Genomic DNA, 144,179 nt, shown 5'->3' with positions numbered 1-144,179 from the left:
TTTAAACTCTAGGGAGAAAACTAAATATTTGGTCGTTCAATAATGTCAGTAAAGTTTCATTAAATTACTGCTGTTTAGTCCATGAACATCACTTGTTCACTTTCCCAATTCATGAATAAAGGAGATTTTTACATCACTTTTGGTATCAGAAAGCTTGGAAATGTTGCACGTTTACTCCTTCATATGGGAATGTGATTACATCACATTCTTTCATCTCAAACACAATGCATTACTTTGTCGAAGAATACCAGTAACATTGTAAGTAAGTGGAATGATAACTGGAAAGATATATTTAGGTAATGGAAGAATGAGAGAAAATGGGTCCTTTTTTGGAACAGAAAAGACTATTATGTGAACTTACTAAGTTGATCAAATTTTTGGAAATCTATGCAGGGCAGATAAAGTATATTGTTATGAACGTGTCCAGGTATATGTTACTTTTAAGGGAGACTGGAAGCTGGCACAAAGTGCTCTGAAAGAAGTTAAACTGTAACATTTGACCGTGAAATCAATAGTGAGGCTGAGTTGCCACGGAACAAAAACCAATTGAAATTCGGCAAGCCCGCTTAACTTATGCCCCAACATACTGAAATCAAATTGAGTTTGAAATATAATGTATTTGATGACATCAAAATCAATGAAATGATCTGATGTTTTGAGGTATAAAACCAGACATTTGAATATTTAGGTGGACAACTGCCAAGGACATCCACAAAACTAGACTGCGAGCTGAAGAGTTTCCTGAAGGTACCTGTCTGTAAGAAGTTTGCACAGCAGAACTTCGAAGCTGACCGAGAGTAACATCTACAGATCAAAATCCACAAAGGAGAATCGACAAAGCTGACTGGTTTTGAAACATGATTATATATTTTTTGTAAACCTTAATCGGGGTTTTTTGTTTCACCAGACCAGTATTGTCGAGTGGGAGGTAAAAGGTACGTTTAACCTAAGGGATTTCTAAATAGTTGTTTGTTTTAATATTCTCTGTCGTCCTTAAATAACAAAGTTGTTAATTTTACTTTAAATAGTTACTTTGTAAATGGATTTTTGCCTCAAAACTCATGAGATTACAGCATGAGGCGAACTTATTCTGTGTGACTGGTTTAAATTTGGAGAAATATTAACCCTGTGTTGTAACATGTTTGGGGACTTTCGTCAGCGATTTGACAGGTTTAGACAAATCCAAACTGAGATCTGGGTAGATTTGAATTGATTTGAGGTTTGAAAAAAAAACACAGTATATTTAAATATTTGCATGTTAGTGTCTGAGATCTTTATAAAAAATGTCATGGAGAAAGATTGTTTAATTTCGATAACTTGTGGTTGGTTAAACTAAAAGTGAGAGAAATGGCTCTTAAAATTTTAAGAGGTTTGAAGATGATCCTCAAATTTGTCAAGAAAGTTTAGAAAGTAAGATAAGCGCCAAACTTTTAGAATTAGCGAAGAGCATAGTTTTGTGTTTAACCAAGGACAAAAGTAAAGCTGAAGTTGTCAGGGAATTACTCAAACAGGAAGGTATGTCAAAGTAACCGACAAGTGAAGTACAGTGAAAAAAACTTAAATTATAATTGAGGAAAATTGAGTTTAAAGATAAACAAAGGGAGAGAGAAAGAGAGAGAGAAGAAACAGGAAGCAAGACAAAAGAGAGAGAGAGAAAAAAGGGAAAGAGAAGGTGCGCAGCTGAGCAAAAAGAGAGAGAATAGATCTTGATGTTGTGATTTAGTCAGCAAAGTCAAGGTAACAGGATGGAGATAAAAAGGGAAGATAGTGATACATACAACTATGTTAAAACTCTGGCACATTTTGATGAGAAATATGTTGCAGCAGTTGAGATGAAGGGCAGCACGGTGGCCAGAGACCTGGATTCAATTCCCACCTCAGGCGACTGTCTGTGTGGAATTTACACATTCTTCCCCGTGTCTGCGTGGGTTTTCTCCGGGTGCCCTGGTTTCCTCCCACAGTCCAAGAATGTGCCATTTAGATGAATTGGCCATGCTAAATTGCCCATGGTGTTAGGTAATGGGGTAAATGTCGGGGAATGCGTCTAGGTGGGTTTCGCTTTGGTGGTCAGTGTGGACTTGTTGGGCCAAAGGGCCCGTGTCCGCACTGTAAGTAATCTAACCTAATCTAATCTTATTTCATTGAAAACTTGGCTAGGCAGATAGAATGGTCCAAGGAATTATGGGGAATGCGAGCTCGGAATAAACTGGTAGGTAGGGTGAGTGAAGTATATTCACAGCTGTCAGATGAGGAGTTAAGAGATTCTGAAGACGTCAAACAAGCTATTTGAAGTGCTCACAAATTGGTACCAGAAACATATAGATAGCAGTACAGAAACATAAAGGAGGAACCAGGTCAGTCTTACATTGTGTTTGAAAGAACTAAACATAGGCATTTTGATAGATGGATGCTTGCTTTAAAGATAGATACCACATATGAGGCTCTAATGGAGATTATTCTGCTGAAGGAGTTGAAGAACTCACTTCCAGAGATGATAAGAATTCATGTGGAGGAACAGCAAGTTCAGGAATTGAGAAGGGCCGGAGAATTAGCAGATGAATACAGGTTGCTGCATAAGACAAGTTTCCAGCCAGAATTTCATCCTGAGAGGGATAGAAAATGCGAGAAGGGGAGATGCTACAGTTTAAAAGAAAGAGTAAAGAATAAGAGTTTACCACAGGTTAAAGAAGATGCCCAAGATAGTGGAAAGGAGCTGAAAGGCCTCAGGTATTTTTACTGTCATAGTTTGGGACACAGAAAATTTCAGTGCAGGTGGTTTCAAAAGGGCATTGGTAAAAGGTATTTTCACTGCCATGAGATGGGATATGTAAAGTCACAGTGCTGGTCATTAAGAAAGGGACTGTGGGAGAAGATGTGGTAAAATAAGTTAAGCCAGTGACATTAGTGAAAGTATTAAAGGAAACTCCAACAAGAACCGAAGAGCTGCAGGAAAGTGCACAGCCTAAGCAGGGGCTGGGTATGGAGTCAGTATCTGATCTCTATAAAGAATTCCCCTCTGTGAGTAAAGTTTACTCAGGAACAACAGGGGGAGAAGGAGAAGAAGTTATCACTTTAAGAGATACAGGAACTAACCAGTTTCTAATAGTAAGAGATGAGCAAATTTGCAGTCTTTCTGATTTGTTACCCGAGAGTGTCGTAATTTGTAGGATAGTTGGACAGAAATTTTGCTTTCCTCTCCATAAGATGAGGTTGGAGTGTCTACTCAAGTCTGGGGAAGTAACTGTGGGAGTGACTGACAGAGTGTCAGTTCCAGGAATCCAGTTTGTTCTTGAGAATGGTTTAGCAGGGTTCAAGTTGGGAGCGATACCCCTAGTTGTGGAGAAGCCCAAGGAAGACCAAGAAACTGAGGAGTTAAAACAGAAATACACTGGTATTTTCCCAGACTAAACAGTAACCAGATCCCACAATCATAAGTCACAGTCGGAAGCACAAACTAAAGACAACAATGAAGGAGTTAAGATTAAGGTGTTAAACTGACATCCTGTTTGACATAATAGTGCTGGGAAATCATGCACAAAGAGAGGGTCAGACAGAGGTGTTTAGTCCTGAAAGGATAAGGGATCTGCAACAGACAGGCAAGATGATAAAAGATATATATGTGGACGTGTAATCTGAGAGTGAGGCAGAGATGTTCCTGAGGGTTATTACCAGAACTACAGCATCCTAAGACGGGAGTGGAGACCACGGCAGTTTAGTGCAGAGGAGTAATGTACTGAAGTTTTTTCCAAACGTCAGCAGTGTAGTGGCCCTGTTAACCGACTTGCTGAAGAAGAACACAAGGTTTTGGTTGACAGAACAATGCCAGGAGGCATTCGATCATTAAAAAGAAGTATTGACCACCAAATTAGTTTTAGCTACACCAAACGCTTCAACACTTTTCAAAGTTGCCAGAGAGGATAGGTTTAAGGTGAGAGGGAAGACATTTAAAAGAGATCTAGGGGACTGTTGTTTCTCACAGAGGGTGCTGTGTACATGTAGCGAGCTGTCAGAGGAAGTGGCATTGGGGAGTATAATTGCAACATATGAAAGACAACTGGATGTGTACATGAATCGGAAAGGTTTGGAGGCGTCTGTGTCAAAAGAAGAAAAATAGTAATCATTCAGTTTAGGAAACCAGGAGAGCATGGATGAGTCGGGCCAAAAGTTTTGTTTGTATATTGTCTAATTCTAAGTGTCTATGACTCTTTCACTCCTCCTTCATCACTGGTCCTTCATTGTACTCAATTCATTTCCAAATCAAAACTCATCTGCAAATACTTTAAATGATCTAACTCTCCAAACTTGATTAAATAATGAATTCCTGGCATTGATGTGGTTCTGCAGACCACAGCAGCAGCAGAAGCAGAATTAAATTCAATCACAATCTGCAACGTTTTTCCTGCGCTACTCCCTCAATCTACCATTCCAACCAAATTGCTGTTGTGGACATGTGACTGGATTACTAATCCAGACCAGGCTAATGCTCTGGCAGTGATGTATAGGTGAACGTGCCAGTGTCCCAATCGTGTGTACCTAAACCTGATGACAACCTTTTAAAGCTACCATAATTGACTGCTTGTATTCCACTCATCAGAATTAACATCTGATAGAGAGGGTGTAATGATCACAACACCAACAAACCAACAGTACTGTCACATCCAGCCATAAATGGTGATGGACGGTTAAACAATTTCATGGAGGAGAGAGCTCCACTATTATCCCCATCCTAAATAATTGAACAGTCCTGTACATCAGTGTAAAAGATAAGGATGTAGTTTTGGCAAGATACTCCTCCAGACGTGTTGAGTGGATGATTCACCTCACCTTTGCCATGACGCCCACAGAATCACAGATGCCCGTCTTCAATCAATTTGATTTGCTGCATGTGACATGAAGAAACAGTTGCATACAGTCGATACGACAAAGGCAATGTGCCTTGACACCATTCCTGTAATAGGACTGAAAGCTTGTGCTGCATAACAAGCCGTGTCCCTGGGGAAGCTCCCAACTCTGACATCTCCGTGACAATGTGGAAAATTACTCAGCTATGTCCAGTCCCCTAAGAGGAGAATAATTACAATCCGACCATTTACCACCCCCTCTATCCCATCACGATTGTTAAACTGACAGAAGTTCTTTTGTCACAGATCTGTCAAACAGCCCAGAAATAACCAGCTCAGTGTGGTTTCCAATAGGTCCCTATGTGGAGATGGTGCTATTGTGGAAATGTCACTGGGTTACAAATCCAGACCAGGCTAATGCTCTTGCAGATGATGGAAATTAAGAACAATTAATAAAATATCGAGATCTAAAATCTGGTATCAGTAACGGTGATGCTGAAATCAATATCGATTGCAAACACCAATTTGCTTCATCAATGTACTTTCAGGAAGTGTTTTCTGGCCTGGTGAATTCCATGCATTCCTGGTCGGGCCTAAAAGATACTCTAGACACACATGCATGTGATAAACTTACTAATGGTCTCTAAACGGTAAAGGAAGACACGAAATTGTATCAAACTGCTCCGAGGTTTTGAAGGATAAAACTGACAGAGCTTCCAGCACCAGCCTCAGTATCGGAAAAGGGAACGGGAAACACCTTCCTGTTGGTCCTGCAGAGGCCTCCTTCCTAACATCGGATAGCTTATGACAGCCATACTCCAGATGCCTCTCGATCCCTTTAGTGTCGAGAAATCCTTATTTATATTCAGTGACTTGTGTTCCACAGCTTATGTGGGAGAGAAATCCCCAGAGTCACCAGTCACTGAGTGCAGACATTTATTCTCAACTCAATGCAGAGTGGACTGTCTGAACCTAATACGGTGGCCCCTTGTTTTAGATGTCCAAGCCAGGGGAATTATCATCCCTGCTTCCAATCTGTCTCACCCTGTCAGAGCTTTATATATTTCACTGAGATCTCCACTCATTTTCCTAAACACCATGGAATACAGGCCCAGTCGCCCCAAACTCTGCTCTCACAACAAGCCTGTCATCCCAGAGATCAGTCTGGTCATCCTTCACTGGACTCCCTCAATGTCAGGTTTGTCCCTTATAAGGTCAGGAGACCAAAACTACACACAATACTACACAATGTTCGAGATGGACTGTCACCAAGGCCCTGTACAGCTACAGTAAGACACCCTTACTCCTGTCAGTCAATCCCCTAGAAATAGGGTCAACACACCATTTATCTTCCTGCCAGCTTTCTGCTCTTGCAATATTGCTTTCAGTGACTGGTGTACAAGGAAATACAGATCCTTTTCAATGTTACAGCTCCCCACTTGGTGGGTTTGTGTACAGTGGTCAGTGTGCCAATGCCATTCCCAGTATTGGCTTCTGGTTTCAGAACTCACTGCCTTACATAGACTTGGAGGGCTGTGCAGCAGGAAAAAAAGAGCATAAATCCCTTTAAAGATTAACATGTTTCATCCAATCCCTTTTCAAATGATAGGTTGCTGTAATATTGTCCCCATTAAAGTGCACACCGTCACATACAACCCCATTGATCTTCATCTGCCACATATTTGCCCATTCGCTCCACTTGTCTCAATCACTTTGGAGGTTTTTTTAAAAATCCTCCTCACCCCCTAACAATCCGACATCATTTAGTGCTGTCAGCAGACTGAGAAATATTGCATTTGGTTCCCTCAATTAAATGTTTGACATGCATTGACATCCTGGGGCCAAACACTGATCCCTGCGACATGCCTTGATCCTTCCACTTCAAAACATATTGCTTTATGCCTGCTCATATTTGAGAAACTGACGGGTTGATCCATACAGAGAAGAAATGGATGCAATGCATTTAGGTTTTCAGAAAGATCTTGATAAAGACTACGGCCTAGTGTGCAAAGTCAAATATTACGGGATTGGGACTAAAATATGAACATGATTTTAGAACAGGAGAACTGAGACCCATTACATAAGAACATAAGGAGTAGGCCATCTGGCCCTTCAACCCTGCCCCACCATTCAATAAGATCATGGCTAATCATTTCATCGCCTCAGCTCCACTTACTCCCCACTCACCATAACTCTTAATTCCTTCACTGTTCAAAGATTATCTATCTGAGTTCAAACACATTCAATGTCAAAGCCTCAACTATTTCACTGGGCGAAGAATTCCACAGATTTACAACCTTTTTGGACAAGAAGTTCCTTCTCAATTCAGTCCTAAATCTTTGAGGCTTTGCCCTCTTGTCCTAGTCTCATGTACTACTGGAAACATGCTTTATATTTCTCTCTTATCTACTCCCTTCACAATTATATATGTTTCTATCAGATCCTCCCTCATTCTTTCAATTTCCAATCAATATGTAGTTCCAGTCTGCTCAGTCTCTCCTCATAACCAGCCCCTGCCCCCCCCACCTCCACCCCACCACCTCTGGAACCAGCCTAGTGAGCCTCCTCTGCATCCATTGCAGTGCCAGTATTTTGTTTCTATAGTAGGGAGACCAATGTTGTACGTACTATAGGTGTCGTCTCCCCAGCGTTCTGTAGAGCTGCAACATAACCTTGTTACCTTTACACTCAATCCCTTTCTCAATGAAAGACAAAATTCCATTTGCCTCGTTAATTACCTATTGCCGCTGCAGACCAACTTCTGTGATTCATGCACAAGAACACCCAGGTCCCTCTGCACAAGAGCATGCAGCATTGTTTTGAAAATTCAAATAAGAGTCCTCTTTACTATTTTTTCCAAAGAAAATAGATGATTTCACATTTATTATAATTGTAGTCCATCTGCCAGACCTTGGCCCACACACTTCAACTCTTTATGTCCCCTTGTAAAGTATAACTGTCCTCTGCACACTGATCTCTGCCACTCATTTTAGTCTCAACTGCAATCTTTGAGACACTACACATGGTCCCCAACTCCAAATCATCTATGTAAGCTGTGAATAACTGTGGTCCCAGCACCGATCCCTGAGGCACTCCATTAGTCACTGATCAGCAACCAGAAAAACAATCATGTATTCCCACTCGTTGCTTCATGTTAGTTAACCAATCCACTATCCACGATAATACATTACCCGTAATGACACACATTACGCAGCAGCCTTTTTGGCGTCACTGTATATTTTTTTTAGATTACTTACAGTGTGGAAACAGGCCCTTCGGCCCAACAAGTCCATACCAACCCGCGGAAGCGCAACCCACCCAAACCCATTCCCCTATATTTTACCCCTTCACCTAACACTAAGGGCAATTTAGCATGGCCAATTCACCTAACCTGCACATTTTTGGACTGTGGGAGGAAACCAGAGTACCCAGAGGAAACCCACGCAGACACGGGGAGAATGTGCGCAGTCAGTCACCTGAGGTGGGAATTGAACCTGGGACTCTGGTGCTGTGAGGCAGCAGTGATAACCACTGTGACACCACGCCGGCCACAAAATGTCTTTTGGAAATCTCAGTACACCACAGCTACCGGGACCCTGCAGTTGTAATGTCGTCTTAGAATTCCAGGAGATTACTTACACGTGGCCTGCCTTTCATGAACCACCACTGTGTCTGCTCAATGGGACAATTTCTATCAAGATGCATTGCCATTTATTCCTTGATTACAGGTTGAAATATTTTCCCTACTACAGATGATAGGCTAACCAGTCTATAATTCCCCAACTTTTGTCTATCTCCATTTTTAAACAGTGGTGTCTGATCTCCTGTTTTCCAATTTGCTGGAATTGCATCAGAGTCCAGTGAAGTTAGAAATATTTCCACAAGTGCATTTGCTATTTCTCTCATCACCTCTGTTAGTACCCTGGGATCCATTCCATCAGGGCCAGGAGACTTACCTACCTTTGGCTTCATTAGCATTCCCAATATTACCCTTGGGAATGGTTGTATCCAGGTCCTCACTTATCTTCCTCGCTTTGACAATTACTGGCATGTTATTAGTGTTCTTCACTGGGTAGACCGACTAAATATCTCTTCAATTCCTCGTCTATTTCCTCACATCCCATCACTGGATCCCCCTTCTCAACCCTCTAAAGGACCATTGCTAACCTTAGCCATTCTTTTCGATTTGTATATTTATAGCATATTTTGCTATCTGTCTTTATATTTTGAGGTAGTTTACTCTCATAAACTATCTTATGTATCTTGATATGTTTTTGTTGCTTTATTTTGCCATTTTAAGTTTTCCCAATCATCTCCTTTCCCACTGGTCTTTGCCATTATGTGTGCCATTTATTTTAATTCGATAGTCTCCCTTATTTCCTTAGACATTCCCGGCAGATTACCCTTTTCCGAAAGTTCTTCCATTTCACTGTTATATGCTGTTGCTGAGCATGTTGAAAAATTGCTTCGAAAGCTACCCACTGTTCATCGATGGTTCCACCATAAGGTCTTTGCTGCCAGCCTGCTTTAGCCAACTCCTCTCTCATTCTATTGTCATCTGCTTTGTTTAAGCACAGGGTCCTGATCTAGGATTTTACCTTCACACCTTCCATCTGTATTCTGAATTCAGCCATACTTTCAGTCCCAATTATTTCTCCCAAACCTTTTTTTTTACTAATTTCATTCTTTAGAGATAGGCTTCCCATGTCTGCTGGGAAGAATTGATTTGTTTAGTTTGTTTCCTTCTGTGAAGACAGAACTGGCAGTGTGGACGAACAGTGGGATCTTGGTGTGCAGGTACATAGCTCCCTTAAAACTGCCTCCCAGGTGGACAGGGTTGTTCAGAAAGCATATGGTGTTTTGGCTTTCATTAATGGGGGATTGAGTTTAAGAGCCATGAGATCTTGTTGCAGCTCTATAAAACTTTGGTTAGACCGCACTTGGAATACTGTGTCCAGTTCTGGTCTCCCTATTATAGGAAAGATGTGGATGCTTTGGAGAGGGTTCAGAGGAGGTTTACCAGGATGCTGCCTGGAATGGAGGACTTATCTTATGAAGAGAGGTTGACTGAGCTCAGACTTTTTTCACTGGAAAAAAGAAGGAAGAGAGGGGACCTAATTGAGGTATTCAAGATAATGAGAGGCATAGATAGAGTTGATAACCAGAGACATTTTCCTAGGGCAGAAATTGTTAACGTGAGGAGTCATAGTTTTAAGCTGTTTGGCGGAAAGTATAAAGGGGATGTCAGAGGCGGGTTTTTTACACAGAGAGTTGTGGGAGCATGGAATGCGTTGCCAGCAGCAGTTGTGGAAGTGAGGTCATTGGGGATATTTAAGAGACTGCTGGACATGCATATGGTCACAGAAATTTGAGGGTGCATACACGAGGATCAATGGTCAGCAGAACACCGTGGGCTGAAGGGCCTGTTCTGTGCTGTACTGTTTTATGTTCTATGAAGTAGTTGCTTAATAGTTCTGTCATTTCTCTGCTCTCATTCTCTATTCTCTGGATTGAGAGTGCAACGAAGCTGCACTTGATTTATCTTATCTTTTCCATTACAGTTCACCTTATAACTCTCATTAATGTTGTCTTCAGAAACCCAGCAATTCATGTCCACACCATATAATCACAGGAGCATAGACTCCATCAGAAAATACAGTACAATCTACATTAGTCCCACTCTCCTACACCAGTCCCATAGCCAGGAATGTTATGACACTTTAAGAGCTCGCCTAAGTAGGTTTTTACCAGTTATGAGGTTACCAAGATAACTCCCCTCTCAGGAAGTACATTCCATAGCCCAACACCTTCTCAGTGAAAAACAATCCGCAAATCCTCTCTACATCTCAAACCCTTCACTTTAAAAGTGTGTTTCCATCTTCTTGACCCTCTGACTAAAAGGGACAGTTGTTGTCCATCCACCTGGTCCATGCTCCTCATGATCTTATCCTTCTGCATCACATTCCGCTCAAAATCCTCTGCCCCAAAGTAAACAACCCGAGTTTATCCAGCCTCTCTCCATAGCAGATAAGCTCCATCCCAGGGAACATCCTGGTGAATCACCTCTGCACCCCCTCCATTGCAATCACATCCTTCCTGTAATGTGGCTTCCAGAGGTACACACAGAATTCCATCTTGGCGTAACCAAAGTCCTGTATAACTCTTGTAATCTATGTCTCGATGTGTAAATGTTATATTTACTTTTCCAAACGCATTGTTAACTCCACTCCTACCCTGTCCAGTCCCCCTCAGGGATGTGTGGAGAAGCAGGCTCTGAGCTTCCTAGTGTGCTGACATTCATTGAGTAATCCCCTGTCTAGTTCATTCTTCCAAATTGCACCACCTCATATTTATCAGGGTTACATTCCATCTGCCAGTGATCTGCTTATCTGACCATTTCATTTTTATCTTCCAGTAACATAAGACCTACCCCCTCACTGCCAACCACCCGGCCAATCTCTGTGATAAACACAAACTCAAATTCCACACTCTCCCACACCCTCCACTTTCATATCTACATTATTTATAAGTATCATAAATAATAAGGGTCACATCATTGACCCGTATACTACATCACTGGACACTGATATCGATTCACACAGTTTCCAGAACCACCCTCTTTCTCCTGCCATAAGGAAAATGTGAATGTCATTTACCAAGTTACCCTTGACAGAATGAGATTTTACTTTCATTATCAGCCTCCAATCTGGCGCTTTGTCAAAGGCCTTGCTGAAAAATAAAATGAACAACCTTCTCGAAAAAGTATCAATAAAATTCATTCGGCATGACTCCCCTCTGATGACTATCCCTCTCTAAATGAAGATCCATTTTCTCCCGCTCTATTTTCCCCAATAGATTTACTGACACTGATATGATAATCACTGATCAATAGTTCCCTTGTCTACTTGCACTAACCCTTCCTATAAAAGGTGTTCTGCGTTCCTCTGGCCCCTCCCCTGTGACCAGAATTTATTTAAACATTTGGGTCAGGGCCTTGCTCCGACAGCAGCTTGTTATACAACACAGCCAGACCTGTGGACTTGTCCAATTTTAAATCAGCCAAAACTATCAATCCTTGCTCGCATTTCATATTAATCTGCTCACGAGTTTCCCAGTCCATCTTCTTGAGCCATGCTTCATCCTTTTCCTGAGTAAACCAGATGTGAATCTCTCATCTCATAATCTATCAATGTTCTCCAGCTTCACACATTGATTATCTTCTTGGTTTCTAATGAGCCCTAATTATTCCCTGGTTATTCTGTTCTACTTGATGTCCTTGTGGAACATCTTAGGGTACTCACTAATCCTGCTCACACCTTTTAATGCGCCTATGTTCTTCATTCCCCTCTGTGTGAATTTTGTAAAGCTTCATTTCAATCATCTCTCAGTCTCTGAAAATCTACAGAGTACAGGCGGAGTTCCCTCATCAGACAATCTTGCCATCCGAGGGGTTAATCTAGAGAATGCACATTCAGTATATGTGATCAGTATATTTTACTTAGATCAGAAAACCAAAACGGTACACAATACTCCAGGTACAGTCTCACCAACACGATGTGTCACTGGTGCAGAACGTCTCTTCCACTCAGAGTGAATCGTTATATAAGTTGGGATCTGTACTGAAACCAATGCGAGAGATCACAGCCGTTTAGACAGCATCCGTGGAGAGAGAGCACAGAGCTCTTCATTGTCTATATTCTGATTCCTTCAAACAAAATGAAACTTAAGTTTTATCTTCGCTATTTGCATATGTTCTTACCAATGCAATTTGCTTTATTGTTTTAGGGCTAACTTACTGTATGAATTTTAAAAAAAATCCTCCTGATATCCGACTATACCAAATCCACTTGTTCTCCATTGTTTATAACGATAAGGGACATCTTCAAGCAAATTTTTTGTAAATGTTGCCTTACCTTTCAGATTTCTCGCATAATTCTCAAGACATTTGCTATAATATTCCAAGTGCCCAATATCACATTCTTTATAATAAATTCCAACAGATTCCCAACTCTGAAAAATAAGTTAACTAGTCTGTAGTTCACAATTCTCCCACTTCTTCACTTTGTAAATCCTTGGAATGCATTTATAACCTTCCCAACTGAATACGGAAAAATACAGTGATTCGCAATGCAACTATTATGTCCATTTCTGCTTTCTCTGAAATTCTGATGTGAAGTACGTTTGGTCTGTCCGAATTATCAATATAGTTATGTTTTCAAATGCTACCTCGTCACTGATATGAATTATTTTACTCTTCAGTTACACAAGTCCCATGGTCATTTGGTATTTCTGGGAGATTTTCTGGACCTTCCTCCGTGAAGACAGAAATAAAGTAACTGGTGAGTTTCCCCCTGTCATCTGTTCTGTTCTCCATAATAAATTGTCCTGTCCACACATTCACTCTTCCACATTTGACCTTGCTCTTATTTTCCTTTCAAATATTCATGGCAGTTTTTCATCAGTCTTTTTGTTTCTGTTTGGTTTGCATTCTTGTTCTCTTTCTAATTTACTTATCAGTTTATCAGTCTTCCTTCGCTGCGTCCAAAATTTCAATGAATCCACAATATCTGACTCTTTTAGAGTCATAGAGATGTACAGCATAGAAACAGATCCTTCGGTCCAACCCAAGGCACTTCCATCGATCTATTCCAAATACTAACTTATTTTGTTCACCATCGTTGAATCACCTTTCACTTTTGCGATTTATTCCTTGGAGGGATATATGTATAAAGTAGACCTTATAGTGTTTCAGTAAAAAGCAGACATTGCCTCTCTTTCATTAATTCATTTATTGTACTTTTCAAATTCACGAAAGCCAACTTTATTCTCATATCTTAATGGCTTGTATGACTCAGGTATATACCCGAAATATAAGAATTTTTTTATTTGAATTCAGACGTCATATAAAATTCAATGTATTAAGATCACTATTTCCAAAAGCTCCTTTCCAGCAAATTCTTTGATTTGATCTTCTGATCACATAAAACCAACTCCAAAGTTTTTTTTTATTCCTGATGAAGGGATTTTGCCCGAAACGTCGATTTCGTAGCTACTTGGATGCTGCCTGAACTGCTGTGTTCTTCCAGCACCACTAATCCAACTCCAAAATTGCCTGATCAACAGCTCGGTGCTCAACATACTACTAAAGCAACCCGTCTCATACACACTCAGCATTAACATTCACTTGGGTAAACACTGGTTAGATGTGCCTTCAAACTATCCATTATTACTGCAGTACCCACAAACCTGCATGTCTAATTCTCTTTTTAATGACATATTTACATTTGTATTGCATCTTTCACTTTGATGTATAACTCCCATGAACATTGCATCTCCTTGCTGTTGCTAAGATCCACCTCACCAGATTCTGTGGAATCTGAGTGACGTGGGCTCTGGGGAGGTTAATTCAGGTGAGATGCTTGGAGAGGCATATCTCATCTATTAAATTATCTCACCACATCTTACCTGCTTCTCTCAAGTGTCATTGTGAGATTTTCTCCAGATCTCCCATTTTGCTGGTGAAATAGAGAAGGACAGCTGAGCCTGCTCTGAACTTGGTGGGAACTTTACAGCAGGCTGGAAGAGTGTTGTTGCTGCTGTACCGGATCTTGGTGAGATCACATCTGGAGTACTGTGCACAGGTTTAATCTCCTCCCTGTGGAAAAGATATTGAAATTACATCAGAGATTATTCCCTTAACTGGTTTCTGCAATGAAGGTGTTAATAATAAAATCTCTACAGTGTGAGGCCAAGCCATTTGACCCATTGACTCCACACTGATCCTCCGAAGACCATCCCATCCAATTCCACCACCCACCTCACCCAATCTTGTAACCTGGCATTTTCCATAACTGATACACATGACCTCCACATCCCCGAACATTATGGGTAATTTAGCGTGGCCAATTCTCCTAACATACACATCTTGGGACTGTGGGTGGAACCTGGAGACTGAAATTGATTTTGAATCTCTAGTGCTGTGAGGCAGTAATGCTAACCACTATGCAACCTAATGTGGGCAATACAACTTGCCTGCACAGTTCAGTCCTTGAAAAGTGACATTTGTGCAGGGAGATTTAATAACTCCCAAACCTGTCATTGAGCAACAGGAGGAGGACATTGAGGTCTTGAGCGGCTTGGTCAGAAACAGGTGCAGGACATTCAAGCCATCAGGACTAATGTCAGAACAACAGGAGGGCTTTCAGCCCGGCGTGTGTGTAAAGCCGGACCATTTAGTCACTCACGCCTCTTATACAGCAACTGGAGCAGATCTTTTACAGCCTTGTGCCTGTTACACAGAAATTGTGAAAGGGAACTTAGAGGTTATAGAAAGGGAAGAACCTCGAAAAACCAGCTTCACTGGGGAATGAAAAGTAGTGAAAAAGCTATTGGGATTGAAGACAAAAAGTTAGAATAGTTATGAAGGAATTAATAACAGGAGATTTCCAAAGCCAAGCCACAATCCAGCAGAGTCAACATAGTTTTATGAAGGATAAATCATGTTTGAATGCTTTGACTAACTTTCCTTAAAGAAACGTAACAAGCAAGGTGGATAATGGGGATCCTATAGATGTATTATATCTGGGCTTCCAGAAATCATCGCAAAAGATTAATATGCAACACAAGAACACATGGGGTTAGGAACAATTTACTTGCTCAGCCAGAGGATTAGCTAACTAGTAAAAGCTGCATGCATTCATGTAGAACTCTGAGCTCAAAATCTGCATGAATTTATGTAAAACTCTGTTATCTCACTTTTTAGATTAGAATCAATCTAAACATCAGGTCATAGACAGAGAACACAGGGGGCTAACACCTTCAACATATTGTCTAGCTATCACCATTGTTAACAGCTAACTCAAGAATGCAACTTTAAAAAAAAGGTTTTGTGATTTACACATGAAAGAAGTGAAACTATCACTGTATTCTAACAGATGAAAGACTCAAGAGACAATCATTTTTTTTTCAATGTTTAATTTCAGTTACATCACACTGTAAATTTTTGCTATAAATTCTGTGTTACGATCGAGCCCTCCACTATCACCTGATGAAGGATCGTCGCTCCGAAAGCTAGTATGCTTCCAATTAAACCTGTTGGACTATAACCTGGTGTTGTGTGATTTTTAACTTTGTGCACCCCAGGCCAACGCCAGCATCTCCAAATTAGTAAACACCATGATATGGAGCCGCTGGTTTTGGATGGGTTAGACAAGGTCATTAATCAAATGACACCAGGTTAGAGTCCAGTGGGTTTATTTGTAAACACAAGGTTTCATTGCGCTGATCCTTCATCAGGTGTAAGAGAGAGGAAGACCTTAAACACCGAAGTTATAAGGGAAAGATCAAAGGGTTGGACAACTCATGCACATGATTTGTCCACACACCTAAGATGGCTCTTAAATACTTAATCATTTAGAATGGAGGTGCAAGTTTGATTGATTAATATGCAAATCGCAGAATTTATTTCAAGCCACTACCTGGAGATACCGTCAGGTATTATCGATGTAAATGAAGTAACACTTGCGGTCAGACATGTGAGGCTCTTGTTTGGACTCTGTGTCTTAACCTGGGGTCAGACTGTTTTATTTACAAAGTAGGAGTCGCACATGTCCATATGTGTGTGAGAGGGGGCGTGTCTGTGTGAAGGGGAGAGAGAGACACACATTCTATATGTGTGAGAGAGAGTGAGGTGGAGTGTGCGTGTGAGTGCAGGAGGGAGAGAGAGAGAGAGGCTGTGTACGCTTGTGTGTGGGACAGAGTGGAGTGCGTGTGTGGAATGTGAGAGAGGGGGTGTGCGAATGTGTGTGATGGGCGGATAGGGAGAGTGTGCATCATTGTACGTAACGGGGAGAGTGAGAGAGTGTACTTGTCCATGCTAAGATACAGACAGATACGGCTGATCAATTTCCCCACACACACTCACTCCGTGGTTTCAGAGCTTCCCCTCTCTGCAGCCTCTGCTCCATTTGTTGTTCATGTTACACACCCAGATGCTGTAACCACAGTTCCCCAGGCTCCATCCAGAGTTGGGTCACCAAATCCTCAGGTCTCCCTGAATGTCTGAGGTAGCTCACCGCACAACCTCCAGCAAACCATCCCCAGCCACTCCACTAAGTTTTCAATAACAGGAGTCAATCACAAGCCCCTCAGTTACAAGTTAGATGCCTGATCCTTTACAATTATTCGGAAGGGTCTTCCTCGTGTTCCTGATCGCACAATCAATTGAGAGAGACAAACAGAGGCGTTCCAAGTTTTAAAGAAATGTGTCAAAGCTCCTGGAACACCCCTGTCCATGGAGCACCACATGGGACATATCGAGAAGTGAACAACAACCTGACCCACACCGTTTCAATGTTTATGAGCTTCCCCATACCAGCACTCGATACACGAGGGAGTGAAAAGCCAAAGCCAGGGAAAGATACAGAAAAAAAACAAATAAAGAACTAATTAACTGACAACTTGGTGAAAGTGTGGACAAAGAGATGGAGGGATTGGAAGAACGGGATAAATATGAGAATGGTGAGTCCAATCACAAGAATGCACACATTGAAAGACATTGCCAGATCAGCTGGAATGGTCCATTGCCTCAAATTTTGAATCTGCTTTACAGAATCAACCCAGACACCATAAACTGGGGTAAGGTAGCGGCTTAGATGGAGAGTTATGCAGACCGTGCTAGTGGACTGCTCCATAAACTGGACTATCTGCATAACACCGGGAACATTGCAAACCTTTGCCAGGATATTGCAACCCTCTACCACCACCCTCGGTCTCCGAACTTTGAGTCATATTTTGTATCCAAATGGCTAGTTCTCCATATATTTCATATGAACCAACCTTGTTAAACAGATGACCATGTACAATGTTGTTCAACGCCTTACTGGTGTCCATAATCGACAATGTACACCTCTCTATCTCAATTAATCTTTTTAGGCGCTTCTTCAAAAATATCTCTCAGACCAGGGAGACACAATATTACTTGTTCAAAGCCATGTTGACTATTCCTAATCAGTTGTTACCTTTCAAAATGCGTGAAAATCCAATGCCTTGTAATCCTCTCCAACAACTTACCCATCACTCACGTCAGGGTCACTGGTTTTTCCTTATTACCCTTCTTCAATCCTTTACGTAATGGCACCACGTTAGCCAACCTCCAGCCTTCTGGCACTTTACCTGTCGCTATTGATGATAGCACGGAGCCCAGCATTCACTTCTCTAGCTTCCCACAAAGTATAGCGTACATCTAATAAAAGCCAACACATTTTCCTCCCTTTGCATGTTTTAAGATCTCCAGCAGCTCCTCTGAAATACAGACACTTTCCAAGATGTCACTACATATTTCCCAAGTTCTCTAGCTTCTATATCCTCCTGCACAGTAAATACTGATCCAAAATATTCGTTCAGTACCTCCCCCATTCCCTGTGGTTCTGCACATGGGCAGCCTTGCTGATCTTTACGGCTGTCCTATTCTCTCCACAGTTCCTCTTCGTCCTTGATATATTTGTAGAATTCCTTTGGATTCTCCTTAACTCTATTTGCCAAAGCTATCACATGTAAACTTTTAATGCTCCCAATTTCACTCTTAAGTATTTTCTTGTTGCCTTCAGACTCTTCTAGTGATTCACTTTAACTCAGGAATTAAGAGGCCAATGATGACCATTCCGATTGTCGGAAAAATCCATCTCGTTCACTGAGACCCTTTAAGGAAACAAACTGCTATCCTTAACTGGTCTGGCCTACATGTGACTCCCCAACCATAACAAAGTGGTTGTCTGTTAACTGCCCTCTGGGCAATTAGGGATGGGTAATAGTTGCTTGCCTAGCCAGGGACGCCCTCATCCCGTGAATGAATTAAGAAAAAAAATCTCCATTCCTGCTGTCTATATCTGACATATCCTTCCTTCTTATCCGTTACCAGAACCGCAAGTTCTCCAATCCTCCAGCATTCCTTACACGTACCATCCTTACTCTTCACCCTAACAGGGATGGAATGTCTCTGTCCTCCTGATGTGTCATTTTTGAAGGCTACTCTCTTCTCAATTGTCCCCCTTCTCTGCGATTATCGGCCCCAATCGACTTTGGAAAATTCTTGAATATCATCAAAATTGGCTTTTCAACAATTTAGAACTTTAAGTTTTAGACCTGGTTCATCCTTTTCCATCTCTATTTTGAAACTAATAGAACTATGATGGCTCACCATAAAGTGCTCCCCCACTGATACCTCATCCACCCCCTCTCCACTGCCTTATTTCCAAGGGTAATGTGATGTTTAGATCCTTCCCTGTGATGGAGAGCATTGGACAAGCAGCTGCAGCGTTATAACTGGTTATGGGGTCAGCAGAGTCTTCGATTCATTTGGTTGATTCTAACAATAATTTGTCTCAGTGCCATTTTTATAGAGTGTGACAGAGGGATTGTCTGTACGAGGCTGAGCTAGTTTCCTGGTGCTATCTTATGGAATGCATCTCATTAACTACCCACCTCACCACATGGTGTCCCTCTCATTCAATGCCAGTCCAATTCTCCCACCCATCATGGCTGGAGGTACTCACCATCGTCTAGATGTCCCTGGATATTCCGTGAACCCTGACACTGGTGCCATCTTTAAAAGGCCAATGGGCACACAGTTGAGCTTTCTCTGTTAGGAGCTGCCCTACACAGTTTACCCCGAGCATGGCAGGTAAGGAACAATTACACAACGGTTTGTCGACAGGGACACGGAGGTCCTGGTGGATGGGCTAGTTCAGACGGGGCCATTCTCTTCCCAGAAGGGGCCACACCACCAGACCCACCGAGCATGGTCTGAGCTCACTACCCAGCTCAGTGCAGTATCTGCGGGCTGAAGAAATGTCCAGCAATACAGGAGAAGCATCAATAACCTTCCCCGCTCTGTCAGGATAAGGGTCACCGTATTCTCTCTGCTCCCTCACACTCACTGTATATCTGTTATAGCACCGACCCCCGAACAAGACTCATGCTCCACCACTCTCACTGCTGCAAACAGCACCTTCCTCTCTCTCTCTTTCCCCTCCACCATACCTCTGTCATTAATAACACTTTTTGGATACAATACGATGGACTGACTCCTTCTTGACACATCACCCTCTCCACCCCCCACCACCCACACCAGCACGAACAGCAGGGACCCCCACTCCTACCTTCACTCCCTCCCTCCATTTCTCGTATTCCAAGAGAAGCAGCCTGGGATAGGACAGAAAGGGAGAAGCCGCGTTGTGGAGTGCCCAATATCCATCTCTCCACTACCACCCGGAACTGTGTGTCTGTATTTGACTCTGAGTATCTGTATGTAAGTGCAGGTCTGACCGTCTCTGTGGTGCTGAAAATGAACCAATCTCTCCCTCAGCTGGCCTCCCCACCCGACTGCAGTGACAGCGGCAGAGAGTGACAACCCTCGAGGATTCAGTCTGGGAGGGAGAGACAGTGAGAGAGCTCATAGCATGATCCAAACTGACAGCACCATGAATACATACACACACGCAAACACGAGCAGGCTCGCACACACAATGCTGGTAGATGGAATGTTGTAAATATACTTGGGCCTGTCAGAATGGAAATGCTCATCTCTGAGTGAACCACTTTGTCAGGAGATCAGATGAATTAATTTCTGACTCCGTGACTTGCAATGTTAAAAACTTACCTGAGAAAGTATTGAAAAGTCCTGAAAAAGGTCCAGTAGTGTGGCTAATGACGCAGAAACAACATTGCTCAGTATCAGACAAAACTGCTGTATGCTTCCAACGATATTATTGAAAAATCAAACGGCCGTGCAATTTGGGAGGTACACAGTAAAGGATTTGTTATCTTCTGAGAGAGGAGAAAACTCTGCCATTGATGCAGTGGTGTGGGGAGGCCAGCAGAGGGTAGTATTGTATGAATCTAATCACTAAACTCAGAGGCGAGCACTGCTGCCTCACAGCGCCAGGCACCCGGGCTCGATTCCACCCTCGGGTGATTGTCTGTGTGGAGTTTCACATTCTCTCCGTATCTGCGACGGGTTCCACCGGACTCTCCTCTTTCCACCCACAGACCAAAGTTGTGGATATTAGGCGAATAGGCCATGCTAAATTGTCCAAAGTGCCCAGGGATGTATAGGTTAGGGACATTAGTGGTGAGTAAACATAGAATAGTAATTAAACGTGTCTGGGTGGGTTACTCTTCGAAGGGTCAGTGTGGATGGTTTGGGTCGAAGGGTCTGTTTCCACACTTTAGGAATTCTATGAACTCTGCGAACAACAGGGACAGACAGAGACAGTGGAGGAGGGAGACTTTGATTCCAATTTCATTATATTTACTTCAAAAACAACTTTGCACAGAGATGCAGACAGAGGTACACACAAACTGAGATACTGACACTAACATACATAACGTATGCACACAGAGGTACGCACACAGATATGGACGTTTACACACAAACACACGAACATAACCCCACATACAGGCACACACTGTCTTTAATACAGCGATATAAACGTTTTATTAATAAGTTATCAATGGTCAGTTGGAGAAGGCAGGAGAATGGGGTTGAGAAATATTTTTGCCGCGATCAAATGTCATGGCAGACAAAAACGGGCTGAATAGCCTAATTCTGCTCCAGGGTTCCTTGCTCATATGATCATGTGGTGCCTGGAATCGTCTTTCCACAACGTCAGTGGAGGCTGCATTTGGTAAGTATGTGGTTTAGGAGAGTTAATGAGAAAATGGACAGGCTTGAGGAGCTGAGTGATCAATATCTGTTTCTAATTGTTGTCTCCTTTTATATCAAAAGCGTGGTGATTACTTTGAAGGGGACATATTTTGAGAATAAGGAGATTCCCATTTCAGACTGAGACAGGGATATTCCTTTCTGTTTAGGGTTGTGTAATCTGTGGTGTTCTCATGTCGAAGTAGCAAGGTTCAGTTCCTTAGATCTTTGATGTACAAGAGAATCCATGTTTATTGGGTACAGACAGGAAAGGGATGTTTAGTAACAATCACATCAACAATGCACATTCAGAATGGTGCAGCAGGCACAAGGGGCTGAATGGCCAGCTGCTGCCCCAACCGATATGTTGTTTTCTCAACCACTCAATAATGTTACAGAGGTAAAGAAAGATCCCATTTAGCCAGTCAGCATCGTTATAATGAGACAGACGGAGACCATTCTGCCCTCTTAGGATTCACACAGGAATAGATTGAGGTTATTGAGCCGGCTAAGTACATTACACAGTGTAGGATGAGGCCATCCTACCTTTCTAGCTTACTGTCCAGCATCAGGGGAAACCTGGTAAACTATCAGGGAATAAATATTCCCTGATTTACAATTTACAATCTATACCAATGACTTGGATGAGGTGACTGATTGGATTGGAGTTCAATTAGCTCATTTACCAAGACAGTCATTTAACAGGATATGGAGCCTCTGCAATGGGATACCGACAGGGGAAGTTAGTGAGTAAATTTGGCAGAAAACAGTATAACAAGGGCTAAGGGAAGTCAGTGCTCTGTTAAACAGATAAAATAACAGTAACCTACTTAAATGGAGAGAACATCACAGAACGCATTGGTCCGGAGGGAGGTGTGTGTCTCGGTACATGAGCCATATAAACCTAGTCAGCAGATTCAGCAAGGGATTAGGGAAGTGTATTGAATGATGCTGTTTCATGCAAAAGCTATCGGGTATAATCACCAGGATGTTTTATTGTATCTGTACATGACAATGCTGAGACTACATCGAATGTATTGTATGTAGTAATGAACCTTGAAATTGAAAGAGAAAAAATATGCAATTGTTTTGGACGCTTTTCACAGATGCTTCACTTTACTCCTTGTTAGAATGAAGGCCTGATAGAACCATAGTGTCATACAGCACGGAAACAGACCCTTCAGTCCAGATCATTTGCACCAACCAGATATTCCAATCTGATGTAAAACCATTTACCAACATTAGACCCATAACTCTCTAAACCTTCTTATTCATATACCCATCCACTGCCTCTTAAATGTTGTAATTGTACCAGCCTCCACCACTTTCACTGCCAGCTCGTCCCATTCACGCACTACCCTCTATGTGATAAAGGTACCACTCAGGTATCTTTTTAATTTTCCCCTCTCACTTTAAGTCTTTGCCCTCTGGTTTGGACTCCTCCAGCCTCGGAAAATAACCTTGGCCGATCACACATCCATGGCCCTCATGGCCTCTACAAGTTCAGAGTACTTCAGACCTGAGAATGAGAGTTGATCGTATTGAACCATATAAGATCCTAAGGAGAGTGTATTGGGGCGGAGCTGAGGGATGGGAGAATAAAACTATGGATTAAATTTTTAAAAACAACATACTCATTTTAACACAGGTACTATGAAGACATGAATTTATGTACAAAAAGTATATAGACATATATAAATATACCTTCAAATTATAAATTACAAATTATTCCTAAATGAAGTAGGTAACAGGGATGGAGTCATTCAATCAGAAGAATATTCAACCAGATCTTACCGAGTCCAGGTTGGTGTTTGGGTCACATTATTGCATGTTTCAGATCAGGGAGGGAGCAAATGCAAACTGTCGTAGAAACAACAGCCATTGCTCAGTCTCTACTTGTACTTCTCTACAGCAATCTATGAGAGCTGAAAACCAATCAGCCATCTTTAGCACTCTTTGAGGGTTCCTGTTGAGGATTCCTTGGAATCTCTCCACTGCCTGCAGCAAAGGGAATTCAGGCAAATCCAACTGTTCCATGAGGAAACCCCAGTGCTAGCAGCTTCTGTGAGGCAGAATCACTTCATAGGCAGAATAACAATTGAAAATCTCTATAATTTGCTTTTATTCTGAAATTAACTGTTATTTGGACAAAGGTCTTTCAAATTAATATTCTACAGAGTTCCATTTTTTTCTGTTTGCCTTCAGACGTGTGTGTGCTTGCATGCGTGTGCGTGTGTCTTCGTATGCATGTTTCTGTGTCTCAGATTTATAGAAAAATAAATGTTGATGTACATATTGTCGATGTTCAAACTGTATTGCATTTATGTATCCATCGTAATTCGAGTAAATTTGCTTTGGTTTTAGATTAGTTATTTTTACAAATTTAAAAAACCTATCTGACTTGTTCCTAACACTGAACCTGACCCAGTCTGAGACGGATATCATTTACCATATCACACACTTAGTTACACTGATAATTTGTCGTGACGTCTGGAGGAGTGTGACTAGAAAAAGAAGCAATGACTCTCTAACCTCGGTAGGAACAGCGATAAGGAGAAATTCTCAAAAGGCCATTTGAGTGGGAATTTCTCCTACCCACAGGTTTGTGGTCCTGTGTGTTTGCATTTATTTAAAGGTGTGTTAGTTAAATATTTGATGGGCAAGTGAATCAAGGATAATGAACTGTAGATAGGAACGTGGGGCTGAGACCACAATCTGATCAGCCACAACCTTAGTGCCTGGTAGTGCAGGGGCCCACTCCTGTTCCTCAGTCCTACTTCGCCCCATTCCATTCAGCCACTCAATCGGCCATTCACGAGCAATTGGAGACCACTTACTCCTACTACCTGGTGCACAGAAACTGAGGTGACCATGTAGCCCCTGAATACAGTCAAAATGATTTAGTGTGGATTGAAAAACGTTCTTGGGAAAAAGAGTTGGTGTTACTGTGAGACAGTCCCCTCCTGTCTCTATACGGAATTTCCTCTGTCTCCATTTAATTGTCATGTTGTTGACCCAGATTCATAGTGAATAATGACCACATACTGTACCCAGAAATTGCTCACAAAATCCTCTGGTCTCTTTGACTACAACATTCCTTCACAGGACTTCCAGGAAAATAACAACGATGAACCTTCCAATAACAGAATGCAAGAACATGAGAAGCAGGAGTGGGTCATTCAGCTCCTACGGTCTGCCTTTCCCTTCAATTGGATCATGGCTGATCTGCTCTAAGCCCCAACTCCTGGAATGTCAGCCGTTTCAACCATCCATCCATCCCTTCTTCCAACTACCTCAATGATCTATCTCCCCTTCCTCTGTGGAAGAGTGAAGTCCCGATGGTAACTCCCCTCTGTGAGAAGGGAACACACCGCAACTATACACCATGACCTATTGACATCAACAAAATATTTAAAAACCAGGTGAGTGGCCCTGACAACAAGGCAGTGTTTAACTGAGGATGGTATCAAGTAACCTGAAGAAAATTGAACATAATGGAAATGAAGGGTAACCTCCCCACAGGTTGGAGTGATTCAGCACAAAGAAGATGTTTGTGGTTCTTCGACATGTCCCACCTCAGTCTCGGGACATCTCTGCAGGAGATCCGCAGCACAACCATCCTCATTTGTGCCTCGGTGTCTTCCCCCCCCCCCCCCCCCCCCATCAGAATCTCAGAAGTGGAGATTGTGACTGAAAATCATGTAAGGTTTAGAACAATGTGCCCCCCTCACCTCCTGAAGCAGCCTGTGTCCATGTGCAGGAAGACCCGGACAACATTGAAATGTCGGTAACATTCATGTAACAGTCCTGCTGGATACTGTGCGTTACCAGAGTAAAGAGAGGTGCTCATTCAGCACCTCAAGCTCACTTCACAGGAATGTGAGGCGGTCATTCTGCCCATCAATGTTATTGGATAAGAATAGGGATAGCCCATTCATTCTTTCCTGACTATTACACAGGAAGATAAGGAGCCCAGTCAAATACATGAGCTGTTGAACAGGAAACACAGTTTGCCCAGTCAGGTTCTTGAGCATCTCCCATGCCATCAAGAGGTAGCCATTCAGCCGCTCAAGCCCATTGTACAGAAATAAGACGATGTTATTTATGACCAAACAAGACAAACCAATGAAACAGAGACTGCACGGATAGATTGCTCTATGTCGTTCCTCCTGGCTCCATTGCTAATGGTACACAATAGATACATTAATACGGTTCGTTGACGGGGAGGAGGGTGGACATCTCCGAGAAGGCAGACCGGTATTCCCAGTGGAGGTCGGAAGCTGTTGGGAACAATAAATATTTTAGGCGTTGCAGCTGCTGACAGATTGAACACTGTGACTTTCAGTGCAGGGTCACACACCAACTGCACACTGAGGCAATGAGAGTTCATTCAGAGCCTGAAGCTCTCTCCCAACCAACATAGGAGCTTCACAGAGGTACATAAACTAAAAAGAAGCATGTATCATGGGCAAAATGTAAGTTCCCATGCCATCAATGTTTTTCTCTGGACGTTTTGTGTGTTTGTCCATCATCTTCAAGGTTCAATGCAGTCAACTCTTATTCTCTCACGGTGCTGCAAATTAAACATCAATTTCCTTCACACTCTCTTCATGTTACCATCATCCCAGAGACTATTCTGATAAAACAGCTTTGCACTGCCTCTGTGACAAGGAGATCACCGATTTATAAAGGTCAGAAAATCTGTCCACAATAGCCTCAACAACTCTCCCCAACTCCTACATATGATTCATTTTGTAATGAAGGCTGGCATTTCATTTCCTGGATGCCCTGCATGAATTCTGATCATGACGCGTGATCAAGGACATTCTGGTCCTTTTTGGCAAAAGCACTTCCCAACCTCGCACCTTCTAATAAATACAACATGAAAAGGAAAGTATATGTTAACAAAAAAGAACAAAGGAAATGTACAGCCCAGGAACAGACCCTTCGGCCCTCCAAGCCTGAGCCAATCCAAATGTACTATCTAAACCTGTCAGTCAATTCCTAAGCATCTGTATCCCTCTGCTCTCCATCTACTGCATCTGTCCATATGCATCTTAAATGAATCTACCATGCCTGCCTCTACCACCTCAGCTGGCAAAGCATTCCAAACGGCCACCACCCTCTGTGTGAAGTACTTGCTGCATGTATCCCCCTTAATCTTTCCATCTCTCACCTTGAAAGCGTGACCTCTCGTTAATAAATCCTTCACACTGGGAAAAAGCTTGTCTCTATCCACCCTGTCTAAACCCTTCACGATTTTGTAAACCTCAATCAGGTCCCCCCTCAATCTCCTTTTTATTAATGAAAATAACCCTAACCTACTCAACCTTTCTCCATAGCTAGCACCTTCCATCCTCGTAAACCTTGTTTGCACCCTCCAAAAGGCGTCTATATCCTTTTGACAATGTGGCGACCAGAACTGTACAGTCTTCTAAGTGCGGCTGAACCAATGTCTTGTACCATTTTAACATGACTTGCCAGCTCGTATACTCAATACGCCATCCAATGGAGGCAAGCAAACCAAATGCCGTCTTGACTACTGTATCCACCTATCCAGCAACCTTCAGAGTACCATGGACCTGCACTCCCTGATCTCTCTGCCTAACAACTTTTCTCAAGGCTCTTCCGTTCATTGTATAATTCGCTCTAGAATTAGTCTTGCCTACTTGCATTACCTCACATTTGTCTGGATTGAAAACCAACTGCCACTTTCCGCAAAAATCTCCAGTCCCTCTATATCCTCCTGCATTCTCTGACAGTCCCTTATGCTATCTGCTACTCCAACAATCTTCGTGTCACCTGCAAACTTGCTGATCATACCAAAAGTGTCCTCTTCCAGATCATTTATTTATATTACAAACAACAGTTGCCCCAACACTGACCCCTGTGGATCACCACTGGTCACCTTTCACCATTTCAAGAAACTCCCTTCAAATACTCCTCTCTGTCTCCTGTTTCTCAACCAGTTCTTTATCCACCTAGCTAGAATACCCTGCACACCATATGACTTCAATTTCTCCATTAGTCTACCATGGGGAATCTCATCAAATGCCTTACTAAAGTCCATGTATATGACCTGTACAGCCCTTCTTTCATCTAGCAAATTGCTCACTTCCTCAAAGAACTCAATTAAGTTGGTAAGGCACGATCTCCCCTATACAAAACCATTTTGCCTATCACTGTAAACCCATTCTTTTCTAAATATAAGTAGATCCTATCCCTCAGTACCTTCTCCAGCAACTTTCCCACCACTGACGTCATGCACACTCGTCTTTGGTTACCCAGAATATCCCTACTACCCTTCTTGTATAGGGGGACAACATAAGCTACCCTCCAATCCTCCAGCACCTCACCTGTATTTAAGGATTCCACAAAGATATCTGTCAGGGCACCAGCTATTTCCCCTCTCGCCTCCCTCAGCAACGTGAGATAGATCCCATCCGGTCCTGGGGATTTGTCCACCTTAATAACCACTAGCCTACCCAACACATCTTCGCTACTTATGTCAGCGTGATCAAGACTAATCAAATTTCTATCACTAATCTCAACATTCATCATGTCCCTCTCCTCAGTGAACACTGATGCAAAGTAATCATTCAGAATCTCACCCATTCTCTCAGGTTTGACACACAGGCTTCCTTCATCATCCTTTAGTGGACCAATCCTTTCTCTAGTTACTCTCTTGCTTCTTGTATAAGAATAAAATGCTTAGTGATTCTCCTGAATTCTGCTCGCTAAAGATATTTCATAACCCATTTAAGCCCGCTTGATTTGTCGTTTAAGACTTGTCCTACTTTTCCGATATTCTTCCAGGGCCCGTTCTGTTCTGAGCTGCCTAGACCTTATGTACACTTCCCTTTTCCTCTTTGCTCGTCGTAGAATTTCTCCTGTCATCCACAGTTCACGAATGTTGCCCTTCCTATCCTTTGCCTTCAACGGGACATGCCTATCATTCACTATCTTTAACCTATCTTTCAAAGCCTCCCACATCTCAAATGTGGACTTCACTTCAAATAGCCGTGTCCATTCCACATTTCCGAGCTTCTGCCGAATTTTGATTTAATTGGTCTTGGCTCAGTTTAGTACTCTTCCCTTAGGACCACTCTCTTCTTTATCCATAAGTATTCTAAAACTTACAGAATTGTGGTCACTGTTCCCAAAGAAATCCCCCACCGCAACTTCTACCACCTGTCCTTGTTCCCCAGTACCAGGTCCAATATGGCCTCTTCCCTCGTCGGACTATTGACATACTGCAGTAGAAAACTCTCCTGGACATTTTTTACAAATTCTACCCCATCCAGACCTCTGACGCGAAGTATATCCCAGTCAATGTTGACAAAATTAAAATCTCCCATCACCCCTACCCTATGGCCTCGACATATTTCCATAATCTGTTTGTTCTTCTACCACATGCTCACTGTTGGGAGGCCTGTAATACAGCACCAACAGTGTAACTGCACCCTTCTAATTTCTGTGCTTCACCCATAATGACCCACTACCCAAGACCTCCATAGTGTGCTCCTTTAGCACAGCCGTGATATCGTCCTTGACCAGCAATGCAACTCCACCTTTTACTTCCCTCCCTGTCCTGTTTTGAAGCGTCTATATCCAGGGATGTTTAATTGCCAATCTTCACGCCCTTCCTTCAACCAAGCGTCTGTGATTGCAACGACATGATACTCCCAGGCACCAATCCAAGCCCTAAGTTCATCTGTCTTTCACACTATACTCCTTGCATTAAAAGAGATGCATTTTAGGCTACCAGTTTTTTTGTGCTCTGTCTACTCTTCCCTTTATGAATGCAATCTTCATAATTCTTACATTCTCCACATCACTGCCTACTTGTTTTCTCTTCTGGTTCCCAGTCTCCTGCCACATTAGTTTAAATATTCCCAAATGCATTAGCAAAAAACCCACTAAGGACATTGGTTCCAGTCTGGTTCAGATGTACACCGTCCATTTTGTAATAGTCCCACCTGCCTCAGAACCGGTCCCAATGTCCAACAAATTGAGCCCCTCCTTTCTACACCATCTCTCAAGCCATGTGTTCAACCTGTCTTTTTTTTAAATTTCTACGCTGGCTCGCACGTGGCACTGGTAGTAATCCCAAGATCACTATCTTTGAGGTCCTCCTATTTAATTTCCCTCCGAGCTCCCTGAATTCTTCTTTGAGGACCTCATCGCATTTCCTACGCATATTGTTGGTGTCCATAAGCACCAAGACAACTGACTGTTCACCCTCTCCTTTTAGAAGGATCTGCAGCTGATCGGTGGCATACCTGACCTGAGCACCTGTGAGGCAACATACCATCCAGAAGTCCCATTCCGGCCACAGAACCGCCTATCTACTCCCTTCACAAGAGAATTCCCTGTGACAATGGTCCTACGAGTCATTTTATTGCCCTTCTGAACAGCAGTGCCTGCCATGATGCCATGAACCATGCAACTGCTGCCCTCCCCTGGTAAGTAATCTCCCCCAACAGCAGGCAAAACTGTATACCTGTATTGCAGGGAGATGACCGCAGGAGGCACCTGCACTGTCTTCTTACTCTTTTTCTGTCTTTTAGTCACCCATTCACTGTCTCCCTCAGCAATTCTAAACTGTGTTGTGACCAACTCACTAAACGTACTATCCATGGCATCCTCAGCATTACAGATGCTCCACAGTGAGTCCATCCACTGCTCCAGAGTCATCATGTGGTCAAACAAGAGCTGCAGCTGGACACACTTCTTGCAAGTGTAAGAGTCAGGAGCGTCAGCCACATTCCTGAGCTCCCACATCAAGCAAGAGGCACAGGCCACGGGTCTGAGTCAACCATTGTTGACATCGTACAGTGGAAGTTTATAGTATCCATTTGCCTTACAGACATCTTACATTTCATGATTTTCACATATCCATGGTGTGTGTGTGTGAGAGAGTGACAGAGAGAGAGGGGGGCTGACAAGAATCCTATTGTTATTTTGGTATACTCTAATTATATTCAGGGGTTCAGCCTTTTTTACATGAATGTTCATTACTTCGGTGTTTGGAACTGAGAATTATCCGGAGTTCAGAATGGTTAGGATCATATAACTTGAGCAGCTATTTCAAACAAATCTGAATCTGCTCAAATCTTCCACGTATTGACTCACAGTCCATGACTCACGAAGGAATTAATATAAAGCTGACATGACAAAAGAAAGGTTAAAAAATAACTTCAGATGACATTGGAGTGCTATAGAGAAATGTAGGTTAAGTGAGTAGTCAAAGGCCTGACAAATAGAGCTTTACGTGGATAAAAGTGAAGTTGTCCATTTTGACTGGATGAAAAGCATTTTTTTTAAATAGAGGGAGATTCCATAGCTGTGAGATGCAGTGGGATCAGAGTGTAACATTACCTGAATCACAAAGTGCTAGCAATACGTAATTAGGAAAGCGAATAAATGTTTTCCTTTTATCGTGGGGCAATTTAAAGACAAAGGTAGAGAGCACTGTTGAGCTTGTATCTTGAATGCTCTAATTCTTATCGGTCACCCTGTTTATGGAAGGAAGTAAATTCATTGGAGGCAATTCGGAGAATGCTTACCAGAATAATACTTACAGAATGACTTTCATACAAAGGGAATTCGGATAGTCTAGGCTTTTGTCAGTTTGTGGTTAGGAGAGGAAGAGACAAATTAATTGAAACAAGATGTTTCCTCTTACGGAAGAGACGAGAATGAAGGATTGCTGTCTAAATGTCAGTGGTTGCCCATTTGAAACACATCGAGATGATTTGTTTTCTCTCAAAATGTGGAAACTCTGACACGTTATTAAAGCAGAGCTATGGAATATTTTAAAGGCAAAAATAAATAGTTTATTGTTGAGAGAGGGATGGTGAAAGGTTTTCAGGGTAGGCAGGAATGTGGATTTAACGTTACAATGAATGAGACATACTCATGTTGAATATCTAACTCATCCCTGTTTGTATGGGATGTGGCAGGTTGATTAAACTGACAAATTGGAGTTTCAATGTAAAGATCCAAAGTTTATAATGCTGAAATCCTCCATCTTCAGAGCTTTTTCAATGGTTGAATTTTTCAAGTGTTTGTTTAAAATCACCTAATTTGTGCTGTAACACTAATTGCCGATATGGAAACTGTGAAGAGATTCCAGTAATGAATGCAGTGATCACAAAGAAAGTTTTAGTCCAATGTGGGACTTAATTAAGATTCATCTAGAACTCAACAATGTGAAAGAAAATTAGTGTTACTTCCCGTAAGTTCTATGGAGGGGCTTCTGTCTGAGAACATGCCACAACAATGCAACAATAACAGTAAATTGCTGGTGGACTGACAGTTTCAGTAAGATAACGTACAGACTCCTCATGAAAAAAGCACACAGCAATGTAGAGAATACCATTCCCGACCATAGCAATCACATACTGCCTCTCCATTATCAACATTATTGAGTTTTTTTTACAAAACAGACAGTTTTAAGAGAGGACATCAAGGAAGCTTGAATTCAAAATTGCTTGCAAATTTGAGTTACTTGTCCCTCCTCATTTTAGTGTCTTAAAATGGGTATATTCAAGAAATACGTATCCCATCACACTCTCACCTTTATCACCGGCTATAATGTTCATCAAACCTATGAAAGGGGTTGAAGAATAAAATCAGTATTGATTGCAGTATCCATATGGGTTGTAAGAAGTTGAACAAAAGCAGCTGAACGCAAGCTGCAGGACTGCCTCCAGAGTCTTCAGCCATTCAAGCAGCTGGCACTCAATAGTAGCTGGAGGCAAATGCTAACTTCAGGATTTAATTTATCTTGTCTGACCAGTTACAGGCATGGTAAGGGTGACAATCCAAACTGCAAGGGATATGTAAAATATAATTCTCCAATATTGTTTGCAATAACTGGAAAATATGTTTGATCTTTTGTGTAATTCGTACTTCATTTGATATTATATTTTCCAAGGCAAAGGCTGGAGAAGAAGCAGTTCCTGTGAAGTTATGTAGATATTTCCTTCTGCATCCAGGAACCATGTAGCAGGCCCGAGTTACCACAGTCAGCTTTAACCCCCAAAAGATGTATTACATCCAGAAGTGGAAGATAGTGTTCTTTCTTACAGGAGACTTTTGCAGTCATCATTTTATGAACTCTGGTGAAGCCCTGCTGGTTGAACTGAGAGCTGGAGTCAATCGTGATGGTTGGCAGTGCCAAGGGTGGCATGGTACTGACAGTAGGTAGTACAGAAGATGCTGCCTGATCACAAACCATTATTGAAATGGCATGATCCCAGGAGCTAACAGCAATAACAGAGTGAAGACAGAGCAGTGATCTGTCCTTTGCTGCCAGTAGTGGTGGATATTGCTGAGCCTGTACTCAAGAGATTTGCAGGCCACGGCCCACTGCGGGAGTTGAGGAGCTCTCCTATTCACTACACAGACAGACACGAGTGGCTCTCAATTGGTGACTTCATTTCCCCCCCCACTGACAGGATAATATAATGGGGCAGAAGGGAGTTGGGCTTTGCTCCTGAACTCCCCTCCGCTTGGCCTGACTCATGAGAATCTTGACAAATGCCAGTTGACCTGGAAAATGCAGCCCTGCCTGTGGAGACAGGACCAAAGGTCTTCATTGGAGATATTGGAAAATTGGTTGCCAAGTCTCCATTTGGACCTGGAGCTCTTCAATTGAGATATTTTGAGACGCTGCAACAAGTATAAAGTTTTGAAGAAATGAATTGGTTGCATCGTATCTCCCTTTCTTTGCTTCCACACTCCAGCCTCATTAGCTTGTCTTGCCAACAGTTAATGAGGGTTTTGAGCTAATAAATCTTGAACCAGTTTTATAAAACTAGCTGTCAATCGCTTGAAATATTTACTCAATTCTTCAGGTTTATTATGATGATTTTATTGTGGATGTAGAGGTACGCTTAAAATGACCGAATAGCACGTTTCTGACTATTTGCAGATCACCTGAGAGTCCAAAGTACAAGGTCGATGAAAAGCTGTACACACTAAAATCTATCATGAAAAAAGTAAGTTTGAAAACAATATATGATTTGCTTCATTCAGAGGACACAAAATAGAAAGTAAATCACTTTCTTTGGACTTTTCAGGAAACATCACACAGCAGCACAGGGAAGACCACTGCAGGCAAGAGCATTTGCATTACTGTCTCTCTGTTATCTGCATTAGAATGAGGGATTCAGAATTTTGTTTCAAAAATATCAGGAGAGAACATCGAAGACACTTCATTGTAAGTTTGCTTACATTTTATTATTGAAGTTTTTAAACTCTTAATATGAATACATTCAAGAACTTGCTATCCCATTTTTGTCTCTAATCATTATCACCAGCAACAAAGGTTTTGAAGAACAAATTCATCATTTATTGCTAAATATCACACAACACCAGGTTATAGTCCAACAGGTTTATTTGGAAGCATGCTAGCTTTCGCAGTGTTGCTCCTTCATCAGGTGATAGTGGAGGGCTCAATCCTAGCACACAGAATTTATAGCAAACATTTACAGTGTGATGTAACTGAATCATGAACCTTTATTGCAGTCCCCCATCTGGAGTGTGGCCAGTTTCACTCAAACGGCTGAATGCAAGCTGCAGTCCTGAATCCCGAATCTTCAGTCTTCCAAACAGCTGGCACACAATTGTGGGATGGAGGCAAATGCTCATTTAAATAACTTCATGTATCTTTTATCATCAATTGCAGGCATAGTAAGTGTAACAATCCAAACTGCAATGGAAATGAAACCTATAATTGTCAGGAACAAATGAAGAAATTGAAGTGTCAGTTTGATCCAAAGTGCAATTTAACTCCTGAATAATATTGTATTTGGAATAAAGGCTATTGCTGCAGAACCAGCAATTCTTGTGAAGTTATGTAGGTATTTCCTTCTGCATACATGCAAGAACAATTTCAAATACGCTGTTCCAGGCCACAGTTAGCACATTGTGGAAACTGCTGGGCTCTGCCTCCCAAGTGTGTATTTTACCGAGAAGTTAGATTGTGGTGTTTTTTTATTTAAACAAGGCTTTTGCAGTAATAATGTTGTGAATTGTGGTGGAGTCCTGCTGCTTGGACTGAGAGCTGGAGCCAGCGCTGCTGTGGTGGATGGCACCACCAAGGGCAGCATGTTGCTGATGTGGCCTGACCAAGAAGATATTGCTGGGTCACTGTCCCAAGAATGAAATGGCCCAATCCAAAGAGCTGATGGTGAAATCGGAATGATAACAGAGTGGCAAATCTTTCTGTGCCACCATTAATGTTTACAATTGCTGAGCCAATACCCATTGATGAGGAAAAGTCAATCCTGTATTAGAACCAGTATCCAAAGCTCTTCACTGGAGAAATTGGACAGTTAGTTGCCCTTCTATAATTGCCCCTAAGCTCTTTATTTGAGACTTTTCTAGACTGTGCAACTGTGAAGAAATAGGTTTGTAACGTCATTCATTTCCATGTTCTAGCCTGCCTGTCAGTGGCTTGAAATCCTGACACTCCTATTCAAGTTTCTAAAAATGTTTTTATTCTGAATGTAAATGTTTGCTAAAATTGACTTAATGGCACTTGATGACCATTTGCAGCTCTGAAAACATCAACTGCTGAAAGCGCAAGGGAGCTGGTGATTCTGGTTCTCCAGAAACTAAGAAGGTCATTGAAAAATAAGCTGAATACAATGTGTGACTGTCTACTAATAGCTAGCAGGTCTGGCTGCATCTGTGGAGTGAAAGCAGAGTTAATGTTTTTCGTTGAATGACTCATGTTTAGAACTTCAGACCTCTCTGAAGAAGGGTCACTTGACTCAAGGTGAACTCTGCTTTCTCTCCACAGATGCTGCAAAATATGTTGAGTTTCTCCAGCAACTTTTGTATTTTTTTCAGATTGTCAACTTCCACAGTTTGTTTTTTTACATTAAAGAAATTATTGACTGGCATATAATCTTTGCTCTATCGTTAATCTTGTAAAAAGAGATTTTAGGTGGAAGCTTGGAGTGAATGCTGCAGACCTAATGCTCGGACTGAAACCTGGAGTTTTGGCGTATGCTAAGGATGGTATATTGCCAGCAGTGACCAATGAAGAGATTCTTCATTGATCAAGGGCTTTTGCCCGAAATGGTGATTTTCCTGCTCCTCAGATGCTGCCTGACCTGCTGTGCTTTTCCAGCTCCATTCTAATCTAAAATGAAGAGATTCCTGCCAGGGTTACTCATCAGTTGACAGTGCAGCTTAATTTCAAGAGTTGCTACTCCAGTAAGAGGGACACATTTCTGAGCCCTACTGTTCATACTGATCATTGTTGAGGCTGTAAAGGTGGGCACAATCAGGGATATGAGGGAGGCAGGACTGAGAGATCATGCAGAGTCAAGATGTCAAAGAGAACTGGTCTATGTCAGCATGGCTTAGCAATGAGAAGGTGCCAGACTCCCTCCTGCAATTTCCCAAATTCGACCACCTCCCAGTTAAAAGCTAGTGAATAATTGAGTGAATAATGCATTAATACAAAGTCTTTCAATAATCATTTCCAGCCCTTCAATGTTCAGGCCTTCAGTTGTTCACTTCAAAGCACTGGACTGTACAGTGAGGCTAAACATATTGAAAACACATTGACTACCTAACTCTCTGCTTCCAGACACTATTACATTGGCCACCTCCCCTCACCCCATCTCTTCCAAAAGAACAGACTAAGGTGTCCTGCAAACCTCTGTGGAAGTTGAAAAAAAGTCAGCATATATTGCAGTCATATCTTTTGAAAGTGGCCTTTTTTAACAGAATATAATAGAACTTAGAACAATACAGCACAGAACAGGCCCTTTGGCCCACGATGTTGTGCCGAACATTTGCCCTAGCTTAAGTACCTATCCATGTACTTATCCAATTACCGCTTAAAGGTCACCAATGATTCTGACTCTGCCACTCCCACAAGCAGCGCATTCCATGCCCCCACCACTGTCTGGGTAAAGAACCTACCCCTGACATCCCCCCTATACCTTCCACCATTCACCTTAAATTTATGTCCCCACGTAACACTTTTTTGCATCCAGGGAAAAAGTCTCTAACTGTCTACACTATCTATTCTAATGTAAATGGGAATTTCTGGAGAGCTGGAATTTCTGTAAGATTTCTGTAGGAACTTCCTCTTGACAACATCTCTCAGTGCTATAGCAAACCCCACCATTCCAGACCACAGCCCCTCCCAATATTTACATTACTCCTGGTGATTAGAGTGATTCCTCTCTCTTTTATAAATATGCTGTATCAGCTCAATAGAGCCTTTTGATCTTCAGGGTTTATTTTCAAATGTTTGCAAGTCATTGATAAGTGTAAATCCTTTGTTTAATTTGTGCTTCACAATGACTTGTGGCTGGGGACATTTTGACAGACTAGATTGTCAGGAAGATGGGAATCAAAGTTTGCCAGACATGAGGAAGCAAGTTTGATTTGATCTGATTTTGATGTGATTTAATTATGCTTCATTTGGAATACAACAATGTGAAAAGGGAATGTTGGAGAACCATTGATTCCTTCAAAATGTTTTGTGCAATGCAACGAATGCCAGTTCAGACAACAGCAGCTCCATTAAAGAGGCTGCTAGACTGCCTCCCAAGGAATTTAAGGTTAGTGACAGAGTAGTCTTAAACAGTAGTACCACCACCCTAAATGCTGAGACGGAAAATTACTTGCTGATCAATATTGAGGTTCTGTTTCTGGACATCGGAGCTATAGTGAAAACACTGAAGAATTGTGTTCCTTTCCTTCACTCCACCTCATCGCTTCTTTTTCTTTCTCTTTCCTGCTCATCCTCACTCCCCCACCCCCGATTCCACACTAACTCCAAAATCATCGCCATGATCTCCAGAGTTTGGTGACATTTGATGAAGTATGGCTGCATATTTGAAGAAATATGGCTGTGGATTGGGACCAGCTCCTGGTCTCCTCACCTTGGTCTATCTCCCATACAATGTCGCCATTGTATACTTCGCACTTTTTATAATTTAAGTTGGCCAGAGGCCATGTGTATCCACAGAGTCAGGCACATTCCCTCGTTATAGTCATTTGTTTGAATCAAGCTTATAAATTGCTTTCATGGTGAATTCAATACAGGCAGCATCACATCCACACCGTTTCACTGACATCATCAATGAATAGAAGACTAAATACTGAGGTCATTACAGTGCTCTGGGTCAGAGATCTGTAATTGCTCCCGGGTTTATTATGGTCAGGTCTTTCAGTAAACTCCAAACGGATGAAGGAGCAGGAAAGGAAAAGGAATAAAATTCTCTTTTCAACAAAACAGCCAATACTGACTAATATGACATGAACATTCAGTGAATTTGAATAATGAGAAATTACTATATTCGGATTCTGAATCAAACATTGAGCTACAAATTGTGCTTGTAAGGGTTAAATTAGCAATAGTGTATAAAGACCTTGAGTTTCTTTTTCAGAGATAAGGAAGTTAAACTTGAATCCTTGCATTTGGGATGTTTTCCCTCTGTCCCAGTACAGACAAGTCTTTATTTGACCTCTTTACTTCCCACCCACCAACTCCTACCCTCACAGCCAAAACTCTCGATGTTAATAAGAAGTGCCAAACATTAATTGTGTGATCATGCACATATTTAAAATGATTTAACTGGTAAGTTATAACCAGTTGCAGCTGTGAAAATGTTGACACCTCACATTGTGAATTAGGTGGAAACCTTAGTTTGTCAGAAACTAAAGGGAACAAATTGGCAAGTAAGTTTGGTATGTCAGATTTAAATCTGCTATATTATGGATCCAATAATGTGAAAAGGAAGTGCTGGCAGTTGTTGTAAGATTATGTCAGGATTGCCTCATGAAGGCATCCCATGGCAGCGTGGTGAACACCAACACAGATGAGAACAATCACAGAAAACAGCTGCTTGACTGGTTCAGAAATGCTTGGTTATTTCGAAAGACCAATCTTGAATCAGCATAAAATATCCAAAGTTTTTCAATGGTTGGTTGAATTTTGCTTGTCTTTCAGTATGAAGGTCTTGCATAGACCAGAAATAGCTATAAACAATGGTGACATACTAAATAAATGGTTTTATCTTCTTTTCACTCTGTACTGTCTCTTCCACACCCCAACCCCAGCATTCCCTCATTGTATTGTACTGTAGAGATCCTGTGGAAGTCAAAAGAACCCCATAACAACAGGACCAAGATGGTTTATGATGCATCTTGAAAACAAATACCATTTTTTAGACCAAAGGACAGCATTGTCAATACACTCCAGGGGGATGGGTGGTGAAGGCATCAATAACTAGTTACATTAGCAAGATTACAAGACTGGGATTCAAGGTATACTGGTCTGTCATTACCCCCTCATTAACTTCACCATTACAAGGCTAAAATCGGGAGCATTGGAATCTTCACTGCTCACCTGGTGATTGGTTTGTTTGCAATAATAGTCAAGAAGCTCAATATGATCAAAGAGAGAGCAGTTTGATTGACTTGCAAAAGAACTAATGAACCTAATTTCCACTCCCATCACCGTCACTGAGCTACGATGTTGGGCTACCTAGCACTTACACTCTACGGAATGAACCTCAGCAACTTATTAGCCTCAAACTGAAAGGACCTTTCCTGTCTATAATCTCTATTTCTGAACAGAACAACGATCAGCTAAAGGTCTGTTACACCAGATTCTGACTTTGCATGGATATCTCTGTTCTGTTATTATCGCTATGGCAAAATAATGTGATTTATTAAAATTGCAGTCATTAACTAACTTATGAAAACTAATCGATCAGGCTTGGAATATTGAATCGCAAATCTGCGATGTTTTTTGTTAAATTGCTTTGGACTTAATTCTGAATAAGTTTACTGATAGCAAATTACTTAATTTGTGCTCTTCGATGAATTGCAGTTCTGGAAACATTGTCAGTGCAAACAGTGAGGAAAGTGGGAATGTAGGTTCTCCTGGATCAAGTGAAGTAATTGCAAAGTAAGTTTAGTTTCATGCATGACTGACGAAGTCATTATTTCAGAATATGACTAACCATTAGGAAATAACTGGTGAGCTGGGAGTTTGGGTAATGTTATACAACGATCAGTGGTAACAACTCGGAGGCAATGATTTGATGAGCTCTCAAAGAGGACCTTGCCTGTGTTCACTCCCAAGTCCTTTTAGTATGTGATACTGCAAAACCTCTCCGTATGAAAATCGTAGATTCCCTTTGAAGACCATCAGTTGAAGCTGCCTCCACCACTACACTATTAGGCAGAACATTCCAGTTTCCGAACTATGCTGTTTTTTAAAAAAATGGATTCCTTGTAACCGTTGTTTTATTTTGCTGATCATCTTAAATCGATGTCCTTTTCTTCTCAAGCCTTTTTAAAATAGAATCTGTACAGTATGGAAACAGGTCACTTGGCCCAACAAGTCCACACCAACCCTCCACAGAGTAACCAATCCAAATGTATTCTCCTCCCCTTTTACTCTACTCTATCCAAATCCCTCATGATTTTGAACACATGTAAAATGTATTCTTCACCTTCTGTTCTCCATAAAGAGCAGCCCGAGCTTCTTCAAACTATCCACTTAGTTCTCCAGTTGCTCATCTCTGGTACCATTTTTGTGTACCTTTTGTGCACATTCTCAAATCCCTTCCTGAAGCGTGCTGCATAAATACTATACATGTGGGAAATGCAGGACTGTTTATAACCATTTGTCATAATTTCCTTATTTTGCTAGTGACGGTCCTATTTCTAATGTTCAGAATCCTAATGATATCTTCAATCTGCACTGCCAACTTCATAATTTGTGTGCATACACACAATATGCATAAAATGTATTAAATATTAGACCGGGATCATTTCAGAAAGCATTGATCATTGTATCAAAAGATTTTAGCTTGTGTATTAAATGAACAAAGAACAATCCAGAATAATTCTGAGTTGGAGGAGGGCTGAGTTCAATGGGGCAAGAGGGCATTTGTGCGAGGGCATTTGAGCACAAATCTGGGCAATGTTCAGCTCCAGCTGTACAGTACAGCTTAACATTTCCACAAGCAGGAAATGGTGGCAAAAACAGTACTCTAATTCCCTGCATGATATTGCAAAGGATATGGATTATTGTTAACCCCAGTGAGGACCATGCTAAATATAGACTGTTCAGAGGGGAAATAAAGAGTAAGGGAGACTGGCAGCTAACTTTAAAAGGGAATCCAAAAGTCATCATTAGTCACAAACAGTGAAAGGGCACCAAAGGAATGAGTGGGGCCAATTCTCATTCATCTCCTGTTTAAACGTCATCGGGGCAGGGGCCTGGCTGAGGTATTATGAAGAGGAAGTTGATGTCCAGTTCATGGTGAAACAAAATGTAGTTGAGACTTGGATGAGATGAAGTTTGACAGAATTTTAGAAAGGCTAAAATAAAACACAATTGAAACTGCTGGAGAATCTGAAACAAAATTAAAACTGCTGGAGAATCTCAGCAGGTCTGGCAGCATCTGTGGCGGGAAAGCAGAGTTTTAGTTTTTGAGTCCTGTGACCCATTGAGTATATCCAGCTCTTTCTTTTTCAATGAGAAAGGCTGATCGTCATTGAGTGTTGTAACTGATAACAGCGAAATTGGAGATACCTGAGGATACAGAGGAAAGGAACATTGAAGCTGCAGTGGGAATATCCACAACAACCGAATCCTGTTCAAATAGAGGCATGAAATCAGAGACAGGAGAATCACAACATTTCAAATACTTTTGTTCAAAATTGTCTGGATAAATCCAGCAACCAGATTCATCTTAGTGGTGGGAAAGTTTCTAATGAACTGTAATCACAGTTCAAGCAACAATACTGGGAGATCATATGGACTAAATTTATATGGTGAATAAAAATCTAATATGTAACCTGTTCACCTAAATCAACTGATGAAGGCTCATAATTCTGAATCTTCAGTTTTCTTGGATATTTAATCCAGTTTAGAAATGTAGAAAATAGGGCAGGAGCAGGCCATGCAATCCTTCGAGCCTGCCCTGTCATTCATCACGATCATGGCTGATTGGAGTATGACCTTGTTTCATTAAATTAGTTGATCAAGGCTTGAAATGCAGCTTTGTGAGACTTCTGCTTTTTAAATGTCTGACAATAAATTATAGACCCAGACACCATTTTAGTTTGCTTTCAATTTTGTGGTTATTGATCAATTGCAATTTAACAGACAGAGCATTCAAAAAAATTATAGACTCAATTCTACAGAAAAAAAGGGACAAAAAAGTAAGTTTGATTTGTCATGTGACTAAATTGTATTTTTAATGTGGAATCTAACACCATGAGAGAAATTGCTGGAGAGTCAGAATATCCTGCAAAATAATGTAGAGACTTTCTCATGAAGACATGCCCTGAAAACCAGTCTACATTGTTTGTCCTTGAATTTTTCCAAAAACCTTTCAAGGATTATGATCAGTATGTATGGTTGTCTCAGATACATTACTGGCAAATGTTGTAACGCCAATACCAAACTCAAGGTCTCTTTCTCAACTTTAAATGTTCCTACGAGAAATTGAGGACTGCAGAGTCTGGAGATCAGAGATGAAAAATGTGTTGCTGCAAAAGCACAGCAGGTCAGGCAGCATCCAAGGAGCAGGAGAATCGACGTTTCGGGCATAAGCAATAGTCAGTAATTTCTATCAGTGTCCACCGTTACAGCTACAAAAAATCCTCTAATATCTCTCCTCAATGGGTCATTCTTCCCCTTTGAATGTGGGCAGTGAGCACTCAGCTCTATCTTTTTTTTGGCAGCAAATGGCTACCTTCCTTCCAGCCTGCTCTCAACAAGAGGTTAACTTGCACTGTCAAAGTGTGGCAATACTGAGAGGAATCCTCCCCATACATGACCCATGCTATGATCACAAGAGAGGGGCTTATACCTGAAACGTCGACTCTCCTGCTCCTTGGATGTTGCCTGACCTTTCAAATATTCCTGTTGATGAATGTTTAGCTTCCTGAGAAACAATTGATAAGTCTTTTTATCTTCTCGATGCTTTCTGTAAGAGTACAGCACCAACACTTCTATCACTTGCATCGATAACTACATTGAATAGCTTTGGGTTATTAGTTGTCGCTAATATTGGGGCAGTAGTTAACACAACTTTCAGGCTGACAAATGCCTTCTGACAGTTTTCCATCCATTGAAACTTCCTGCATTTCTACGCAATTCAGTGAGTGAAGCAGCCACACTGCTAAGACTCCCTACAACTTTCTGATAAAACCCACTTGTAGCACTACCAAATGCAGAACAACCTCTGTTATATGAACGTCAATTATCCAAATTTCAGATTATCTGAACAAGATCTCAAGGTCCTTTGTTTGCAATCTGATCAGTTATCCGAGCAATGCATTATCTGAACAATTAGTTATCCGAACAATTAGTTATCCCCACCCGTCTAATGTGGATAATCAAGATTGTTTTGTAGTCGTACTGCTCTTTTGGTCGATGAGGACACCTGTCCATGTTCAATAACATGGTCCAGGAGAGTGATTTGTGTTTTCTTGAGTTCGCTGTCAGCCAGGTTTATCACCAAGCCTGCCTCTCAAAGTCGAGTGAATAATTTTGAGAAATTCTGCAAATTTTCCCTCCATGTGTGACTAAAAACCAGGTCATCAATGTGTACCACGCAATTGAGGAATGAAGAAATTGCGTCATTGGTTAGTCTTTAAAATGTAGCTGGCACATTCTTCATACCACATGACATGGCTGTAAACTGTACAGTGCATTTTGGTGTCATGAAAGCCAAAATTGTCTTCACATTTTTGAATAGAAGTAGCTGAAGGGATCCTTTGAGTAAGTCGTACAGAGAAATATAAATTGCTAGTCCCATCTTCTCAATATGGTCTTCCAAACTTGATTTAGGACATGTATCAGATTTAGTAACTGCATGGATTATGCATAGGTCCACACGTAATCATTGGATATGATCTGGCTTTGGTATCACTGATGTAGGTGAGCTCTATTCACTACGACAGATTTTGATTATATTGTCTTTCAGCAAGTGTTCAGTCTCTTTCTGAACCTGTGCCAACCTTCAAAGGTTAAATCTGTAAGATGTTATTTGATTGGAACAGCATTTCCTCAATCAATATTATGTGTAGTGAGATTAGTAATTCCCAGGTTATTCCCACATATCTCCCCATGTGATTATACTATTTATTTTGGGTCATTTCGATTTTCATCTGGAAGGGAACTCAGCAGTTTATCCCAGTTTCCCAGAACTTCCTCATTGTTCAATTTAATTTGAGGAGACAAATTCACAATCATCTGAAATTATTTTATCACTCTGTGTTGTAACCAGTACCACATTCTCTTTTGTTTTCCTATCAAAATAGCTTTTGAACAAAACACATCTCTTCAAGCCACAGAATGGTCACAGAAATAAGTGGAGCAGTAAGCCATTCAGCCCCTTAAGCATGCACTGCTGTTCAAAATGACGATGACTGATTATTCAACTCAGTACCCTGTTCCATCATTCTTTCTGTAAGCTTTGATCCCTTTAGCCCGAAAAAAAAACTATTACGTTTTGGACTCAATCAATTTCTATGACAGTGAATTCCAAAGAGTCACCACTGTCAGGGTGAAGAAAGGTTTCCCATCTCAGTCCAAAATGCCTGAGCCAGTATCCTTAGACCGTGAGCCCTGGTTCTGGACTCCCCAGCCGTGGAGAACATCCTTCCAGACTATCTAATTCTGGACATAAACACTGACTTGTGCTACATCTTGTGATCTTAGCCTGGGTCAATATGGGGAGAGTTGTTCTCAGTATTGCCACACTTTGACAGTGCAAGTTAACCTCTTGCTGATAGCAGGCTGGAAATAAGGTAGCCATTTGTTGCTAAGGAAGAGATAGGACTGAGTGCTCACTGCCCATATTCAAAAGGGAAGAATTACCTATTGATGAGAGATATTAGAGGACTTTTTGTTGCTGTAACGGTGGACAGTGATAGAAATTACTGACTCCTGTAGAACACACAGGGAATCAGCAAAGGTGACCCAAAGTGCTGATTCCTAATTACACATGTTGCACTTTCCAAATGACAACAGCCCATTGGTTGAAGAAGTTTTCCTTTATTTAAAATTAAAATGCCCATCGATGTATGATACACTTCTGGAGTAGGTGGGACAGGAAGATAAGCCTACTCAGTCTAACCTAGGAACTTAAGCTACTGATCTAGGGTAGGGAGACTACCATTCGATGATAAGAGGCCTGTTTGGCATCTCATACAGAATCGATGCAATTGCCCTTAATTGCTTCATTAATCCCTGGGGATGTAAGTAATAAGCCACTTGTCAGAGTGTTGTGTTTTGCTCAAGTGTCACTGAGTAGTGTGCTGATCTTTAAGTCGGAACGTTCAGGGTTCAAGATCTACCCTCGGGGTTAAAATAGACTAATTGATACTGCCACAGCAGTGCTGTCCTGAGATAATCCTACACATCAGACATATATGAGGCATTAAACCAAAGCCACTTATTATTTTGAACTAACGTGAGGAGATTATACTTGGTGTCCCGGCCAATATTTATTGCTCAATCCCGATGAGCAGATGATCCAGTCATCATCTCCTTCCTGGTTTTCTCATGGCACACAAATTAAATATCACTTTTCTGACATGTGACTACATGATCAAAAGTACTTCGGTTGTTGTATAGAATATCTCTGATTGAAAATTGATTTGTCAGAACCTGGATGTATTGTTACTCAACTTTGCTGTTCATTTTTTTATTCTCTTCACTCTATGCTGTAAGAAAAAACTCCTTTCCAACTTCCACCAAAGGAGAATGAGACAAAGTTCAGTGCTGTAATATTGCACTTTGTACTAACCTCTGGATGAAACTAAAATACCATTCAATGCAAATATAAAACGAATTGAACCAGTTTTAAATGTTTAAAACAAATTATATATTTCACCAAAGGAGTGTATTGAAATATTTCAATAGTTCTCGTTGTGTCAAGTACCAGCAAACAGTGGAGTCTGTTCCAATCTATTTTATCTTGTCGAAAGAATAGGCTGAGGAAAAGAGCAGTGCATTATGGACTCCTTCAATTTAAGAATGAGGAAAGGAGTACAGTGTGGATCAGTGATTAACAGCAGGAACAGTACTCTCCAGGTTAGAATAGATGTGCAGTGGAATATACTAAAATGATAGAATGAGAGAAGCTGAAGTGGGATATTGTCAGCTGAATGTTTTATAAGTCTGTTCAAATCGGGTCAGTCAGAATCTTGCTCGAAGGGCCAAGTGACCTATCCTCGTTCATTGTTCATACCTCGAAACAATAATGTTAGTTACTCAAGTGGAAGTATTAAACACACATTTTAAACTGTTACATGGGTACGTGCTGATATTTCCATCTATGACTCCCTGGGTTTGATAACATGTAATTGACAGTGGCCCCAGGGGTTCTGCATTTGTTTCAGAGATCTGGAAAGAGATGTTTAGGATAGTCTGAGATTGCATTAAGATGTTATATAAATGCACAACTTTTCTACTTGTCTTCCTGCGAGGGTAGAGAGGGTTTTGCTCTTCATCAAACCTGTGCATCATTTGACTTCAATCTGCTTTTCTTTTTTGCATTATTGTGTGGAGTTTATTCTCTGAAGTCAATAGCCTGGGTTTTGCCCAAAGTTTAAGAGGTTTTTACTCATATTGGTGAGTTTCTGTATCCCATGAGGTAGATTCATTGCAATCAGTAATGGGAAATATAGCAGATCAAATAAAATGTTGTTAACTGTAATTAGGTCATTTAACAGGGATAACTATGTGCTGTTCTATGCCCCTCAGGATTTAGAAGCCTTTTCAATGGGGCCACTACTGATTTTCCCAAGGCACTATACTAGTGAACTCACTGAGACTGAAACCTTTATAATCTGGGACAATGATGAAATACACACTGACTGGAACTGCAACTTATCAGAAAGACGAGGGAACAGGGAGAGATTGGGGCCGAAGCTCAGAACACAGAGGCACTGTAAACCCAAGCACCCATTGACACAGCTTCTCGAGATGAGTTATGATGTGGTTCTGCACTATTCGGGTCTGATCTCTGATCAGAACCAATGCTTCTCTGTCAAACCTATGTGGTTTGTGGAAACAAATCATGTCTGCTCGGAGGCAACTACAAAGCTCTCCTGCAATAATGTGACACAGAATCAAGTGAAATTTGGAGTATCCCCTTTTGGGGCTTCTTGCATCCTTTCAAGTGGCAGCTGAATTTGTTGATCAGGTATCAGTTACCATCGAATTGGATGAAATCTTGTTAGTGGTTCATTTATTTACATTTCCCTATCTCTGAGGTTTGCCCCATTTCTTTATTAAAGAGCCAATGGGTGTGAGATCTCTTTAGTGCTGTCCATAGGAGAGCCGTGCTCCTGCCACTGTGCAACTTCATATTGATATCTGCCTTTAAAAACAATCTGAATCTATGGTCACATACTGGTGTCGGAACTGAGTAGGGCTCATAATAGAATGACCAACTCGACAACTGCTACAAACCAATGTGGGCTAGATTTTCCAACTGTCATTATCACAAGGGTGCTTTTGGTGCCACATTCACTATTCAGAATAGCAATTGGTTTTTCTGCTCATGCAGAATTTCTCTCTATTACTTTAAGTAATATTGTAATGATTGTGGTTTGTTTCTATTTATTTCTGTTCCTCAATGACTTTGAAATTCTTACTGTAAAAGGATCAAAGGCAAAGTAATGCCATTCTTCTCTCTCCAGAAGTACATTGTTGCTGGTTTTCCTCTGAGGCCAGTGCAGAACTCTACCAGTTCATTGTAGGCCTGATACATTATAGTTAAGTTTCACCTCTGCCAGCTGGTACAACATGGAAATTTGAGTATTGATGAAAATAAAGATTTTTTAAAATTTAAGTCTTTATTATTGTACTTATCAGGACACGCTCAAGAATACCAATGGGAAGGGAGAAGACATTTAATCTGTCTGGGTAATGAGTGCTGATTGGTAAAGGCCTGGAGAATGGACCAGCTGATGATTGGTAGTTTACTGCCAATGCTTGTTGTGATTCGACTAAATTGGTGATGGCCATTCTCTGATTCATTTGGCAGGGCAATACCTTAACCACTCAGGCAACCTGCCAATTGAAAACTTAACAAAGTTTAGCTGTTAACTGTCCGTCACCATCTGACCCGCCCATTTCCATTGGGGCCATCTCAATCAATCATTGTGCACTTTCCAAAGCTGCAGAACTCTTTTCCTGTTCAGTGTAAACTGTTGTTTCCCTTTACATCAAAATCCTTGCAGCTATGCTGATGCATGCAAGACAAAAAAAAGAGTATGTCCTATTTTACAGCAATACCCAATTTCTGTATTTGCAAACAACTGTTTGAAAATGGGAACCTTTTGCTAATGGAGGATCCAACATCCGGCTGATATGATTAAAATGGAGGAGAAAGTGAGGACTGCAGATGCTGGAAATCAGAGCTGAAAATGTGTTGCTGGAAAAGCGCAGCAGGTCAGGCAGCATCCAAGGAACAGGAGAATCGACGTTTCGGGCATAAGCCCTTCTGAAGAAGGGCTTATGCCCGAAACGTCGATTCCCATGATTAAAATGGAATCTAGTTTTCGAATTTGAAATAATTTAACCCCCTGACAAGCCCACTTTGTACATGCAGATCCTCTTTGAATATTGTATCAGTCTGGCTGTTGAAAGACAGCTTTGGAAAGTTGTTTGATTATGTTAACTTCATTTAATCAATTGCTGAACCGGTGGAAAATACATTCGATTGCATTTACAAAACTAAGATATCTTGTGAAATCAGGAGATGTGCACAATGCAAATGAACATCCCATTTACTGCTGGCCTGGACAAGACTGGTAAATTTAAACTGGCGCTTATAGAGAAAAGACTGAGAACTTAACTGGCTCATTATCATCTAATGTATTGAGTTTAAACTTATGTCTGTCTGTAAATTCTTCAAGGCCTTGGTCCACGCTGCCTCTTGTACCCCTAATATACACACTCTGTTCTTTTGGTTCTCTGATTGCTTTATATCTTTTTGTCCACGAGTAGGGTCAAGTCCCCTTAATTAGCTGTACTTTACTGATAAACTTCCTCAGATGCCCCCTTTACTCATTCTCTCTTTGAAAGCTTACTTAAAAGGCAGTTTCATGTTTCTGGTCATTGGTCCAAACTCTACTGATACATGCCAACAACCTTCTCCTGTTTGGCTTTCGGTGCATCCTTTTCCAGTTTGGAAGGTCGAACTCAAATGCTGAATATAGCGTTAAAGACAGGATTCTTGGCAGAGTGGATGAACAGAGGGATCTGGGTGTGCAAGTACATAGATCTCTCAAAGTTGCCACCCAAATGGATAGGTTTGTTAAGAAAGCATATGATGTTTAGGTTTTCATTTACAGGGAAATTGAGTTTGAGATCCGCGAGGTTTTGCTACAGCTCTACATGTCCCTGGTGAGACCACGATTGGAATATTGTGTCCAGTTCTGGTCACCCTCCTATAAGAAGTATATAGAGGCTTTGGAGAGATTGCAAAGAAGGCTTACCAGGATGCTGCCTGGACTGGAGGGCTTGCCTTATGAAGAAAGGTTGAATAAGCTCAGACTTTTCTCTCTGGAGAGAAGGAGGAAGTGAGGAGACCTGATTGAGGTGTCCAAAATAATGAGAGGAATAGATAAAATCAAAGCTAGAGAGTTTTCCGCATGGCAGGATTGACAGGTACGAGGGGGTCATAGTTTTAAGATATTAGGAGAAAGGTGTAGAGGAGACGTTAGAGTAGGTTCTTTACACAGAGAGGTGTGAATGCATGGAATACATTGCCAGCGGTGGTGGCAGAAGCAGAGTCATTAGGGACATTTAAGTGACTGCTGGACATGCACATGGTTAGCAGGGAGTTGAGGGATGTGTAGGTTGTTATTATATTTTACATTAGGATTAAAACTCGGCACACTGTCGTGGGTCTGAGGGCCTGTTCTGCGCTGTACTTTTCTATGTTCTACGTGAAAGCATCTCATAAATGTGAGTAATAATGTCCACTTTTGGCAGATTTAATTGATTCGAATTGGAATGTATCTGCCAAACCTTTAGCAAAACTGAATCAGCAAACAGCTTCAAACTGTGCGCACATCCATCACAACACATTGCTGTTCCTCATTAACTCTTCAAATACACTGCTCCATTCCAAATAGCGGACCATCCCGTTCCCATTCAGAGACATTTGTTTCTGATGGATGGAAGCGGTTGCTTCTGTACTTCTGCCATTTTTATTGAACTCATCTCAAGCTACACTTTAGAATTTGAGAGTCAGGCCAAGACTGTTTGTGTTAAGCTTTATCAATTTTGACCAGTTTTCCAGCTCTTCATGTTCTTGAATATTGGAATGGGACTGGGGTCTATCAGGCCTCAAGGGACAGGCAGCAAGGTCATTAGGTGGATAGTAGGGTGGAAGATGACAAGGGAAGGAAGGAGTTTCTGTGGCTCTCATATTTCCACCTCCGTAGTGTTTTATTGATCCCAAATTCGGGAAAGGATGGCTACTCAGGTGGTCAATGTAGAGTCTGTTCCCGCCAGTGCTGGCAGTTTATTAGCAGTAGGTGGGTCCTCCATTGCGTGGGAGACCTCCTCCTGCATCCTAGAGACACGCCTGCAGGATGTCCCTCCTAATGAAGTACCTCATGGCTCACAACAGGGTATCCAATCTGCATACTGGATCAGTCTCCTGTCCATGGTAGCGATTATTACGGGAACTGGAAATCAGAGTATGTGAGTGAAAGAAGCCGTGAGGGCTAGAGTGTTCACAACATTCCCAGGACCAGGTTGGTAGGTCCTACTGAAGCCATTAATAAGTCATTAAGATCCCCCAATTGGTGCATGGACAATGGGTTACTCCTACTCCTAGTAAGAGTATTGTGATTAATGCTTTTTAGTGCTATTAAGCAAATAGTGAAGTGTGGCCATGTGATAAAATCATTTACATTCACTGCTGAATACTCGGGACTTTTTGTGAGAAACTTTATAATTTTTCTAGCTGTTCTGAATACACTTTTTATTTCATACAATGGTGATTTTCTACATAGGGTTACAGAGGAAAAACAGACCATTTGGCACAATCAGTCCATGCCAGTGCTTATGTTCCACTCAAGGTGTTTCACACCTTTCCTCATCTAAATCGCCCATTGTAATTCTCTATTCCCAACCCTTCCAAGTGCTCGCCTAGTTTCCTTGAAATACATCTAAACTATTGATTTCAACTATTCCGTCTGGTCACACATTCCCCATTCTCATCATTCTTTCAGTGAAGAGGTTTCTTCTGAATTCCCTTTTGGATTTCTTGAGGTACCGCCTTATATTGACAGCCTCTAGTTATGTTCTACCCCAAAGTGAAATGTTTTCTCTGTACCTTCTCTTTTCAAAACCTTTTATGATTTTAGAACTGTCAGCCTTCTTTTCAAGAGAGAAGTGAACAGCACAACAATTCTTCCTTGATATGCACAGCCAGAAAGTTGTGTAGCATTTTTATAAATCTTCTCTTCACTCTTTCTCATACATTCTATAATATGTCAACTCGACCTGCAAGCAATACTCTTAATTATAGTCAACCAAATTTTTACAGGGACCCTACTTTCAAATCTATCCCTTTCGGGATAAAGCTTAGAGCTTTGTTTGCATTTTTATGGCCTTTGGTACCTGTGGTGAAATTGTTGATGACTGATGTAATTGTCTGAAATCCCTTTGTTTATCTCCCTCACTTAGACGTGCATCTTTGAATAAGTGACCTGCACATTATTCCGACCAAGATGGAACACCTTACGTTTCTCTGTGTGGATCTTCATTTGCTAATTTTTTGAACATACCCTAAATTAATTAATGATCGCTTGCAACTTCTTGTAGTCTTCAGAATTGGCTACATTTCAACATTCCTTTCCAATTTGGTGTCATTGAATTGCTCATTTTTTTTGTTGTCGTAATTAGATACAATATTTAATTTGCAGTTTTACTTTATTTTGTTTTGAATTTTTAGAGAGGTGCAGTAATCCACACGGTAACTATAACAACTAAATGTAGAATGACAGATAGATGAAAATTATTACAAACACAGGGTTAATTAATAGACTCTATTAACTGCAAGGTCAAAACAGGGAATTATTTTTTACACGAATGATATGGTGAGATTATCCGTAGTGGAATAACTTTTTGTCCATTTTTTTGTTGCAGTTTATTTCCTCAGGTCTTTCTGTGCTACTGGTACGAAATTGAAAAGGCACCCATCCTCCATTTTAAGCTAAATGATAATTTTTAAAAAAAGCATTTATATAAAATGTAACATGATTTATGAAGCCATCCCTCTGGGCTTATACATATTCACAGCCATGTAGAGTTATATAGGGAGAGGCTGAATAGGCTGGGGCTGATTTCTCTGGAGCGTTGGAGGCTGAGGCGTGACTTTATAAAGGTTTATAAAATCATCAGAGGCATGGATACGGTGAATAGACAAGGTCTTTTCCCTGAGTTGGGTGGAGTCTCACCTAAACCTATACTCGTGAGTATAGGTTTAGAGTGAGAGGGGAAAAAGTTGAAAGTACCTAAGGAGTAACATGTTCATGTAGAGGATGGTGTGTATAGAATGAACTGCCAGAGGAAGCGGTGGAGGCTGGTGCAATTTCAACATATAAAAGGCATCTGAGTGTGTATACAAATAGGAAGGGTTTAGAGGGAAATGGGCCAAGTACTAGGAAATGGGACTAGATTAGTTTAGAATATCTGGTCAGCATGGGCAAGTGAGACTGAAAGGCCTGTTTCCAAGTTGTAAATCTCTATGACTCTATGATCTACCCCTTTGCTCTTAATGTACTAGTCGAATCTCTTTGGATTATCTTGAACATTATCTCCCAAGGCTATCTCATTTTCCTTTCTTGCCCTCCTCATTTCCCTATTTAGAATGTCCCTGCACCTCTTGGACTCTTCGCGATTCACTTGATCTCATTTATCTATATCTAATATATGATTCATTCTTAATCTGAACCAGAGCCTCAATATCTTTATTCCTCCAGTGTTCCCTCCTCTTACCAGCCTTATCTTCACACTAACAGGAACATCACGCCTCCGAACTCTCGTTATCTCACTTCTGAAAGCTTCACTCTTGCCAGCCGTCCCTTGAGCTGTAAACAGTCTACTCCAATCAACCCTTGAAAGTTTTTGTCTCATACTATCAAAATTTGCCCTAGTCTAATTAAGAACTTTAACTTATATATAATGCCAATCCTTTCTGTAGATATTTTACAACTAATCAAATTATGACCCCGGCCCCAAAAAGCTCCCCTACTAACCATTCAGTCCCTTGCCCTGCCTTGTATCACAAGAGTAGGTCAGGTTTGATCCTTCTGTGATAGTTACATCTGCATATTAATGAAGAAAATTGACTTTAGCACTTACCAAATTCCTCACCATCCAAGCTCTTAAGACCATGGCTGTCCCACTGTATGTTTGGAAGTTTAAAATCCTATTATTCTTCAATATAAGTAAGATCTTTCAACATATTTGTTACTCAATTTCCCTCTGACTACTGGGGGGACTATTACAATTGCATCAAAGTAATCACGCCCTTCTTATTTATGAGTTCCATCCACATAGCTTCACTGGACCATCCCTCAGAAATCCCTTGTGTTCGAACAGCACTTATATTTCACCACAAGAAAAATTGACTCCAATCTCCTTCTAGCTCTTCCTATTTCTGCCGAACCTTTGATGGTGGGATGGGCTTTGAACATAAATTATTCAGTTTACTGGTGATGGTTCGTAGTTGAAAATAAAGATACCATGGGTGACTTGGGTGATGGGAAATAAAAGGTTACATTGTGTGGAAGGAAAATTCTGGATATAAACAAGAAATTTACAAACCGATCTCCATTCTGTCTGCCCAGGTCTTGCCTACACCGCTGTACCTCCAGAGGACTTTCCTTTTATTTTGATGAGTTCAAGTTAATCTCAGCCGCTGTTTTGTACTTGTCAACTATTTGTTAACGGGGGTTTGCCGTTTCAGAATGTAGGTTACCTTATTGTGTACGTTCTCAGAGTTCAGTGTTTGGGGTCCTTGTTGGTTCACCCTGTGCTTTGGTATATAATGCAAAATTACAGAAAAATATTAATAGCAATTTAAGGTAAAATGTTAGGATATTGGAAGAACAGCTAAGAGCATCAAGTTTGACAGAGGGTTGTGGGACAGGACATGGAAAGCAGCAGGGTTTCCAAAACTTCTCATCTCTGCCTTCCCTGATCGAAATCAACCTGCGATTTATCATTTTTGAGGATTGTTATTCATTAACATCGGTGTGTCAGATAGATCTCAGTCTTAGGGAGGTGTGACGTGCTTCTTTGTTTTGTGATGAACTCAGAGGAACATACAATAGTAAGGGTGTAAACCCAAAGGGGTGAAGGAGTAGAGGATCCTCTGTGTGTATGTGCACAAATCAGGGAATGTACCATGACACGTGGACAGAAGAACAAATAATCCCTACTTCACCAATAACGCTGTAGAGAACAAACACAAAGCAATTGTATTAAACTCAAATAAAACAGTCTCTTGTCTCACCTGGAATGTTGCATCTTGTTTCTGGTGCCACGTTTTTGAAAAGATGCGAAGTTATGAGATTGAGTGCGTGACTGATTCACAACACTATTCCCGGGATGATACACCTCACCAACTCTGAGAAATGGAGAATGTTCTCCTCTGCTGATAGTTTCCAGACTCTGTGATCAGTTGCTCTGATTGGTTCTCAATTCCGTCTTGCGTCACATAGATCCCAATTGCTGAATATTTCAAGTCCTCATGAGCTCTGCCTGATCAACATCGACCTCTGATTTATTATTTGGGAGGGTTGCTGTTCAGTAATATCCCTGTGTCAGATAGATCTCAGTCTCATTCCCTGGCATTTGACAGGTGTGGTGTGTCAAATAGATGCCAGGAATTGTGCTCCATGAGATTTAGGTGTGAGAAAAACTCCAGTCCTGAGAATCCGCCCTTGGATTGTGCGCGTGTTGTGTCTGAATACCTGACTGAACGTTGACATTTTTGGCTGATGAATGTTTCGTTGGGCGCTTTAGGTGGCGATTTCTGCATTACTAACCCAGGCTGTCCCCACATTGGGAGTACTTTTAGTTTAGACAGTGTAGAGTAAAGTTTCAAACTCCTTTGCCTGCCTTTTATAGGCTTCTATAAAAAGCTCCTCATTTGTATCATTAGATGACCCGAGGTCGTGACCCTTTGTGCAGAAGAGGAAATGTTCTCTAATCATTCTGCCTCTGGAGTGTTCCATCAGGCATATCGTGTGATAGATGTATTTACATTAGTGGGCTGCATGGTAGCACAGCATTAAACTAAATGACTGGATGAAACACAACCAAACAGAACAAGTGAAAGCATTTGGCTGGGAAAGGAGTAGGATGTGGGAAAATGTATTATTACTGACTGGTCTTGAAGAAAGAATTAAGTAAACTCAAGGTTGGTGCATATTCATTCGAGATTTATTAACAATTTCAGAAAGCATTTTTATCCAAAAAGTTGATGTAAAAGATAACAGAAGTGAATATAATGGCTGGATGCCACATGAGAACACATGCGCTGTGAGCTGGGAGTTTTCTGTACATCAGTAACAGTCACAAGAAAGGGAGTACAAAGGCTCATCAGAAAGGGTTACATCAGTAACAGTCACAAGAAAGGGAATACAAAGGCTCATCAGAAAGGGTTACATCAGTAACAGTCACAAGAAAGGGAATACAAAGGCTCATCAGAAAGGGTTACATCAGTAACAGTCACAAGAAAGGGAGTACAAAGGCCCATCAGAAAGGGTTACATCAGTAACAGTCACAAGAAAGGAAATACAAAGGCTCATCAGAAAGGGTTACATCAGTAACAGTCACAAGAAAGGGAATACAAAGGCTCATCAGAAAGGGTTACATCAGTAACAGTCACAAGAAAGGGAGTACAAAGGCTCATCAGAAAGGGTTACATCAGTAACAGTCACAAGAAAGGGAATACAAAGGCTCATCAGAAAGGGTTACATCAGTAACAGTCACAAGAAAGGGAATACACAGGCTCATCAGAAAGGGTTACATCAGTAACAGTCACAAGAAAGGGAGTACTAAGGCTCATCAGAAAGGGTTACATCAGTAACAGTCACAAGAAAGGGAATACAAAGGCTCATCAGAAAGGGTTACATCAGTAACAGTCACAAGAAAGGGAGTACTAAGGCTCATCAGAAAGGGTTACATCAGTAACAGTCACAAGAAAGGGAGTACAAAGGCTCATCAGAAAGGGTTACATCAGTAACAGTCACAAGAAAGGGAATACAAAGGCTCATCAGAAAGGGTTACATCAGTAACAGTCACAAGAAAGGGAATACAAAGGCTCATCAGAAAGGGTTACATTCGTAACAGTCACAAGAAAGGGAGTACAAAGGCTCATCAGAAAGGGTTACATCAGTAACAGTCACAAGAAAGGGAGTACAAAGGCCCATCAGAAAGGGTTACATCAGTAACAGTCACAAGAAAGGGAGTACAAAGGCTCATCAGAAAGGGTTACATCAGTAACAGTCACAAGAAAGGGAGTACAAAGGCTCATCAGAAAGGGTTACATCAGTAACAGTCACAAGAAAGGGAGTACTAAGGCTCATCAGAAAGGGTTACATCAGTAACAGTCACAAGAAAGGGAGTACAAAGGCTCATCAGAAAGGGTTACATCAGTAACAGTCACAAGAAAGGGAGTACAAAGGCTCATCAGAAAGGGTTACATCAGTAACAGTCACAAGAAAGGGAATACAAAGGCTCATCAGAAAGGGTTACATCAGTAACAGTCACAAGAAAGGGAATACAAAGGCTCATCAGAAAGGGTTACATCAGTAACAGTCACAAGAAAGGGAATACAAAGGCTCATCAGAAAGGGTTACATCAGTAACAGTCACAAGAAAGGGAGTACTAAGGCTCATCAGAAAGGGTTACATCAGTAACAGTCACAAGAAAGGGAATACAAAGGCTCATCAGAAAGGGTTACATCAGTAACAGTCACAAGAAAGGGAATACAAAGGCCCATCAGAAAGGGTTACATCAGTAACAGTCACAAGAAAGGGAATACAAAGGCTCATCAGAAAGGGTTACATTCGTAACAGTCACAAGAAAGGGAGTACAAAGGCTCATCAGAAAGGGTTACATCAGTAACAGTCACAAGAAAGGGAATACAAAGGCCCATCAGAAAGGGTTACATCAGTAACAGTCACAAGAAAGGGAGTACAAAGGCTCATCAGAAAGGGTTACATCAGTAACAGTCACAAGAAAGGGAGTACAAAGGCTCATCAGAAAGGGTTACATCAGTAACAGTCACAAGAAAGGGAGTACAAAGGCTCATCAGAAAGGGTTACATCAGTAACAGTCACAAGAAAGGGAGTACAAAGGCTCATCAGAAAGGGTTACATCAGTAACAGTCACAAGAAAGGGAATACAAAGGCTCATCAGAAAGGGTTACATCAGGAACAGTCACAAGAAAGGGAGTACAAAGGCCCATCAGAAAGGGTTACATCAGTAACAGTCACAAGAAAGGGAGTACAAAGGCTCATCAGAAAGGGTTACATCAGTAACAGTCACAAGAAAGGGAGTACAAAGGCTCATCAGAAAGGGTTACATCAGTAACAGTCACAAGAAAGGGAGTACAAAGGCTCATCAGAAAGGGTTACATCAGTAACAGTCACAAGAAAGGGAGTACAAAGGCTCATCAGAAAGGGTTACATCAGTAACAGTCACAAGAAAGGGAGTACAAAGGCTCATCAGAAAGGGTTACATCAGTAACAGTCACAAGAAAGGGAATACAAAGGCTCATCAGAAAGGGTTACATCAGTAACAGTCACAAGAAAGGGAATACAAAGGCTCATCAGAAAGGGTTACATCAGTAACAGTCACAAGAAAGGGAATACTAAGGCTCATCAGAAAGGGTTACATCAGTAACAGTCACAAGAAAGGGAGTACAAAGGCTCATCAGAAAGGGTTACATCAGTAACAGTCACAAGAAAGGGAATACAAAGGCTCATCAGAAAGGGTTACATCAGTAACAGTCACAAGAAAGGGAATACAAAGGCTCATCAGAAAGGGTTACATCAGTAACAGTCACAAGAAAGGGAGTACAAAGGCTCATCAGAAAGGGTTACATCAGTAACAGTCACAAGAATGGGAATACAAAGGCTCATCAGAAAGGGTTACATCAGTAACAGTCACAAGAAAGGGAATACAAAGGCTCATCAGAAAGGGTTTTATCAGTAACAGTCACAAGAAAGGGAGTACAAAGGCTCATCAGAAAGGGTTACATCAGTAACAGTCACAAGAATGGGAATACAAAGGCCCATCAGAAAGGGTTACATCAGTAACAGTCACAAGAAAGGGAGTACAAAGGCTCATCAGAAAGGGTTACATCAGTAACAGTCACAAGAAAGGGAGTACAAAGGCCCATCAGAAAGGGTTACATCAGTAACAGTCACAAGAAAGGGAATACAAAGGCTCATCAGAAAGGGTTACATCAGTAACAGTCACAAGAAAGGGAGTACAAAGGCCCATCAGAAAGGGTAGGTAACCATTCTGAGTAAGGAACTAATAAAAGCAAAACAAATGGGGCTTCAAACAACTGGGAAGCTACAAATTCTTCCAACCACAACCATCTCCAAGATATCAAAGTAAAAAGGAAAATCCATCAATAATTGTCTCAGTTACACGCTGATAAACTGAAGTAATCTCACTGTTAGAGTCAGCAACAGGACAGATTGTAGATTGGGAATTCTGAGACCTTGATAAGCAGATCAGGAAAATCAAGGGGGTCCACAATTCATTCACTTAACCTGGAAAAGAGAGATAAAGCAATGACACAGATATTTATGATCAGGGACTTTCAGACTTAATGTTTATTCAATGGCACACTTAGAGATTTCACAAAACATATTGGGCTGCTTGGCGTGAGAAAGATGTGATTATTCTCACCTTCACCAGAGTGACGGCAGCGCTGTAGAAAATACTCAGGAAGAACAAGGTGATGAATGTGGAAGCAGTTGTCCAGATGTTGCTGTTATCGTCCTCATAGTCTTCAATCCAAGTGCGATCTATTGAATCTATGAATATAAAGCCGAGAGAACACATTTAGATTGTTTATTGATCCAGATCGATCTATCTGCATCCAAGTCATGTAATTAGAGACCATTTCATCTTCATAAAGCAGTCAGGTATTTCTCAAATGTGACTCTTATCTGTATCTATTAGTGCATTATTGACTCTCAGCAAGAAATTACAAATACTAACTGCACATGTTCTTTCTTCATTGTCCATGTCAGAACGTTTTAAATTATTTTTCTTTCAATCTATTATTTAAGGATATTATTATTTGAGGAATGCTGATAACTAATGATTATTTTAATTGAATCATTATATTTTAAATATAGGCTGTGACAGCACTTTAGTTGAAAATTGTGGCCATCACTGAATAAAAGTTCAAATGTGATTCTCATCTTTATGTATTGGTGACCAATTGCTTGGCAAATCATGAATATAAGTGACATCACAGTCAGGACATTGCTTCATATTTTTGTTTGTAGGATCTGTACATTTAGGAATAAGTGTTTGTACATGTGTACCTTAATTTATTTGATCTACTGCTTGGTGTGTTTGGTTTTCCTTCAATGTTTGTGTATGTGGTTATGAGAGTCTCTTACTTCACTCTTGCCCATGTTGGAGTCTGTGCGTGAATAAACATATTCCTGTTCCTTTACTGCTGGTGTGCTCATGTGTTTGTGTACCTAAATTTTGGTCTTTTCACATTGTGTAAGCATCATCACGCTAATATGCCACTTCGTTGCTGCCTATGCTTATCTTGTAATTTCTTTGTGAGTGTTCACTTTTCATTAGTGCTATCTAAAATGTGTGGTTATGTGTCTGTTTCAGATCCTACCTACATTAGGTTATTTTCATGTTTATGCTTAATAAATGTTAGCATGCAATGTTATGTTTTGATGGATGTTTATCTTTATATGATGATGTTTGCTTGTGTGACAATCTTTCCCAAACCATCTCCTGAGAAGCTTGTTTGTGTTACTGTTTGTGGATGCTTGCTGATGCTTGTGCCCATTATCCTTATTTAATAAACACCCCTCTATTTGTTGATCTATGCACTTGTGTGTCTGCATGTGAGACTCTGAATTTGTGTGTACATGTGATATTGTATCCATGCTGATCAATGTGGTTTAAAAATAATGAATTAAGCTGCCTCTGTCATTGTATGTTTGTGATTCTGAAAATGGGAAAATTATGATATTAATATTTATCTCTGTGCACTTATGTGCCTGTGTGAGTTGACAAGTGGGAGGACATTTTTTGGAATTTGTATCTGTGTTCATGCGTGTATGTCTGTACGCATTGTGCTGTATGAATGTAAATGTATTTGTGTGCTACCATGTGTCTATGTTTCTCATGGTTATGTGTGAGTACCCCTGTTCATTTGTGCAAATGATTTTCATTCGGTGTATGTGAGTTTTTGTATGAGCTTAGAGAGTGTTCAAGTGCCACTTGCATGTGTGGCTCTGTGTGAGTATGCATGTGTGACATCTTATCTATATGCACATTTGAGTGTGCACATAAATATGTGTCTTTAGGTGAGAGCTCGTATATGTGTCATTACGAGTGTATTTGTGATCATCTCTCTGTATCTGTTCTTATACCAGACTGCAATTTTTATTATTCTAATTTATTGTTCTAATTTTAATGGATTGTCCATAATTAGATCTGACCTTGGTGTTGTAGGAAACATTTCCCATTGTCATGGAGAGATAAGTGTTTTATGAGCAACACTTCTGTTGCAGTGATAGAATTTCTGTCTCTGAGAGAAAAGTCTCGAGTTCAAATCCCCACTGCCCCAGAGATAACATTTCTGAATATATTTATTAGAAAATGTCGACTTGTGTTCTGTATGTGAAACAAAATGATATCAGGTATTCGAATACCAGAATTGATCCCATGTGCTCCAGAAAACTGAGACAAACCTATGGAATACAAACCGGGACGATGCAAACACCAGTTTGGGATTATGGGAATCAATGTTAATCATTTGTTAACAGAGCCAAGCATGTCCAACATGCTTCAAAGGTATTATTTTGCATGGAAATGTAAAATCTTTGGACAGTAAGCAAGACGCTGACTGTTCCTGTTAGTAACTGGGTTACATTACAGAGGACATCTTCCATGAAAACTCTTCACAGGGAGCAAGAGGACAGACCATTCATCGTTCCCCTCCCCTCTGCTTCACGACAACTTATCTGTTGATTCTCTTTGGTGTGATAGTGAAGATACATTCTGTCAACTCATGCGCTGATGCAAGATCCCTGGCAGTTCCCCAGAAACAAAGGTTACATTCAAACTGTTCTGCACTATTTACGATTGGTATGTTCCAATCAAATTTAATTTTTACGTGTCTTAAATTTACATTTCCAATTGGTGCAATGTGGCAGTTTAAAACTGACATGAATTTTGTAAGAGTGTCCAATCGGGGGAATCAAGAACACCAAGTTCAAAACTCGTGCTCTACCCTTGACATAAAATGGACATTGTCAGATTTTGTCACAGAGGGATTTAGGATGGATAAGGTATTTGGCGGAATCCTGCAATGAGTGAGCTTTACTCTGTCTCTAACCCAGGGTGTATCTGAGCAGAGAACATTAACTGCACAAGACACTTGTCCAAGACCTGTTAATAATCCACTTTAACTACACAGATGGAATGGAAGTCAGGGTGGGAAACAATTAATTCAGTATTTAACTCACAACTGGAGGGAAAAAAAAACACTTCTATTACTTCTGTTGAATTATTAAATGCAACTTTGAGATTTTTATTGACATGAATTAACAGTGTCCATCAGTGCAAGCGAAATGTTTACAAAACTTGGTTTACCGCTGGATTTATCGACTGTTCTGTTGATGATCTTCAGTGGAATCGCTTCATGTCCCACCACACAGGAGTAAGAAGCACCGCTGGCCCACTCCTCCACTGTAATGGATAACAGGCTGTACATGAAGAAGGAGATGTTGTCACTCTCCGCCATCACCTCAGTGTTCTTGTAGTTACTGGGATTCACTGGCTTGTCATTGTTTGTCCACTTGACGAAGATCTCTCGGGGGGAGAAACCTCTCACTAAACAGGTGAGGGAGAGAAACCTCTGAGCGGAGATTTCTTCTGTTGGTGGCAGGAGGACCGACACTGATGGCTCCAGCGGATTAATCACTGCAAAATATTTGAGACAAATATAAATCAACCAAAAAATGCTGAACCAATATCACAATTTCACTAAATATTAAAATATGCCATGTTTAATTTGGGATTTATTCACTTCCGTTTACTAAAGGAGCAGAATGGTACACATTCTGTCCAGTAAAAAAGGTCGAGTTTAATGTGAAAGTTGCCTCCATGTTTCCAGCCCACAACAAGGACATTCTGTCCAACTGTCATTGCTGATGGTGACGTCACAACCCAGGCTTCTTCCCACTTTATCTGACTGAATCAGAATACAATATCCTTTGGTCCATCTTTTTCTTAATCAGCTACCTAGCTATCCTGCCTTCACATGCATCATTAATACTCCCAACGGTGTTTGTTCATTACCAATCAAAGCCTGCCATTGATGTAACTGGATCTGGATTACACATGGGATCCTTTGTGTTTTAATCTCACTGCTCACCTTTCTCCTTGTGGATGGAGTCTCTCAGCGGAGTCGGTAGATTCTGATGGTACACCACACATTCAAAAGTAACGCCACTCAGCCAGGCTTCAGTAGAAATGTCTAATTTGCTGATCACGCTGTTGGGATTCTGTCCAGGCTGGTCAGCAATCTCTGTTTTCAGAGGCTTCTTTTCTTGTTTCCAGGTCACGTTGACTCCAGAAGGAAAATTGGACACAACGCAGGTTAACGTCACCGTCGCCTCCAGTAAGACTTGTTCTACTGGCGGTGGGAGGATTTTAACGGTGTTAGGGTGGCACTCGGTATCTTCTATGAAACAAAAATCAAAGTTAATGAAAAATGCCCCTTTATGATACAAACAGTCAATCTTCAGATTACTTCTTCACAGGGTGAAGACACCACCTTCAAAATGGCAACTCCAACTATTGCTGAAACGATGCTTACTGTTGTTGATGTATTTTGATTTGTGAAAGCATTTGTGATTACCTATAACATACCCTCTGTAATTACTCCTAAAGAACACTGGCTTTGTAACAAGTGAAACCTGAAAAAAAGTAAAATAATCGAAGATACCATCATGTAACCCATGGAATTACCTTTCTTTCAGAGTCTGTCTCTCACTTAACACCATCTATTGATACTTGTGACAAGAGTAATCTCAATATAATGAGTTCATTTCCATGTTCATAACCCTTAGGTGCAAATGCTGCTGGTCATGCTGACTGCCAAATCACATCCTACATTTTAGACAAATTATAATAAATAATAATTATTCTCTTTGCAGAGTTCTAAAGTGTTACAGGAGCGGTGAACAGCCATGGAAATTCTGTTCATTATATTTAACGTGATCAAAAATACTTTGCGTTATTGGTGTGATGTCATTCTCTAATTTATGTCATTGTTCCTCGTGAGCTGTGTTTGGAGTAGATCGGAAAACAAGACATTGAGTACAGTATTGGATATCGAGAAGGACACCCATCTCCTTAAGTCTTTCCCTCCATTCAGTTTGTTCGTAACTGGTCTGTACTTTCACTTTATTTACCAAGGTGCGTTTTTTTAATTTCTTCATAGAGCAGGGGAGAAAAAAACAAACAAAAGCGTCTTAAATTAATCTACAAACGCGATGGAAATGTGCACTAGTTTTATAGACATCCACTACTCACTGTGTAAACATCACTACCCCAAACCAGGCTAAATCAGCCTGTCTCGAGTTCCTAGTTCATTCATCCCTATTGGACCATTCTTACCAGAATTTATTCTCCTGCCTCATCCACTAATTACAGAGAGCATCTTAAAGAAGCTCATTGAGATCACGTTTATCCCAGTTGATGTGATACCCACTTGGTCTGGGGTCTGATCCCATAAGTGAAGTTAAGGAGTTCAGTACCAGATAAAAATCGATGTCGTACAATGTCCAAGGCCAACAGGTCATTCCTGAGCAGGGAATGAAGCATTGAACGCATTTTGATTTATTTTCAAGTAAGGGTCACTGCATATTTTAACCACATCTTTTTGAGACCACAACATCATAAGATAGAGGATCAGAATAAGGCTGTTCGGCCAATCCAGAGTTTAGATCAGAATGATGCTGGAAAAGCACAGCAGGTCAGGCAGCATCCGACGAGCAGGAAAATCGATGTTTCGGGCTACAGCCATTCTACTGTCTTCTCGAAACAAGAGCCGATCTATCTCTGGCTTGAATACACACAATGGCCTGGCCTCCACAGCCCTCTGCAGCAACAAGTTCCACAGCCTCATCACCCTCTGGCTGAAGACATTTCTCCTCACATTCCAGTTCGAAACGGTGCCCCTTTGACCCTGAGATTGTGCCCTTGGGGTCCTAGTCTGGCCGACCAGTCAAAACATCTATTCCACGTTCACTCGACCTCAGTCTCTCAGTATTTTCTATGTTTCAATCAGATATCTCTCCAATATCCCCCCTCCACCCCCAAGCTTATCCTTGAAGCGGCCCTCTGAAAGCCTCTCCCAGCATGGTCAGGCAATAAACTATTTAACAAAGCTCACTGTCTATATATCTATCTTCAACAGAGAGGAAACATGCTTTTCTGACTTGCCAAAATGTTGAGTCATGAGCGATGCTAATGTAACACTCAAACTGAAATGCAATATGTGGCATGTTGGGAAACGAGAAGCTGTACCGTACTGTTTACTATGCCTGATAAATGAGCGTGTTTGATTCACATCAGAGTTCAGAATGATTTGTAGCTCTCTCAGTGTGTGTCTCTTACCCTGGAGTGCGGTGATGTTTTTACTTTGAATGTTCTCTCCATGAGTGACCTCGCAGGTATAGACTGCGCTGTTGAACCATTCACCATAAGGGACCATTAGCCGACTCATCACTGAGAAGTTCCCGTTTGCCTCACACACAGGAGACGTGAAGAAACCAGAATCCAAGGGTCGGCCATTTTTCAACCAACTCACGGAGATTGACTTCGGATGGAAATCGATGATTGAACAGACGACGGTTGCAAACTTGCTGCTTGTGATTTCTTCACTGGAGCTCACGGTAAGGAGAAGAGTTGGTGGGAGAATACCTAGATCATTAGGAAACACATCGCATAAATTATCTGACGAATTTCAGAACAAATACAATCAGTTCTCATATATCAAGGTTTCTTGTGGTTAATGGATACAAGAATCATAATTGTGCAGAGTGCTGGAGAAGCTGGGATCCACACAGAAAGATCAGCAGGACAATGTGAAAGGCTAAAATTATAGGGCACAGCAAGGGAGTCAAGGAGGCATAGAAACTATAGGCCGGTAACATCAAAAGGGAGATAGCAATGTTGGATGGTATTCGTTTTAATGACAGAGTCTGATGAACAAGGCAGACGAATTACCGGCATAAATGAGGAAATGATGCGGTTGCTATCACGGAGACATATTGAGAGTCAGGCAGGAGTGGGCTATTCAATATTCCAGGATTTAGTGCCTTCAGGCGAGACAGGCAAAGATGGAAAAGGATGAGGGCTGGGGGTGTGCAATGCAGAATGTTGCTTCTGTCGCAATTCTGACAAGGGTATTTTAGGCTGTAAAGAGAAATGAAACCATGGATACCTCCTCGAACAAAGGCAAATGGACAGTACTTCAAAACCAAAATACAGCAAACATAACTACTGGGAGAGCACGATAGACCTTACTATCGGTCCAAAAGAGCAAGTGAACATACATGGGCAAATTTCAGAGAAATGTAAATTAAATCGGGGAGTGAGAAAAGAGGTTTTTAACTTCCTCACCATAGGCTTGGATATTCATTTAGTCAAAAATTTAGAGGGAGCAGAATTCTGAAAATGCCCCCAGGAGAATATTTTAACAAAGTATGTGTTTAATATTGAGAATTTTAATCCAGACCTTGCAAGAGAGGGGTGAATCTGGACTTAACTTTAGGGAATGAAGTCGACCCAGTGGGTAAAACCTCAATGGTGGAGCACTGTGCAGACAGTGATCGTAAATCAGTTGGATTTCAGATTGTACTGTAAAGGAATAGAAATTGGCCCAAAGTTCTGAAAAAGGGAAGGACAATTTTAGTAAGATCAGGTAATGACTTGACCAGAGTGGACGAGAAGCTGACACTTATTGGTAAATCTGAGTCAGAGCAGTGTGACACATTTAAGAGAGAGATAAGAAAATCACAGGGAGGACATTTCCCAGGAAGCCACTGAGTGGGACCAAGAATGCAGTGGACTCGAGACATTGACAATGAAGAGTAGGGAGATGATACTGGAACTTAATAGAACACTGGTTAGGCCATACTGAAGCGTTGTATGCATGTTATCAAAGGAATGTGATTACACTGAAGGCAGTATTGATGAGATTTGCCAGGATCTTGCCTGGGTTGGAGGGTTTCAGTTATGAAACTAGTTTAGATACACAGGGGTTTTCCTTGGAGCAGAGGAGAATTAGGGAGAAGATTATCATGATGTCTCGAATTATTTTAGGCATAGACAGGGTCAACTGGATGAAACCTTTCCCCTTGATGGAGAGATCAATGCCTCAGGGGCACAGGGTGAAGGTAAGGCCAGGAGCTTCCAAGTGGATCTCAGGGGAAAACAAAATCAAACAGAGGGTGGTGTTAGCCTGGAGCTCAGCACCTATAAGTCATGTAGAGACTGAGCCCCTCATAATAAGTATGAAGTATTGCGATGCATCCTTGCAAGGGCAAGTCACAGCAATGGATCAGCTGCTGGCACATGAGACTGGAATAGTTAGGTGGCTGTTATTGATAGGCGTGAACTGGATGGATCAAAGGGCCTTTTTCCTGTGCTGTATAAGGTGATTCTGTGAAAACGGTTATAAATAATGCCTTGTTCATATTAATCCCAGATGCTCTGTTTATCTCAGTTCCCACAACACGTACCTGAACATGGCATTTCTTTGCTCTTGTGTGACCCGCTGTGTTGAACCTCACAGTAGATTTTGCTGGGGCAATCTGCCGCTGACCCGGGCAGGGTTAACTGGCTGCTCAGGGTGTAGGTTCCCTTCTTGTTTCTCACTGATGGGTAAGTCTTAAATCCATTCGTGATTAACTCCCCACCTTTCTTCCAGGTTACCTTGGTGACGTCAGGGGAATAGTCCATCGCCAAACAACCAAAGGTCGCAGAACCAGTGTCGTGCTCCTGACAGGAGGAGACCAGGCCATAAAGCGTGGGGGGAGATGGTGTCTCTACAATAGAATGACCAATTGAGCAAGTTAGTTTCTGTTCATTTGACCTTATCAGTTACTCAAATGTATCCTCAGCTGTAAACGTTTGCCAGTCTGCTCCCACTGAGTCTACAGCATAACGGGAGTTTATTTTTGTTTCCTACCAGTTACTGATCACGATCATTTGTTCCTTCTTTAGAAACATGCCCTCGACCTTGACCATTGCCATATAATTTAGGAAGAAGAACATTCTGATCCCACCCCAGTAACTTTGAAGATCTCACCAACTGACACTTTCACTGGATTGCTGTGAAGAGCAAAGACATTTCACAAAATACAAACCAAGGAAATGCAGATTCATCGAAATTCTACAGTGTGTGCAAACAGGCCATTTGGCCCAACAAGTCCACACCCACCCTCTGAAAAGTAACCCATCCAGACCTATTCCCCTACCCTATTATGCTACAGTTAACCCTGACTCATGCACCTAACCTCCCAATCACTGAACACAACATTTGCAATTCCCCCAGCTTGCACATCTTTGGACTGTGGGAGGAAACGCACACAGACATGGGGAGAAAGTGCCAACTCCACACAGACAGTCACCCAAGGCTGGAATGGACCCCGAGTCCCTGGCACTGTGAGGCAGCAGCGCTAACCACGGAACCAGCGTGCTGTCCCACGAGGTACCGTGCTGCTGGAAATACCCAACCGCTGGCAGTACCCCCGGAGAGAAATCAGAGTGAATCATAGAACATAGAACATTACAGTGCAATACAGGCCCTTTGGCCCTCGATGTTGCGCCACCCTGTCATACTAATCTGAAGCCCATCCCACCTACGTCTGTATGCCTAGGTAAAAACAATGACTACAGATGCTGGAAATCCGATTCTGGATTAGTGGTGCTGGAAGAGCACAGCAGTTCAGGCAGCATCCAAGCCTGTCCAATGATGACTTAATCTTGGCGAATCTACTACCATTGCAGGCAAAGCATTCCATTCCCTTACTACTCAATGAGTAAAGAAACTACCTCTGACATCTGTCTTATACCTATCTCCCCTCACTTTAAAGTTGTGTCCCCTCGTGTTTGCTGGAAATCAGGTCCAGTGAGCCTTCCTCCCTTATCAATGCAAGGCAGAATGTTCTCTGTGGGAGGAAGGTCACTGCAGCAGCAGCACAGGCAGGAGCTGAGCACTGGGACTGGGAGGAGGGCTGTCACGGCTGAACTCATGCCAATTGTCTGGAAGTTGAAACATCTAATTTACAATTATCTGAATTCTGGAGGCCTCTGAAAAATGGAGGACCATTAAGGTTCAGAGACTTTGGAGTGTTACAGCTGAGTATTTACGTAAATATGATTTGAGAAATGAACTGGTAATCTTTAACTTTAATAACTATCAAATTGACACACAGTTCACCACCAAACCTCATCTTTCAGACTAACCACTGCACTTACTCTGTCTAGACCTAAATTTCCACTCACATTGACAAACCCTACCCATTCATGCCCGGAACACACAACCCCTATCACACAAAACACATCCAAGGCAATCCATATTGGTAGTGTAGCTGAGAAGAGAGATCTCGGTGTCTATGTACATAGATCCCTAAAAGTTGCCAGCCAGTTTGATAAGAGTTATTTAGAAGGCATACTTTGTGTTGGCTTTCATCAATAGAGGGACTGAGTTTCAGAACCACGAGGTTAGGCTGCAGCTGTACAAAACTCTGGTGTGGCAGCACTTGGGAGTATTGTGTACTGTTCTGGTCACCACATTATAGAGAGAATGTGGAAGCTTTGGAAGAGATCAGAGGAGGTTTACCAGGATGTTGTCTGGTATGGACGGAAGGTTTAATGAGGAAAGGATGAGGGTCTTGAGACTGTTTTTGTTTGAGAGAAGAAGGTTGAGAGGTGACTTAATTGAGACATAAAAGATAAACAGAGGGTGGACAGTGAAAGTCTTTTTCCTTGAATAGTGATGGCTAGCAGGAGAGGACATAGATGATAGATGTCAGAGGTTGTTTCTTTACTCAGAGAGGAGTAGGGGCATGGAGCGCACTGCCTGCAACAATAGTACACTCGCCAACTTTAAGGGCATTTAAAGGTCATTGGATAAATATATGGATGAAAATGGAATAGTATAGGACAGATAGGCTTCAGATTAGTTCCACAGGTCAGCGCAACATCGAGGGCTGAAGGGCCTGTATTGCACTGTAATGTTCAATATTCTATATTCCAGAAGGACATATGATCTCAATTCCTTTCACTCATTTACACTCCTGCCACCCTGCACCTGGCCCATGGTGAATCTGGCCCTGACTGGACCTGGCACCATCATTTTCACAACTTCTGACAAAAGCTCACTACCCAAGACATGACCTCAGCCCTTGATCACTGACCTCTCATCTTACCCAAGTCAACCTGTGCACATTGCATCCTCGCTCCTTTCGCATCTGTGCTTTACAACCTACCATTTTGCCAGACTCCGAGCTTTGCATTTTGACAACACGTCCACCTGTCACTTCATTACAGTGACCTTCCACCCTGAAACATCCTGGCACTCTGCCCACCTCTACACTAACCAGCCTGGCATCCTTCCCACCTCTCTATAAACCTGTCTGGCAAAGACAGACCTCCTGCATTTCAGCTCAAACTACCCCTCACCTACCAAGCACAATTCAAACAAATTATCCTGTGACCATTACCATTTACCTTGATGCCACCTTGCCTGACAGAGTGCATGCAAGCTTACCCAGCAGCCAGCCAACACCTCACAGCCTACCAGCCCAAACTCTCCCACATGCCCAATCTAGCCCCTCACTTGCTCACCACCTTCCAACTTTGAGCCTGCTCCAACATAAAGTCAGAGAGTCATAAAGTCGTACAGCACAGAAACAGTTCCTTTGGTCCAGCTCATCCATGCTGACCAGAGTTCCCAAATTAAACTAATTCCACTTGCCTGCCTTTGACCCATATCCATCCAGACATATCCTGTTCCTTTAGCTGTTCAAATGTCTTCTAAATGTTGGACCTATCTCTGCATTTACCACTTCCTCTGGCAGTTCATTCCAATGTTTTGGACAGTTACAACACGAAGCCCTAACTCCTGCACTCAGTGCCCTGACCAATGAAGGTACATATGCAAAACACCTTCAACACACTAGGTACTTGAGACAACGCTTTCAAGAATCTATGAGTCTGAACCCTCAGGTTCCTCAGTGTTCAACATCACTGTCCAATGCCCTACCATTAACCCTGTAAGACTCTATGAGTCTGGACCCTCAGGGCCCTGTGTTTAAACATCACTATCCAATGCCCTACCATTAACCCTGTAAGACTCTATGAGTCTGGACCCTCAGGGCCCTGTGTTTAAACATCACTATCCAGTGCCCTACCATTAACCCTGTAAGACTCTATGAGTCTGGACCCTCAAGGCCCTGTGTTTAAACATCACTATCCAGTGCCCTACCATTAACCCTGTAAGACTCTATGAGTCTGGACCCTCAAGGCCCTGTGTTTAAACATCACTATCCAATGCCCTACCATTAACCCTGTAAGTTGTGACCTGATTTATCTTCTCAAAAAGCAACATGTCGTATTCATTTAAATTAAACTCCATCTGCCACTCCTCAGCCCATTGGCCCAGCTGATCAAGATCTCATTGTACGTTTAGATAACTTTCACTGCCAATTATACCACCAATGTTGGCATTACATGCAAACTTACAAACCTACAAACCATGTCCCATTCAATGTTTTCATGGCTTTCAACCAATATTGTAGCCTGTTTCCCTTTCTCCCACATATCTGTAGCACTTTTTTAAAGATTGAAGGAATCTATCTCCTTATTGAAATCATTTAATGTTTTATCCTCAATCAATTTCTGTGGTGGAGAATTCCAAAGGTTCACCATTCTTTTGCTGAATAGTAAACAATCAGGTTCAATGTTATCGAGTGTTGGGAAGATTGGTGAGCAGCAAGATTAATGATGATCCCATGAATGGAATAGCCTTCTAGAGGGGCCAAGGTGCCTTCTTCAGCTTCCATTTTGCATGCTGTCATGTCTCTTCGGCAGCATGTTCCAAAATTGTGACCCTTGAGGATAAGGGCGCACATGTATGTAAATGCTTCTCCTGAAAGCTTTCCTCCAAATCAGACTTCAACTTGACTCTCAACTATTTCCCTGCCCGTTTCCTCTTCCTCAATCACAGCCATGGGACTCACTTCCTCACAGCGCTGTGAATGTGCTAATACCACACCAACTTCAGCAATTCAAATAGACTGATGACAACTGGTTTCTCAAGACAATATAAAAAGTCTGACACTTCCACACCGGTCTAGAGATTCAAACAACCACTGGAAGAATTGTAAATAATTTGAGGCACTTGTGTGTCTACACAAGATGACATGGTTTCCTTTTGTGTGATTTGACTGTGTTTTCACTAAAGGAACAGAGCTATTTCTTAATCATATAGTAGGAATCAAGCATCCCTCATTTTTAGCAAGGCAATCACACATTATATTTCTTTATTCCAGGGAAGTATAGTGTTAACTTAATGAAATATGACGATTGGGATGTTTCAATTGGAAATAGTCAGAGATTTAAAGTTTACTTTCATGAGCAATTAATTCCAGCCTCATTGTTTCACAGTACTCACAGGAATGTCTTTCAGAAATGGTGTCTCCCTTTGTTTACTGAATCAGTAAATCTGGGATAGTTTTTGCTTGTTAATCAAAGGTGTTAAAGAGTTTTAGCCAAAGGGAGACCTGCGGATTTAGCTCACAGATGCTCCATGATCTAAGTAAGTGGTGGAACAGCTCGAGGGGCTGAGTGCCCTCCTCTTGCTCCTACCTTCCTATCATTGTGTCATTCATTAAACTAGCACTGGCGGTGAACACTTTTTATTAAAATATTTCAACAAATTAATTGTTTCACACATGCTTTAAAAAGAATTCTGTTGAGTATTTGGAATGAGATCATTGACATTCTCTATTTGAGTGATCAAAATAACTTCCACCCAATTACAGCAGCCACTGCACTCTGGAGTGGGTTGTTACTTCATAATAGTTTCTTGTGAAACTCCAGCTCGAGATCAGGGTGCTCAAATTCAATGATTCTCTGATCTTTCATATCTCTGAACATTCGCAATTTGTTCAAATGCATCTTTTCTCTGAAGAACGTGTTTAATCGAACAGAACTTTTTTCAATGAAACAACAAACTTTAAATGCTAGAAAACCAAAATAAAAGACAGAAATTTCTGAAGAAACTCAGCAGGTCTAGCAGCTCCTGTGGAGAGAAGGCAAGGTTAACCTTTCACATCCAGAGACCCCCTCTTCACCAAATTGTTTTCATGTTTTTGACACAAGAGCTCACACCTGTTGAGATAAACAGCGATTACGTTGGCTTGACTCCTGCTGGAGAAAGGATTCTTAGCAGAGGGACTGGATGGTCGGAGATAGCAATTGAAGACCATCTGAAAAGCTATCTCCATCTGCTGCAAGTGTTGGATTCAGCGGAACCCCCACCGGACTGAACAATCAAATTCAGCTACAGCACTGGTTTAATATAAAGTAAAAACAGCCGAAGGATCATCTCATCAAATATGCTTCGAAAATGATTCAATCTGGATTAGTTATAAATTATATTGTTAGAACAGCAAGTCAAAAGCTGGGATTTCTTTGAGCACTTACTCCATTAACACCATCTAGCGATGCCCAAATGCTTGTGAACAAATATTGATCTGGAAAAAGCTGCTAACTGCCAAAATTCTGTTTAATATCTAAGAGACACAAGTCAGGACAGCGATTGAATAGATTTCACTGGCCTCTGTGAGTGGAATTCCAACAAACACCCAAACATCTCAATCTGCTTTCTTGCACTGAAGTAACCTGATAAGAGATGGTGTTACATACCTCTCTAACAGGTTGTAAGTGAACACAGGCCACCTGGCACAGAATCAGGAACACTACTACAACATCACAACAGACCTGAACACAATGAGCTCGACACTATCACAGAGAACACAGCCCACCTGTTTGACAGTACATAAACCATGTTAGTTATTAACACCTTCCAACAACCAGGAATTGTTCCAGAATGTTTGTACAATGAAAGTAACATTTCAACATTTATCCAAGAATACTTTGATAGCAGCTCCAAATTGTTCAAACTCTATGGGAACTACAGAGGAATAAAACTAGGAATTGTATTGCCATCAATTCACTGTCACTGGATTCCAACCTCGAACCCCCTTCCTCTTTCCCCTGTGAATGTTGCTGCACCAGCTGGTCTACTTAGTCTGAAAAAGATTAAAATGTTTTGAAGTGTAATATGACCGTTGCCAGTGACATTAAAAGCTGATAACAGGTTTTCAAATAATAAGATGCAAAAATTCTGATTCTACATTGTGCCACGAAACATGTCCTGCATAACTGAGGCACAAAGAAAGTATACAGCATATTTCCATCTGCCTCGCTCAATCAAATATCTCTTGTTGCCAACAACCAATTTCAAAACTCTTGCTATCTGCCTTTTGTTCCTGAAACGTTCGTTCTGATTGGAACAACTTAGTCAGGGCTCTCAATTCTGAGGTACCTAATCGAATATTGTATTTCTGGCTGATAAAAATGGTTTTGAAGCGCGAGATGAAATTGAACTGTCTGAGATTCAGGGATCCGAATTGGACAATTTACAAATGGTCAGGACCGTTGACAAGTTAGTCAGAGATAGCACTGAAACAAACTGTACAACAGACTTAATCCTAGAGGATACATTGCTCAACTCCTCACGTCAAATATATTCACTGTACTTGAACATTCATCAGAGGAACTAACCAGTGGATTAATGTGAACGAGAATGTGTTCACAATGAACATAAATAACCACTGAGTTAATAAACTTAATAAGTCATTGTATTTAATAAAATGATTGAGGTGGGAAATATCGCCAATTAAAGCACAGATCCGGAGGCAATGGATTATTCTCTAAATTATTTTTACATTTTTTTTCAGATTAGATTACTTACAGTGTGGAAACAGGCCCTTCGGCCCAACAAGTCCACAACGCCCCGCCGAAGCGTAACCCACCCATACCCCTACATCTACATCTACCCCTTACCTAACACTACGGGCAATTTAGCATGGCCAATTCACCTGACCTGCCCATCTTTGGACTGTGGGAGGAAACCGGAGCACCCGGAGGAAACCCACGCAGACACGGGGAGAATGTGCAAACTCCACACAGTCAGTCGCCTGAGGCGGGAATTGAACCCGGGTCTCCGGCGCTGCGAGGCAGCAGTGCTAACCACTGTGCCACCGTGCCGCCCAAAACTTTCCTTGAACTGGGGAGATTTTGCATGCACTGCATAAAGTCAATACTGCATTTCAGTGTGGAAAGCATTTCTGTTGAAGGAATCAGGGCAAGGTCATTTTCTTGTTTACTGCTTTTAATGAACGAAAATGTTTAAAAAGGTATGAATTGAAAACATGCTTCTGTCTGGAGTTGCCCGCTTTAACAGATGTCTAAGTAAATGTGGGCACTGCTGCCTCACAGATCCAGGTACCCAGGCTCGGTTCCAGCCTTGGGTGACTGCCGATGTGGAGTTTACACAATCTCCCCTGTGTCTGTCTGGGTTTCCTCCCACAATCCAAAGATGTGCAGGTCAGGTGAACTGGTCATGCTATATTGTCCATAGTGTTAGGTGCATTAGTCAGGGGTAAATATAGGGTAGGGGAATGGGTCTGGGTGGGTTACTCTTCAGACGGTCGGTGTGGACTTGTTGGGGTGTGGACCCCAACTCGGTGACTCGGTGTGGACATACTGCAGGAAATCTAATCTAAACGATTGTCACACTTAACAAATGTGAGCAGATTCCTTTGGATCGCTACATTGCAATAAATCAGTCAAGTATATTAATTAAAAGAAATATTACTCTATTTTCAGTGTCTGAATAAACAATGTGCTCCGTTATCCTCTAGTTCATGTCTTCTGCAAATTTGTGAACTCTGCACACGTCTGAACACATCGATGTAAAATGAATTCTCTGTGTTTGCAGCAAGTACTCCCATGGTTTTAAGAGTAGAGTTCCTACAGGATGGAAACAGGCCATTTGGCCCAACAATTCCACACTGACCCTCTGAACAGTAAGTAGCCCAACCAGACCCATTCCCTATAATTTATATATACCCCTGACTAATGCACCCTAACCTAGACATCCCTGAACACTATGGCTGTGCTGAATTGCACAAATCACCTGACCTGCGCATCTTTTGGACTCTGGTAGGAAACCAGAGCGCCCGAAGGAAACCCACGCAGACACAGGAAGAATGTGCAAACTCTACACAGGCAGTCACCAGAGGGTGGAATCGAATTTGGGATCCTGGCGCTGTGAGGCAGCAGTGCCAACCACTGAGCCACCATGCTGCCCTGCGAGTTCATGAGTGAATTATTTTAATTAATCCAAAATTTGTCTTTGGTCACATAATTCACTATAGCAGTTGTTTCCGAAAGAATGACTCTTCAGTTGATTTTTTTTGTAAAATGTAACTATTTATTTAAAATGCACAGATTGGGAACACATAAAGCACTGTGCAGATTAAATAATTCAGTTAATGTTTTATTTTTATCCTGCAAATCCAGTTTAATCAGGGACATAACAATGAATTAACTCAAGTTACGTATGAAACTGATCAAAGCAGTGAAACCGATCTGTTCTTCATAGAATTGTGCAGAATTTCCAAATGGTCTTTGCCAATGATCTTTTCCAGTCAGAAAAATATGTATGTAGTGTACAGCGGAATTGAAAGGTGTTTCTTGATCAATTATAACACAGTCATGGCATTTTTGCTCAAGAGCAAGAACTATTAGAACATTAGACTTTTGAAATGCTATTTATATTTCTCTATGACTTGTAAACTGTTTAAAGACAGACCTTGTGATTGAACTAGATAGTGGAGCTCTGAATTTGGATTGGAAAGCATGGATTAGATTAATCCTTAATTATTACTTTTAAGTAAAAATGGCGCCCGAAGGTATCTGTTTTCCCTTCATTTCTAAAACCTTTGCGATTTGCCTTTCACTTAATAATAGGCTTTATGAAATGTCAACTCGCATGCTGATTGCATTGAATGAGGAACCTGGAGCGGTTCACTGTCACCAACCGTGTTAACATTGCAAAAACAATGTAGAAACCAGAAACGGTTTCCCAAATATAACACATTTAATGTTACCCAAGCACAGTCCTTCCTCAACAGATGAACGATCACCAGATCACAACATGGTGTGTTTGCAGCAGAACTGGCTCTGCAAACATTTTCAACAGAACCAAGAACATGATGTAACCTCACACAAAAAAAACCAAATTGAAGCCTAACAAAGCTGCTCAGAATCAAGCAAACTAATGATTAAATTGAATAGAAATAACAAGTCATAACAGCAACCTTGTTTGTGAGGGGACTTAACACTTAAAGCTGTAACGTTTCTGGCAACAGTTTATTTCCAACCTGCACACCCTTCTTGATCATGACAATCCTGTGCAGCACACAGTCGAGCGGTTGAAGGCATATATTGATTAATCACTTCATGGTCAAAACAAAATTACTGAATGGACAAATATTATCGCATTATAATTTTAAGTTAGTTTCAATTACATAATCTGTTCAATTCTGCAGTTTCAGATTTTAGTCCCAAATTTTATTTTGAATGAGGCTACTCAAAACAAAATTCAGTTAGTTTACAATTAGAACTGAGTTCTTTTTTTAAAAATTCAATGCATTAAAAACTTATTTTTTTCATTTCTCACACTTCTGGGTTTCTGCCTTAAGTTGGTTTTCAGACGGTTACAAATGGATGTAATCCAGAGAGACAATCTCCTCACCAGAAAGAAAACACCAATTACAGAAAGAATGAAAACGCTGATCAATTCCACAAATTGAATAAGAATTCAATCAACTCAATTCAACAGAATCAAGGAAAATAAAATCAGAATCCAATCAACTCAAAACAACAGATTTGAATGAAACATAATCAGAATCCAACCAATTCACTTCAACAGAATCAAATAAAACAATTTCAAATACCAATCAACACACTTCAACAAAACCAAGTAAAAACAAAGCCAAAATCCAATCAACTCAATTCAACAGAATCAAGTAAAACAACTCAGAATCTAATCAACAAATTGCAATATAGCACCGCAAGAAAATTTTATGACAGTTTCTAACCTGCTTGTCATCAACAAAATAAATGAGAAAATATAATCATGGTCAGAACATATATTCAAGAAATGAATAATGATATTTTAGCATATTTTAATCATGTTTGGTAATGTCTCAAACATCTTTGAATTCTTAGCGTTTGTTGTTGACAATAAAACTCACAGTCAGTGTGTCACTGACATTAAACATTATTTATAGCTGACTGTTTAAGAGACAATAGTGTTTCAAGTAACCCAACCACACAGAATGCCCATCTGATCAAAAAAAAAGAGATACACGGAGCAACTGACGCCATCATCACCATTTTAGCTATTTGCTGAGCCTTAACTGAAGTCTATAATCAGTCTGAACAAAAATCAATCCGAACCAAACCAAACTCAGCACAGAATCTGAGTTTCATTTAATTCAGAAATTAGTCACATGAATAGAAAGTTTTTAAAAAGTTACTAAGAAAGTTCATAGTTCTTACCTGAAGTCACTGTCACCATGGTCCCTTGGCCCCAGTAATCAAGATAGTCACAGTGTTACATTCTCTGGACTGGGTCACACAATAACTAGCTCTGCATAAATCAAATCAAAAATTTACCATCATTTTTAATTTTCAGAACCACAGCCAAAATAAAGTCACAATAAATCTTCATCACATAATTGCGCTAGTGAATTCTGATCATTCTTGATAAATTTTAATACTGTTTTATACTTCACAGAGTAACACATGAGCTGATTCTCAAAATCCCCAAATGGTGTATCGATAATTACCCAACACTTTTACAAATTAAATAGTGATACTGGCATTAAACCCCACAGAATTAATACTGCACTGCAAGTTAAGACGGTTTGTAGAAGTAATCACTGACTAGTTTCAAACAATGGAGGCTGAATAGGTTTTTGTATTGATCATAATTGCAGTGTCACTCCAGCTATATCACTGTGAGACACGTTGTGTCAAATACTATGACAGACTGTAAACTGTAAAATGCAGATAATTTCTTCACTTCCTGCAAAGCAGTGATTCAGACTCCTCTAAGAATGATTTGGTGCATTATTTCAGCTTTTACTCTTCATTGTATTTTGAAAGCTTGGAATACTTTTCCAGGTTTGGTCTGCATTTAACTTGACAATCAACACGAAGAAGGTAGAAAAAAATTATACATTTGTACAAACTAGCACGACTGGATTGTGTTTAAATTGCATCTCACATTATTTCTCGCTTCTGCCATGGTAGAAATCACCAATTTGAGATAATCACTTGTCAGTGGTTATTGTATGAGGATGTCGCTGTGCACAACACTGTGACCCACTGTAGTATCACAATGATGTAGACCAGTACACTCATTCTCTGTTCTTTACTCTAGGTCTCAATTTTCATTTGAAAGAGCCATTTCGTACTGATCATGTTTAGAATTAATGCCATAGTTGACATAACAATTAGCAGTGATTTCCTGAGCTGTCAGATATATTAAAACTAACATTTTGTCCGAGCATTTAATTGATGGAAGTGTTAGCAGTACATACGACATGCCCAAAACATTGTCCCATTGCGTCACCAGTTTGCTAGTTTAAATGGTACATTTCCTCTTTGATAGTTTTGTAAGAGGCAGCCTGAGGTCTGCTTCAGATCGCAGTTGGTATAATTACATTTAAAACTCGTACTGACCGTCAGTTTATGATGGAATTGACAAAATGTTCCCTCGAGCTGTTTTTGAACGGGTCCAGCCCTGGTTCCTCTCGCTGTGGTATCTTGCACAGTAATAGATGGCGGTGTCTTCGATCTTCAGGTTCCCCATGTCCAACGCGAAAATGTTGTTTGAATTGTCTTTGGACGCAGTAAATCGATTCTTAATCGCTGGTGCATAGTTACTGCTGGATGAACTATAGTACCAAAGCAGCCACTCCAGACCCTGTCCGGGAACCTGTCGGACCCAGCTCATGTATTTGCTGCTAAGATCGAAGCCGCTGGTTTTACAGGTCAGTTTCAGGCTGCCTCCGGGACGGCCAGTCTCTGCCTCTGGCTGAGTCAACACAATCTCCGACTGGACACCTTTAAAAAAGAAAACAAATAAACCATGAGCATTAATGCTGATGAAATGATGGCTGAGTCTTTTACATTCCTGCGGTAGACTAACATTGAGACAGTGACAAAGACAGACTTGAACAAAAAACACTCACATGATAAGAAAGTAAGGAATAAACTGAGAAAAATTGTCGACACAATCATTCTGATAACTTGTGGGAAGCGGTTCTGTCAAGATCGTTCTAAACAGAGCCGACCCAGGAGTGTTGAATTACGGTCTAGTGCCCAGGATTTATATGGCCATCGGAAAGGGGCAGGATCACAGCTTCCGCCTGTTGGTTTCCTGCTGGAGGCTCAGACTAGATCCTGGTCTCAGCTTGTACAGCCCGAACACATGGGATCATGTATTTACGAGGTTACGCTGAAACATGGACATATACACATCTTGGGATATTTATTTTGCTGAATAGCTTCTTTGGGAGTGTTTTTATTTAAATGGTGGAAGTAAAATTGAGTAGCTTCAGGTGTGTTTCACATGATAGTTGTAAGTATTTTGTTTAAGAAAAACAAATTCATTCGGATGTTAGCTCCCTTTATTTCTACATTCATTCACAAGCAGATAAAACTAAAATCAAAGTTCAAACATATTACCAGCTAGTAAAACAATTGAGCTTGTTTTCCCAGGACACTGCCAGTCTCTGTCCCACTACAAAATAACATGTAATTCATACTAAACATTTCAAAATTCAATTTAGACAACTGAACACAGAGCTTGTCCAAAGTGATTAATTTTAGAATATTCAATTAGAAGTTAACTCCCTTTAATTCTACATTCCACCACAAGCAGATAAAGCTAAAAAGAACTTCAATATATTAACCAACAAAATTAGTGACTTTATTTTTGCTGTCAAAGTCGCTCTCACTTTACAAAATAACATACCATTTCTAATCTGCGTTTCTAAATTCAGTTTAGGCAACCTAATATGGAGCATGTCTAAAGTGATTATGTTCAGAATGTGAGTGTGTGTCACTAAACAGTTTGGACTCGGAGATTAAAAGCACCTCCTTACATTGCAGAATGTCTCTCCCTGCATCTTTTTTTTCAAATTGCTCCGACCCTAAAATGCATAGTAAAGGAAAGCTGTGTGCCTAAGAAACAAAAAATGAGTTGGCAGTGATACATAACACCTAGGTAAACTTTTGAAAGAGCATCTAATGAACTAGAACAGGACAGTCCATACGTCCATATCTAACAGTCTGGGTGCATCAGGAATGTTTGGTTAAATTAGAGAGTATTACAATAATCATTACCACGGATGTAGGTTATAAACAGTACATAACTGAAAAATAAACTATTCACTGATAGCTCTGACAGGGGCAGATAACTCATAAAAATCAGTAAAAATTCGCTGTTACACTCAGTTTTAATGAGATGCATGAATCCGAGAATGGTGTGACAAGTGATGTGAGTTTGAACCAATTCAATTTTGCTAATTTACTTTGAGATGATAACAAATGTTACTGCAATGTGGGATTTTGGATTCATTAACTTCATATTCAGGAGCTTTAAAGATACTCAATAAACAGGCTGAACTAACCAGGACGTCACTGCATTCAATGTCCTGTTTTCTGACAGTCACACAGTGAATGCTGTATTTAGTGACTTTCCTTTTTAAAGAAGAAATGCCAAGTGAAATGTATCCATTGTGAGTAAATGGGAAAATATAGTTTGTTTGGTAGGATTTTACTTGAGTTGATTCATTTTCCCTTTAATAGGCCAGATACAATAGTTGGCAGCAATTAAACTGACTGCCGAAGGGGTCCTTGAGTTCCCAGTTTCATTTACTGGAAGCAGGTGGAGTTTCTGCAGTGGATCAAAGATATTTTGTCTCACTGTTGACCAGTTGGTGGAAAGCAAACTGCAAACCATAACCACCGCCTCCTCAGAAACAAATCGACTCAGCAACAATGCTGGAGAATAGTTTATTTTTCAGTTATGTAACTTGGAGAACTAGTCACTCCTCTCATTGAAAGAAATATTCACAGAGTCTCAGACACAACCTTAACATCAACAGTTCATTCGAGGATCACTACAGCACTGTTTAATATTGAGAAAAATTGATAAATAGTCAGAGTCATGTAGTGATACAGCATGGTTCCAGACCCTTCGGTCCAACCAGTCCATGCCAGTCATAATCCCAAACTAAACTAATCCCACCTGTGTGTACTTGGCCCATATCCTTCCAAACATTTGATATTCATTTACTTATCCAAATGTCTTCTAAAGGATGTAAGATCATCCCACACAAAAACCATTCTCTGTGTAAAAAGTTGTCTCTGATATGTTTTTTTTATTTTTCTCCTCTCATTGTAAAAACATGTTCCCTATTGTTGAAATCCCCCACCATAGGGAAAATTCGCCAATGTCTTAGTCAAAGATTGAAAACAATCCCAGCTCCAAACATTTACAAAATATCACTATGGATCTTCCTCGAGTCCAAAAAAGATTGTCCCCTTTGATCAATGATTTGTAAAATTTAGTCGTGTATCTACTGTGATAGACGTTTTCAAATAACTTCTTAAATGCAAATGGTTCACATCAATCGGATTAAAGTAACATTTCGTGCACTACCCCTCACACACAAAAAAAACTAGTTTGTTAACATGATTTGCTCTGAGGAAGTCTACGATGGATTCTTTTATCAAACAAAATCATTTCCACTGTTGTGAGCGCTCGTCTATCTTCTGTGCAATGGTCTGAATTTTAAGTTGTGTCTGACTGCAGGTGAAACTGGCTGATCTGGGTAAAAGTACAGTTTGTGCCTTTCACATTGTTAATGTATATTGCTGACTTTAGTTGAATAAAGAGGTGTTGTCCCAGGCATCGTCTGGCACCATTAATTAGACCATTAATTTCCACATCACTAGCCAGATTATCAGGTGGAGTTTATTGATATGTGATATTTTTGAAACGAAAGCTTCGTACATTTCCAGTATGAATCATGTCAATTAGAGCCATTCACCTTTCCACTCATGGCTTGATAAACTTATATGAGGTCGCCCCCTCGAACTCTCACCCTCCAGTGATAAAGGTTCCAGTCTATCTGGATTTCCAACGGTGGTTCTGTTCCCTCACATTCTGCTGTTTAAGATCCTCCTGCCACCCCAGGTCCTTGATACCAGTTCAAAGAAATGAAAGGAACTTGTCCCACCATATTTTTCAATTTTCTTTGGCTTCAAACACCATCAAAAATAAATGTTTGTGTCATTGCTGATTTATGGGAGAATGCCGTGTACACAATATCTGCTGAAATACCTGCCATACCATCCTGAATCTGGTTCGCAGGTTCATCTGTTGCTCACAAATGCAACCAGACATCAGGGAACAATGAACATCGCCCACACCCAACCCTCCACCATTCCCCTCTGTACTTTGCACTTTGTGAAATCCGTGTTGTCAATAATAATTTAAAAGAAAGGTTTTTTTAAAAAAAAATTCTTAATTCATGTTGCTGATCTTGGCTGAATAAAGGTATGTTGCTGTCAGCATTTCTGGGGAACATGTCTGCATTTTTTTCATGTCAGTTTACAATGATATTAAGTCAAGAATTGTCAAAATGTCCTGAGAAACAACGTTTAGAAATGGGCCTATTAGCTCCTCAGGGCTGTACCAACTGTTTGAATATTGATACAGTTCTGCCCCTACTTTTTCCCCATAAGCCAGGATTTACAGCATTGGAGATCATATCTATGTTGATAATGGATTAGACGCTACACAATGTTCCCAATGTTTACAGTGCTATCACCTGCAGGGTTATGGACAACATGCTATAAATTGGGTCTTGGCTGGAAGGCTCTGTCTTCACGTGATACAGGTGCGATGGGCGAAGTGATCTCTCTCTGTCATGAAAACTTTCTACTACTCGAAATTCATCTTTCCTACTTTGTCTCGTTCAGAGGCTCTTCATACCAGAAATATTCCAAGCATTCGTTTCAATGAGATCAATACACTCCACCTGATAGTCTGGCTCATGATGTGGAAATTAATGGTCTAATTAATGGTGCCAGACGATGCCTGGGACAACACCTCTTTATTCAACTAAAGTCAGCAATATACATTAACAATGTGAAAGGCACAAACTGTACTTTTACCCAGAGCAGCCAGTTACATCTGCAGTCAGACACAAAATTCAGACCATTGCACAGAAGATAGACGAGCCCTCACAACATTGGGAATGATTTTGTTTGATAAAACAGTCCATCATAGACTTGCTTAGAGCAACTCGTGAATATTGCTTGATTTCTTTTTGTGTGGGGTAACACATGAAATGTTACTGTATTCCGACTGATGGGAACCATTTGTACTTCAAGTTATTTGAAAACGTCCTTCATAACAGATATGTGAGTAAATTTTAGAAATCATTGATCAAAGGGACAATTTTTTTTGGATTCAAGGAAGATCTATAGTGATATTTTGTAAATGTTTGGAGCTGTGATTGCTTATATTTTTAACTAAGACATTGGCATACAGTGCACAACTTCACAATTTGCTGTAACATGAAATTCGCAACCACTGTGAACCTGGAAGGTGATGGTTCAGAATTTAACAAGGACCTAACAAGGTTCGTGAATGGACCAACGAATGATTCATGAAATTTAACAAAGGCATTTCTGAAATGATTAATTTAGCTAGGATGAATGTAGAGACACAAATTCACATCTCTGTTTGCATTTCAATATGCTATAAATCACTTTTCTATTATATCCTAAAATACTTGCATCTTCGTTCATATTTAATAAACTCTATCTTGTTCCGGTGTTAAGATAGTTTATTTATTTATTTCACTCAAGACTGTACGCTGTATTCTTGCCTCAGTATTGACCAAACTCGGTTTGGTGCCAGCTTATATCACTTGAGCTGCTTTTTCAGGAAGTGAATCTCTCCACCTGTTATGTCAAAATAATCTGTTCATGCTTAGTTCGAAATGAATCCTGTTAATATATACCCAAATTCAGACTCGGTTATTTTGTATTTATTCATTGGAAATGAACAGAATATGACTGATCTGTTCTTGATGGAGTGGGAGAGGGAGTTAAAGTGTTCAGCCAAGGGGCCGTGGGGTTGGTTGGCACGGGTGTCCCAGAGATGTTCTCTGAAATGATCAGCAAGTTAGTGTCCTGTCTCCCTGATGTAGAGGAGTCCACATCAGGTGGAACAGACACAGCAGATGACATTTGTGGAAGTATAGATAAATTTCTCTGGATCATTTGGGGCCTTGTCGGAGGTGAGGGGGAGGTGTGGGCGCACATTTTGCACTTCCTGTGGTGGCAAAGGAAGGTGATAGGGGTGAGGAGTGGGCTGGTGGAGGGGCATGGACCTGACGAGGGAGTCGCGGAGGGAATGGTGCCACCGGAATGCAGATAGGGGTAGGGAGCGAAATATACCCGAGTGATGGGGTCTGTTTACAGGCGGTGGAAGCAGCGGAGGATGATATGATGTATGCAAGGTTGGTGCATTGGAAGTTGAGGACCAGGAGGGCTCCCTGTTGAGATTGGAGGAATGGGGTTCAAGGGCATCGTTGACCACGTGGGAGGGGAAATTGCAATTTTTGAAAAAGGAGGTTATCTGGGATGTTTTATGGTGGAACTGGTCCTCCTGGGAGTAGGTGCGGTGGAGGCAGTGGAATTGACAATAAAGGGATGGCATTTTTACAGGAGGTCAGGTGGGAGGAGTGTAGTCCAGGTAGCTGTGGGAGTCAGAAGGCTTGTAGTAAATGTTTAGTTGGTCACTGGAGATAGAGGTGGGGAGGTCCAGGAAAGGGAGGGAGGAGTCAGAGATGGTCCCTCTGAAGTTTAGGTCAGGGTGGAAGGTCTTATTAAAGTTGATGAACTGTTCAACCTCCTAGTGGTAGCATGAGATGGCATTGATACAGTCATCAATGTAGCGGTGGTAAAGGTGGGCAATGGTATCAGTGTAGCTGTGGAAGATTGACTGTTCCACATATCTGACAAAGAGGCAGGCATAGCTGGGGTCCATACAGGGGTCCATGGCTACCCCTTTGGTTTGGAGGAAGTGGGAGGATTGAAAGGAAATGTAGTTGAGGTGGAGCATGTACTGCTTGGGTTGGTGTGACAGGAAGAAACGGAGATCTTCGAGGCCTACATCATGGCGTTTGGATGTGTACAGGGCCTGGACATTCTGTTCATTCTGGGGCTTATCAATTGCTTGCAGTTATTATGGAACTGCAAGGACAATGGCTGGGAACTCGGAGAAACCAATGATTTGGTCTTCTGCTTGAAGCAAATTTAGATCCGAACATTTAAACACCACAAAGCTCACTGTAGGAAATGACAGTGGTGCAACTTTTAATAATATTTGAAACTTTGTTAAAAATAGGGATTTTTAGTCATAGTTTCTGAAATAATCAAGAAAATAATTAACCATTAGAACAAGCTCTTTCGAAGAGAGAGGATTTGCAAAGTTTGAAACCATACAGTGCTGTGGTTTATTTGAATTCAATGTCGGTCAGAGTTAGATACAGACAAGGTGATCTCTCCATATATTGGTTCTGTTAATCTGACAGACCGACATACTTGTCTGTACAAAACTGTATTATTTGTTTAGTTGATCAAAATTTAGGAAACAGATCAAACAGAATGTATTCGGCTGGGAAGGTGATGGATACAGAAGGCAGAATCAAAAACTGGGAACATTAAATCTGAGAGAGTTACAAGGAGTACAAGATCAAAGACATGATAAGGTGCATGTCAATATGTTCCAGACGTTAGTGAATCGATTGAGTTTGTTCGATGGTCGAGAGACTCGTCCAATGACGTCCTGGAATCAGACCATGAAACAGAGATCGAAAGGTCGATTTGCAAATGTCACTTCGATGTGATCGCTTCACACTCTGTGTCCTGATATAGGCCACATTGGCAGATGTTTCCGCTAGATTGCATCCCCTGGGTTTATTTTCTGATCAGAAGTGAGATGTGTGGCTTGCTGCTGGCACATAGAAACAGGAAGTTGCGCGCCAGCTGAGAATGATCCATCAGGCGCTACTTTCCGTATTATCAGCACAAACAGTCTTCCTACCTCTGAGGGTGAACACACACTGACAGGGTCAAGAACAAACGGACAGATTGCTGTAGGTCTCAACGTTGTATTCAATTCCATTCCCATTTCCCAGAATGAAACAGAAGAGACACAAGGTTATTTCAGCTAGAGTAAATTATCTGTCAGAGAGATAAGAAGAGTTACCATCGGGTGAAAGGAGCTAAATGACAATATGTAGTTTCGCTCATAAACCTATGTTTAAAAGTAGAAAGCTTGAGGGAAGTTAATAAGTAAATCTAAGAGACAGCATTCATTAAAAGTTGGAAAAGTAAAGTTTAAGCAATAAAATTCAGCATGGTAACTCTTCTTATCTCTCTGACAGATAATTTACTCTAGCTGAAATAATCTTGTGTCTCTTCTGTTTCATTCTGGAAAATGGGAATGGAATTAAATACAATGTTGAGACCTACAGCAATCTGTCCGTTTGTTCTTGACACTGTGGAAGTGATATCATATCGGAAGTGGTTGATTCTGTTTTCCGGAGAGGCAATGAGATGTGACATCGGGTGTAAAAAGTGGATGTAATGCTTCTTGACTTCAATCAGGTTTTTGACCAGATCTTGCATCTTCAATAAGGTAAGGGTTCATGGGATCTGGTGCAGTTTGGCAAATGCATCGAAGGTTTATTTGTTGGCAGAAGGTGATGTTTGAAGGTAGTCATTGTGAAGACATCTTGTGTCCAGTGGCTTATTATATGACTTGGTGCTGGATCCTTTGATGTTTGCAGAGTATATGAAAGGTCTAGTCAAGAATGGAGCAATTTTGATCAGTAAGTTCAAAGATGAGGTGAAAAACATTTGGTTTTGCAATTAGTGAGGAGGAAAGCCAGTGTGACATCGATGACCTTGCCTGTCGGAGAGAAGAATTGAAAACAGAACATTATATCCTAAAGTCTGTGAAGTAAAGCATTTTCAAGACTAACAATTTAAGTGAATATATGATGTATTGTTAGAATCTACAAAATACAAAGGATAAGCAATCTTCAGGAATCCTGAAGAAGGGCTCATACCCGAAACGTCAATTCTCCTGTTCCTTGGATGCTCCCTGACCTGCTGCACTTTTCCAGCAACACATTTTCAGCTCTGATCTCCAGCATCTGCAGTCCTCACTTTCTCCTCGATATTGTGGCTAGACCATTAATTCAGGAAGCTGGGGTCTGAGCCCACAGTGCTGCCACATCAAGACGTGAATTAAGGTTGATAATTAAACAACTCATTGAGGGAATAAGCTCCACAGATATTCCCTTGCTCTGCTTTGGAAAGAACAACACATCAGCGCAAAAGTTAAGGCTGAAGCGTTCACAGCAACCTTGTGCTAGCCAAGCACTCCCGGTACAGCTGCAACACTGGCATGGACAATGTGGAAAATAGGCCAGGCATGTCCTGGGCACAGAAAACAGGTCAAACCACCCCGGTGAATTACTGCCCCATCAATCCATGCTCAATCATGAGTTAGGTGTAGGAAAGTGCTTTCCACAGTGCTATCAAGCAGCACTAGCTCAGCAATAACCTGCGTAAATGTGGGTCATGCAAGGCCTACTCAGCTCATGACTGAATTACAGACTTGATTGAAACATGGACAAAGAACTGAATTCCAGAAATGAGGGGAGAGTGACAGCCCTTCACACTAAAGTCACATTCGACAGAGTGTGATATTATGGAGTCCTAGCAAAACTAGATTCAATGGGTATCAGTTGACAACCTCCCTGCTGCCTGCAGTCAGACCTCCCACATTGGAAGATGGCTCTGCTTGTTAGAGGTCAGTCGTCTCAGCCAAAGCAAATCTCTGTTGGAGTTCCTAAAGGAAGTGTTCTTGGCCCAATCATGTTCAGCTGCTTCAGCAATGACCTTCCCTCCATCAGAAGGTCAGAAGTGAAATCTGCATTGATCTAGCACTTTTTCTGTGACTCCTCAGTCCACATTCAAACGCAACAAAATCTGGACAATATCCAGACTTGAGCTGACAAGTGACAAATAGCATTCACACCACAAAACTGCGAGACAAAGACCATTGACAATAGGAGTGAATCTAACCAAAACCCCTTGATATTCAATAGTGTTACCTTCACTGAATCCCTCACCATCGACATCCTGGGTTTTATTGTTCATTAGAAATTGAGCTGGACACTCCATTTAATACAATGGTTGTAACAACAGGACAGAGGCGAGGAATACTGCAGCGAGTAACTCACCCTTCTGACTTGCAAAGCCAATTGACTATTTAAGAGACAGAAGTCAGGAGAGTAATAGCACAGCTCACCCCTTGACTGGATAGGAGCACCTTCAACTGCACTCAAGAAGTTAGGCATTGTCCAGGACAAACATCCCACTTGATCAGCAGCACATCCACAAGTGCCCATTGCCTCCATATCTGATGCTTAGTACCAGCCGTATGCTGAAAAATGAGTTGCTGGAAAAGCGCAGCAGGTTAGGCAGCATCCAAGGAGCAGGAGAATCAACGTTTCGGGCCTAAGCCCGTCTTCAGGCATACCTGCCATATGCACTATCTAAAATACTGCACTGCAGAAACTTAGCCACTTCCTTAGACAGTATCTTCCCACTACCACTTGCATCTCAATGGACAAGAATAGCAGATACTTGGGAACAGCACCACTGTAAGCTCCTCTCTAAACCACTCCTGACATGGAAATATATCATCGATCCTTGACTGTAACTGGGTCAAAATCTGGAACTCCCTTCCTCAGGCCATTTTGGAACATGTTATTTCAGAAAGGCAGCTTACTGCCATCGTCTGAAGGACACCTACAGACAACTGAAAGCAACCACCGTGTTCCATGAGTCAATAAAAAAAATCATTCAAGCTAACATGACAGTTTGAGAAAGTGGTTGAGGAGGCACTATGGGTATGTAATAAGCAATCAAAAGGTTTGGAGCAAAGTTCCAGAATCAATCTCTACCATGGGAGCTTCAATTAATGAAAGAGTATGAAATGAAAATGCTGGGGTAATGAATGATAATCACATACCTACCAAAGTTTTGAAACATGTGAAATGGTTCAGTATTGTCCTTCAGAGGAGGATGTGTGACTTTCCTACCTGGCCTGCCTACCTGTTCAACAAAAAGGCGATGGTTCCTTTCCTGTGCCGAACCTGACTAAGAAAGTGAGGACTGCAGGTGCTGGAGACCAGAGTTGAGAGTGTAGTGCTGGAAAAGCACAGCAGGTCAGGCAGCATCCAAGGAGCAGGAGAATCAACGTTCCAGGCATAACAACTTCATCAGGTATCTTAATGAAGGCCTCATGCCTGAAACGCCGATTCTCCTGTTCCGGATGCTGCCTGACCTGCTGTACTTTTCCAGCACTACAGTCTCGACTGAGAAGCCATTTGGTTGTAATAAAGCTTAAGAAAGATCAACCATAATTAGCCGAGCAAGATGGCAGACCTTCAAAAAGGTAGCTGATGACCACCTTCTTGGGATATGTGACTAACTTTTTCATAAGTCAGTGCAGAATTCAAAAATGCAAATTATGGTGAGTCAGGCTGTTCAGACAGAGCCCGGTACACATTTAAGATTGATGATTGGATGCAAAGTCTCCTGTGGTGTTGCTGTGAACAGCAAAAGAGTTCTTGCCAGTATTGCACTCCAATATTTGTTCATGAAGTAAAGTGTCAGATTTATTGCATTTCTGTGCTTTCTGTGCATTTCCCACATTAGGATCACAGTGGTGATATCATGAGACCAGGATTCTCGAACTCCAGTTTAATGTTGAATGGCCAGGGTTTGGAATACCATCGTTTGCCCAGGGTGAAATTTGAATTTAAAGAAATCCTGGAATCGGAAAGAAAGCCAAATGGTGACCATGTAGCCCGAGTCAATGGAAAAATACAAAAACAGCTGCTGCACGAATGCCAAGGCATCTGTCACCTTTCCATGGTCTGGCCGACATGAGATTCCAGACCCACTGGGAAGTTAATTGACTGTGTTCTGAAGTGGCTTTAGCAAGTTATTCAATGGGCAATTGGGGATAGGGACTCATCGCTGACCCGAACCAGAAAGTAATACGTGTAACAAAACCTCACAACAACTATATCAATTAAATGTAATTGTTGCGGCAGTTCCTGATGACATTTCATGTATTTCATGTGAATGTTCTAACACACACTTTGAGTGATGTTGCACCGTCTAAACGGACTACAATATAAATCATTGGTCATTCAGAGTAGATCCAGTTCAACATTTAAGTTTAATAGCAGAATTTTCAGCACTGAATTTTTAACCTAAATAAAAGTTTTCAATAAATAAAATATGTTGCAATTCGTCTTCATTAATTTGTATTCACTTCTACAAATGGTCAATATTCTTAAAACATACTTGTTTCGATTTGAATCTTACCAACAAATCACTTTGTTCATCTGGCTTTGCTGTCATCATCACTTCCTTGAAGCCAATTAAGCATTTATGTAAATAAACACAGAAATAGAATTCTCAGAATAGATTACAGAACCACAAAACCCTAATTTATATTTCCCCACAAGCACCGCACACGAATTGTGGAAAAAATGCAAATAACTCAATGGATTCCAATACTAATTGATGTTAGGACTTTTTAATACATAAGTTGTATGATTGTTGAATGACAGAGGTATCAGTTCTCATGTTTAGTCAAAAATCTATAATTCAGAGATACATTGGCACAGCTAATATTTCTGTCTCTATTTTTCTCTCTTCCCCTCCTGCCTTCTCCCCTTTTTTCTTTCTATCTGATGCCGTGTTTTGCCTCTCCACAATCGGACGATGTTTTCCTTAATAACCTGATCCAACACCTCCCCAACATATCCTCTCAGCCATATTCATCCATTTCATTAGAGGGATTTGAGTCAAGATTTTCTCAAAAATCTGTCTGAGTATTGAGTGATCTGGAAATACTTGATAGGAATGAGGCTGCAAGACTGGGATAGCGTTTTCATTGTATCTCAGCAGTATTATTCTTGGCTGAGGAATGTTTAATGGTTCAGGGCAATGCTTATTTAGACTATAATTAACCTTTACTGCACATCTCATGGAATGTTTAATATTGTAGAGGTCGATTTATTCTGTATCGACTCTGTGTCGTACCTACTCTGGGAGGGTTTTTTTTAAGGGAACCCTGGACGCAGCTCTACTCTATGTCTAAACCAAAATATATTTGACATGATTGCATTGGACAGTACAATATAGAGGGAGATTTACCCAGCACATTACATGAGCTGTACATTCACAGAAAACATTTGATGTAGCCGTATAAAGGGGCTTGGACTCCTACCTTGGTCTTTGTGATTTTGAAATGCTTGATACCAGAATAAAAAGGGAACAACACTATGCACCGAAACTTTGTTATACAAGCAGATTATCATCTACAGGCACATACGCAAATCATCTATGAACAACCCTTGCAGTGTTTAATGGATGAGTGCTGAGAGAGCTTTAATATGCAATACGTGTCTATTCCATGCAACACATGCCGACAGTGTGTTTGATATGGTCGTTTAAATGTAGTTTTGATTTGTCTTTAACCTTTTCTGTGACAGTCGTGGTTGTGTTTGACAAATATTCAACAGAACTGGAGGACTCTATGACTATAAATACAGTCACTGCATTCGAGGCAGAATGCAATGCCATCAAACAGGGAGAAAGATGATCCCTGTCTTTTTTCATGATGAGGAGAGATTGAAGCAGCTGGGCTTCAAACACGAAATTTAAATGAGGCCTATATAATTCTGAAAAGAGTAACTTAGAGCAAAGGTCAATGATAGGGAACCAGAAGCAGCTTGTTCAGCCAATGGAGTTTGGTCTTCCAAACAATGACATCATGGCTGAACTGATAATCCTCACCTCCACTTCCCAGCGTTTTAAATGTAAGCATTGATTCAATTACCAAATCAAAATCTGTCCATTTCAGCCTTCGGAATACTGAATGACCCAACCTCGACAGTCTTCTGTGGAAATGAATTCCACAGATTCACAACATTCTGGGAGACAAAATTCTGTTCTGCCTGAAAATTGTGACCTCTAATTCAGAGATTCTACTCCCTGGTCCGAAACTCTCCCACAAGGGGAAACAACATTTCTGCATTTACACCATCAAGTTTCCTGAAAATAATAGATGTTTCAGAATGTCACCACTGAGTCTTCTATGTTCCATTGAGTATAGGCCCAAACGACTCAATCTCTACTCTCAAGACAGTCCCTGCATCCTCAGGATCAGTCGACTCAACCTCGTGTGGATTGTCTCACATTCCAGTGTACCTTTTCTTTGTGATATGAGTCCAAAGAACAATTCACAGTATTCCAGCTGTGGTGAGAATAGAGGTTTTTTTCAGTTTTAACAAAGATTATAGTCATACAGACATCCAACAAAGAAACAGACCCTTCGGTCCAACTGCACTGACCAGACATCCCAATCTGACTGAGTACCATTTGCCAATCATTTGGCCTACCTTCCTCTAAATGTTACCTGTTCATACACCCATCCAGGTGCCTTTTAAATGCAGTAATTGAACCTGCCTCCACCACTACCACTGGCAGCTTTAACCATACATACACGTGAAAAGGTTACCCCTCAGGTTCTTTTCAAACGTTTCTCCTCTCACCTTAATCCGCTGTCCTCTAGTTTTGGACTCTCTCACTCGAGGAAAAAGGCCTTGGCTATTCACCATACCAATGCCCCCCATGATTTTATAGGTCTTGTTCAGGCCACTCCTCAGCCTCCTTTCCTCTCACTGCAGGGAAAAGAAAAGCCCCAGCCTATTCAGCCTCACCTTATACCTTAAACACTCCAGTTCCAGCATCATTCTTGGAAATCTTTTCTACACCCTCTCAAGTTTCACAAAATCCTTCATAGAAATGGTCAACCAGATTTGTCTGTAATAATTCTAAATGTGGCCTCACAGACGTTCTGTAGAGCTGAGACATGACATCTCGACTCCTACACTTAATGTTATGACCAATGAAGGAAAGCATGCCAAACACCATCTTCCCCACCCTGTCTCCCTGCAACTCCACTTTCACGGAATGATTCATCTGCACCCTTTGGTGTCTTTGCTCAGCAAAACTCCCCAAGGCCCAGCCATTAATTGTGTAAGTCCTGCCCTGGTTTGCCTTACAAAAATGCAACACCTACATTTATTTAATGAAGCATGGGTTCATGAAAGGCAAGTCAGCTTTAACTGATCTATTGGAATTCTTTGAGGTTATAACGAGCGTGGTAGACAATGGGGAACTGGTGAACGTGGTGTATCTGGATTTCCAAAAGGCATTCAGCAAGGTGCTGCACAAAAGGCTGCTGCATAAGATAAAGATGCACAGTGTTACGGGCAATGCATTAACAAGGACAGAAGAATGGTTGACTAACAGAACGCAAAAATTGGGGATAAATGGGTGTTTTTCTGGTTGACAATCAGTGGCTAGTGATGTGTCTCAGGGATCAGTGTTGAGACAGCAATTATTTACAATGGTTGGGACTGCAATTGTTTATAATTCAGATAGATTGCTTCAAGTTAGAGACCCAAGTGTAGAGTGTTGTAATTCACAGAAGCCACTTAAATGAGTGATAGGGCAAAGTGTGCAGAAGGATATAGACAGGCTAAGTGAGTGGGCAAGAGTCTGGCAGATGGAGTACAATGTTAGTAAACGTGAGGTCATCCATTTTGGTAGGAACAATAACAAAGTGGGCTACTTTAAAATTGTGAAAAATTACAGAATGCTGCTGTGCAGCGGGACCTGGGTGTTCTTGTGCATGAAACACAAAAGTATGGTTTGCGAGTACAGCAGCTAATTAGGAAGACAAATGGAATAATGTCCTTCATTGCCAGTGGATAGAGTTTAAAATTAGGAGCTGCAGCTGTATAGGGCGCTGGTGTGGCCACACCTGGAGTACTCTGTACACTCTTCATCGCCTTACATGAGATGGCACTGGGGTGGGGTTTGCTGAGGAGGTTGACTGTGTTGATTCTGGAAATGAGGGGGTGGGCTTACGAGGAGAGATTGAGCAGACTGGGATTATACTCATTGGAATTCAGAAGAATGGGGGACCGGGTTTGTAAAATCATAAATGGGATAGATAAGACAGAAGCTGGGAGGCTCAAAGTTTGGGAGAAGATTTGTAGTTCGGGTGCTCGTTGTTGTGGTTCTGTTTGCCGAGCTGGGAATTTGTGTTGCAAACGTTTCATCCCCTGTCTAGGTGACATCCTCAGTGCTTGGGAGCCTCCTGTGAAGCGCTTCTGTGACGTTTCCTCCGGTATTTATATTGATTGGTATCTGCCGCTTCCGGTTGTCAGTTCCAGCTGTTCGTTGCAGTGGTCGGTACATTGTGTCCAGGTCGATGTGTTTGTTGATAGAATCTGTGGATGAGTGCCATGCCTCTAGGAATTCCCTGGCTGTTCTCTGTTTGGCTTGTCCTATAATAGTAGTGTTGTCCCAATCGAACTCATGTTGCTTGTCATCTGTGTGTGTGTGGCTACTAAGGATAGCTGGTTAAGCCAAAGTCTTCACCCAAAGGGTTGTGAATCTCTGGAATCCCCTGCCTAGTGAAGCAGCTGAGTCGAACCTGTTGAATATTTTAAGGTGAAGATAGATTTGTGAAGAGTAAAGGAATGAAGGGTTATCGTGAGGGGTGGGTAAGTGGAGTCTCAGTCCATTGAAAGATGATCCACGATATTATTGAAAGGCAGAGCTGACTCATGGAGTCAGATGGCCTCCTCCTGATTGTATTTCTTATGTTCGGATGTTGTTATGTTCTAACAGGCCTCCAATTCAAAAAGTAATGCTCTCTAACTACTAAATAAAAATTGAAAGAACTGTGGATGCTGTGTATCAGAAACAAAAGCAGAAACTGCTGGAAACGCTCAGAAGGTCTGGCAGCATCTCTGGGGTGAAAGGCTCACCAGTTTATGGTTCCCTGGCTTTTCCATCCAACTTTCTTCAATAATGCTGCCCCATTAGTCACTCTCTAGTCTTCTGGCATCTCATCTATGATTATCAACGATACAAATATCTCAGCAAAGTGTCCAGGAATCTCTTCCCTAGCTTCCCACAAAGTTCTGGGAAACACCTAATCTAGTCTCTAGGATTTATTTCCATTTTTCTACTTTAGACCTCCAACATCTCCTTTTCTGCAAAATGAACTCATTTTATGATCACATTATTTATTTCCCTAGCTTCCATGCTCCTGTCTACTGTAAATATTGATGCAAAATATTTGTTTAGTGTTTCAGCCATCCCCTGTGGTTCCATGCATGGAAAGCCATGTTGATCTTTAAGGGCTGTATTCTCTCCTTAGATATTCTTTTAACCTTCAAATAATTTTAGAATCTTTTCGGATTCTCCTTCATTCTATTTGCCATAGCAATTTGATGTCCTCTTTTTTCCCTCATGATTTCCTGTTTAAGTATACTCCGATTGCCCTTATACCCTTCTCAGGATTCACTCAATCCCAGCTGTCTATATCTGATGAATGCCCCCTTCTTTTTCTGGACAGAGGTTGCCATTTCCCTCATCATTGAGCTTTCCCCATGCCTTGCCCTTCACACAAACAGAAACATACCATCACTGAACTCTCATTGTCTCATTCTTAAAGGCCTCCCACTTGTCAGCCGTCCCCTTACCTGTGAATAACCTCCCCAAACCAACTTCTCAAAGTCTAATACCATCGAAACTGGCCACACTCGTATTTGAAACTTTCATTTTTAAATCAATTCTATCCTTTCTCATCATTATTATTAAACCAATAGAATTATGATCACTTTCCCTGAAGCGTGCCCCTATGGACACCTCAGTCACTTGCCCTGTCTTGGTTCCCAACAGAAGGTCAAGTATTGCGAACTGTCTAGTAGGTGCATCCCCATATTGAATAACAACATTTTCTTGTGCACACTTAACCAATTTCTCCACCTTCCAAGATCTTAACACTACCCCAAACTCTGTTTGGAAAGTTAAAATTCACGATCATTATCCGTTTTTTCTTACAGATAGCATATTCGCTTGTAAATTTCCCATTAACTATTAGGGGGCCCATTTTACAATCCCAGCAAGGTCATCACCTCTTTCTTATTTTTATGTTCCATCCATGTAACTTCACTGGGCAGTCTCCAAGACATATCCTCTCTACATCCAGCTGTAATGTTCTTTCTAACCAAAACCACCACTCCATCTCCTCTCTTGCTCCTCTGTCTATACATTCTATAGCATCTATATCCTGGAACATTAAGCTGCCAGTCCTGTTCACCCCTGAGCCACATTTCTGTAATGGTAATGATATCCTTGTCCCACATTCCCATCTATGCCCTATGTTCATCTGTCTCACATGTTAGGCCTCTTGCATCAAAGTAAATGCAGTTTCGCAGCCTTCCCTCGCTCTTGCCGAACTGTTATCTGCCTTGACCCCTAGAACTGCTCACCATATCACACCTCAAACATTTCTCTTTTCTCACCATCTTGTTGGTTCCCACCATCCCCCTTACTGGTTTAAAACCTTCAGCATACTGCTAGCAAATCTCCCCACAAGAATATCGGTCCCCTTCCATTTCAGATCCCTCTTTTTCAGGTCATTTCTATCCCTGAAGAGATCCCAATGATTGAAAAATGGGAATCCGAACCCCTGCAGCAGCTCCTCAGCTACACATTAGCTGCTCGATCTGACTGTTCCTAATCTCAATATTCCATTAGTTTTTAAACAAATCCCAACATGACATTTGCCATCCTTATTGACAGTTGAAATTAAAAGCTAACTTTTTGTGGTTCGGAGATGCAGATTCCCTGTAGATTTCTGAATTCAATCTCTATCTTGCCTGTTAAAATGCATAACTTCACGGTTTATGTCTGTTCTCATTTATTTCATCCACATTACATTATTATGCAAAGCTCCTTGTTCACTCTCTTGTCCTATCTGTATGCCTCCACAAACTTCTTTTTGGGTCATACTCACCACTTGTCTCCGCTCCAACTTTTGAGTCATTCGCAAACTTGCCTACAATATATTCACTTTCCTCATCTAAGTCATCAAAATACTTTGTAATTTTTTTTGTTATCTCCAGAACAGACTTATGTGGTACTCCACAGGTTGACATCCTGTAAAATAAAACACTTAATCAAACTTTTCTGATTGGGATTTCAAAACTCCTCTCTCCATGTTAATACAGTCCCTCCAAAGCCAAGGCTCCTTTCTTATTCAGTAATCTTATCCATGGGTGCTATCAAACACCTTCAGAAAATCAAAACATATTACAATCACGGTTTCCTCCATTTTCTCCAAGAATTCCGATACTTTTCTCAGGCAAGATTTCCATTTTGTAAAGCCATTCTCAGTTTTCTGCTATAACATCCCTTTTTAAAGACTCCACCATTTTTTTCAATAAATGATGTTCAACTAACTAGCCTCAGTCAATATTTGTGTGCCTTAACTTTTTATGAGTGAAGGTGTTGGGTGAAGGATCTACTATCAGCCCTCACTTCCAACTGCTGGAGAAGCACTGTCATTGCATCTACTGTGAAAATCTCAACAAAATGTATCTATGTTCATTTACTGAGAAAGCAATTCCACAAATGTTCTAGCTCATCACCTTCTGCTGGCGGTCCCAGATTTTACGAAGCAACTCATTGAAAGTCAACAAGGCTAATTAGCATCAAACCAAGATCAATATTTGAGCAAAAATATCTCAATTCCTGGTCACGTATTTTTGTTCATCTCTTTTTCGGACATTAGCTTCGACAATGTGGAGTCTGTGTGGGTGGAGCTGTGAAATACCAAGGGACAAAAAACATTAGTGGGTGTCATACAGAGACCCCCAGACAGCAGTGGTCATGTTGGAATAGTATTAAACAGGAAATTAGCCAAGCATGTGATATGGAGACATCGGTGATCATGGGTGATTTTAACCTGCATCTAGATTGGACAAATCAAATTAGCCACAAAGTCTAAGAAGGGGAATTCCTGGAGTACATATGGGATGGTTTTCTTAACCAACATGTGGATGAACCAACTAGAGAGCAGGCCATCTTAGACTGGGTACTGTGTAATGAGAAGGGAATCATTGCCAATCCAGCTGCGTGAGACTCCTTGGGGATGGGTGACCATGACATGATACAACTTTTTTATCAAGATGGAAAGTGAGCCGGCTGATTTGGAGACTAGGGTGCTGAATTTTAATAAAGGAAACTATGAAGATATATAAGGCATGAGTTGGGGTTGATAGATTAGTGGAAGGTGCTTAAAGGTGTGACAGTAGATAGGCATTGGCAAATATTCAAGGAAATCATGGGGGAGCTGCAACAACTATTTATTCCTGTCTGGTACAAAAGCAAAATGGGTAACAGGGCCAATCCATGGCTTATAAAGGAATTTAGATAGTATCCATTTGAAGGAAGAAGCATAAAGATTGGCCAAGAAAAATAATAGGTCTGATGTTTGAGAGCAGTTTCGAATTCAGCAAAGAAGGACCAAGGGATTGATGAAGATGGGAAAACACAGTACAAAAGGAAGTAAGCTTACAGGGAACATGGAGACTGAGACTACAAGGTTCAACAGTACGTGAAGAGAAAGAGATTGATGAAGACAAATGTGGGTCCCTACAGATGGAAATTGGGGAAATGTATAACAAAGGACAACGAAACAGCTGAACAATTGTATACATCCTTTAGTTCTGTCTTCACAAAAAACGACAGTTGTACAGGAGGTTGGTGAGGCTGCAGTTGGAGCATATGTTCTGTTTTGGTCATCTTGCTCGAGGAAGGAAGTTATTAAACTGGAAAGAGTGCAGAAGAAATTTATACGGATGTTGCTCGCACTCAGTGGTCTGAGTTATAAGGAGAGGCTGAACAAGCTCGAACTTCTTTTCTTGGCAGTCCAGGAGACTGAGAGGGGACCTTGTACAAAATTATGAGAGGCATACACTCAGTCTTTTTTGCCAGGGTTGGGGAATCGAGGATTAGATGGCATTAGTTTAAGGTTAGAGGGGAAAAGTACAAATGGGAACCTGAGGGGCAATTTGATTACACAGTGGCTGGCACGCGTATGCAATGAGCTGCCAGCGGAAGTGGTTGAGGTGGGTACGTTAACAAAATTTATCGGCATTTTGACAAATACATGGATAGGAAAGGGTTAGAAGGGTGTGGACTAAATGCAGGGAAATGGGGCTAGCATGGGTGGACATTTTGGTCAGTATGGACCAGTTTGGGCTAAACGACCTCTCTCTGTGCTGTAGGACTCTCTGACTCGAAGATACAAATCAAGTACCAGAAATCCTGGAGAATGCAAGATTTAGTGAGAGGGAAGAACTGAAGGAGGTCAATATTAATAGAGAAATGCTGCTGGGAAATTGAGGGGATTGAACCCGATAAATCCTCAGGGCCTGATAAATCTACATCCCAGAGCACTTAGGAAATGGTTCTAGAAATAGTGGATGCTTTGGTTGTCAGGATTCACTAGATTTTGGTACAGCCCTTGCAGATTGGAGGGCAGCTACTGCCACTCCAATACTCAGAAAGAGAGGTACAGAGAAACCAAGGAATTATAGACCAGTGAGCTTCAGATCAGTAGTGGGGAAAATTATCAAATCCTTTATCAAGTACTTTATGGCCGAGCATTGAGAAAGCTGTGGTAAGATCAAACAGAGTCAGCATGGATTTATGGAGGGGAAATCATGCTTGTCAAATCTATTGGAATTCTGTGAAGATGTAACTATCAGAGTCGACAAAGGGGAACTGGTCAATATGGTATATTTGGGCTTTAAGAAAGTTTTTGACAATGTCCCACTTAAGACATCACTGTACAGTATTAAAGCGCATGGGATTGGGGTAGGTGTACTGAGATAGATAGAAAACAGATCGGTCGAGAGGAAACCGAGTAGGGCTTAAGGGGTCCGTTTCAAATTGGCAGCCAGTAGCTCGTGGGGCGCCACAGGGAGCCCAGCTATTAACAATTATTTTAAAGATTTGGATGAGGGAATAAAATGCAATATCTCAAGGTTTGCAGATGATACCAAGTTGGGTGGGAGGGTGAACTGTGACGAGGATGCAGAGACCCTATGGCATGGTCTGGACAGATTGGGTGAGCAGGCAAAACAATGGCAGATGCAGTTATTTTGGATAAATGTCAGGTTATTCACTTTGGAGACAAAAGTAAGGTGGTGGATTACTACCTGACTGGCTGTAAATTGGGAGAGGAGAGTGTGCTGCAGGGCCTACATGTCCTTGTGCACCAGTCACTGAAGGTAAGCTTGCGAGTGCAGCAGGCAGTAAAGAAGGCAAATGCTATATTGGTCTTCATTGTGAGATGCTTCAAGTACAGGAGCAGGGATGTGTTGTTACAGTTAGTTATACAGAGCCTTGGTGAGGCCACACCTCAAACACTGTGTGCAGTTTTGGTCTCATTTTCTGAGGAAGGGTGTCCTTGCTTGGAAATAAAATACGAGGATAGATTGTCCAGCTTAGGATTGTATTCACTGGAGTTTAAACGAATGGGAGGGGATCTCATTCTAACAGGACGAGACAGGGTAGATACAGGGAGGATGCTCCTGATGGTGGGTGTGTCTAGAATCAGGGGACACAGACTGAAGATTTGGGGTGGATCATTTAGGACAGAGATGAGGGAGACATTTCTTCACCCAAAGAGTGATGAGCCCGTGGAATTCATTATCACAGGAATTAGTTGATGCCAAGACATTAAATGTATTGAAGAGCGGCTCAATATAGCACTTAAGGCAAATAGTTCAAAGGGGGAGTAAACAGGATGAGGTTGTTGAGTTGGACAATAAGCCATGATCATGATAATGACAGAGCAGGCTCAAAGGGCTGAATGGCCTCCTCCTGCTCCTATCTTCTATGTTGAAGAGGATATTGCCCTGAGAAAACCATGGACAGTATTAGTGCTTCCCCATTTAACTCAAAATATCACTCATCATCCCACCCGAAAAATAATATGGAGACATAACCACTCAAATTTCAATGACACATCACCTCCCAAGTGTCAAGATGTGATGACTGAAGTGCAGCTTTGCTCAGTCTTAACACAAGATGTCATTTTGTTCTGTGATTGTGTGTGTGTCTGCAATTCTATGTGCGCATGTGTCTGTGTGCGTGTATCTGTGTATGTATGTGTCTGTATGGTTGTATGTGTGTGTGTGTGTGTGTGTGAGTGTCTGTGTGTGTCTCTGTGTGGGGATGTGTGCATAACTGTGTCTGTTTGTGTCTCTGTGTAGGTGCATGTCTGTGTGTGTGCGTGTGTATGTGTGCATGTACATTTCTGTATCTGTAGCCATGTGAAGCACATCATATTTCCTTGAAACTACTTTCTTTGTCAGAGGCCACCAGCATGCTCCAGTTGCTGGAAGGTGCTCTGATGTATTTCAGATTGTGTGCCTCCATGTAATGTAACTTTACTGCTTGATGAAAAGACTGATTCATAAGAGACAACTTCTATCACCAATTTCTCACTAACAATTACAGAGTGTCATGATGAGTTATTATCTTTAGTTTTAGCATTTAAGGTCACCCTGACAGCACATGTCAAACCAATGGAAATCTTCCCATTCATTTCTCTCAGCCAATAGGGACTCTCTCCATGTATAGTCGATGTTCAAGACTGTCATACTATTCTTCAGCGTTCCTAAAGCGGACCCTTTGGTCTATCACTAGCTGCCTGGCTGTAGGAATCTCACCATGCAGGAAGTAAGTTCACATGTCACATGCTTCTATTCTGTCAACATGCCCAAGATACACTTGTTGGATGATTTAGGGACTCTCCATTTGAGAGGACACAGAATTCAAGAATTTGTCATGTCACCTCCAAATCTCAGCATTCTAACTGGGATACCTTCACCCACATCTCAATTCAACCCAACAAACGCTGCATGTCTCCATACCTTTTCATTCCACCCTCTGTATGTTCCAGGAACACAAAACTCCTTGCAAGGGCATCCGTACCTCTCAGATTATTCCAGACCAGACAACCAAGGGAAAGGGAGTAAGAAAGGACTGCAGCTCAGAGTCAAAAAGCGTGGCGCTGAAAAAGCACAGCGGGTCAGACAGTATATCCAAGGAGAAGAGTCAACGTTTGGGGCATAGGCTTTTCATGGAGTGTCCTGCCCGAAACATTGACTTTTCGGTCAGAAGTGAAGACTATTGTTGGGACAAGGTCTGCTGTTAGAATTGGGCAGTGAAAAGTTAGTTGTCACTCTAATAGAATGCCATAATACAACATTCTTGTGGATGGATTATCTCATGCTCCAAATAAAATACAATGAACATCATTGTTATGTGAATCATGAAAAAATTGGAGAACATTAACAGATTGATAACAAAGTCACAAAGCCACCAGTTGACACAGGAGAAGAAAACAAAGAATACAGATAAGCAAGTTCAAGCAGAATTATCAGAGACCATATTTGATTGAATGACTGAGACAAAACAAGTACAGATGACGAACAAATGGATATTTTCAGTTCAGAGAAATTAACTGAGCTGCAACGGAAAGATGAAACACTGAAGCAATATATTGAAAGGCACACACAGAAGTAGAATCGGAAAGCATTCCCAAATGTTACTAACCTAAAAATGATGTCTTGATGAGGAAATGGAGGCGATCACATATTCAGGCAGATGGGAAAGTGGCAGAAATTCATTACCAGGGGCTTTTCGAAAGGAGGTGTGGCATGGAGCACCTGAGCTACCTGTAGGTCATTGTGGGAGTGATAAAACTCACCAAAATACAAGAACATTTTTACTGGCCTAGAATGCATTAAATGGAGTTTACAGTTGATAGAAATGTCAAACATGTCATGCATCTGGAAAACCTCAGGCAGGAATAAAACCAGCACCTTAATACCCATCCCTGAATTTGAGGAACCTTTTACAATTCTTTGAAGAGGTGACAAGTAGGTTAGACCAGGGAAACCCAGTGAATGTGGTCTACCTAGACTTCCAAAAGGCCTTTGATAAGGTGCCACACGGGAGGCTGCTGAGCAAGGTGAGGGCCCATGGTGTTCGAGGTGAGCTACTGGTATGGATTGAGGATTGGCTGTCTGACAGAAGGCAGAGAGTTGGAATTAAAGGTTCTTTTTTGGAATGGCAGCCGATGACAAGCGGTGTCCCGGAGGGTTCAGTGTTGGGGCCGCAGCTGCTCACATTATATATTAATGATCTGGATGAAGGGACTGGGGGCATTCTAGCGAGGTTTGCCGATGATACAAAGTTAGGTGGACAGGCAGGTAGTACTGAGGAAGTGGGGAGGCTGCAGAAGGATCTAGACAGTTTGGAAGAGTGGTCCAGGAAATGGCTGATGGAATTCAATGTGAACAAATGCGAGGTCTTGCACTTTGGAAAAAAGAATACAAGCATGGACTACTTTCTAAATGGTGAGAAAATTCGTAAAGCCAAAGTACAGAGGGATCTGGGAGTGCTAGTTGAGGATTCTCTAAAGCTAACCATGCAGGTTGAGTCCGTGATTAAGAAAGCGAAAGCAATGTTGTCAATTATCTCAAGAGGGTTGGAATATAAAAGCACCGTTGTGCTGCTGAGACTTTATAAGGCTCTGGTTAGGCCTCATTTGGAGTACTGTGTCCAGTTTTGGGCCCCACACCTCAGGAAGGAGATACTGGCACTGGAGCATGTCCAGTGGAGATTCACACGGATGATCCCTGGAATGATAGGTCTAACATATGAGGAATGGCTGAGGATCCTGGGATTATATTCATTGGAGTTTAGAAGATTAAGGGGAGATCTAATAGAAACTTACAAGATAATACATAGCTTGAAGAGGGTGGACGCGAGGAAATTGTTTCCGTTAGGTGCGGAGACTAGGACCCGTGGACACAGCCTTAAAATTAGAGGGGGTAAATTCAGAACAGAAATGCGCAGACATTTCTTCAGCCAGAGAATGGTGGGCCTGTGGAATTCATTGCCGCAGAGTGCAGTGGAGGCTGGGACGCTAAATGTCTTCAAAGCAGAAATTGATAAATTCTTGACGTCACGAGGAATTAAAGGCTACAGGGAGAATGCGGGGAAGTGGAGTTGAAATGCCCATCAGCCATGATTGAATGGCGGAGTGGACTCGATGGGCCGAATGGCCTTACTTCTGCTCCTATGTCTTATGGTCTTACGGTCTTACAAGGTTCTTAACTGATTCAGTAGGTCCCCTACATAAAACAAAAAGTGGGAGTCAGTATTTGTTAACAATAATAGATGAGTCCATTAGATTTGCAGAGGCTATTCCATCTGTGCAATATCACTGCTCGAAGGATTGTAGAAGAGTTACCCCAGTGTTTAACTCAATAAAGATTACCCACAGAGATACAACCAGATCAAGGATCAAATTTTACATCAAACTTATGGCAGGGAGTGTTAGAAAGGTGGCATCAAACTTCAAAGACCATTAACAAATTTAGGGAAGACCATATTGTGGGCTTATATTCAAGATAATCCAACCAACTGGATAAAGGAATTCCATTTGCACATCTTGCCAATAGGGATGTACTAAATGAATCTGCCTCATTCAGTCCATTTGAATGAGTGTTGGGGCACGAGCTGAGAGGACCACTGAAATTAAATAAGGAGAAATTAGTGAGTCAGAGTTCAGCTACATATTTGAACTGTGTATCAAATTTTAGGGAATGATTAAATTGAGCGGGGAGTTGGCTAGATGGCATTTAAAAGTAGCACAGCACCTAATGAAGCAGGAAGCAGACAAGAGATCGAAAATTTGGAATTTTTTGAACATGGATAAAGTGTTAGTGTTACTTCCACTTGAACAAATAAAAGCAAGATTTAGTGGAACTTATCAAAGTGAAAGAAAATTGAGTGAGGTGAATTATTTGATAAGGACTGCAGATAGAAAGCAATCTCAGAGTGTCATGTGAATATGCTCAAATGATAATTTGCTACTGTGACAAAGCTGTTACTTTAACAAGGTTAGGTTGTCATTCGGTCTTTTTTCTTCTGGAGGTCATAAAAACTCAGGTTCAGAAAAAGTCTGAGTTTGGAAGGGTTCTAGGGCCAATTTGACAATAGCTAACAGATACTGCCGCAGGCAGAATGCTTTCAAGTTTAAAAAACAAACACTTGTATATTGAAAGGGAGCGGCCAGTTCTCCCAGCTCAGCTTTTCTCTGGTTTAGTTTTTTTTAGCAGTCGTGTGAAGAAAGACTGCTGGACCCAAAGAAGCAGGTCCAGGCTGGTAATCTCTCTCAGGTGTCTATCCTGTGATAACTTGTGTTTGATATGACCATTTGTGCCAAGGGGTGCTTGTGGGGATGTTGCAAGTACCTTGGAACAGATACACTGTTAGGTTTTAGGATAGGATAAGTTATTCGGTATTCTGTTTCTGTTCTTTGTGTTTCATTCAGTAATCTTTTAAATAAATCCTGTTTGGTTTACAATGAGGTGGTTTAACCAGCTGAATCTCTCCTTGAATATCCACTGTACACCTTCTCAAAACAACTAGCAAAGTTAGGGTCTGGGCTACCTTCTTGAAATATTTTAAGGGGTTTGGTCTGGTCCATAACAATCGAGAAGGAAAGTAAAAGGAGAGTGTGTGACTGGAATCAACTCGCGTGACGAAGTGAGTTCACAGGATTCTGAATTGGACTTTCCTCAAATTAAAATGGACAATGAGGACGTTCTCAAAATTTGGTATAAATTATTGAGGTACCTTCCACCGGAAATCAAAGTGACCTGAAAGAGTTATTACTATTACATGGGTGAGATATGTGGGAATAAGCTGGGAAGTACTAATTTAATTATATATAGATAATATGGTATAGATATAGGAAATGCTGTTCCAATTAAGCAATATCCTTATAGATGTACGCCAAAGAAAGTTGGTATAGGTTCAAAGACAACTTGAACGCATGTTCCAAAACAACAGCATCAAAGGGAGTTGCAGGAATTGGAGCTCAGTCATAGTAATGGTGCCACAACCAGATGATTGCGTGCAGCCTATTGCAAAGTTAATGCACTTGCAGCGTCTGATTCATATCCAATTCGACATTGAGAAAACTGTATTGAAAAGGTAGAACAAAGCAACTTATATTTGTAATTTGGACTTGCTCAGAGGATACTGGCAGGTACCTTTATCCAAAGGAGAGAAGACAATTTCGGCTTTTGTAACAATGAATGGATGTTACCAACTTAAAGTCATAGAGTCATAGAGATGTACAGCATGGAAACTGACCTTTCGGTCCAATCCGTCCATGCCGACCAGATATCTCAACCCAAACTGGTCCCAGCTGCCAGCGCCGGCCCATATCCCTCAGTAATCTTTTAAATAAGGTGGCTTACAATGAGGTGGCTTAACCAGCTGATTCTCTCCTTGAATATCATATATCAATCCAGATGCCTTTGAAATGTTGCAATTGTACCAGCCTCCACCACTTCCTCTGGCAGCTCATTCCATACACGTACCACACTCTGTGTGAAAACGTTGCCCCTTAGGTATCTTTTATATCTTTCCTCTCTCACCCTATACCTATGCCCTCTAGTTCTGGACTCCCTAACCCCAGGGAAAATACTTTGTCTATTTATCCTATCAATGCCCCTCATAATTTTGTAAAATTCTATAAGGTCACCCCTCAGCCTCCGATGTTCCAGGGAAAACAGCCCCAGCGTATTCAGCCGCTCCCTGTGGCTCAAATCCTCCAACCCTGGCAACATCCTTGTAAATCTTTTCTGAACATTTTCAAGGTTCACAACATCTTTCCGATAGGAAGTAGACCAGAATTGCACACAATATTCCAACAGTGGTCTAACCATTGTCCTGTACAGCCGCAACATGACCTCTCAACTCCTGTACTCAATACTCTGACCAATAAAGAAAAGCATACCAAACACCACCTTCACTATCCTACCTATCTGCGATTCCATTTTCAAGGAGCTATGATCCTGCACTCCAAGGTCTCTTTGTTCAGTAACACTCCCTCGGACCTTACCATTTAGTGTACAAGTCCTGCTAAGATTTGCTTTCCCAAAATGCAGGACCTCACATTTATCTGAATTAAACTGCATCTGCCACTCCTCAGCACATTGGCCCATATCCTGTTGTAATCTGAGGTAACCCTCTTCGCTGTCCACGACACCTCAAATTTTGGTGTCATCTGCAAACTTACTAACTGTACCTCTTATGCTCGCATCCAATTCATTTAAGTCATGCAATTTGGTTTAGAAAATGTGCCAGCCACATTTGAAAGGCTAGGTAATAAAGTAATTTCTGGGTTATTCAATTGTACGGTGTACATCGACAACCTTGTGATCTTTTAGTCACACACGGAAGGAACATTTGCAGCATTTATTGGAAGTATTCAATTGACTTTGGGAGGCAGGCTGGTGATAAACCTGTCTAAGTGTGAATTCTCCAAAGTCCGAGTCATGTCCCTCGGCCATGTTGTCAGGCATGGACAGGGGGCCCCGACAATGCCATTGACAACGATAGCAGGACGATGGTTCCTGGGAATGAAAAGGTTTACCAGAAGTTTGTACCAAACTATAGTAGTGTGGTTGCTCCACTAATTGACTAATTGAAGAAGTGCAGGAAATTTCAGTGGACAGTAGAACGTCAGAAAGCATTTGCCAACCTGAAAGCTGTGTTAGCCACTGCCCCAGTGTTAGCAATGCCGAACTGCACAAAGCTCCTCAAGATGGCTTCTGATGTGAGTGATAGGAGTGTTGGTGTTGTATTCTTACAAGATGACAATGAGAAGATAGAAAGCCCCATTGGGTATTTCTTCAGGAAATCGAATATTCATCAGGAATATTCCACAATTGAGAAGGAGAACCTTGAGCTTGGTGTTCCAACATTTCAACATTTGTATTGTCAGTAATGGGCCTTGGTCAATTGTCTGGACTGATCATAACCCATTAAAGCTTTTGGTGAAATGTAAGGGCTGCACTTCCAGATGGTTTACATGGAGCTTATTACTGCAGCCATTCAATTTGAAAATGATACACGTGGCAGGATGAGAAAATGCATTTGCTGATGACTTGTCACAACTTGGATAATGTAAGATGGAGGGATTTGGTGACAGGAGTAAATGGACAGAAACAGAATGCTGTAGTGAATACTTGCATGGTTCCAGGTGATGCAAGGTGTATGTATTGTCATGTAATAATAGATTAAGACTAAGGTTTTTAAAATGAAATCATCTTTGTCTCTTATTAATGTTGCAGTACAATTACAATACTGGTACCAAACCAACAATGCGGAAACTTGCCCAGGATGTCCTGTACATTAAAAAAAGGACAAATTCCAGCCAATTAACGCCCCCATCAGTCTATTCTTGATCATCAGTAAAGTGATGGAAAGTGTCATTAACAGTACTATAAAGCAGCACTTGCTCAGCAATAAGCTGCTCAACATCCTGGGCATTATTATTGACCAGAAACTCAACTGTACTTGCCACAAACACAGTAGCTACAACAGCAGGTCAGAAGCTAGGAATACTGCAGCAAGGAATACTGCAGCCTGTCCCCCATCTACAATGTACAAGTTGGAAGTGTGATGGAATTACCCCAACTTGCCTGGATGGGTGCAGCCCCATCAACACTCAAGACGTTTGGCACCATCCAGGAAAAGCAGCCCACGTGATTGGCACCACTTCCACAAGAGTCAACTCCCTCCACCACACATGCTCAGTACACACTGCTGCTGCTACTATCTACAAGATTCACTGCAGAAATTCACCGAGGATCCTCAGACAGCATCTTCCAAACCCACAACCACTTCCATCTAGAAGAACAAGGGCAGCAGATGTGTGGGAACTCCACTATCTTCAGTTCCCCTCCAAGTCATGCATCATCCTGACTTGAAAATATAACGCCGTTCCATCACTGTCACTGGGTCAAAGTCCTGGAATTCCCTCCCTAATTACATTGGGGGTTAACCCACAGCAGTTCAAGAAATCAGCTCACCCCCACCTTCTCAAGGACAACTTAGGTCAGGCATAAAATGCTGGTCAGCCAGCGACACCCACACCCCATAAAATAAATAAAAGATAATAGTTCATTGTGTGTGTGTGTGTGAGAGAGAGAGAGTGAGTGAGTAAGACCATACCTCTGTATGTGTGTGTGTGTGTGCGCGTGTGTCTCTGTGTATGTGTGTATGTGTATTTGTGTATGTGCGTGTCTGTGTGTGTGTGAGAGAGAAAGACCATACCTCTGTGTGTGTGTGTCTCTGTGTGTGTAAGAGAGAGAGAAAAACACTGTGCCTGAGCATGTGTAAGAGAGTGAGTCAGAGAGAGAGAGAGACCATGCCTCTGTGTGTGTGTGAGAGAGAGAGATAGCAAAAGACTGTGTGTGTGTGTGTGTGTGTGTGTGTGTGTCTGTCGGGGGCAAGCGGAGTGGGGGGTGTGGTGATGTGAGGATGCTGTTATCATAAAAATGTTATTTTTGTCCTGTGTTTTTTTGAAGAGAGATTGTAAGGGCAGAGGTGCTGAAGAGTCCAGAGTGTTTGCAGCTTTTTCTTTAAAAAAGTTTAACAATGGAAAAGGAGTGGCCAGTTCAGGTTCTTCTAGTTTTGGTTGAGCTGCAGCATTCCCAAGATGTTTTGAGTATCAGAAGGTTGCAAGCTTCAGTAAATGATTCCTAACTGAGCACTCGGACATTGTTCCCTCCTGCCTGTAAGAATACGAGTTTGAATTTACCTTTTTGCCAAGGGGTGTGTTGATGAGATGTTGTAACATTGGATCAGGAAATTAGTAAGTTACTGTATCAAGTAGTCGGTTATGTTTTCCAATTGTTTAATGCCACTTTCTTTTGTTTGTGTTTCAACCGTAGTGTTTAAGTGAATTCTGTTTGGCTTAATGCAGAGTGGTTTAACCAGTTGCATCACATCTGGAACATCAATGTCACATTTGCCTTTAAACAAAGAAAACCTTATTTACCCTATCCATGCCTCAATGATTTTACAAACCTCTATTAGGTCACCCCTCAGCCACCGACACTCCAGGGAAAACAGCTGCAGCTTCTTCAGCCTTTCCTTGTCGCTCACACCCTCCAACCCTGACAACATCCTTGTATATCTTTTCTGAACCCTTTCAGGTTTCACAGCACCCTTCCTTTATGAGGGAAATTGCACGCAATATTCTAACAGTGGCCTAACCATTGCCCTGTATAGCCGCAACATGACCTCCCAACTCCTATACTGAATGCTCTGACCAACAAAGGGAAGCATACTCAATGCCTTCTTCACTATGCTGTCTTCCTGGGACTCCACTTCCACGGAACTCCAAGGTTTCTTTGATCACCAACACTCCCTAGGACATTACCATGAAGTGTGTAAGCCCAGCCCTGATTTGCCTTTCCAAAATGCAGCACCTTGCATTTATCGAAATTAAACTCCATCTACCAACCTTTGCTCTATTGGCCCATCTGATCAAGATCCCGTTATAGTTTGAGGTAACCTTCTTCGCTGTCTATTACACCTACAATGTTGGTGTCCTCTGCAAACTTACTACATATACCTTCTATGTTCACATCCAAATCTTAAATGTAAGTGATGAAAAGCAGTGGATCCAGCATTGATCCTTGTGGCACATCACAGGTCACAGGCCTCCAGTCTGTAAATCAAACATCTACCACCATCCTCTGTCTTCTACCTTCAAGCCAGTTCTGTATCCAAGTGGCTAGTTCTCCCTGTATTCCATGAGCTCTAACCTTGCTAGCCAGTTTCCCATGGGGAACCTTGTTGAATGCCTTACTGAGGTTCATATAAATCACACCTACTGCTCTGCCCTCATCAACTCTCTTTGCTCCTTATTCAAAAAACTCAATCAAGTTTGAGAGACATGATTTCCCATGCACAAAGCCATGGTGACTATCCCTAATCAGTCTTTGTCTTTCCAAATACATTCTGTCCCTCAGGATTCCCTTCAACTGCAATGCACCCCCCACCCCCCCAACCGCCCCCAATGATATCAGACTCACTGGGCTATAACTCCCTGGCTTTCCATACCACCTTTCCTCAATAGTGGCACCATGTTAGCCAACCTGCTGCCTTCCAGCACCTCATCGTGACTATCGATGATAAAAATATCTCAGCAATGGGCCCAGCAATCACTTCTAGCTTCCCACAGAGTTCAAGCGTACACCTGATCAGGTCCTGGGGATTTACCCACATTTATGTGTTTTAAGACATCCAGCACCTTTTCCTCTGTAATGTGGACATTTTTCAAGATATCACTGTTTATTTCCCCACATTCTATTTCTTCCATGCCCTTCTCCACAGTAAACACTGACACAAATACTCCTTTAATATCCCCCTCCCATGTCTTGCAGTTTGATTCATAGGCTGCTTTGCTGATCTTTGAAGTGCCCTATCCTCTCCCTAGTTACCCTTTTGTCCTTAATGCTTTTTTTGAAGAATCATTTTGGATTCTCCTTAACCCCGTTTGCCAAATGTACCTCATGCCCCCTTTTTGCCCTCCTGATTTCCCTCTTAAGTATACTCCTACTGCCCTTATACTTGAAGAATTCACTCAATCTCTACTGTCTATACCTGACATATGCTTCCTTCTCTTTCTTGAGCAAACCCTCAATTTCTCGAGTCATCCTGCATTCCCCACACCTTGCCTTGCCTTCCCCTTGCCTTTCACCCCAATAGGAACATACTGTCTCATTATCTCATTTTTCAAGGCTACTCATTTTCCAACCATCCCTTTACCTGCAAAAATCCGCACATAATCACATTTTCAAAGTTCTTCCCTCATCCTGCCAAAATTGTCCTTTATCCAATTTCGAAACTTAACAGTTAGATCCTGTCTATCCTTTGCCAGTACTATTTTAAAACTAATCGAATTATGGTCACTGGCACCAAAGTGCTCCCCCACTGACACCTGCCCTGCCTTATTTCCCAAGGGTAGGTCAAGCTTTGCACCTTCTCTAGTAGGTACATCCACATACTGAATCAGAAAATCTTCTTGTACACACTTAACAAATTCCACTCCTTGGGTGCTCCGGTTTCCTCCCATAGTCCAAAGATGTGCAGGTTAGGTGAATTGGCAACGCGAAGTTGCCTGTAGTGTCAGGTGAAGGGGTAAATGTAAGGGAATGGGTCTGGGTGGGTTGCTCTTCGGAGGATCAGTGTGGACTCATTGGGCCAAATGTCCTGTATTCACAGCGTAAGTAAATCTAATCTAATCAAACCTTATCTAATCCAATCTAAACCTTTAGCACTATGCCAGTTCCAGTCTACATTTAGAATGTTAAAATTCCCTACCATAACACACTATTATTCTTATAGATAACTGAGATCTCTTTACAAATTTGTTACTCAATTCCCTGCTGATTATGTGGAGCTCCAAGGTACAATCCCAAAAAGGTAATAGTCCCTTTCTTATTTCTCACTTCCACCCAAATGAATTCCCGGATGTATTCCCAGGAATATCCTCCCTAATTACATTCATAATGTTATCCCATATCAAAAATGACACTCCTCCTCCTCACCTGCCTCCCTTTCTATCCTTCCTGTAGCATTTGTATCTTGGAACATGAAGCTGCCAGTCCTGCCCATCCTTGAGCGACGTTTCTGCAATTGCTCTGATATCCCAGACCCATGTTCCTAACCATGCCCTGAGTTCATCTGCCTTCCTTGCTAGGTCTCTTGCATTGATGAAAATGCAGTTTGATGTATCAGTCCTACGTTGTTCTCTGCTTTGTTCCTGCCTGCCCTGACTGTTTGACTTGCTCCTTTTCCCAACTGTACCAGTGTCAGATTGATCTCTTTCCTCACTATCGCCCTGGGTCCCATCCCCTTGCCCACCTTATTAATTTAATTCCTCCCAAGCAGTTGCAGCAATCTCCCTGCCAGTATATTAGTCCCTTTTGAATTCAGGTGCAATTCATCCCTCTTATATGGGTCACTTCAGCCCTAGAAGAGCTTCCAATGATCTAAAATGTGAATCTTTCTCCCACACACAAGCTCCTTGGCTACACATTAATCTCGGACACCACCTTCCCTCTCCTTCCTAGACCGCTCCATCTCCATCAACAGTGTCCGACTCAACACTGACATTTTCTACAAACCCACCGGCTCCCACAGCTAAACAAGGACAGAATCCCCCTGATCTTCACGTTCCACCCCACCAACCTCCGGATACATTTCGTCATCCTCCGCCACCTACAAATGGACCCTAGCACCACAGAGATATTTCCCTCCACACACTTATTTGTATTCTGTAAAGACCATTCCCTTGTCAAGTCCACACCCCACACCCCACCAACCCACCCTCCCCTCCTGGCACCATCCTCTGTCACCACAGGAATTGCAAAACCTGTGCCCCGATCTCCCTCTCACTTCCCAAATGCCCCAAAGCAGCCTTCCACATCCAACAGAGCTTTCGCTGCACTTCCGCACACGTCATTTACTGTATCCGTTGCTCCCGATGCAGTCTCCTTTACATTGGGGATACAGGTCGCCTACTTGCTGAGTGCTTCAGAGAACATCTCCAGGACACCCGCACCAACCAACCCCACCACTGTGGCTGAAAACCTCTCAACTCCTCCCCCTCCTCCTCCTCCTCCTCCTCCCCGCCCCCGACTCCCACTCCGCTGAGGACATGCAGTTCCTGGTCCTCCTCTATCACTAAACCCTAACCACTTGTCTCGTGGAGAAAGAATGCCTCACATTCTACCTTGGGACATTGCAACCACACACTATCAATGTGGATTTCACCAGTTTCCTCACTTCTCCTCCCCCTCACCATCCCCCCAATCCCAGCCCCAACCTTCCAAATCAGCACCACCATCATGACCTGTCCGATCTGTCAATCTTCCTTCCCACCTATCCACTCCACCCTCCCCCCGACCTTTCACCTTTACCCCCAACTCCATCCATCTAATGCACTCTCATCTACCTTTCCCCAGGCCCACCCCCCCTCCCATTTATCTCTCCATCCCCTTGGCTCACAGCCTCATTCCTGATGAAGGGCCTTTTCCTAAAATGGTGATTCTCCTGCTGCTCAAATGCTGCCTGACCTGTTGTGCTTTTCCAGCACCACGTTCTCGACTCTGATCTCCAACATCTGCGGTCTTCACTTTTTCCTAGACGTTCATCTGCTTGATCCTCCTATTCCGAGCCTCACTAGCTCACAGCATCGGGAGTAATCCAGATATTACTACCCTCGAGGACCTCCTTTTAAAATTCCTGCCTAACTTTCTCTCTCCTCTCTTCAGCATATCATCCATTTTCCTTCCTGTGTCATTTGTTCCAGTGTGCACAGTGACCTGCTGCTGGTCCCACTGCCCTTTGAGAATATTCTGCCTTGATCCTGGAAACAGGGAGACAACACACCATTCTGATTTCTCACTGTCGGCCGCAGAAACATCTGTCTGTGCCTCTGACTAGAGAGTCCCCTCTCACAATCGATCGCTTGGTACCTGACATACCCCTTGTTACATTACAGCCTGTCTCGGTCCCAGAAACTTGGCTGTTCATGCTGCATTCTCCTGAAAGGCAATCACCCCCTACATTTTCCAAAACAACATACTTGTTTGAGATGGGGTTAACCACAGGAGACTCCTGCACGACCTGCCTCCCTCTCCTACTTTTCCTGGTTTTTCTCCCTTTCTTAAAACTACCATCCGTCAGATGCCCCTAGTTCCTGTAAATTCCTCCTTGCCTCAAACTGCCGCTCCAAATGATCGATGCGATCTGATAGGATTCACAACCAAACACACTGCTGACATAATCATCAGAATTAAGGAAACTGTCTCTAATCTCCAACAGCTGACAGGAAGAGCACATCACTCGACACAAGGCCATCTTTGTACCTTAACAACCTACAGAAAATAGCATAGTCTTATGCACTAAAAAAAACAGTAATCCAGCCTAACTTAGTATGTATGTTTCATATTTTTAAATTTTAATCAAAGGACAGATCTCAAAAAAAACACTCACCATTAAAAATGACAGCAATATTACACTTAAAAACCAGGCACTTATCTGCTCCTGTGCTGTGTGCTCTCCAACATAGGTTCCTCGAATGTCAGCTGTGAATTTCGCTGTTTGTCAATTTTTCTTCAACACACTCCAATATCCGGAAACACTTGAACTCAAACAGCAAAGGCAGTAACTGTGCAGATTCACTGCTGTGTCAGTTAGCAGTGTAGGTTTCTTTCTCTCTGTCTCTGTCTCTCTCCCTCTCCGTTTCTCTCCCAGACCATGTGGTCACTACCTTTGTTCACTTCCTCCTTTTTAAAGAGCCATTGTTTTGATCTTTTCTCCCAAACTTCCAAAACAATGCAACAGCTTAAAAACAGTAATTACTGCTTGTGGAATTCGAGGAACTCACTTCCAACACGTAAAATACTCCAAAAGCGAGCAGTTTTTACAGCCAAAACTTTTCCCATCCTCCATCTTGGATTACCCAAATCCTGATAGCTTTTACTCCATCTCCATGTCAATCCTTATCACTCATTAATTGGTTCTCCCTGTTTCAGTTTGCTTACTTGTCTTCTAATCCTGACCACTGTAGGGCAGAAATGTTCAATTTTGGTTTTCTTTAAGCAACATTTTGGTTTTGTTCAGTTCTATAACAATAATTCACTATCTTCTTTTTAATGTCCTTTCCACTTCTCTAACGACTATATTTATTGCCTTCAGTTGTGAAGAATATTTGTCCCTATTCTCGTAGAAACTGAGCTCATCTTGTACCAAACTGGTTGAATGTCAGACAGATCGGGGAGTTAGGCATCATTCACCCCAGACTTACACTGACAAGGAAAGCCCAGACTTCAGTCAGGTTTTCTCTTGTTTCTCACCAGCTATTCCTTAAGATACTGAAACTTGACAGTCCTCCAGTCCATTTCTGGAGTTCTTCATCCATGAACCTTCAACCTTCAATAGGGCCAATGGTGAAATACCACAGTGGGGGTGATCCCTTCAAAAATGAACTAACTTGTGTCAGAGATGCTAAAATGGCTCAATATAGCTAATGCAAAACTAATTTATTTGACTTTTATCCAAAATATTAAACCTGTCTCACACAGGTTAATTAACCTGAGCATAAACAGACTCAGTGAACATGGCTTGGGCCTGGATGTGGTTAACAGCACAATCTCATTGCTGCAGTTCCTTATGAACACGTCGGTGTCTCAGCAGGTTGAATGAGCGAGCAAACCCTTCTTACACACAGAGCAGGTGAATGGCCTCTCCCTGGTGTGAACTCACTGATGTTTGATGTCAGATGATTGACTGAACCTGGTCCTGCAGTGAGAGCCCCAGAAAGGTTTCTCATCATTGTGAACATGTTGACGGAACATCAGTTTCCTGGAACCTTTAAAGCACTTCCCACAGTCTGGACATTTAAAAAACCTAGTCTCAGTGTGAACTCACTGGCCTCCCAGTAGGGCAGAAGAGTGAGTAAATCCCTCCCTAAACACATCGCAATGAAATGGTCTCACGCTTGTGTGAACTCACCGGTGTTTTTGCACATAGGATATGGTACAGAATGCCTTCTCATTCGGCTCAGGGGAACAGTCTGAGTTTGCCGATATATCTGCAGCTGGATGACTGAATGAATGCCTTGCTGCAGACAGAGCAGGTTCTCAGCCTCTACCCAGTGTGATCTCGCTGGTGTGTAGTGAGTTGAAATAATTGTCTGAACTTAATGCCGCAGTGAGAACTCCTGAATTGTCTCTCCTCTGTTCGAATACGTCAATCAGTTGCCCAGAATTTCTATGGCATTTTCCAAAGTCTTGTGATTTAAAAAGTTCTTTTATCTGGGTGAACTCTATGGTCTGCCTGCAGTTGAGAAGACTGAGTGAATCCCTTCCCACACTTGGAGCAGATGAATGGCCTTTCCTCAGTGTGAGTGCATTGCTGAATTTCCAGTTGAGGTGGGGATTTGAATCCTCCTTCACTGTCCTCATATTCCCATCCTTTCTCCCCAGCTTGACTGTGATTATATTTTGACAGTTCAGATGATTTCATCCACACACAGGACAGGTGCACAGTTCCTCGTCACTTGGTGTTTTTTCCTTCCAAGTTCAGAATTGAACAATATTCCAAACATAAAATAAAAATCAATCTTTCCAATTCTAATATGATACCTGGTTCTGTTTCCTGACCACAGAGTGTCCCCTTCACATAATCTATGAAGCTAATTAAAGAGAAGCAAAGTGAGTGAGAAGACCACAATCTGACTGAATGGTCATCCCTGAGACCTGGCTGCAGGATGAAGTTCTAGGACATTCCTGAAGAGGGCGCGCGATATCTCCCCCGCCCCCCAAAAGACACCGGTGCGCAGGCGCTAGATTGAGCACGTTGGAGCATGCGCAAATTGACTGAAGGCCCCTTTTTCAGTATCCAGGTTATGGCGGGGAGAGGGTGGTCCCGGAGGAATAATAGAGCCAGTGGTGGGAGAGGTGGTGCGATCTGTCTTCGTAATATCCAGTAAAGGTCCCGCGAACCGAATAAGAATGAGCGGGTCCCGCGGTTTCAGCCCTGACTTTAATTTCCGGGACCTGGCCGTGGCCACCATTTTGTTTGGGGCCAGGCGCATGCGCCGTTATACTGGTGACGCAAAGGGGTTGGGCGGGGCCTACGGTCCCAGTGACGGAGACAATGGAGATGGGGAGGGGCTTGTGGAGATGGGGAGGGGCCTGTGGGACTGACCCAGGAGGAGGGAGAGCCTGGGGGCGGGGACAGGGATTCACAGATCAGGGGGAGGGGGGGGACAGGGATTCACAGATCAGGGGGAGGGGGGGGACAGGCATTCACAGATCAGGGGGAGGGGGGGGGAACAGGGATTCACAGATCAGGGGGAGGGGGGGGGAACAGGGATTCACAGATCTGGGGGAGGGGGGGACAGGGATTCACAGATCAGGGGGAGGGGGGGACAGGGATTCACAGATCAGGGGGAGGGGACAGGGATTCACAGATCAGGGGGAGGGGGGGACAGGCATTCACAGATCAGGGGGAGGGGGGGACAGGGATTCACAGATCAGGGGGAGGGGGAGGGGGGGGACAGGCATTCACAGATCAGGGGGAGGGGGGGACAGGCATTCACAGATCTGGGGGAGGGGGGGACTGGCATTCACAGATCTGGGGGAGGGGGGGACAGGCATTCACAGATCTGGGGGAGGGGGTGGGGGACAGGCATTCACAGATCAGGGGGAGGGGGGGACAGGCATTCACAGATCAGGGGGAGGGGGACAGGCATTCACAGATCAGGGGGAGGGGGGGACAGGCATTCACAGATCAGGGGGAGGGGGGACAGGCATTCACAGATCAGGGGGAGGGGGACAGGCATTCACAGATCTGGGGGAGGGGGGGGACAGGCATTCACAGATCTGGGGGGGGGGACAGGGATTCACAGATCTGGGGGAGGGGGGGACAGGCATTCACAGATCAGGGGGGGGGACAGGCATTCACAGATCAGGGGGAGGGGGGGACAGGCATTCACAGATCAGGGGGAGGGGGGACAGGCATTCACAGATCAGGGGGAGGGGGACAGGCATTCACAGATCTGGGGGAGGGGGGACAGGCATTCACAGATCTGGGGGGGGGGGGACAGGCATTCACAGATCTGGGTGGGGGGGGGACAGGGATTCACAGATCTGGGGGGGGGACAGGCATTCACAGATCTGGGGGAGGGGGGGAACAGGCATTCACAGATCTGGGGGGGGGGACAGGCATTCACAGATCTGGGGGAGTGGGGGGACAGACATTCATAGATCAGGGGGAGGGGGGACAGGCATTCACAGATCAGGGGGAGGGGGGACAGGCATTCACAGATCTGGGGGAGGGGGGGGACAGACATTCACAGATCTGGGGGTGAGGGGGTGACAGGCATTCACAGATCTGGGGGAGGGGGGACAGGCATTCACAGATCTGGGGGAGGGGGGGGGACAGGGATTCACAGATCTGGGGGAGGGGGTGGGGGACAGGCATTCACAGATCAGGGGGAGGGGGGGACAGGCATTCACAGATCAGGGGGAGGGGGGGGACAGGCATTCACAGATCAGGGGGAGGGGGGGACAGGCATTCACAGATCAGGGGGAGGGGGGACAGGCATTCACAGATCAGGGGGAGGGGGACAGGCATTCACAGATCTGGGGGAGGGGGGGGACAGGCATTCACAGATCTGGGGGGGGGGACAGGCATTCACAGATCTGGGGGGGGGGGACAGGGATTCACAGATCTGGGGGGGGGGGACAGGCATTCACAGATCTGGGGGAGGGGGGGAACAGGCATTCACAGATCTGGGGGGGGACAGGCATTCACAGATCTGGGGGAGGGGGGGGACAGACATTCACAGATCAGGGGGAGGGGGGACAGGCATTCACAGATCAGGGGGAGGGGGGACAGGCATTCACAGATCTGGGGGAGGGGGGGGACAGACATTCACAGATCTGGGGGTGAGGGGGGGACAGGCATTCACAGATCTGGGGGAGGGGGGACAGGCATTCACAGATCTGGGGGAGGGGGGGGGACAGGGATTCACAGATCTGGGGGAGGGGGGGGGACAGGCATTCACAGATCTGGTGGGGGGGGGGACAGGCATTCACAGATTTGGGGGGGGGGACAGGGATTCACAGATCTGGGGGGGGGACAGGCATTCACAGATCTGGGGGAGGGGGGGAACAGGCATTCACAGATCTGGGGGGGGGACAGGGATTCACAGATCTGGGGGGGGGACAGGCATTCACAGATCTGGGGGAGGGGGGGAACAGGCATTCACAGATCTTGGGGGGGGGGACAGGCATTCACAGATCTGGGGGAGGGGGGGGGAACAGGCATTCACAGATCTGGGGGAGGGGGACAGGCATTCACAGATCAGGGGGAGGGGGAGGACAGGCATTCACAGATCTGGGGGTGAGGGGGGGAACAGGCATTCACAGATCTGGGGGAGGGGGGACAGGCATTCACAGATCTGGGGGAGGGGGGGGGACAGGCATTCACAGATCTGGGGGAGGGGGGGGGACAGGCATTCACAGATCTGGGGGGGGGACGGGGATTCACAGATCTGGGGGGGGGGACTGGCATTCACAGATCTGGGGGAGGGGGGGAACAGGCATTCACAGATCTGGGGGGGGGGACAGGCATTCACAGATCTGGGGGAGGGGGGGGGACAGGCATTCACAGATCTGGGGGAGGGGGGGAACAGGCATTCACAGATCTGGGGGAGGGGGGGGACAGGCATTCACAGATCTGGGGGAGGGGGGGGGACAGGCATTCACAGATCTGGGGGAGGGGGGGACAGGCATTCACAGATCAGGGGGAGGGGGAGGACAGGCATTCACAGATCTGGGGGTGAGGGGGGGACAGGCATTCACAGATCTGGGGGAGGGGGGACAGGCATTCACAGATCTGGGGGAGGGGGGGAACAGGCATTCACAGATCTGGGGGAGGGGGGGGACAGGCATTCACAGATCTGGGGGGGGGGGGGACAGGCATTCACAGATCTGGGGGAGGGGGGGGGACAGGCATTCACAGATCTGGGGGAGGGGGGGACAGGCATTCACAGATCAGGGGGAGGGGGAGGACAGGCATTCACAGATCTGGGGGAGGGGGGGGACAGGCATTCACAGATCTGGGGGGAGGGGGGGACAGGCATTCACAGATCAGGGGGGGGGGGGGACAGGCATTCACAGATCAGGGGGAGGGGGGGACAGGGATTCACAGATCAGGGGGAGGGGGAGGGGGGGGACAGGCATTCACAGATCAGGGGGAGGGGGGGACAGGCATTCACAGATCTGGGGGAGGGGGGGACTGGCATTCACAGATCTGGGGGAGGGGGGGACAGGCATTCACAGATCTGGGGGAGGGGGTGGGGGACAGGCATTCACAGATCAGGGGGAGGGGGGGACAGGCATTCACAGATCAGGGGGAGGGGGGGACAGGCATTCACAGATCAGGGGGAGGGGGGACAGGCATTCACAGATCAGGGGGAGGGGGACAGGCATTCACAGATCTGGGGGAGGGGGGGGACAGGCATTCACAGATCTGGGGGGGGGGACAGGGATTCACAGATCTGGGGGAGGGGGGGGACAGGCATTCACAGATCAGGGGGAGGGGGGGACAGGCATTCACAGATCAGGGGGAGGGGGGACAGGCATTCACAGATCAGGGGGAGGGGGACAGGCATTCACAGATCTGGGGGAGGGGGGGGACAGGCATTCACAGATCTGGGGGGGGGGGGACAGGCATTCACAGATCTGGGTGGGGGGGGGACAGGGATTCACAGATCTGGGGGGGGGGGACAGGCATTCACAGATCTGGGGGAGGGGGGGAACAGGCATTCACAGATCTGGGGGGGGGGACAGGCATTCACAGATCTGGGGGAGTGGGGGGACAGACATTCATAGATCAGGGGGAGGGGGGACAGGCATTCACAGATCAGGGGGAGGGGGGACAGGCATTCACAGATCTGGGGGAGGGGGGGGACAGACATTCACAGATCTGGGGGTGAGGGGGTGACAGGCATTCACAGATCTGGGGGAGGGGGGACAGGCATTCACAGATCTGGGGGAGGGGGGGGGGGACAGGGATTCACAGATCTGGGGGAGGGGGTGGGGGACAGGCATTCACAGATCAGGGGGAGGGGGGGACAGGCATTCACAGATCAGGGGGAGGGGGGGGACAGGCATTCACAGATCAGGGGGAGGGGGGGACAGGCATTCACAGATCAGGGGGAGGGGGGACAGGCATTCACAGATCAGGGGGAGGGGGACAGGCATTCACAGATCTGGGGGAGGGGGGGGACAGGCATTCACAGATCTGGGGGGGGGGGACAGGCATTCACAGATCTGGGGGGGGGGGGACAGGGATTCACAGATCTGGGGGGGGGGGACAGGCATTCACAGATCTGGGGGAGGGGGGGAACAGGCATTCACAGATCTGGGGGGGGACAGGCATTCACAGATCTGGGGGAGGGGGGGGACAGACATTCACAGATCAGGGGGAGGGGGGACAGGCATTCACAGATCAGGGGGAGGGGGGACAGGCATTCACAGATCTGGGGGAGGGGGGGGACAGACATTCACAGATCTGGGGGTGAGGGGGGGACAGGCATTCACAGATCTGGGGGAGGGGGGACAGGCATTCACAGATCTGGGGGGGGGGGGGACAGGGATTCACAGATCTGGGGGAGGGGGGGGGACAGGCATTCACAGATCTGGGGGGGGGGGGACAGGCATTCACAGATTTGGGGGGGGGGGACAGGGATTCACAGATCTGGGGGGGGGACAGGCATTCACAGATCTGGGGGAGGGGGGGAACAGGCATTCACAGATCTTGGGGGGGGGGACAGGCATTCACAGATCTGGGGGAGGGGGGGGAACAGGCATTCACAGATCTGGGGGAGGGGGACAGGCATTCACAGATCAGGGGGAGGGGGAGGACAGGCATTCACAGATCTGGGGGTGAGGGGGGGAACAGGCATTCACAGATCTGGGGGAGGGGGGACAGGCATTCACAGATCTGGGGGAGGGGGGGGGACAGGCATTCACAGATCTGGGGGAGGGGGGGGGACAGGCATTCACAGATCTGGGGGGGGGACGGGGATTCACAGATCTGGGGGGGGGGACTGGCATTCACAGATCTGGGGGAGGGGGGGAACAGGCATTCACAGATCTGGGGGGGGGACAGGCATTCACAGATCTGGGGGAGGGGGGGGACAGGCATTCACAGATCTGGGGGAGGGGGGGAACAGGCATTCACAGATCTGGGGGAGGGGGGGGACAGGCATTCACAGATCTGGGGGAGGGGGGGGGACAGGCATTCACAGATCTGGGGGAGGGGGGGACAGGCATTCACAGATCAGGGGGAGGGGGAGGACAGGCATTCACAGATCTGGGGGTGAGGGGGGGACAGGCATTCACAGATCTGGGGGAGGGGGGACAGGCATTCACAGATCTGGGGGAGGGGGGGAACAGGCATTCACAGATCTGGGGGAGGGGGGGGGGACAGGCATTCACAGATCTGGGGGAGGGGGGGGGACAGGCATTCACAGATCTGGGGGAGGGGGGGGGACAGGCATTCACAGATCTGGGGGAGGGGGGGACAGGCATTCACAGATCAGGGGGAGGGGGAGGACAGGCATTCACAGATCTGGGGGAGGGGGGGGACAGGCATTCACAGATCTGGGGGAGGGGGGGGACAGGCATTCACAGATCAGGGGGAGGGGGGGACAGGCATTCACAGATCAGGGGGAGGGGGGGACAGGCATTCACAGATCTGGGGGAGGGGGTGGGGGACAGGCATTCACAGATCAGGGGGAGGGGGGGACAGGCATTCACAGATCAGGGGGAGGGGGGGGACAGGCATTCACAGATCAGGGGGAGGGGGGGACAGGCATTCACAGATCAGGGGGAGGGGGGACAGGCATTCACAGATCAGGGGGAGGGGGGACAGGCATTCACAGATCTGGGGGAGGGGGGGGGACAGGCATTCCCAGATCTGGGGGAGGGGGGGACAGGCATTCACAGATCAGGGGGAGGGGGAGGACAGGCATTCACAGATCTGGGGGTGAGGGGGGGACAGGGATTCACAGATCTTGGGGGGGGGGGGACAGGCATTCACAGATCTGGGGGAGGGGGGGAACAGGCATTCACAGATCTGGGGGAGGGGGGGGGACAGGCATTCACAGATCTGGGGGAGGGGGGGGACAGGCATTCACAGATCTGGGGGAGGGGGGGACGGACAGGCATTCACAGATCTGGGGGAGGGGGGGACAGGCATTCACAGATCAGGGGGAGGGGGAGGACAGGCATTCACAGATCTGGGGGAGGGGGGGGACAGGCATTCACAGATCTGGGGGAGGGGGGGGGACAGGCATTCACAGATCTGGGGGAGGGGGTGGGGGACAGGCATTCACAGATCTGGGGGAGGGGGGGACTGGCATTCACAGCTCTGGGGGTGAGGGGGGGGGACAGGGATTCACAGATCTGGGGGAGGGGGTGGGGGACAGGCATTCACAGATCTGGGGGAGGGGGTGGGGGACAGGCATTCACAGATCTGGGGGAGGGGGTGGGGGACAGGCATTCACAGCTCTGGGGGTGAGGGTGTGGGGGACAGGCATTGACAGCTCTGGGGGAGGGGGTGGGGGACAGGCATTCACAGCTCTGGGGGAGGGGGTGGGGGACAGGCATTCACAGCTCTGGGGGTGAGGGGGTGGGGGACAGGCATTGACAGCTCTGGGGGAGGGGGTGGGGGACAGGCATTCACAGCTCTGGGGGAGGGGTTGGGGGACAGGCATTCACAGCTCTGGGGGAGGGGGGGACAGGCATTCACAGATCTGGGGGAGGGGGGGACAGGCATTCACAGCTCTGGGGAAGGGGGTGGGGGACAGGCATTCACAGATCTGGGGGAGGGGGGGACAGGCATTCACAGCTCTGGGGGGGACAGGCATTCACAAATCTGGGGGGGGAGACAAGTATTCACAGCTCTGGGGGAGGGAGGGGGATAGGCATTCATAGCTCTGGGGTTGGGGGGACAGGCATTCACAGCTCGGGGGGAGGGGGAACAGGACAGGGACAAATAATTCACCAATACTGGAATGGTCTGAACTTCTCTCCTGTATTGACAGTGATCACTTTTATAAACTTCTTTTACAGGGCATCAGGAGAGAGCTAGAGAAAGGAAACTCAAACCAAACCAAAAACAGTCAAAATCTGATACGACACAATTAATCAGGAACTGAATGCTATCGGTCTTTGAACTTGAAAGCAGAAGTGTTCCAACCAGATGATCAGCCGAGAAAAAGCTTTGCACCATTCGCAGCAGACAGGACCTGGACAGCATAGAGTTACAGAGATCTACAGAACAGAATAAGATCCTTGAGCCCTTCTACAATTTAAACCAAACACACAGAAAAACTCACCTTGCCTTGTAATATGTTAAGGTATGAGAGACAGAGGACTCCTAAATTCCACTATTTAAAGAAAATTATCAATTTTATTCTTTAGCCCTAAAAGTGAATATGAAACATTAAACAAAAATGAACATTTTTATTGGGGAAAATGAAATTATGATGCGATCAGGCAGGAGTTGGGAAGTACAAACTGAGAGCAATTGTTCCACAGATAGGGCACAGCAGACATGTGGCGACTATTTAAGGAGCAGTTGTTGCAAGTGATGCACCAAGTTGTTCCTGTGAGACAGGTACGAAGGGGTAAGATTAAGGAACCTTGGATGACGAGAACAGAGGAACGTCTCGGCAAAAGGTAGAGGGCAGCTTAGGTTAGGTGGAGGAAGCAAGGATATAGCACAGTTTTAGATTATTACAGGCGAGTTAGAAAGGAGCTCAGTAAATGGACTGAGGAGAGCCAGGAGGGGGCACGAAAAAGGCTTGGCAAGAAGGATTAGGGAGAATCCAAAGGCATTTTACTCCTACGTGAGGAATAGAGAATGATCAGGGAGAAGGTAGGGCCAATCAGGGATAGCGTAGAGAACTTGTGCTTGGAATCTGAGCAGATAGGGGAAGCCCTAAATGAGTTTTTTTGCTTTGGTTTTCACTAAGGAAAGGAACCTTGTTGTGAATGAGAACTTTGAGGAGCTGGGATACAGGCTGGAACCGATCAAGATTGATGAGGTTGATGTGCTGGAAATTTTGGCAAACATTAAGATTGATAAGTCCCCAGGACCAGACCAGATTTATCGTAGGTTACTCTGGGAAGCAAGAAAGGAGGTTGCTAAGCTGCTGGTGAAGATTTTTGCATCCTCACTCTCCACAGGAGTCATACAGAAGGATTTTTTTTTGAGTGCGAGCAGCAGCTAAGGTAAGACTGTTTGTTTTAAAAGTACTTACCGGAAGCGGGCAGCGGTGTTTTTTTTTCACTCTCTCTTCACAGAAAGAGCGGGAGCAGCAGGGGGAAGTGACGACGACCAGAGAGGCAGCCGAGACCCGGAAGCAGGTAGAGCGTAAGCTTACCTGGGTAGGTTTATTTCCCCTTTACAAGCGCGCAGCTGAAGAACACGGAGGTAGTGCCTCCCACCCGCTCTCCTCCTCTAACCTAATAATAAGATCCGTTGTGGGAAGTAGGTAAGTGCTGAATTTTGCTTGTTGTATTCTTTAGACCCAGTTTTGTTTTAAAATAAAGGTTAGCTTTAGAGGGATGGCAGTGAAGGCAGTGCAATGTTCCTCCTGCAACATGTATGAGGTGAGGGATGCCATGGACGTCCCTGCTGATTACACTTGCAGGAAGTGCACCCATCTCCAGCTCCTCCAAGACCGTGTTAGGGAACTGGAGCTGGAGTTGGATGAACTTCGGATCATTCGGGAGGCAGAGGGGGTCATAGATCGGAGCTATAGGGAAGTAGTAACTCCAAAGATGGCAGATAGATGGGTGACAGTGAGGGGGACTGGGAGGAAGCAGCCAGTGCAGGGACCCCCTGCGACCGTTCCCCTCAAGAACAAGTATACCGTTTTGGATACTTGTGGGGGGGTCGACTTACCAGGGGTAAGTGACGGGGCTCAGGCCTCTGGCACGGAGCCTGTCCCCGCTACTCAGAAGGGAAGGGTGGAGAAGAGCAGAGCAATAATAATTGGGGACTCGATAGTTCGGGGCACAGTTAGGCGGTTTTGTGGGAACGAGAGAGACTCACGTTTGGTATGTTGCCTCCCAGGTGCAAGGGTACGTGATGTCTCTGATCGTATTTTCCGGGTCCTTAAGGGGGAGGGGGAGCAGCCTGAAGTCGTGGTCCATATTGGCACCAATGACATAGGTAGGAGGAGGGCTGAGGATGTTAGACAGGCTTTTAGGGAGCTAGGTTGGAAGCTCAGAGTTAGAACGAACAGAGTTGTTGTCTCTGGTTTGTTACCCGTGCCACGTGATAGAGAGTCGAGGAATAGGGAGAGAGAACAGTTAAATGCGTGGCTACAGGGATGGTGCAGGAGGGAGGGATTTCGGTACTTGGATAACTGGGGTTCTTTCTGGGGAAGGTGGGACCTCTATAAACAGGATGGTCTGCACCTGAACCTGAGGGGCACCAGTATCCTTGGGGGGAGGTTTGCTAGTGCTCTTGGGGGGGTTTAAACTAACTCTGCAGGGGCATGGGAACCTAGACTGTAGCTTTAGGGTGCAGGACCTGGAGTGTAGGGAGGTTAGGAATATGGCATCATTCTTAAAGGAGGGTGCCTGTAAACAGAAGAGTGGCTTGAAGTGTGTATACTTTAATGCCAGAAGTATACGAAATAAGGTAGGTGAACTTGCAGCGTGGGTTGGTACCTGGGACTTCGATGTTGTGGCTATTACGGAGACATGGCTAGATCAGGGACAGGATTGGCTGTTGCAGGTTCCAGGGTTTAAATGTTTTAGTAGGGTCAGAGGTGGGGGTAAAAGAGGGGGGGGGTGTGGCTTTGCTTGTCAAAGATAGTATTACAGCGGTGGAAAGGAAGATGGACGAAGATTTGCCATCTGAGCTAGTTTGGGTTGAGGTTAGGAATAGGAGAGGTGAGGTCACCCTGTTAGGAGTCTTTTACAGGCCTCCTAATAGTCCTAGAATCGTTGAAGAAAGGATTGCGAAGATGATTCAGGAGAAGAGTGACAGTAATAGGGTGGTTGTTATGGGGGACTTTAACTTTCCTGATATTGATTGGGAAAGCTATAGCTCAAGTTCGTTAGATGGGTCAGTGTTTGTCCAATGTGTGCAGGAGAGTTTCCTGACACAATATGTAGATAAGCCAACAAGAGGTGAGGCCATACTGGATTTGGTTCTGGGTAACGAACCAGGCCAGGTATTAGAACGAGAGGTAGGTGAGCACTTTGGGGACAGTGACCACAATTCGGTGATTTTTACTCTAGTGATGGAGAGGGATAAGTGTGTACTACAGGGCAAGAGTTATAGCTGGGGGCAGGGAAATTATGATGCGGTGAGGCATGACTTAGGATGTGTGGATTGGAAAAGTAGATTCCAAGGCAAGAGCGTAATTGATATGTGGAACTTGTTCAAGGAGCAACTATTGAGTGTCCTTGATAAGTACGTACCTATCAGGCGGGGAGGAAAGGGTCGTGTGAGGGAGCCGTGGTTTAATAAGGAGTTGGAATCCCTTGTTAAATGGAAGAGGGCGGCCTTTGTAAAGATGAGGTGTGAAGGTTCAATAGGGGCGATTGAGAGTTATAAGGTAGCCCGGAAGGACCTGAAGAGAGAGCTAAGAGCAGCAAGGAGGGGACATGAAAGGTCCTTAGTTGGTAGGATTAGGGAAAACCCTAAGGCTGTCTATAGATATGTTAGGAATAAAAGAATGACTAGGGTAGGAATAGGTCCAATCAAGGATAGTAATGGGAAGTTGCGTGTGGAGGCTGAAGAGATTGGGGAGGCACTGAATGAATACTTTTCATCAGTATTCACTCAGGAACAGGACATTGTTGTCGATATGAATACTGAGGCACGAATAAGTAGAATGGATGGCTTTGAGATATGTAGAGAAGAGGTGTTGGAAATTCTGGCAAGGGTGAAAATAGATAAGTCCCCTGGGCCTGATGGCATTTATCCTAGGATTCTCTGGGAAGCAAGGGAGGAGATTGCAGAGCCATTGGCCTTGATTTTTGTGTCCTCTTTGTCTACAGGAGTAGTGCCAGAGGACTGGAGGCTAGCAAACATGGTTCCCTTGTTCAAGAAGGGGAGTAGGGATAATCCTAGTAACTATAGGCCAGTGAGTCTCACTTCTGTTGTGGGCAAAGTCTTAGAGAGAATTGTAAGGGATAGGATTTATGCACATCTGGATAAGAATAATGTGATCAAGGATAGTCAGCATGGTTTTGTGAAGGGCAGGTCGTGCCTCACAAACCTTATTGAATTCTTTGAGAAGGTGACTAAGGAGGTAGATGAGGGGAAAGCGGTAGATGTGGTATATATGGATTTTAGTAAGGCGTTTGATAAGGTCCCCCATGGTAGGCTACTGCAGACAATACAGCGATATGGCATTGAGGGTGAGTTGGAGGTTTGGATTAGGAATTGGCTGGCTGGAAGAAGACAGAGGGTAGAAGTTGATGGCAAAGGTTCATCTTGGAGTGCCGTCACTAGCGGTGTTCCGCAAGGATCTGTTTTGGGACCATTGCTGTTTGTCATTTTTATAAATGACCTGGAGGAAGGGTTAGAAGGTTGGGTGAGCAAGTTTGCGGATGATACGAAAGTCGGAGGAGTTGTAGACAGTGAGGAAGGATGTGGCAGGTTACAGTGGGATATAGAGAAGCTGCAGAGCTGGGCAGAAAGGTGGCAAATGGAGTTCAATGTAGCTAAGTGTGAGGTGATTCACTTTGGTAGAGTAACAAAAAGATGGGGTATTGGGCTAATGGTCGGATACTTGGTAGTGTGGAAGAGCAGAGGGATCTTGGTGTCCATGTACACAGATCTCTGAAAGTTGCCACCCAAGTAAATAGTGCAGTGAAAAAGGCATATGGCGTACTGGCTTTTATTGGTAGAGGAATTGAGTTCCGGAGTCCTGAGGTCATGCTGCAGTTGTATAAGACTCTGGTGCGGCCGCATCTGGAATATTGTGTGCAGTTTTGGTCGCCATACTATAGGAAGGATGTGGAGGCACTGGAACGGGTGCAGAGGAAGTTTACCAGGATGTTGCCTGGTATGGTAGGAAGATCCTATGAGGAAAGGCTGAGGCACTTGGGGTTGTTTTCATTGGAGAAAAGAAGGTTTAGGGGTGACTTGATAGAGGTGTACAAGATGATTAGGGGGTTAGATAGGGCTGACAGTGAGAACCTTTTTCCACGTATGGAGTCAGCTATTACAAGGGGGCACAGCTTTATATTAAGGGGGGGTAGATATAGGACTGATGTTAGGGGTAGGTTCTTCACTCAGCGAGTCGTAAATTCATGGAATGCCCTGCCAGTAGCAGTGGTGGACTCTCCCTCTTTATGGGTATTTAAGCGGGCATTGGATAGGTATATGGAGGATAGTGGGTTAGTGTAGGTTAGGTGGGCTTGGATTGGCGCAACATCGAGGGCCGAAGGGCCTGTACTGCGCTGTATTCTTCTATGTTCTATGTTATTGCGAGGAGGCCAATGTTGTTCCCCTTTTCAAGAAGGGTAATAGGGAAATCCCTGGCAATTACAGACCAGTCAGTCTTATGTTTGTGGTCAGCAAGGTTTTGGAAAGAATTCTGAGGGATAGGATTTATGACTATTTGGAAAAGCATAGCATGATTAAAGGCAGTCAGCATGGCTTTGTGAGGGTAAGGTCATGCCTCATAAATCTTATTGAGTTCTTTGAGGAAGTGACAGGATAGATCGATGAAGAGGATGTGGTGTATGAGGACTTCAGCAAGGCATTTGATAAGGTGGTCTCATCCATAAAGTCAGGAGGTATGGGTTACAGGGAGATTTGGCTATTTGGATTCAGAATTGGTTAGCTGACAGAAGGCGAGATGGTAAGTTCTGCCTGGAGATCAGTCTTAAGTGGTGTCCCACAGGGCTCTCTTCTTGGGTCTCTGCTCTTTGTAGTTTTTATAAATGACTTGGATGAGGGGTGGGTTAGTAAATTTGAAGATGACACAAAGGTTGGAGGTGCCGTTGATAGTATCGAGAGCTATTGCAGGCTGCAGCGCAACATAGGCAGGGTGCAGAGCTGGGCTGTGAAATGGCAGATGGAATTCAACCTGGATAAATGCGAAATGATGCAATTTGAAAGGTCGAACTCGAATGCTGAATATAGGATTAAAGACAGGATTGTTGGCAATACAGAGAAACAGAGGGATCTTGGTGTTCAAGTGCATAGTTCCCGCAGATTTTCCACCCAAGTGGATAGGGTTATTAAGAAAGCATATGGTGATTTGGCTTTCATTAACAGGGGGATCAAGTTTAAGAGCCGTGAGGTTTTGATACAACTCTACAAGTCCCTGGTGAGACCACACTTGGAATATTGTGTCCAGTTCTGGTTGCCCTACTGTAGGAAAGATACAGAGGCTTTGGGGAGGGTGGAAAGAAGGTTTGCTGGGATGCTGCCTGGACTGAAGGGCTTGCCTTATGAAGAGAGATTGAAGAAGCTCAGAGTTTTCTCTCTGGAGAGAAGGAGGAAGAGAGGAGACCTGATTGGAGATCTCCCTGGGTCATCTTTGGACTTCTGCTGCAAGGGTAAAAAAAGTACCGTTGATCGAGAGTGTTTTGGATGGCAGTCTCTCTCTCTCTCTCTTTGGGTTTTAGTATACTGGGGCATAATTTAAACAGATTGGCTGAATTCAAATTGTGGTCAAAATACTGAGGTATCTAATTTCCAACCAAATGTTGCATATTTTCAATTTTCCAGAACACTCTGAGACTGCTAGTCAGTCACACAGCAGTTGCTCTCACTGCCAAAACAGCCTTCACTCTCCCTTAAAGGTACAGTATACACCTTCAACTTCATAACAACATCTTCAATATTTGGAGAGTTTCTCCTTCTGTCACCCTTACAGACAGTAAGTTCCCATTTCCCACTACCCTGGGGCTATGCTTGTGTGTGTGCAAGGCTTGAACTGATCACCCAACCTGGAGACAAGCAACAACACCAGTACCACAGGGAAACCATGTAAACATGGGGATTGTGGAAAGGCATTCAAATACTCATTCCTGTTGGAAATTCATCCGCACAGTCACTCTGGAGAGAAGCCATTCTCCTGCACTCAGTTTGGGAAAGGATTCACTCAGTCAACAGCTCTGCTGATACACCAGCTATTTCACACAAGTGAGAGACCATTCACCTGTTGTCTCTGTGAGAAAGGATTCACTCAGAGTGACTGGTAGATCAGGTTCATACTGGGGAGAAGCTATTCATTCCCCTGCTCCATTTGAGAGAGGGATTGACTCAACTGTCACAGCGACTGATCCATCAACATGTTTAAACTGCGGAAAGAATATTCATCTGCCGTGTGGGAGAAAGGGTTCCTGAATCCATCTAACCTTCTGACCCATCAGTGAGTTCACACTGTGTCAAGGCCATTCGCCTGCCCTGTGTGAGAGAAAGGATTCACAACTTCATCCAACTTCTGACACATCAGCAGATTCACACCTGGGAGTGACCTGTTCAACCAGTGCAAGTGGATTTAGTCAGCTCACACACCAGCAAGTCCACATGTGACTGCAGAGGTTGGAATAATCCATTATTCCTGTTGCTCGTGACATCCAGCACTGAATCAGGTATGTCCTGACAGTTAGGCTTTGTTTCTGCTGAAGTTACTTCCTTATCACGAGAGTAGAGTTGAAGATTCTTGTCATTGTAGCTGACAGCGTTCTTTGGGGTATAGTGACCCTTTAAAACCAGCTCTCTGTGATTATTCTGTACAATTCAGAAAAATTTCACAGGCAATTAGTGTGCAACTAATATTGAATTTCTGCTTCAAATGGAACTTGCTCCCTGTGATAAGAACTGAAATTTGATATCTGAAAGGTCCCCGGCATTAAAATCTCCAGTAAGAAAGTGCTGATGAATCCTTGCTGACAATTCTTACTGAATCCTTGCTGACAATTCTTACTGAATCCTTGCTGACAATTCTTACTGAATCCTTGCTGACAATTCTTACTGAATCCTTCCTGACGATTCTTACTGAATCCTTGCTGACAATTCTTACTGAATCCTTCCTGACAATTCTTACTGAATCCTTCCTGACGATTCTTACTGAATCCTTCCTGACGATTCTTACTGAATCCTTCCTGACGATTCTTACTGAATCCTTCCTGACGATTCTTACTGACTTGAACATTCCACACATGGCCCTACTTTCCTACCAGGAAGAATGGGAATCAAAGTTTATGTCAAAACTGAGGCGATTGGTGTCAGGGACTGTGGGACTGTGGGACCGCAATCTCCCCTTGTCTGATATAAACCAACCCCAGAGTCAATGACACCATTCTCTTCCTGTCTGATATAATCCAGCCCCACACACACTGACACCAATCTCCCCCTGTCTGATATAAACCAACCCCAGAGTCAATGACACCATTCTCTTCCTGTCTGATATAAACCAGCCCCACACACACTGACACCAATCTCCCCCTGTCTGATATAAACCAACCCCAGAGTCAGTGACACCATTCTCTTCCTGTCTGATATAATCCAGCCCCACACACACTGACACCAATCTCCCCCTGTCTGATATAAACCAACTAGGTAAAAACAAGGACTGCAGATGCTGAAAACCAGAGTCTAGATTATAGTGCTGCTGGAAAAGCACAGGTAGCATTGATATAAACCACCTCCACTGTCAGTGATACCAATCTCGCCCTGTCTAAGATAAACCAGCCCCACAGACAATGACACCAATCTCCCCCTGTCTGACATAAACCAGGACCGCAGTCCCTGACACCAATCTCCCCCTGTCTGACATAAACCAGGACCGCAGTCCCTGACATCAATCTCCCCCTGTCTGACATAAACCAGGACCGCAGTCCCTGACACCAATCTCCCCCTGTCTGACATAAACCAGGACTGCAGTCCCTGACACCAATCTCCCCCTGTCTGACAAAAACCAGGACCGCAATCCCTGACACCAATCTCCCCCTGTCTGATACAAACCAGCCCACAGTCACTGACACCAATCTCCCCTGTCTGATATAAACCAGCCCCACAGTCACTTATGCCAATCTCTCCCTGTCTGATATAAACCAGCCCCACAGTCACTGACCCCAATCTCCCCTTGTCTAATATAAACCAGACCCACAGTCACTGACCCCAATCTCCCCCTGTCATATATAAGCCAGCCTGACAGTTACTGATGCCAATCTCCCGCTGTGTGACATAAGCCAGCCCCACAGTCACTGATACCAATCTCACCCTGTCTGATATAAACCAGACCCACAAACCCTAACACCAATCTCCCCCTGACTGATATAATCCGGCCCCATAGTCCCTGACACCAACCTCCCCCTGTCTGATATAAACCAGACCACAGTCACTGACACCAATCTGCTCCTGTCTTACATAAACCAGACCAACAGACCCTGAAACCAATCTCCCCCTGACTGACATAAACCAGCCCCACAGAAATGATGCCAATCTCCCCCTGTCTGATATAATCCAGCCGCACACACACTGACACCAATCTCTGCCTGTCTGATATTAACCAACTAGGTAAAAACAAGGACTTCAGATGCTGGAAACCAGAGTCTAGATTATAGTGCTGCTGGAAAAGCACAGGTAGTGTTGATATAAACTAACTCCACAGTCACTGATGCCAGTCTCCTCCTGTCTGATATAAACCAGCCCCACAATCACTGACACTAATCTCCCCCTGTCTGATATAAACCAGCACCACAGTCACTGACACCAATCTCCCCCTGTCTGACATAAACCACCTCCACTGTCACTGATACCAATCTCCCCCTGTCTGATATAAACCAGTCCCACAATCACTGACACTAATCTCCCCCTGTCTGATAAAAACCAACCCCACAGTCACTGACACCAATCTCCCCTTGTCTGATATAAACCAGACCCTCAGTCCCTGACACCAATCTCCTCCTGTCTGATATAAACCACCTCCACTGTCACTGACACCAATCTCCCCCTATCTGATATAAACCAGACCCACTGTCACTGACACCAATCTCCCCCTGTCTGATATAAACCAGACCCACAGTCACGGACACCAATCTCCCCCTGTCTGATATAAACCTACCCCACACCCCCTGACACCAATCTCCTCCTGGTTAAAAAATTAACTGCAGATGCTGAAAACCAAATATTGAATTAGTGGTGCTGGAAGAGCACAGCAGTTCAGGCAGCATCCAACGAGCAGCGAAATCGACGTTTCGGGCAAAACCCCTTCATCAGGACTTTTGCCCAAAACGTCGATTTCGCTGCTCATTGGATGCTGCCTGAACTGCTGTGCTCTTCCAGCACCACTAAACCAAACTCCTCCTGTCTGATATAAACCAGACCCACAGTCACTGACACCAATCTCTCCCGGTCTGATACAAACCAGACCCTCAGTCCGTGACACCAATTTCCCCCTGTCTGAAATAAACCAGGTCCAAAGTCCCTGACACCAATCTCCCTCTGTCTGATACAAACCACCTCCACTGTCACTGATACCAATCTCCCCCTGTCTAATATAAACGGGACCCACAGCCACTGGTTTATATCAGACAGGAGGAGACTGGCATCAGTGACTGTGGAGTTAGTTTATATCAACACTACCTGTGCTTTTCCAGCAGCACTATAATCTAGACTCTGGTTTCCAGCATCTGCAGTCCTTGTTTTTACCTAGTTGGTTAATATCAGACAGGCAGAGATTGGTGTCAGTGTGTTTGGGGCTGGATTATATCAGACAGGAAGAGATTGTTGTAACTGACTCTGGGGTTGGTTCATATCAGACAAGGGGAGATTGCGGTCAGTGACTGTGGGGCTGGTTTATATCAGACAGGGGGAGATTGGTGTCAGTGACTGTGGGCCTGGTTTATATCAGACAGGGGGAGATCGGTGTCTGTGACTGTGGGGCTGGTTTATATCAGACAGGGGGAGATTGTTGTCAGGGTCTGAGGGTCTGGTTTGTATCAGACAGGGGCAGATTGGTGACAGTGTTTGTTGTGCTGGATTATATCAAACAGTGAGAGATTGGTGTCAGTGACTGTGGGCCTGGTTTATATCAGACAGGGGGAGATCGGTGTCTGTGACTGTGGGGCTGGTTTATATCAGACAGGCAGAGATTGGTGTCAGGGACTGTGGGGCTGTATTATATCAGACAGGGGGAGATTGTTGTCAGGGTCTGAGGGTCTGGTTTGTATCAGACAGGGGCAGATTGGTGACAGTGTTTGTTGTGCTGGATTATATCAAACAGTGAGAGATTGGTGTCAGGGACTGTGGGTCTGGTTTATATCAGACAGGAGGAGATTGCGGTCAGTGACTGTGGAGTTGGTTTATTTCAGACAAGGGGAGATTGGTGTCAGGGACTATTGGTGTGGTTTATATCAGACAGGGGGAGATTGGTGTCAGGCACTGTGGGTCTGGTTTATATCTAACGGGGAGATTGGTGTCAGGGACTGTGGGGCTGGTTTACATCAGACAGGCAGAGATTGGTGTCAGTGACTGGGGCTGGTTTATATCACACAAAGGGAGTCTGGTGTTAGTGACTGTGTGGCTGGTTTATATCAGACAGGGGGAGATTGGTGTCAGTGACTGTGGTGCTGGTTTTGATCAGACAAGGGGAGATTGGTGTCAGTGACTGTGGGGCTGGTTTATATCAGACAGGGGGAGATTTGTGTCAGTGACTGTGGGGCTGCTTTATATCAGACAAGGGGATATTGGTGTCAGTGACTTTTGGTGTGGTTCATATCAGACAGGGGGAGATTGGTGTCATGGAATGTTGGTTAGGTTTATGTCAGACAGGGGGAGATTGGTGACAGTAACTGTGGGGTTGGTTTGTATCAGACAGGACGAGATTGGTGTCAGTGACTTTGGGGCTGGTTTATATTAGACAGTGGAGATTGGTGTCAGTGACTGTGAGTCTGGTTTATATCAGACAAGGGGAGATTGGTGTCAGGGACTATTGGTGTGGTTGATATCAGACAGGGGGAGATTGGTGTCACTGACTGTGGGTCTGGTTTATATCAGACATGGGGAGATTGGTGTCAGTGACTCTTGTGCTGGTTTATATCAGACAGGGGGAGATTGGTGTCAGTGACGGTGCGGCATGTTTATATCTAACAGGGGGAGATTGGTGTCAGGGACTGTGGTCTGGCTTATGTCAGGCAAGGGGAGATTGGTGTCAGTGACTGTCGGGCTGGTTTATATCAGACAGGGGGAGATTGGTGTCACTGACTGTGGGGCTGGGTAATATCAGACAGGGGGAGATTAGTGTCAGTGACTGTGGGGCTGGTTTATATTAGACAGGTGGAGATTGGTGTCAGGGACTGTGGGGCTGGTTTATATCAGACAGGGGGAGATTGGTGTCGGGGACTGTAAGTCTGGTTTATATCAGACAAGGGGAGATTGGTGTCAGGGACTATTGGTGTGGTTGATATCAGACAGGGGGAGATTGGTGTCAGGGACTGTGGGTCTGGTTTATATCAGACAGGGGGAGATTGGTGTCACTGACTGTGGGGCTGGTTTATGTCAGACAAGGGGAGATTGGTGTCAGTGACTGTGGTGCTGGTTTATGTCAGACAAGGGGAGATTGGTGTCAGGGACTGTTGGTCTGCTTTATATCAGACAGAGGGAGATTGGTGTCAGTGACTGTGGGGCTGGTTTATGTCAGACAAGGGGAGATTGGTGTCAGTGACTGTGGTGCTGGTTTATGTCAGACAAGGGGAGATTGGTGTCAGTGACTGTGGGTCTGGTTTATATCAGACAGGGGGAGATCGGTGTCTGTGATTGTGGGGCTGATTTATATCAGACAGGCAGAGATTGGTGTCAGGGACTGTGGGGCTGTATTATATCAGACAGGGGGAGATTGTTGTCAGGGTCTGAGGGTCTGGTTTGTATCAGACAGGGGCAGATTGGTGACAGTGTTTGTTGTGCTGAATTATATCAAACAGTGAGAGATTGGTGTCAGTGACTGTGGGACTGGTTTATATCAGACAGGGGGAGATTGGTGTCAGGGACTGTGGGTCTGGTTTATATCAGACAGGAGGAGATTGCGGTCAGTGTCTGTGGGGCTGGTTTGTATCAGACAAGGGGAGATTGGTGTCAGTGACTGTGAGTCTGGTTTATATCAGACAGGGGGAGATTGGTGTCAGTGACTGTGGGGCTGGTTTATATCAGACAGGGGGAGATTGGTGTCAGGGACTGTGGGTCTGGTTTATATCAGACAGGAGGAGATTGCGGTCAGTGTCTGTGGGGCTGGTTTGTATCAGACAAGGGGAGATTGGTGTCAGTGACTGTGAGTCTGGTTTATATCAGACAAGGGGAGATTGGTGTCAGGGACTATTGGTGTGGTTTATATCAGACAGGGGGAGATTGGTGTCAGGCACTGTGGGTCTGGTTTATATCTAACAGGGGGAGATTGGTGTCAGGGACTATTGGTGTGGTTTATATCAGACAGGGGGAGATTGGTGTCAGGGACTGTGGGGCTGGTTTATATCAGACAGGCAGAGATTGGTGTCAGTGACTGGGGCTGGTTTATATCACACAAAGGGAGTCTGGTGTTAGTGACTGTGGGGCTGGTTTATATCAGACAGGGGGGAGATTTGTGTCAGTGACTGTGGGGCTGCTTTATATCAGACAAGGGGATATTGGTGTCAGTGACTTCTGGTGTGGTTCATATCAGACAGGGGGAGATTGGTGTCATGGAATGTTGGTTAGGTTTATGTCAGACAGGGGGAGATTGGTGACAGTAACTGTGGGGTTGGTTTGTATCAGACAGGACGAGATTGGTGTCAGTGACTTTGGGGCTGGTTTATATTAGACAGTGGAGATTGGTGTCAGTGACTGTGAGTCTGGTTTATATCAGACAAGGGGAGATTGGTGTCTGTGATTGTGGGGCTGGTTTATATTAGGTAGGGGGAGATTGGTGTCACTGACTGTGGGGCTGGTTTATATCAGACATGGGGAGATTGGTGTCAGTGACTCTTGTGCTGGTTTATATCAGACAGGGGGAGATTGGTGTCAGTGACCGTGCGGCATGTTTATATCTAACAGGGGGAGATTGGTGTCAGGGACTGTGGTCTGGCTTATGTCAGGCAAGGGGAGATTGGTGTCACTGACTGTGGGGCTGGGTAATATCAGACAGGGGGAGATTAGTGTCAGTGACTGTGGGGCTGGTTTATATTAGACAGGTGGAGATTGGTGTCAGGGACTGTGGGGCTGGTTTATATCAGACAGGGGGAGATTGGTGTCGGGGACTGTAAGTCTGGTTTATATCAGACAGGCAGAGATTGGTGTCAGTGACTGTGGGGCTGGTTTATATCACACAAGGGGAGACTGGTGTTAGTGACTGTGGGGCTGGTTTATATCAGACAAGGGGAGATTGGTGTCAGTGACTCTGGGGCGGGTTTATATCAGACAGGCAGAGTTTGGTGTCCACGACTGTGGGGTTGGTTGAGATCAGACAGGACGAGATTGGTGTCAGTGACTTTGGGGCTGGTTAATATTAGACAGTGGACATTGGTGTCAGTGACTGTGAGTCTGGTTTATATCAGACAAGGGGAGATTGGTGTCAGGGACTATTGGTGTGGTTGATATCAGACAGGGGGAGATTGGTGTCAGGGACTGTGGGTCTGGTTTATATCAGACATGGGGAGATTGGTGTCAGTGACTCTTGTGCTGGTTTATATCAGACAGGGGGAGATTGGTGTCAGGGACGGTGTGGCATGTTTATATCTAACAGGGGGAGATTGGTGTCAGGGACGGTGGTCTGGCTTATGTCAGGCAAGGGGAGATTGGTGTCACTGACTGTGGGGCAGGGTTATATCAGACAGGGGGAGATTAGTGTCAGTGACTGTGGGGCTGGTTTATATCAGACAGGGGGAGATTGGTGTCAGGGACTGTGGGGCTGGTTTATCTCAGACAGGGGGAGATTGGTGTCGGGGACTGTAAGTCTGGTTTATATCAGACAGGCAGAGATTGGTGTCAGTGACTGTGGGGCTGATTTATATCACACAAGGGGAGACTGGTGTTAGTGACTGTGGGGCTGGTTTATATCAGACAAGGGGAGATTGGTGTCAGTGACTCTTGGGCGGGTTTATATCAGACAGGCAGAGTTTGGTGTCCACGACTGTGGGGTTGGTTGAGATCAGACAGGACGAGATTGGTGTCAGTGACTTTGGGGCTGGTTAATATTAGACAGTGGACATTGGTGTCAGTGACTGTGAGTCTGGTTTATATCAGACAAGGGGAGATTGGTGTCAGGGACTATTGGTGTGGTTGATATCAGACAGGGGGAGATTGGTGTCAGGGACTGTGGGTCTGGTTTATATCAGACATGGGGAGATTGGTGTCAGTGCCTCTTGTGCTGGTTTATATCAGACAGGGGGAGATTGGTGTCAGTGACGGTGCGGCATGTTTATATCTAACAGGGGGAGATTGGTGTCAGGGACTGTGGGGCTGGTTTATATCAGACAGGGGGAGATTGGTGTCAGGGACTGTGGGTCTGGTTTATATCAGACAGGAGGAGATTGCGGTCAGTGTCTGTGGGGCTGGTTTGTATCAGACAAGGGGAGATTGGTGTCAGTGACTGTGAGTCTGGTTTATATCAGACAAGGGGAGATTGGTGTCAGGGACTGTGGGGCTGGTTTATATCAGACAGGGGGAGATTGGTGTCAGGCACTGTGGGTCTGGTTTATATCTAACAGGGGGAGATTGCTGTCAGGGACTATTGGTGTGGTCTATATCAGACAGGGGGAGATTGGTGTCAGGGACTGTGGGGCTGGTTTATATCAGACAGGCAGAGATTGGTGTCAGTGACTGGGGCTGGTTTATATCACACAAAGGGAGTCTGGTGTTAGTGACTGTGCGGCTGGTTTATGTCAGACAGGGGGAGATTTGTGTCAGTGACTGTGGGGCTGCTTTATATCAGACAAGGGGATATTGGTGTCAGTGACTTTTGGTGTGGTTCATATCAGACAGGGGGAGATTGGTGTCATGGAATGTTGGTTAGGTTTATGTCAGACAGGGGGAGATTGGTGACAGTAACTGTGGGGTTGGTTTATATCAGACAGGACGAGATTGGTGTCAGTGACTTTGGGGCTGGTTTATATTAGACAGTGGAGATTGGTGTCAGGGACTGTGGGGCTGGTTTATATTAGACAGGTGGAGATTGGTGTCAGGGACTGTGGGGCTGGTTTATATCAGACAAGGGGAGATTGGTGTCACTGACTGTGGGGCTGGTTTATATCACACAAGGGGAGACTGGTGTCAGTGACTGTGGGGCTGGTTTATATTAGACAATTGGAGATTGGTGTCAGGGACTGTGGGGCTGGTTTATATCAGACAGGGGGAGATTGGTGTCGGGGACTGTAAGTCTGGTTTATATCAGACAGGCAGAGATTGGTGTCAGTGACTATGGGGCTGGTTTATATCACACAAGGGGAGACTGGTGTTAGTGATTGTGGGGCTGGTTTATATCAGACAAGGGGAGATTGGTGTCAGTGACTCTGGTGCGGGTTTATATCAGACAGGCAGAGTTTGGTGTCCACGACTGTGGGGTTGGTTGAGATCAGACAGGACGAGATTGGTGTCAGTGACTTTGGGGCTGGTTAATATTAGACAGTGGACATTGTTGTCAGTGACTGTGAGTCTGGTTTATATCAGACAAGGGGAGATTGGTGTCAGGGACTATTGGTGTGGTTGATATCAGACAGGGGGAGATTGGTGTCAGGGACTGTGGGTCTGGTTTATATCAGACATGGGGAGATTGGTGTCAGTGACTCTTGTGCTGGTTTATATCAGACAGGGGGAGATTGGTGTCAGTGACGGTGCGGCATGTTTATATCTAACAGGGGGAGATTGGTGTCAGGGACTGTGGTCTGGCTTATGTCAGGCAAGGGGAGATTGGTGTCAGTGACTGTCGGGCTGGTTTATATCAGACAGGGGGAGATTGGTGTCACTGACTGTGGGGCAGGGTTATATCAGACAGGGGGAGATTAGTGTCAGTGACTGTGGGGCTGGTTTATATCACACAAGGGGAGACTGGTGTTAGTGACTGTGGGGCTGATTTATATCAGACAAGGGGAGATTGGTGTCAGTGACTCTGGGGCGGGTTTATATCAGACAGGCAGAGATTGGTGTCCATGACTGTGGGGTTGGTTTATATCAGACAGGACGAGATTGGTGTCAGTGACTTTGGAACTGGTTTCCATTAGACAGTGGAGATTGGTGTCAGTGACTGTGAGTCTGGTTTATATCAGACAAGGGGAGATTGGTGTCAGGGACTATTGGTGTGGTTGATATCAGACAGGGGGAGATTGGTGTCAGGGCCTGTGGGTCTGGTTTATATCAGAAATGGGGAGATTGGTGTCAGTGACTCTTGTGCTGGTTTATATCAGACAGGGGGAGATTGGTGTCAGTGACGGTGCGGCTTGTTTATATCAAAAAGGGGGAGATTGGTGTCAGTGACTGTGGGGCTGGTTTATATTAGACAGGGGGAGATTGGTGTCAGGGACTGTGGTCTGGCTTATGTCAGACAGGGGGAGATTGGTGTCAGTGACTGTTGGGGCTGGTTTATATCAGACAGGGGGAGATTGGTGTCAGTGACCATGGGGCTGGTTTATAGCAGACAGGGGCAGATTGGTGTCAGTAACTGTGGGGCAGGTTTAAATCAGACAGGGGGAGATTGTTGTCAGTGACTGTGGGTCTGGTTTATATCAGACAGGGGGAGATTGGTGTCATTGACTGTGGGACTGGTTTATATCAGACAGGGGGAGATTGGTGTCATGGACCATTGGTCAGGTTTATGTCAGACAGGGGAAGATTGGTGTCAGGAACTGTGGGGATGGTTTCTATCAGACAAGGGGAGATTGGTGTCAGTGACTGTGGGGTTGGTTTATATCAGACAGGCAGAGATTGGTGTCCCTGACTGTGGGGTTGGTTTATATCAGACAGGACGAGATTGGTGTCAGTGACTTTGGAACTGGTTTATATTAGACAGTGGAGATTGGTGTCAGTGACTGTGAGTCTGGTTTATATCAGACAGGACGAGATTGGTGTCAGGGACTATTGGTGTGGTTTATATCAGACAGGGGGAGATTGGTGTCAGTGACTCTTGTGCTCGTTTATATCAGACAGGGGGAGATTGGTGTCACTGACTGTGGGGCTGGGTTATATCAGCCAGGGGGAGATTGGTGTCAGTGACTGTGGAGCTGGTTTATATTAGACAGGGGGAGATTGGTGTCAGGGACTGTGGGGCTGGTTTATATCACACAAAGGGAGACTGGTGTAAGTGACTGTGTGGCTGGTTTATATCAGACAAGGGGAGATTGGTGTCCGTGACTGTGGGGCTGGTTTTTCTCAGGCAGGGGGAGATTTGTGTCAGTGACTGTGGGGCTGGTTTATATCAGACAAGGGGATATTGGTGTCAGTGACTTTTGGTGTGGTTCATATCAGACAGGGGGAGATTGGTGTCATGGAATGTTGGTTAGGTTTATGTCAGACAGGGGGAGATTGGTGACAGGAACTGTGGGGTTGGTTTATATTAGACAGTGGAGATTGGTGTCAGTGACTGTGAGTCTGGTTTATATCAGACAAGGGAAGATTGGTGTCAGGGACGATTGGTGTGGTTTATATCAGACAGGGGGAGATTGGTATCACTGACTGTGCGTCTGGTTTATATCAGACATGGGGAGATTGGTGTCAGTGACTCTTGTGCTGGTTTATATCAGACAGGGGGAGATTGGTGTCAGTGACGGTGCGGCATGTTTATATCTAACAGGGGGAGATTGGTGTCAGGGACTGTGGTCTGGCTTATGTCAGGCAAGGGGAGATTGGTGTCAGTGACTGTGGGGCTGGTTTATATCAGACAGGGGGAGATTGGTGTCACTGACTTTGGGGCTTGGTTATATCAGACAGGGGGAGATTAGTGTCAGTGACTGTGGGGCTGGTTTATATTAAACAGGTGGAGATTGGTGTCAGTGACTGTGAGTCTGGTTTATATCAGACAAGGGGAGATTGGTGTCAGGGACTATTGGTGTGGTTGATATCAGACAGGGGGAGATTGGTGTCAGGGACTGTGGGTCTGGTTTATATCAGACATGGGGAGATTGGTGTCAGTGACTCTTGTGCTGGTTTATATCAGACAGGGGGAGATTGGTGTCAGGGACGGTGCGGCATGTTTATATCTAACAGGGGGAGATTGGTGTCAGGGACTGTGGTCTGGCTTATGTCAGGCAAGGGGAGATTGGTGTCAGTGACTGTCGGGCTGGTTTATATCAGACAGGGGGAGATTGGTGTCACTGACTGTGGGGCAGGGTTATATCAGACAGGGGGAGATTAGTGTCAGTGACTGTGGGGCTGGTTTATATCAGACAGGGGGAGATTGGTGTCAGGGACTGTGGGGCTGGTTTATCTCAGACAGGGGGAGATTGGTGTCGGGGACTGTAAGTCTGGTTTATATCAGACAGGCAGAGATTGG

General features: G+C 43.5%; 1 long non-coding RNA gene and 2 gene segments (V, D, J or C); all 3 read right to left on the bottom strand.

Moving 5' to 3' along the window:
• Window positions 1-61,390: 61,390 nt before the first annotated feature.
• Window positions 61,391-79,435, bottom strand: LOC140487740 (Ig heavy chain C region-like). The segment is given in 7 exon segments: window positions 61,391-61,816; window positions 62,271-62,579; window positions 64,520-64,825; window positions 66,649-66,954; window positions 77,615-77,705; window positions 78,803-79,186; window positions 79,315-79,435. Coding segments are annotated over 5 exon segments (1,332 nt in total).
• LOC140488199 (Ig heavy chain V region-like) lies at window positions 78,810-80,151 on the bottom strand. The segment is given in 2 exon segments: window positions 78,810-79,186; window positions 80,100-80,151. Coding segments are annotated over 2 exon segments (429 nt in total).
• A 6,695-nt stretch (window positions 80,152-86,846) lies between these two features.
• LOC140487739 (uncharacterized) lies at window positions 86,847-117,733 on the bottom strand. The gene is made up of 3 exons (XR_011962917.1): window positions 115,145-117,733; window positions 90,629-90,673; window positions 86,847-87,125 (listed from the first exon to the last, which is right to left on the bottom strand). It is a non-coding gene; the product is annotated as an uncharacterized lncRNA (long non-coding RNA).
• Window positions 117,734-144,179: the final 26,446 nt, after the last annotated feature.

Source organism: Chiloscyllium punctatum, chromosome 17, assembly GCF_047496795.1.
Source record: "Chiloscyllium punctatum isolate Juve2018m chromosome 17, sChiPun1.3, whole genome shotgun sequence".
NCBI classification, from domain to species: Eukaryota; Metazoa; Chordata; class Chondrichthyes; order Orectolobiformes; family Hemiscylliidae; genus Chiloscyllium; species Chiloscyllium punctatum.
The sequence above is the reverse complement of the archived record's forward strand: the minus strand, read 5'-3'. Positions and strand labels throughout refer to the sequence as shown.